General features: G+C 40.2%; 8 protein-coding genes and 1 non-coding gene across 15 annotated transcripts in view; 6 read left to right on the top strand and 3 right to left on the bottom strand.

Annotated features, from left to right (window-relative positions):
• The window catches only part of LOC106676710 (cytosolic non-specific dipeptidase), a 10,441-nt gene extending 5,144 nt beyond the window's left edge, over nt 1–5,297 (top strand). For all 4 annotated transcript variants that reach the window (XM_076879416.1, XM_024798266.2, XM_024798267.2 and 1 more), the window contains 7 exons: nt 2,457–2,657; nt 2,740–2,824; nt 2,919–3,079; nt 3,188–3,352; nt 3,812–3,953; nt 4,746–4,893; nt 5,089–5,297. In XM_076879416.1, the coding sequence (XP_076735531.1) occupies nt 2,457–2,657; nt 2,740–2,824; nt 2,919–3,079; nt 3,188–3,352; nt 3,812–3,953; nt 4,746–4,893; nt 5,089–5,155 (969 nt within the window). In that variant the 3' untranslated portion in view covers nt 5,156–5,297. The remainder of the gene's footprint in view (nt 1–2,456; nt 2,658–2,739; nt 2,825–2,918; nt 3,080–3,187; nt 3,353–3,811; nt 3,954–4,745; nt 4,894–5,088) is intronic.
• Nucleotides 5,298–6,682: 1,385 nt separating this feature from the next.
• Nucleotides 6,683–10,804, bottom strand: LOC112430254 (GTPase IMAP family member 9-like). The gene is made up of 3 exons (XM_076879619.1): nt 10,780–10,804; nt 9,612–10,168; nt 6,683–7,242 (listed from the first exon to the last, which is right to left on the bottom strand). Exons 1-3 carry the CDS (start codon nt 10,802–10,804, stop codon nt 6,826–6,828), a joined length of 999 nt encoding a protein of 332 aa, XP_076735734.1. The 3' UTR covers nt 6,683–6,825.
• An 8,327-nt stretch (nt 10,805–19,131) lies between these two features.
• Nucleotides 19,132–29,330, top strand: LOC101468473 (cytosolic non-specific dipeptidase). The gene is made up of 13 exons (XM_014413909.4): nt 19,132–19,330; nt 19,748–19,825; nt 20,202–20,345; nt 20,463–20,625; nt 24,521–24,609; nt 25,658–25,858; nt 25,971–26,055; nt 26,150–26,310; nt 26,421–26,585; nt 26,874–27,015; nt 27,885–28,032; nt 28,234–28,324; nt 28,767–29,330. The coding sequence occupies exons 2-12, from the start codon at nt 19,766–19,768 to the stop codon at nt 28,298–28,300; spliced, it is 1,425 nt and encodes a 474-aa protein (XP_014269395.3). The 5' UTR covers nt 19,132–19,330; nt 19,748–19,765; the 3' UTR covers nt 28,301–28,324; nt 28,767–29,330.
• Nucleotides 29,331–33,308: 3,978 nt separating this feature from the next.
• Nucleotides 33,309–39,760, top strand: LOC101468783 (cytosolic non-specific dipeptidase). Of its 2 annotated transcripts, XM_014413907.3 has the most exons (12): nt 33,309–33,545; nt 34,171–34,248; nt 34,609–34,752; nt 34,848–35,010; nt 36,379–36,467; nt 37,270–37,470; nt 37,587–37,671; nt 37,766–37,926; nt 38,026–38,190; nt 38,589–38,730; nt 38,915–39,062; nt 39,255–39,760. In XM_014413907.3, the coding sequence occupies exons 2-12, from the start codon at nt 34,189–34,191 to the stop codon at nt 39,319–39,321; spliced, it is 1,425 nt and encodes a 474-aa protein (XP_014269393.3). In that variant the 5' UTR covers nt 33,309–33,545; nt 34,171–34,188; the 3' UTR covers nt 39,322–39,760. The 2 variants fall into 2 exon arrangements, with proteins under 2 accessions (XP_014269393.3, XP_076735533.1); XM_076879418.1 differs by lacking the exons at nt 33,309–33,545; nt 34,171–34,248; nt 34,609–34,752; nt 34,848–35,010 and adding an exon at nt 35,024–35,711.
• An 811-nt stretch (nt 39,761–40,571) lies between these two features.
• LOC101463914 (GTPase IMAP family member 9-like) lies at nt 40,572–42,340 on the bottom strand. The gene has a single exon (XM_076879420.1). It carries the CDS (start codon nt 42,221–42,223, stop codon nt 41,222–41,224), a length of 1,002 nt encoding a protein of 333 aa, XP_076735535.1. The 5' UTR covers nt 42,224–42,340; the 3' UTR covers nt 40,572–41,221.
• A 5,201-nt stretch (nt 42,341–47,541) lies between these two features.
• On the top strand, nt 47,542–54,570 carry LOC101469064 (cytosolic non-specific dipeptidase). Of its 3 annotated transcripts, none has more exons than XM_014413917.4 (12): nt 47,542–47,719; nt 48,793–48,870; nt 49,253–49,396; nt 49,524–49,686; nt 51,237–51,325; nt 52,023–52,223; nt 52,339–52,423; nt 52,518–52,678; nt 52,789–52,953; nt 53,485–53,626; nt 54,022–54,169; nt 54,370–54,570. In XM_014413917.4, the coding sequence occupies exons 2-12, from the start codon at nt 48,811–48,813 to the stop codon at nt 54,434–54,436; spliced, it is 1,425 nt and encodes a 474-aa protein (XP_014269403.2). In that variant the 5' UTR covers nt 47,542–47,719; nt 48,793–48,810; the 3' UTR covers nt 54,437–54,570. The 3 variants fall into 3 exon arrangements, with proteins under 3 accessions (XP_014269403.2, XP_076735534.1, XP_014269402.2); XM_076879419.1 differs by lacking the exons at nt 47,542–47,719; nt 54,370–54,570 and adding exons at nt 47,812–47,935; nt 54,253–54,331; XM_014413916.3 differs by lacking the exon at nt 47,542–47,719 and adding an exon at nt 47,816–47,935.
• Nucleotides 54,571–55,847: 1,277 nt separating this feature from the next.
• Nucleotides 55,848–68,831, top strand: recql4 (RecQ helicase-like 4). Its single transcript, XM_012918575.3, has 28 exons — nt 55,848–56,276; nt 56,367–56,400; nt 56,486–56,568; nt 56,704–56,850; nt 57,190–57,347; nt 57,960–59,037; nt 59,121–59,203; nt 59,281–59,380; nt 59,618–59,795; nt 60,114–60,224; nt 60,638–60,805; nt 60,893–60,985; nt 61,078–61,214; nt 61,326–61,409; nt 61,999–62,187; nt 62,391–62,573; nt 62,692–62,893; nt 63,096–63,289; nt 63,417–63,500; nt 64,207–64,344; nt 64,458–64,577; nt 64,715–64,940; nt 65,436–65,565; nt 65,656–65,822; nt 66,394–66,571; nt 66,753–66,906; nt 66,999–67,107; nt 68,673–68,831. The coding sequence occupies exons 1-28, from the start codon at nt 56,193–56,195 to the stop codon at nt 68,792–68,794; spliced, it is 4,734 nt and encodes a 1,577-aa protein (XP_012774029.3). The 5' UTR covers nt 55,848–56,192; the 3' UTR covers nt 68,795–68,831.
• Nucleotides 68,832–77,305: 8,474 nt separating this feature from the next.
• Nucleotides 77,306–91,501, bottom strand: slc39a4 (solute carrier family 39 member 4). Its single transcript, XM_004549130.3, has 12 exons — nt 91,165–91,501; nt 85,776–86,117; nt 82,875–83,076; nt 82,449–82,618; nt 82,156–82,339; nt 81,299–81,471; nt 80,938–81,135; nt 80,591–80,698; nt 78,646–78,700; nt 78,403–78,555; nt 78,126–78,313; nt 77,306–78,030 (listed from the first exon to the last, which is right to left on the bottom strand). Exons 1-12 carry the CDS (start codon nt 91,486–91,488, stop codon nt 77,902–77,904), a joined length of 2,226 nt encoding a protein of 741 aa, XP_004549187.3. The 5' UTR covers nt 91,489–91,501; the 3' UTR covers nt 77,306–77,901.
• A 23,511-nt stretch (nt 91,502–115,012) lies between these two features.
• LOC101464490 (uncharacterized) lies at nt 115,013–118,020 on the top strand. Its single transcript, XR_013095280.1, has 4 exons — nt 115,013–115,104; nt 115,516–115,593; nt 117,186–117,293; nt 117,746–118,020. It is a non-coding gene; the product is annotated as an uncharacterized LOC101464490 (transcript).
• The last annotated feature ends 24,679 nt before the right edge of the window (nt 118,021–142,699 follow it).

Genomic DNA, 142,699 nt, shown 5'->3' on the forward strand with positions numbered 1-142,699 from the left:
GTGTTTCTTAAAAAAAAAATCCCTGTTTGAACAGTGACTTGAAACGCTTGAAATTACTGACAGGAGTATATTGAGGTGTGATGGTTTATTTCAGAATCTGTAAACGTACACCGCTACTTAGAATATTATTAAGGTTTTTTTTTTTTTGTTTTTTTTTGTACAGTGATGATAAAGCAGAATAGCTACTATATAGCACTGTATTCTAAAATGATATGTGGGTCATTCATATCACACATAAGATTAATTATATGCTTAGTTTGGACTCATGCTCAGTTTTATTATTAAAACTTATTGTGAGAAATGTAAAACCTGTGTAATAATAAGTATTAGGAAGTGTATTTTTGGGTTATGTAGGTTGTATTTGATTTATTAATGTGCATAATTAGAAATAAGGTGATTTAAAAACAAAGCCTTGCAACATGGAACAGCTAAGTACATGGCTGCATTTCCAAACTGATTAATCGTCATTCTTAGAAATGGATTATCTCTGTTAAAGTACACCACTGATTTGCAGATCACTTGTTGATTGCTTCAGAGCTGTCAGCAGTAAATGTCTTGGTCAAAGGTCCCGGGGTAGGATTGTCGTACAGGAATCACTTAATGTTTATGATAGGTTTGTAGCATAAACCTATTCGCTGGAACGTTAAGGACAATTTAATTACACAGCAAAGCAAGACACGAGTAGGCAAAGTTCTTTATGTTTCTCGTGCACGGGAGAGAACTGGACAAACACCGTCCCTTCGCTTGACCCCAGTTGCTCTCGTCCGCTCCCCCGTAACACTGCTCTTTTATTGAGGTTACATGAATATACCGTATTTCCCGGACTACAAAGCGCACCTGAATATTAGCCGCACAAGCTAAAATCAGGGGAAAATCCTGTTTTGTACATACATTAGCAGCACCTGACTAAAAGCCGCAGGTGTTTCAATGTTGACTTATCATATGTAAGAGAATATGCACAAAGGGAATTGTCAGGAAAGAGATGGCTGTTTGGAGACACACCCCTTTTATTAATATTTTGAAAAACAAGTTATGGGTACATATTTGCACATGTAGTACATAACAGTAACCTACAGCACACCAGAAAAATAGATTCGGACTACCTTTTAGGCTCAGGTGCAGTGACACAGCTTTAACAAGAAGAAAAGTCAGTCATTCACCATCTTTCTCTTCTTCCTGCGCTCTAAAACCACCAAAGTCCTCTTCTCCAGTGTCGGATACAAACAGGCTCAGGATGGCTTCGTCATCCACTCTCCGCTTCTCTCCTTCGTTGTCACTTTCAAAACCAAAGAAATCCTCGTTGTCAGTGTCAGAGTCGAACACCCTCAGAAGGGCCGTGGCGGTGTCCTCCTCTCCATCATGCAGCAGTCCAGCCCTTCAAAATCCGTTGGTGATCGTGGATGTTTTCGCACTTTTCCACGCTGTCAGAATCCACCGGTGGAGTTGGGCATAACTTGCTTTTCGCAAGTTTATCGCCGCTCGTCATCCACGCCTCCCGCTGAATGCGTAGCGCTACTTTGAAGTTTGTTTTTCGCGCTACTTCGTACGGCACTACGTTGCCTGGCGGACGGACATGTGACTAACATACCACTCTTGAACCCCGATCCTTCCGCCAGGCAACGTAGTGCCGTACAACAGCGGAACAAACAAAACAAATCGTCTTACGATATGACAAAAATCATGGACAATCCATAGAAAAGCCGCACCTGACTAAAAGCCGCAGGGTTCAAAGCTTGTGCAAAAAGTAGCGGCTTATAGCCCGACAATTACGGTACATAGGTGCATTAACATATGACGTCTACATACACACAAAGAGTACCTTGCCTGTGCGTTTTGTAAGCGTGCGTGTGTGTGGTGTCAGAGTGTGACCCCATAAATGACTTCCCTAAACCTGCTGGTCTGGAAGTCCAGTAGTTCATCTAAACAAAAGGCACTTAGACTAAAACTGACATAGCTACGTTTATCCTACCACAAATCAATAAAAGAAGGTAGACCTCTCCCATGCTCCCAGGATGTGGGTGTGAATGCCAGAACACTCAGAACACTTTGCAGACTCCTAAGGATCACACATCCTATCACTACACAATTGATTATACACCTCTAAGCATATATGGTTAAATATTTCTAAGCATAAATGACAATCAACAATATAAACCTAACAGTTTAAACTGAAGCACATCGTCTTTGCTTTTTCCTGAATTGTACTGGACTGTACTTTAAAACGTTAAAGGAAAGTTCTCGCGTAGCAAAGACTGGAGATAAAAGATCAACAGTCAGCATGTGCAGGGAGTCCAAATTAAAAATATGAGATTACTCAAGTATTTTGTCTTTAGAAAATGAAAAAAACTAATTCACAATGAGCCTGAATTTAAACTTGAGCCAGTGACCAAATTGTAGTCTTCTGATTTTTTTTTTTTTATTTTTTTCTTTCTTATGCATCTCTCTTCTTGTTGCAGGACCTTCCCATCAACATCAAATTCTGCTTCGAGGGGATGGAAGAATCTGGATCTGAGGGTCTGGATGATCTTGTGTTTTCTAGAAAGGACACTTTCTTTAAAGACGTGGACTACGTCTGCATCTCTGACAACTACTGGCTGGGCAAGAACAAACCCTGCATCACCTACGGTCTGAGAGGAATCTGCTATTTCTTCCTTGAGGTGAAGTCCTGTTGGATTATTGTTGGTGGGGAGAGACACAAGCTGTGTATTTTAAAATAATGTTTTACATTCCAACCTCAAGGTGGAGTGTGGTGGGAAGGACTTGCACTCAGGGGTGTTTGGTGGCTCTGTTCATGAGGCCATGACCGACCTCATCGCACTTATGGGCAAGTGAAGCTGATAATTGTGATTTTTGGTCTCACCGACCTTATTTTACAGCAGTTTAGAGTTTTAATCATGTGTTTGTGACTTCCTGCACAGGCTCCCTGGTTGACAAAAGGGGTAAGATTTTGGTTCCTGGGATCTATGACAGTGTGGCGCCTCTGACAGCAGAGGAGCAAAAGCTGTACGAGAAGATCGACTTTGACTTGGATGAGTACTGTAAAGATGTGGGGGTTGACCAGCTGCTGCATGACACAAAGGCAAAGAAATTATTTGTTGTTCGCATCACTCATTGGTGGAAATGTGCTGTATAATGTGGGGTCATTCACACTTTTTGAACCTATTGTTCTTTATTTCTTCCACCATAGGAACAAATCCTCATGCACCGTTGGAGATATCCTTCTCTTTCCCTTCATGGTATTGAGGGGGCTTTCTCTGAAGCAGGAGCCAAGACGGTTATTCCTCGCAAGGTCATCGGCAAGTTTTCCATCCGCCTTGTGCCTGACATGGACCCTAGAGATGTGGAGAAGCAGGTAAACACTGTGATAGGTAACAATGATGGCATATAGCACTCACCTAAATAATGTAGCAGAAGTCGCTCTGTATCTCTGCCACTTATTGGTAATTTGTTGCTCAGGTGATTTGCTTAGCCATGCATTGTTTTTTTTTTTTTTTTTTTAAGGAGTGTGTAAAAGAAATTGCAGTGTATGAAAATGAGAAATATTATGAATATATTAAATTATGAAGTAAAAAAAAAAAGTGGAGTGATTTAATTTGAATGAAGGTAACTTTATTTAGACAGAAAACCAATGTCACAGGTCATAAAATACACAGGAATTATAATATACCTGCATAAAATTAGGAAAACCAATCAATCAAGTCAGTTTCTTTTGCCTCACCTAATACAGTTCAACCCTTTGCACTCATAGTGAGCACCAGGTTGTTTCTGCATAAAAGCTTCAACAAGTCTAAGTTATTTTTCCCTCTTCAAGGTCGTCGATCATCTGCAGAAGAAGTTTGCTGAACTGGGAAGCCCCAATAAACTGAAAGTGAACATGGGCCACGGGGCAAAAGCCTGGGTCTCAGACTTCAACCACCCACACTACATGGCAGGGAGAAAGGCCATGAAGACAGGTACAAGGACTTAATGATAAAAGCTGTTAGATCAAAGAGGGAATTCACTCACTCTCACGCATTTCTGTTATCTTGATACAAAGTCTAAATCAGTTCTGTGTTTATTGTATTACAAAAGTGTAAAACACTTTCTCCTGCTATAATACAACTGACTTTCTTACAGTTTACATTGCAATGCTTTTTCTTTAAGAGAAATCAAATATTTTTGTCATGTTTCAGTTCCTGTCCTCGGGCAGATGTTTCAGGACATTAAAAACAAAGACAAGCAAATTTATTATCCAAAAGCCTTGTACATATTGTGGCGAGCTCAGACAAGGAGGAGACAGAGACCTGCTATTCCTGCCTTAGCCGAAATGCTAAGCTACAGGGAGGACAGCCTTTTATTACGAACGCCCATTCACACACCACAGCAGTGAGAGGTGGTAAACGGGCACAGCCGTCTAACTCACGGTGCTCCGCTAGCCACACCAAACACAGAACACACAGCAGCATTAATGACACAAAAATGGTGAATCAACACCTGATAACTCTTAACTGCTGTTATAACACTAAAACTTAGAACACGTTAACAGCAGCTATACAGCAAAGTCCATAAGTTCTTGGGCCAGTGGCCCCTCCCATAGACCAATGAAATATCTTTATAAGCTTTTCTGTTATATGCATATTTTTGTGGACGTTTTTCACGTATTTTCACTGATGGGATTATACCCAGTTTTGATGTGAAAACAAAAATATTATTATTAAAATTGTTATTGCTTTTTGCCTTGTTTTTTCCTCCTCGTTGTGCTGTAGTCTTCGGGGTCGAGCCTGATCTGACTCGCGAGGGCGGCAGCATCCCAGTCACCCTGACCTTCCAGGAGGCCACAGGCCGTAATGTCATGCTGCTTCCTGTAGGGTCCTCTGATGATGGAGCTCACTCTCAGAATGAAAAGATCAACAGGTTGGTCACAGCTCACACCGTTTCACTTCTTTTGAAATGTGGAACAAGTAGGAACTATTGATAAAATGGATGAAATATTGCAGTAAAAGAAGAGGATCATGTTTGTCATCTCCAGATTATTTCTGTGCTAAACAGGTAAAGTGAGTTTTTTTTTAATTTTAAACCGTTGTCATAGCTTTATTTCTCCACTTTCAGATCAAACTACATTCAGGGAGTCAAGCTGCTGGGAGCATACTTCCATGAGGTCTCTCTGCTGGAGTGATTTGATGGTGTCTCATAATGACAGGTGTAATATATGCTCATCCTTCATTTCAGTACATAAACTTAACCTAAACTGTAATTACCTTTCACAATGAATGGGTTTTATACACCCGGCTGATAATAAAAGTGTTTTTCGTACTTTGTTTGAATTGTCCTCTTTTGTTTTTGTTCTTTTCATGATTTAACAGGATTTACTTTTGATGCAGTGCACCGCTTAGCATGTGGGTCATAACTCACAATAATACTGCCAGGTCTCTTTTGGAAATGAGATTTTTAATCTCAATAAGATTTTTACCTGGATAAATAAAGGACTAATAAAAAAAGAAATAAAATAATGTTGGTAAGCTTAATTTAGAAGCTGTCAAATGTGTTTGAGGCATCAGTGACAGCAGCATGACCAAATGCTGTTATTGTATTAGTGTTTTCCACATCACAGCATTAAAAAAGTACAATCAGTCAATTTGAATGTGTCGATATATGTAGAAGCTTTCCCAATGTTAACAGTTGAATGTCCAGTTCCACAAATGACTATGCTTGTTATATGTAACCGGTCCAATCAGCCCTTTTATTCTGTGATTTCTGACATTACTTGTCTTTATGTTACTTTAGGAAAGATAAATCAGGGTGAGTTTATATCACAAACTTAGTTAATGCCATTTCCTGAGAGAAGGATGAAAATACCACCAGGTATTCTGATAGCAGTCCATGGTGATAATCAAAAGGTGTAATGAAGCTACCTACCACTATTTATTCTTTTACTATATGCTATTATTTTTGCTAGTTCATAACCCAGCCATGGGGGCTTCCAATAAACCAGTGTACTTTTAGTACTGGTCCCGAAACCTGTGGCCAGAATCTAATGGTAAAGTCTTGTTTAGTGGTCGTCTTGACACAGAACAGGTGAGCTTTTGTGCACAGATTTCACAGGTTTACTCGCTGAAATAGTTTGTGACGTAGCAGCCCTCCTTTGGATGAATCCTTCCTCCCTCCTTTAGATCCTGTTTTACAATTTTTAAATCAGATCACTCTGAGGGTAAATAGAGGCTCCAACATCTCTGCTAAGGAAACAAGGTGCATTTGCTTAGTCTAAACTATGATAGAAAGAAAATCAAGTATTTATTTTCAGAAATTTATATCTCAAAATGCAATCGATTATATACCTCTAAACATTATTGATGCTCTGTTTCTAAGTACAAATGACAATCATAAAAATATCACTCCAACAACTAACATGATCAATAATTAATAATTCGTTTTAATTTAATCCAATATTCACCTTATTTATGAGAATAATGAGAAGGACTTGTGAATATGGTAAATGGCCTGTGTTTATATAGTGCTTTACTAGTCCCTAAGGACCCCAAAGCACTTTACACAACCAGTCATCCACCCATTCACACACTGGTGATGGCAAGCTACATTGTAGCCACAGCTGCCCTGGGGCGCACTGACAGAGGCGAGGCTGCCGGACACTGGTGCCACCGGGCCCTCTGACCACCACCAGTAGGCAACGGATGAAGTGTCTTGCCCAAGGACACAACGACCGAGACTGTCCAAGCTGGGGCTCGAACCGGCAACCTTCTGATTACAAGGCGAACTCCCAACTCTTGAGCCACGATCGCCCAATATTGACTTGATGATGTGAACGAGCTGCTGCTGAGTGAGTATTTGTCACTGTGTAGTACACGCCTGCTTCCTCACTTTAGCAGCAGTAGTACGATCCAGTGCAGCTCCAGCTGCCACACCCAGTCCAGCTCCAACCAGCACTCCTACTGGACAAGCTGCAGCTCCCACAATAGCTCCAATAGCAAGCTCGGTCGCAATCGCAGTACTGACTCCAGCAGCTGCTCCAGCACCGAGTCCAGCAGCAGCTCCAGCAACAGCACCAACCCAGCTGCCCCGGATAAACTTGTTTTTTCTCTCTGCTTCATATCTTGCTTCAGTGGCCATCAGCCCAGGGTTTTTCTTCTGAAGTTGTTCCATCTCTTTGGTTATAGCGCTCTCTGCCTTTTCAAACATCTTGTTGGTGTAGTAGCTTCCTCCGTTTCTCTGAACCATTAGTCTAATCTTCTCCAGCAGCTCTCTGACCTGAGCAGGATCTCTGCTATTGTTGTTAAAAACATGATATCGTCCTCCACACTGATGGACGAATTCACGAAGAGCTGGAGTCTTAGTGATGAGTTCTTCTATGGAGGCATTCAGATCTACATGTGTGAACAACACCATGGTGTAAGGCAAGGCAAGGCAAATTTATTTGTATAGCACAATTCAACAACAAGGTGATTCAAAGTGCTTTACAGAGACATTAGAAACAAAAACAAATAAAAAGCATGATTTAAAATTGATTAAAACAAGCAAACAAACAAACTAACTAAACACACACATTTCACACCTGTTCGCGCGATCTGAACCCTTATCGTAAGGGGAGCTACCAGTCCTTCTGTGGACGAGCTACTTTCTATTTTAAATTCCCTGAATTTAAAATACTCTCTAGACCCAGTCTAGACCCAGTTGGGGAGCTACCCAGAGCTCTAAACCCACTTAACAAACAAACAAACAAACAAACAAAATAGTATATAAAATCAAAACAGATAAAATCAGAACAGTAGATAAAATCAGTAGTTAATGTAAGTTTTGAAATTTAAGCTTAACAAACAAAACAGTATATAAAATCAAAATAGATAAGATCAGTAGTTAGTGTAAGTTTTGAAATTTAAGCTTAAAAGTGTGGATTTGGTGCTTTATTCAAATGCAGCTGAGAATAGGTGAGTCTTCAACCTGGATTTAAATAAACTGAGTGTTTCAGCTGATCTGAGGCTTTCTGGGAGTTTGTTCCAGATATAAGGAGCATAAAAGCTGAATGCAGCTTCTCCGTGTCTGGTTCTAACTCTGGGAACTGATAAAAGACCGGATCCAGATGACCTGAGGGATCTGGAAGGTTCATACTGGGTCAGGAGGTCACTGATGTATTTTGGACCTAAACCATTCAGAGCTTTATAGGCCAGCATCAGAACTTTAAAGTCTATCCTCTGACGGACAGGCAGCCAGTGTAAAGACCTCAGAGCTGGACTGATGTGGTCCACTTTTTTGGTCTTAGTGAGGACTCGAGCAGCAGAGTTCTGAATGAGCTGTAGTTGTCTGACTGATTTTTTAGGTAGACCTGTAAAGATGCTGTTACAGTAATCAAGCCTACTAAAAATGAATGCATGGACTAGTTTTTCCAGGTCCTGTTGAGACATCAGATCTTTTATCCTTGAAATATTCTTGAGGTGATAGTAAGCTGACTTTGTTATTGTCTTAATGTGTTTTTCTAAGTTTAGGTCTGCATCCATCACTACACCCAAATTTCTCGCCTGGTTTGTGGTTTTTAGATGTATAGATTGAAGTTCTCTGGTGACCTGTAATCGTTTTTCTTTGGCGCCAAAGACTATTACTTCAGTTTTGTTTTTGTTTAGTTGGAGAAAATTGTGGCACAACCAGTCATTGATTTCCTCAATGCATTTACCAAGAGCCTGTACAGGGCCTCGGTCTCCTGGTGACATTGTGATATATATTTGTGTGTCATCTGCATAGCTGTGGTAGTTTATTTTGTTGTTCTTTATAATCTGTGCCAGTGGGAGCATGTAAATGTTAAACAGAAGGGGTCCCAAGATGGAACCTTGGGGAACTCCACATGTGATACTTGTCTGCTCGGATGTGAAGTTACCTATTGATACAAAGTATTTCCTGTTTTCTAAGTATGTTTTAAACCAGTTTAGTACAGTTCCTGAAAGACCTGCCCAGTTCTCCAGTCGTTTGAGTAATATGTTGTGGTCAACTGTATCAAATGCTGCACTGAGATCCAGTAAAACTAGGACTGACATTTTTCCACTGTCTGTGTTCAGACATATGTCATTAAACACTTTGGTCAGAGTGGTTTCAGTGCTGTGGTTCTGTCTAAAACCTGACTGGAAGGCATCGTAGCAATTATTCTGTTTTAAGAAGTAACGAACGGCTTCATCTCCAAACACCTCCTGAAGGATTCTCAGGGTTTTTTGTTCTTCATCTATAAATATGTTTGGCTGGATCACAACCAGGAACACATGAGGACCAGGAGCAGCCAGTGAGATGCATCTATTGATCTCCGTGTTCACCTGGCCTAAGGTAAACACAGAGTGAAACAGGCCTGGAGTATCAACGACAGCCAGGGTTTGAAAATCAAACAGAGCTGCTTCCTGCTGACACTCTGACGTCACTGAGGCAGGGGATGAAGCTGATGCTGTTTTAAAGGCTTTTCCTCCCAGGATGGTGTTTCCCGATGAACTCTTCCCAGCTCCAGTTTTCCCAACAACAACAATCCTGAAGTCTTTTTCAGCTTTTCTCATGGACTCTTTAGCCTCTTCGAACATCTCATTGGTGTAGCAGCTTCGTTCGTTTCCCTGAACCATAGTGTTGATCTTCCTCAGCAGCTCTCTGACCTGAGAGGGATTGTCATCATCTCGGTTGTTAAAAACATGATATCCTCCTCCACACTGATGGATGAAGTCTTGGAGAGCTAGATTTTCCCTGATGAATTGTTCTATGGTGACTCCATCATGCTCCAGGTTATCTCCACATGTGAACAAGGCCATGGTGTAGTCTGCTAAGTGTACTCCAAACATCTGCTGAAGGATTCTCACTGTTTCTCGTTGTTCGTCTGTAAATCTGCTCACACAGATCACAACCAGGAACACATGAGGACCAGGAGCAGCAAAGGAGATGATTCTCCTGATCTCTGTCTTCATTTCCTCTTCAGTTTTAACATTATCAAACAGACCGGGAGTATCGACCACAGCCAGTTTTTGACCTTCAAACTCTCCTGTTTCCTTCTGACACACTGAAGTTATCGAGCTTGAAGATGATCTAGATTCAAAAGCACTCTTTCTTCCTAAGATGGTGTTTCCTGATGCACTTTTTCCAGATCCAGTTTTTCCAACAAGCACCATCCTGAGCTCTGGTTTCTCTTTTGTATTCTTCTTTTGTGGTTCTCCTGACTCTGTTTAAAGAAATTAGCAAATTTTAACATCAGCAACTGTGTTAACATCAGTAAAACCAAATAAACAGTGTGAAAAAGTGTTTGAGCTCCTTCAGATTTTTTTGTATGTTTGTCTCTGCATGAGAATCCTCTGCAGGTTTGTGCAGGATAAACAGGTTAGTTTGCTGCACTGTATTGGGTTTAATGTAAAGAACAGTGTGTGACTGCTGCACAGTGGTTGTGGGTATGTCAATCAATGAAACAAAAGCCACAAACAAGAAAACAGAAGAAGCTACAAAAACCGAAACCTGCCCTTTGTTTTTCTGTCAAAAGTGTTAAAATCGTGTTTACTTCTCGTGTCATCTACAAACTGCTCCCATCAAGGATTTTTTTTAACCATTGGTCGATTAATGTTTACGTCGGTCATTGTGCTCATGTATTTAGATCATATTGTACAATCTGCTTTACAATAACAACTACACAAAAACGTCAACTATTGTAAAAACAAAGGAAACCGGTGAGAGGAATAGATCAAATAAAGATAAAACCTGAGAAAGATAAAGTGAGTGTTGAGTTCTATTACTGTTTAATTAACACTAATATTATAGATTGCTCTTTTTAAATGTACTTGCCCAGTCGCTTGTATTTGCTGGCCATGTTCGTCTTTTACAGGCAGTTGATGTGTGGTTTCTGTCTCTGCTGAATAGTTTCCTCTTTATTACCCCATGGTCTGAGTCTGCTGTTAACACTTCCCTTTGAATGAGTGACATTTTAATAGGACGAAAAAGAAGCAGATACTTGCTGGTTATATGTCAGCAGATGTGTAATTTTGTGATATCGTCTGTGTTTAGTGCAATCTGTCTGTTGTACATCACTTCTGTAGTGTGCATGCAGCAAGGCACAAATTTTGTTATTAACAGTCATGTTTCTGCTGCCGTTACAGATCTGCGTGCAGACGTGAGACACACAGAGCAGCAGGCTTTACTGCGTTTGTTTTACTTGCAGGGAAGCAAAAGCATACACTGTGGTGGACCACTGGAGGGCTCCACTCACACCCAGTTCTCAGGAAGTGTTGTTGCTGTGTTTTGGAGAGAAAAGTATTCACGAAATATCACCATGTGGTGGCCTCTCGACCTGCTAGCCACCCGTTGTGTGATGACTCTCCTCCGGCACCCACCCACCCAAGGGAAATACGCCGCCCTTAAGGAGCTGTTTCTTCGGCGCTATGCCCTCTCCGACGCAGAGAGAGCCGAGAAGCTCCTCTCCCTCTCAGGCCTGGGTGGCAGTACGGCTCTCGAACTGATGCAGCACATGCTATCTTTTCTCGGACCGGACGACGGGGGATTGCTCTTCGCCCACATCTTCCTCCGACAGCTGCCAGTGGCCGTGAGAACCGGCCTCACCAACTCTCCGCTTCTGGGCGTGAAGGATTATCGCTCCCTGGTTGAGGAAGTGGATCGTATTTTCTTGGCTACCTGCACTTTCCACGATCACGGCCTGATCGTCAACCCTTCCAAGTGCCAGTTTGAGTTGCCGGTTCTGGATTTCATGGGCCACTGCATTTCCGCTGACGGTGTGGTTCCGTTGCCAGACAAGGTCCGGGCCGTTTCGGCTTTTCCACGTCCCACGTCGGTTAAAGCGCTGCAGGAGTTCTCAGGGATGGTCAATTTCTACAACCACTCTTCCCCCAGAGCTGCGCACCTGCTGCAGCCACTCTGTGCTGCCTTGAAGGGTAAAACAGCTAATGACCCCATTGATTGACTCCCTGAACCCATCCAGCCATTTTCTGGGGCCAAGGCCGCGCTGGCTAACGCCGCCCTGCTGGCCAACGCCGCCCTGCTGGCCAACGCCGCCCTGCTGGCCCACCCGTTTCCATCGGCGGAGATTGCGTTGAACACCGACGCGTCAGACATGGCGTTTTCGACTCAGTACACGCCCTCTCTCATCCAAGGGGTCTAGGCCTCGGTCAAGCTGGTCAGCTCTAGGTTTGTTTCGCTGAGCCTTTGTAAATCGGTGAAAGACTGGGCAGCAGCGCTCATCCCACGCCCCAGGGAGGCGTTTTGATCATGTGCATGTGATCTGGTTGGTCCTCTGTTGCAGTCAGAAGGTTTCACGCACCTTTTGACTTTAGTGGACCGCACAACCCGCTGGCCCGAGGCAGTGCCTCTGGCGTCTACTAAAGCAGCAGCGTTGGCCAGGGCATTTTTGTCATTTTTCGTGTTTCGGTCCCCCCGCCAACATCACTTCAGACAGGGGCCCCCAGTTTGTTTCAGAGCTTTGGTCTGCCATGGGTGACGGCCTGGGAATCAAGGTCCACCGAACAACTGCGTACCACCCGCAGGCCAACGGGATGTGCGAGCGTTTCCACCGGTCGCTTAAGGCCGCGCTCCGTGCTTCTCTCACAGATGGCAACTGGGTTGACCGTCTTCTGTGGGTTTTACTGGGGTTGCGCTGCGCGGTTAAAGAAGACCTCGGGGTTTCCCCGGCTGAACTTGGTCAGCCCCTCCAGGTCCCCAGGGAATTCTTGCCCGAGAGTCCACACCCGTGCTTCAATCCCTCTGGGCTGTCTCTCCATCCCCCAAGAGACTCGTTTTCTGTTCCTGGCCCAGTGCACCATTGTCTGCCCGACACATTTGATCCAAGGTCGTTGGACTCTTCACAATTTGTTTTCATCAGGCATGACGCTCAGTGGTGGACCACTGGAGGGCTCCACTCACACCCAGTTCTCAGGAAGTGTTGTTGCTGTGTTTTGGAGGGAAACGTATTCAGTTGTGTGGTGATGAGTAATAAACAAGGATCGAGACAATCGAGAGCTCTTGTGTTGTCTGTGTTTACCTCCACAGTGGATCTAAATGTCGACCCCTGAACAGGATCCAGTAACAATCACTGTGGCAGATATCTAAGAAAATGTCTTCAGTATGAAGAGTTGGAAAACACCAAGACCAAACATGATTCACACCTACTGGCTGCACTCCATGAGTGTCTGGCTTCACAAATGAACCAGTAGCTAGTAGATGAGACACATCCAAAATGGCTCACTGAAGGCCAGACAGTCCTGATTCCTAAGGATCACCATAAGGGACTGGTCCCATCCAACTACCAGTCAAAGACCTGCCTCAGTGCCAAATGGAAGCTTCTGTTTGGCATCATAGCAGCTAAGATGAACAGGCATATGGCTCAATACTTGGCATGGAAAGGAATGGGCAGAAACACCAGAGGGGTAAAACACCATCTACTGATAGAAAGCACACCTGGATCCTGGAATGCCCTGAGCTATACAAGATCAACAGGATCCTAAGAGCCTTCATCAGAAATTTGATGGCGTTGTGGTGAACATCAGTCCAACTTCAAGCCAATCGATTTAACAAGGAGGTGGTCTTCCGTACTGCTGTTCCACATAGGCCTGAACCCCCTCAGTGAGATCATTGACAAGACTGGCTAGGGAAACCAACTACAGAAAGGCAAAATCATCAGCAAATCCTCTACATGAATGACAGCAAGCTGTATACCAGGAGTGAACGACACATCGATTCACTGACCCACACTACTATGATCTACAGCAATGACATTGGAGAAGTGTATTTGGATGGTAACAAAGAGAGGGAAGGCGGTTAGAACTGAGGGGATTATACAACCAGAAGGCAACATTGCAGACATCGAGGACAGCTATAGGTACCTGGGACATCCACATAGTAAGGCAAGTCCTGAAAAGTCAGCTGAATGGGTAGAAGAATGTCCGGGCAATTAACACCTACGCTCTACCGGTGATCAGATACCCTGCTAGGATAATAAGCTGACCAAAGAAGGAGACAGAAGCAACTAACATCAAGAAAAGGAAGCTCCTGAGCATGCATGTGGGATTTCACCCCAAACCCAGCACCATGAAGCAGTACGCTAAGTGGAAGGAAGGACACTGAGGACTAGCGAGTGTCAAAACCACTGTCCAGGTTGAAAGTGAAGGCAACAGACCCCCAAGCTGGGTGAGTGGCTCTAGCAGATCCCAGGAACAACACCCAAGATCTTACTAGATTAATAAATGAATGAACCATACGCACAGAAGGATTAGATTATTAAAGTGTTTTTTATTTCTATACTTGGCTATAATTATTCTCACCGACACTGCTGTAAGACAGCTAAGAGTAAAGATAAATAGTTGAAATGACAATAAAGGTTTTGACCAGCAGGGGGTGTGGGGTTGTGTGAACATAAAGTCTCGAGAAATGAAACCTGTTTTTAACCAATTGGACAGAAAGCTTCGAGGCTTCATCTGACCATCAGTAGTATTAATATTATCTTCAGACAACAATAAAACTATTTTAATAAAAACATAACAAAAGGTGTTGTGCCTGATCTTTAATCTCTGTTTCTGCAACATAAATCAGGAGCCAACACACCCACGTTAACTGATGATAGTCACAGTTTGACGTGCCGTGTGACAACCGTATGCTCAAGGTAACATGACGTCAACGCAGTAGTCTGAAAACATTGACAGCTGCAGGCAGAGGTGTGTCTGATGTGTTAAACACCAAACTCGAAACACAAAATTGTTGAGCATCCACTCTGAGTGTGCTGTAGTGGTTTTTTTTTATATCACACAAAAGTGTGTGGGAATCATAACAAAGGCAGTGGTTCCGAAAGTGGAGGGGGCACGTAAAATAAAATAATTAAACGTTAAAGATGGTTAGTTTAGTGGTTTATTTTATTGCAGCCTGTAATTTTTTACAGGGGGGCAAGATTTTCTTGTAGACTAGGAACACTGGGTGAATGTATTTTTAACAGGCAAAGATAAGAAACACAAAACAAGTCACAGAAGGGTCTTAAAAACATGAACAAAAATGCTTTTAAAGGGGGCCCTAGCAGAAGAAGTTTGGGAACCACTGCTTTAACCTATCAGCGCAGACACCTTCAGCCTGTTCTTTGGGGTTTAGCGTCTCCCGATAAAATCATGTGCTCTTTACTCTTTTTTTCAAATCTAAAACAAAACAAAACAAAACAAAAACAACAAGCACACGAATGCATGTTTAAAGACGAAATATTGACTGCGTTCTCCTGGTTTGTTAGCGGCTCCTGAAAAGCAAGTCTAGCACACATATCTTCGACCAACAGTAGTCAATCTGTGACACCAGTTAATCTGAAACACCGGAATAAAAACAAAGTAAGGCTGTTTTATGGGACAGGTAGATTTTAATGGTTCCCTTTGCAGTTCAGCCATGCCCAGGAAACGTATTTGTCAAAGAGGGCTAGATAAGGTCTTAGCTATGGAGTGTTACCTACCTGTTGTGTCCACACATACTATTGCATTTGTTCTGTAGATGCATTTACCAGAAGCGCTAGAGGGCGCTAGTGAGTATGTTGTTCTGGTTGTGGTTTTGAAGAAGAAAAAAAAGAAAAATAAAGAAAGGAGTCAACTCCGGTAATCCTCTGTTCCTACCTGCGTGTGTGTGTAATGCTTGCTGAACTAACACCACACAACAAGTGGCGACGAGAATAGTGGTGATTAAGTTATGGCTCTGCTCTCTTTGCAACCCCCGGCTCTGTTCCTGGATTGCCCGGGCGAACCGAAAATTCCATTTGCTGCGTGGAAAAAGTTGTTCGATAACTACTTGCTGGCGATCGGGGGTAATGACTTTGCTACGGAGAGGAAGAGGGCCCTGCTCATTCACTGCTTGGGAACGGAGGGAAAACGAATCTACAGTGCCTTACCACTCGCTACGGATGATTACGAGGGATCCGTAAAGGCTTTGGAAACGTACTTTCATCCTAAAGTCAATGTTGTCGCCGAGAGATACCGTTTCAGGCAACGAGCCCAAGCTGTCGGTGAGTCTACAGATCACTACGTTGCAGCACTGCGTGAGCTCGTGAAACAATGTAAGTTACTTACAATGGCAAGAGTGCCTCCACAGATCTCTACATTGTGAGAACAGGAACACCCATACTGGGAATGGACTTGGTGACTGCCCTCCAGCTACACATAAAAGGGGGACAATTAGTTCTTGACAGTCCCAAGGTCTGTGCTGCACTCCAGCAAACCTCGGCTCTGCCCACTCAATGTAAACAGGAATGTGAGTCTCCAGTTGCATTCGGATGTGCAAAGGACTTTGTACATAAAGTGAAGGTGCGACCTGAAGTGAAGCCAATACAGCAGAAACTTCGACGCTTACCCCTGTCAGTCCGTGATGCTGTTTCCGCAGAACTCAAGAACCTTGAGGAACATGGCATCATAGAGAAAATTGATGCATCTGAATGGGTCTCCCCGATTGTAGTCACTAGAAGGAAGACTGGTGGCATACGCATGTGCGTTGATTTGAGAGAACCTAACAAAGCGGTGGTCGCTGACAGTCATCCCTTGCCACTGATAGAGGACATACTGTCTGAGCTGCGTGGGGCTGTCATGTTCTCCACCCTGGATCTAAAATCCGCCTACCATCAGCTGAAACTACATGAAGAGAGTAGAGGGCTCACTGCTTTCATTACACATGAAGGACTGTACCAGTACTGCAGAGTTCCCTATGGGTTGAGTTCAGCACCTGCAGCCTTCCAAAAGATGATGACACAAATCCTACGCGGCCAGAAAGGGGTGCAATGCTACCTTGATGATGTCATCATATACGGAACGTCAGAAGCTGAACATGAGGCCAACTTGCGTGCTGTGTTACACAGAATCAACAATGCAGGACTGAAACTCAATGTTGACAAATGTCAACTCCGTCAAACTACTCTGAGCTTTTTGGGTCAAAAGATCGGTCCAGAAGGTCTGCTGCCAGATGACTCTCATGTCACTGCCATCCTGCATGCTCCGCCCCCTACTGATCCTGCAACCCTGCGCTCATTTCTTGGCTTGAGTGCATGGTACAGCAAGTTTGTGCCAAATTACGTGACTGTTGTTGAACCTATGAGAGCTCTTCTGCGTAAGGACTGTTCATTCCACTGGAACGAAGCAGCTCAAGCAGCGTTTGATCAAGTCAAGCGGTTAATCGTGCACAGCCCTGCCCTGGTGATGTTCGACCCCAGTAAGCCAACCATAGTCTCAACAGATGCCTCAGACTACGGTGTAGGTGCTGTTTTGACTCAACTTGACGGTAATGATGCAGAACATACTGTTGCATTTGCATCTCGCAGCTTGTCTGATGCAGAGAGGAAATACTCAATCGTTGAGAAGGAAGCTCTAGCTTGCGTCTGGGCTGCTGAAAAATGGCGCACATGGCTCTGGGGCAGAAAATTCCTCCTACGAACAGATCACCAAGCACTGACAACACTGCTGACTACTAAGGGCAATAACAGAGCTGGTCTACGCATAGCCAGATGGTCAGCTCGCCTGTTGGAGTTTGATTATGAAGTGGAATATAGAACTGGGTCACTGAACCATGTTGCTGATTGTCTTTCTAGGCTTCCACTTTCCGAGACAGACATGGCATGTGCAGAGGATGGGGAGTCAGTTGCAGCCATCCTCACTGATCTGAGTGCTGTGTCTGAGGATGACTTCCAGTCAGGGTGCAAAGACTGTCCAGTGTTCACAAAGCTCCGTGTGCAGATACATAAAGGCTGGCCTGCTAGGAAGACGTCACTGGATCCTGACTTACAGCCGTACTTCCCAATCCGCCATGAACTCGCGGTCTTGAACGAGTGCATCATCAGAGGTACACATCGATTGCTAGTGCCTGAGTCGTTGCAGAAAAACTCACTGATATAGCTCATGAAACTCACCAAGGCATCGTCCGTACCAAACAACGCCTGAGGGAAATGTACTGGTGGCCCAAAATGGATTGTCATATAGAGACACTGATAAAGAACTGTGCAACGTGCAGACAGAATGACAAGTCCGCTGTCACCCATGATGCTCCACTCCAACCCATTCCTTTACCAGCTGCTGCTTGGGAAAAGGTGTCTGTGGACATCATAGGCCCTTTTGAAATAGCCCCTTCTGACTGTAGATTTGCCATCACATTGGTAGACTACTTTAGCAAGTGGCCTGAAGTAGCTTTTGCTCCCCGAGCTGATGCAGCTACTATCATTCAATTCCTTTCTGTAGTTTTCTCTCGTGAAGGGAATCCAAAGACACTGATAAGTGACAATGGCTCTCAATTTCTCTCTGCTGAGTTCACTGACTTCCTGAAAAGCAGGGGAATCCAACACCTGAGATCCTCAGTGTATTACCCAAGAGCTAATGGGGAAGTTGAGAGATTCAATAGATGCATTAAAGACTGCCTACAGACTGCCTCGATTCAAGGACAACCCTGGAAATCGTTCCTGAGAAAATACCTGATGGACTACAGAGCAACCCCTCATTCAACAACTGGAGTTTCCCCTTCAGAACTGCTCCATGGACGACGAATGAGAACAAAGTTACAGGTAATGGATATGCCTGTTCCTCAGACAGAGAGGCATACCATGTGCGAAAGAGTTAAGAATAAGCAAATGAAAATGAAAGAATACACTGATGCTCGCAGACACGCCAAACCATCCAACTTTCAGCCTGGTGACAAGGTACGGGTTAGGAAGCCGTGGAAGGTAAAGAAAGGCGAGTTAAAGTTTTCCAAACCAAGGACTGTCATGACAAGGAAAGGACCAAACACTTATTTGCTGGATGATGGACGGACCTGGAACGCCTCACACTTATCGGCTCTGTCAGAGCTGAACGCAGGTACTGATTCTGACACAACAATGGACTGTCATAAACCAGGAACTGATCTAGCATCTAACTCTGAGTCTGATAGTAGGCTTAGGCCCACCAGGATGAGGAACCCACCTTGCTGGACCCAAGACTTTGTCATGGGAAAGTGAATGTTACTGAGTAATGTGAAATATGTTAAAAGTGTATTAGGTGACATACATCAGAATGGTGAAGTCAGGTTCACATAAGAAATCCTTGTTCAAAGGGGGAGATGTTGTGTCCACACATACTATTGCATTTGTTCTGTAGATGCATTTACCAGAAGCGCTAGAGGGCGCTAGTGAGTATGTTGTTCTGGTTGTGGTTTTGAAGAAGAAAAAAAAGAAAAATAAAGAAAGGAGTCAACTCCGGTAATCCTCTGTTCCTACCTGCGTGTGTGTGTAATGCTTGCTGAACTAACACCACACAACACTACCTGATTTGCTTTTGCTTTGCTTAGCGATTACACTCAAGATACTTTCACTTCACTTGCCATTGTTGGCATTCAGTGCACACCTGTGGAAAATTACGATGTGAGTATTTCATTTTTTATTTTCAGATTCTCACTCAGCATGACACAATTTGATCGTCATTTATGGCTTTCTTGACACAATTAAATGACATTTTACCCAAATAAAACTAAAAAAAATAAATTCCATATTTAACCTCTGTGCAGATCTAAAATGAGAATTCTCTTTTATTGTCATTTTATGGCAAAGCTTTGTAATGTAAGCCTTATACGTGTTGGCTTTTTTCTCACTGTTTTGTTCTGAAAGCCTGCAGCTCCAATCGACTGCAGCTATAGTTCTGCAAAATTATGAAGTGAAACGAGTTTGGCTGGAAATCTCATCATTTACGTGAAGTGCATGCGTACATGAAGTATTTGTCCTCTCATAAGATTGCACAAACCCAGACGTAGACTCACACCAGTCTGCTCGTTTAACCCTCAGCTCCCATCACTACCAAAAATGTCTCATCTCACTGAACTTTTCAAGTATGTGGACGACCACCAGGACCTGTATGTGCAGGTAAGATCACTCAGAAAAAACTATATAGTGCAGCTGCTTAATCATTCAGTTTTTTGTGTGATTGTCACTTGATTTAATGGCATATTGAGCTAACTAAAAACAGGACAGATTTGCAACTCATTCACTTAAGCTGGGATTATAGTAGGTTCCAACTGTAAAACCAGTTTTCCTGATAAGATTCAGTGATATTATAACTGCTGCTTGAGTTAAATTTTGTGGGTCTGATGTCCTAAAAATCACTCACATTGGCTCATTCTTGTGCAATAATTAACTGCATGAAATAGTAAAAAGAAAAGAAAAGAAAAAATTATAAAAGGTATAAAAAACCCATTTTTAATTTAATTTCTTTAAATTACTTGTTTATAATTGTCCTCAGCGCCTGGCTGAGTGGGTGGGTGTCCAGAGTGTTTCTGCTTTGCCTGAGAAGCGCGGGGAGATCAAAAAAATGATGGAGATGGCAGCCAAGGACATCAAGAAGCTGGGAGGGACTGTGGAGTTGGTGGACGTTGGCAAGCAGAAGGTTACTTTTCTTAATGGGTTAATGATTTGCATATTGCATGATCTTTCTTTTCTTAAATTTCACCATAAATGGACCTTGTTTTTAAATGGTCACTCAGATTAAGTTTCATTCATGCAGCTTCCCTCGGGAGAGGAGATCCCCCTGCCTCCTATCATTCTGGGGCAGTTAGGATCAGACCCAGCAAAGAAGACGGTGTGTATTTACGGGCACCTTGATGTTCAGCCAGCAAACATCAGTGACGGCTGGGACACAGAGCCTTTCACTCTGGTGGAGAAAGACGGTAAGAGGAGAATACTGAAAACAAATCCAAATCCAATCAACAGGTAGGTAATGCAGGATGAGGATGTGTGGAGTGAGGTGTGCGAATCCTGTAAGGTAGCATAACTAAGAGAAAACATGCTATCAACAAGCTTAACTATGTAGACTGGGAACACTGGGTGAATGTATTTTTAACAGGTAAAGATAAGAAATATAAAACAAGTCACAGAAGTATATTGAGAGCTTGAAAAAAGAAGGCTGTTGGCCTTCTTTAAGTTTTAAATTCTCATCCAAGAGATTTTTTCAGTTCTAAAACAAATGGTTGTGTCTCAGGTATTTAACCCCTAATAGTTTTTCTCAGGAGGTTCTGAGGGTTGTTGATCATGCGAGTCATCACATTAGCCAAGATGTGAAGAAAACAAGATGTGGGCCATTACCATCATATGAGTTTAAGGTTGAGACCTTGCCTGAACACTTCCATTTAGCAAAGCTTCAAAGATTGTGCAAAGGTTGTTACTGTGAAAGACCATCGTTGAACGGAGGTGGTGGATTAGAACACCAGCTGTCAGCCACCTACACTTGAGATCCTATTTGGGCACTTCAACCTCCACTCACACCTTGCCTCAGGTAACCTCAGCAGGTCACATGACAGAATGGTGAAACAGACTCTGCAAGTGAAAAGGCAAAAAGGCTCAAGTGATCGAACCCCCAGTTTCTACGCCCCCTAAAACGGGTCAGTGTCGGTAATGTTTTGACTTATTAATTGTTGAGCGTGGCGCTTCTCAATGCCCGATCTATGACAAATAAAACGTTCTTATTGAATGATCTTATTCTTTCCAAAAAACGGGACTTATTATTTTTAACTGAAACCTGCCAGCGTGATGGTGACTATTCTTCCCTTATCGAACTTTGCCCGGGCGGGTACTCCTTTGTCAGTCGGCCGCAGACTTCTGGTCGTGGCGGAGGACTGGCTGTGGTGTATCGAAACTGGTTTCACTGTCGCTCATTGATGGTTGAAAAAATGTCAACGTTCGAACTACAGCTGGTTAAAATTGGAATTAAAGATCCGTGTTACTGTGCTGTAGTTTATTGTCCACCTGGACCTAACGGTCAATTTTTAAAGGAATTCAGTAACTTTTTATCTTTCATCTTGAAGTTATATTAAAACTAGACTAGCCCCCTGTTACAAAACCCTCGCCCTGGATAAACTACAGCATTCGCTGTTTAAAGCCTGTCTGTCGTAAAACTGAGCGTTTGTGGAGAAAGACTTGTTTACAGGTTCATCTCTTTCATTTAAAAGACCTTTTAGTTTCCTTTAACGCTTCAATTCGTGATGCAAGGGCTGCTTATTTTTCAAACCTAGTCTCTAAGAGCAGAGGTAACCCTAAGGTTTTATTTGACACTATTAGGGATATTGTTGCTCCGGCTTCTGCTGCTGTCCCAATTTCTTCGAATGAAGACTGTGAAAATTTTCTTTCCTTTTTGTTGAAAAGGTTAGCAATGTAAGGAGCAACATCTCTCCCTCCATGTACCATTTGCCTGTTCCGATTTTACTTAAGCCTGTCAGATTTGAAAGATTTTCACCAGTGTCTTTACCTGAGTTGTTGAAGCTGGTTACTTCAATTAGATCATCCTCCTGCCCCCTTGATATTTTATCTGGGTCTTTGTTCAAAAATGTTTTTGAGTCTATTGATCCTAGTGTTCTTAAAATTATTAATGCATCTCTACTCTCTGGTCAGGTCCCTGGTTACTGTAAAAGTGCTGTCATTCACCCACTTTTAAAAAAGCCTAAACTTGATCCTTCTTTGCTTTCCAGTTACAGACCTATCTCAAAATTGCCTTTTATTGCCAAGATTTTAGAAAAGGTTGTGGCCAAGCAACTCACAGTTGTTCTAGATGAACATAACATTCTTGATAAATTTCAATCTGGCTTTCGTAAGGCTCACTCTACCGAAACTGCACTTCTTAGAGTGTCTAATGATATTTTGATGAATTATGATGCTGGAGAGTGCACTGTTTTGATGTTGCTGGATCTGACCTCTGCTTTTGACACTGTTGATCATCTTATTTTGTTATATAGATTAAACCACTGGGTGGGTGTATCAGGTACCGCATTGAAATGGTTTAAATCCTATTTGTCAAATCGATCTTTCTCTGTGGCTACCTCTAAGTTCACATCCTCCGTCAGCTCTCTTGCCTATGGGGTGCCTCAGGGCTCTGTCTTGGGACTGTTATTGTTTTTGTTGTATTTACTCCCTCTTCTGCAACTTCTTAGCTCTTTCTCTGATATTTCATATCATTGTTATGCAGATGATATTCAGCTATATATCTCTTTTAGGCCACCTGATGTTTCTAAGCTCCAAATCTTGCAGTCCTGCTTAGATTCCGTTAGAGATTGGATAGCTGGTAATTACCTTCAACTAAATGCTGATAAAACCGAAGTCATTGTCTTTTCTCCTGAGAAATTTGTTCTCCTTGTGGTTAAAAATCTAGGCCCTCTTGTTTCTTATATTAAATCCTCCATTAGGAATCTTGGTGTTACATTTGATCCAGCTCTGACGCTGGACACACATGTTAAATCTTTGGTTTGCTCTTGTTTTTACCATTTAAGAAATATCACTGAGTCCCATTGTGTCACGTTCCGAATTGGAAATGATTATTCATGTTTTTGTTTCATCTCGCTTAGACTATTGTAATTCCTTGTTTACTTGCTTAAGTAATGCCTCCCTGGAACGAATGCAGGGTGTTCAAAATGCTGCTGCTAGGCTTCTGATAAAGCATCACAAATACTCCAATGCCACTCCCCTGCTGATTCAGCTGCATTGGCTCCCTGTCAAGTTCAGGGTCCATTTTAAGATCATAATCATGACTTATAGGGCCCTGCACGGTGGAGCTCCAACTTACTTAAGTGATCTTCTTCTTTCTTATCACCCCAGCAGGTCCCTGAGGTCTTGTGACCAGGGGTTGCTGGTTGTCCCGCATACAAGGTTAAAAACAAAAGGTGACAGAGCGTTTGTATCAGTGGCTCCCAGACTCTGGAACTCGCTCCCTTTGAGTTTGAGATCTGTGGACTCAGTCATGTCTTTTAAAAAGCAGTTAAAACGTATCTGTTTAAACCCGCTTTTGGTTGATTTTGTTTTGTTTTAGATTTTAATGTCTGTTTTCTGCCTTTGTAAAGCACTTTGTGATTTTATCTTGAAAGGTTCTATATAAATAAAATTTTACTTTACTTACTTTACTTACTTACTTTCCCTTGTGAGTCATGACTGGTCCTTTATTTCACAGACTGTGCATTTGTTTGTTCACATAACTAAGTCACTGCAGCATTCCTGAATTGGTGTCTATGCTTTGTTATGCTCCACACAGTAATGCAAAAGCTGCACCTGAATAATTTTAACCCTTTAAGGCTTCTTTGTTTTGTGTTAAACAACACAGATTGACTCTGTTGTGCACGATCTTACAGACTCTTTAATACTGTGTAGCACAAGGTAACCTAATAATTTTTGCTGCTCTACCCTACATGTTTGCATTTAAAAAACTTTTTTGACGGGACAGGTAGGAGAGGTTTGGGTTTTTTTAGAGCCACAAAATTGAGCACGCGTAGTCTTGTGTGTTTTCTGGTGAGAGTCAGATGACACAAAATGCCACATCCTCTTCTCGCTGTATCATTCCTGCCTGCCTCAGCTGTGTTAGTGCTGCTTATGTCACATTTTACAAAAACCTGCTGCAGATCATTTTTTGTATCATGAAAAAGGATTTCATATCATTACACATAATCTTAGTCATGATTTAAACAAGCTTAAAACGGGGCACTGTCGTCTGCTGACTACGTAATAAACATAACCTTAGTATCATTTTTCAACTCCACTATCTTCTCATTAGAACCTTGAAACTGAAATAAAGTTTTCTTTTTGTAGGTAAGCTCTATGGAAGAGGATCTAATGATGACAAGGGTCCAGTGTTGGCCTGGTTTAACTGCATTGAAGCGTATCAGAAGATCGGAAAGGTACAGTTACTGCCAGATTTAAGCTGGCCAACAAAAGGTGTTTCAAGTTCAGATAGTTTAAAGATGATATGATATTTTAGTGTGTCCTAAAACAACCCTGAAGTGGCTTAACATGCTAAGTTGGCTGTGTTTAAACACTGAAGTGAAATTACTGACAGGAGTATATTGAGGTGTGATGGTATATTTCAGAATCTGTAAATGTGCACTGATACTAAAATGTCATTAATGTTTTTCTTTTTTTTTGTACAGTGATGATAAAGCAGAATAGCTACTATAGCACTGTATTCTAAAAAGATATGCAGGTCATTTGTACTATTTTAAAAATATAATTTTAGCCTATTTACAAAAATGTGACCTTATCTAGCTATAAAATTAGAGTATATCCTTAGTTAGGAATTTCATTAATGGGTGTTTAGTCAGAGAAAGTAAATCCCAGCTGGTGAATGTACAGTATTTATTTTTATCTATATAAAAAATATCACACCTAAGATCATCAATTAAATCCTTAGTCTGGACTCATATTCAGCTTTGTTAGCTCATTTTGAGAAATGTAAAACATGCATTCCTGCTGTCTACTATTTACATTTATTCAGTGGAGCACCCACAAATTCATTGTACATGTACAATGACAATAAAGTGCTATTCTATTCTATTTGTGCGTTAAAGCAGCGGTCCCCAACCCCCGCGCCACGGACCGGTACTGAGCCGCGAGAGTTGAGACTCTGGTGCGAAATGTATGGTTTTCAGGGTTGTTATCGTTTTTTTTTCCATTAATTCTGTTTTCCTGGGTCTTTTCACGTGTGTTATGAATAGATCTTTTTTTCGGTACCGGTACTAGTTTTATTTTGTTGTATTTATCCGCGACACCTTAAAGGCCGGTCAGTGAAAATATTGTCGGGCACAAACCGGTCCGTGGCGCAAAAAAGGTTGGGGACCGCTGTGTTAAAGTACACCACTGATTGGCAGATTGTTGGTTGTTAAAAGATTATTTCTACTCTAGAAAATGAGCCTAAATTTTTTTTCTTATGCATCTCTCTTCTTGTTGCAGGACCTTCCCATCAACATCAAATTCTGCTTCGAGGGGATGGAGGAATCTGGATCTGAGGGTCTGGATGATCTTGTGTTTTCTAGAAAGGACACTTTCTTTAAAGACGTGGACTACGTCTGCATCTCTGACAACGACTGGCTGGGCAAGAACAAACCCTGCATCACCTACGGCCTGAGAGGAATCTGTTATTTCTTCATTGAGGTGGAGTATTGGATTATTGTTGTTGGGGGGTGGGGACAGTGTTTCAATTTAAGAGGGGTATACTTGAGCTTTTTGTGTTTTTTAAAATTGTGTTTTACGTTCAAACTTCAAGGTGGAGTGCGCTGAAAAGGACTTGCACTCAGGGGTGTTTGGTGGCTCTGTTCATGAGGCCATGACTGACCTCATCGCACTTATGGGCAAGTAAAGCTGATAATTGTGATTTTTGGTCTCACCGACCTTATTTTACGCCAGTTTAGAGTTTTAATCATGTGTTTGTGACTTCCTGCACAGGCTCCCTGGTTGACAAAAGGGGTAAGATTTTGGTTCCTGGGATCTATGACAGTGTGGCGCCTCTGACAGCAGAGGAGCAAAAGCTGTACGAGAAGATTGACTTTGACTTGGATGAGTACTGTAAAGATGTGGGGGTTGACCAGCTGCTGCATGACACAAAGGCAAAGAAATTATTTATGTTTTTCGCATCACTCATTGGTGGAAATGTGCTGTATAATGTGGGGTCATTCACACTTTTTGAACCTATTTTTCATTATTTTTTCCACCATAGGAGCAAATTCTCATGCACTGCTGGAGATATCCTTCTCTTTCCCTTCATGGTATTGAGGGGGCTTTCTCTGAAGCAGGAGCCAAGACGGTTATTCCTCGCAAGGTCATCGGCAAGTTTTCCATCCGCCTTGTGCCTGACATGGACCCTAGAGATGTGGAGAAGCAGGTAAACACTGTGATAGGTAACAATGATGGCATACAACACTCACCTAAATAAAGTCATCTTTTTATAATCAAGTAGTTACAATGTAGCAGAGGTCGCTCTGTATCTCACACATATTGAGTTTATTAGAACTGACTCTGAATTAACATGACAAAGAGATGTAGTTAAGTTTTAGTACTTAAATCTGAGCCTGGACTGACTGTGGGCCACTTGGAAGTAGCCACATGATTAGCTTCAGGTTGTTTCTGCATAAAAGCTCCAACAAGTCTAAGTTATCTTCCCCTCTTCAAGGTCATCGATCATCTGCAGAAGAAGTTTGCTGAACTGGGAACCCCCAATAAACTGAAAGTGAACATGGGCCACGGGGCCAAAGCCTGGGTCTCAGACTTCAACCACCCACACTACATGGCAGGGAGAAAGGCCATAAAGACAGGTACAAGGACTTAATGATAAAAGCTGTTAGATTAAAGCGGGAGTTCACTCAATCGCACCCATTTCTGTTATCTTGCTACGAAGCTCAAATCAGCTGTGTGTTTATTATATTACAAAAGTGTAAAACACTTTCTCCTGCCATAGTACAACTGACTTTATTACAGCTTACATTGTGATGCTTTTTCTTTAAGACAAATCAGATATTTCGCCATGTTTAGAATAGAATAGAATAGAATAATCCTTTAATTGTCTCACAAGGGGAATTTTGGTTGTAACAGCAGCCAAAAAGACACATATACAAACAAACAGTACACAGGTCACAGAACAGAAACATACACAATTTTTCTTACATATTTACATTAAGGACAATGGTTACTATATACAGAGAGTACTGTACAGTTATTAAATTAAATAAAAATAACTACAGATAAGAGGCAAACCAGGTTGTAGTGCAAATCGGTTAATTAACTTATTGCAGTTACAGCGCAGATGTAAACATCTATGTTTGTTGGGAGCAGTTCTGATTGTACAGTCTGACAGCTGCAGGGAGGAAGGACCTGCGGAAACGTTTCAGCTCCTGGCAGATGTTTCAGGACATTAAACACAAGGACAAGCAATTTTTTTAACATAACTTTTTTTCTACATATCTTTATAAGCTTTTTTGTTTAATGCATGTTTTTGTGAACATTTTTTGGCATTTTTCCGATATTTCCACTGATAGAATTATATCCAGTTTTGATGTGACAACAAAGATTTAATAATAATAATAATAATAATAATGATAATATTATTATTATTATTATTATCATTATTATTATGACATATTTTGACTGCGTTTCACATTGTCTAATCCTCCTCGCTGTGCTGCAGTGTTCGGGGTCGAGCCTGATCTGACTCGCGAGGGCGGCAGCATCCCGGTCACCCTGACCTTCCAGGAGGCCACAGGCCGTAATGTCATGCTACTTCCTATAGGGTCCTCTGATGATGGAGCTCACTCTCAGAATGAAAAGATCAACAGGTTGGTCACAGCTCACACCGTTTCACTTCTTTTGAAATGTGGAACAAGTAGGAACTATTGATAAAACGGATGAAATCTTGTGGTAAAAGGAGAGGATCATGTTTGTCATCTCCAGATTATTTCTGTGCCAAAACGTGATCACAGGTAAAGTGAGTTTTTTAATTACAAACTATTATCATGGCTTTATTTCTCCATTTTCAGATCAAACTACATTCAGGGAGTCAAGCTGCTGGGAGCATACTTCCATGAGGTCTCTCTGCTGGAGTGATTTGATGGTTTCTCATAATGACAGGTATAATATATGCTCATCCTCCATATCAGACCATAAACTTTGTGGATTTACTTTTCACAATGAACGGTTTTATACACCCTGCTGATAATAAACATGTTTTTGTTACTTTATTTGAGTTGTTTTTCTTTTCTTTTCATGATGTAACAGGATTTACTTTTGATACAGTGCACTGCTTACCATCATAACCCACAATAATAGGGTAAAATTTTTGTAAGGTTAATTTAGAAGCTGTCAAATGTGATTGAGGCATCAGTGATAGCAGCATGACCAAATACTGTTACTGTGTTAGCGTTTTCCACATTACAGCATAACAACCACTTCAATCAGTCTTGCATTCATACTGTAATTTGAGTGTGTCGATAGTTTATGAAGACTTGTGGTTAATAGGGTGGTCCCTTTTGTTCCATGGTTTCAGACATGAGTTGTCTTTATGTTACTTTAGGAAAGATAAATCTGTCATAGTCTGCTGTGGGTGGCTGGAATTTCCATAAGGCTCCTGAACCTATCTGGGATCCGCCCCTGGGCAGGGCCACCACCAAGTCCAGCTCCTGCACACCTGGAGCCAATTGCAGGCAATCAAGCCAGAGGGATTTAAGCCACATGTTGATGTTCATTCACTGCCAGTTTGTCATCAACCCATTTGCTGGATTCATTTTGGCTCGCGCTTTACCTCTGGACTCAGGATACCAAGCAATCATTTTGAAAATCACTCTGTGCCTCACCTGGTTGCCCTCCTGCCATCACACTCCATCTGAAGACCCTGGATCTCAGGTCAGCCTCGCCACACCACTCGGCTCCCCTGGATTCTCGTCACTCCCATCTCAACACTCTGTGTCCCCTACTGCAATGTGACAGTTCCCTGCTCATATCCATTCTGCATCTCAGGCCCCGTTCCCTCACCCTAGCCACGTTTCCCAGGCCATGCCACGTCAAACTCTGTCTTATTGTTTCTTTTTGTCCTTGCTATGTTTCTAGTGCTTAAGCCTAATAAAATATTGTTAAATCATCTGCTGTCTCTGCTCTGGGTTTCTGCGCCTGAAATCAGTTCAGTACAGTCCCATGACAAAATCTGGGTGAGTTTATATCACAACCTTAGATAATTCCATTTCCTGAGAGCAGGATGAAAATACCACCATGTATTCTGATTGCAGTCCATGATGTTAATCAGAAGGTGTATTGATGCTACATACTGATTTTTACTATATGCTACTTTTTTTTTCTTTCAAGTGCACAACCCAGCCATGGGGGCTTCCACAAACCAGTGTACTTTTAGTACCAGTCCCAAGCCCAGATAATTGGAGATGGTTGTGTCAGGAAGAGTCTAAAATCTTGGCCAAATCAAAAAATGCAGCTCATAAAGAATGAGATTTCCATACCGGATCGTTTAAGGCCCGGGTTAACAACAATCACCTCTGGTGCTGTTGGCCAGTAGGGTTTCTGTGGAAACTGCTACAGTTGGCCAAAGACAAATAAGGACACAGAAGAAAGAGGGAAGGCATGTTAGGAGACAGTGAGAGAGAAAAGGAATCCTGCCAGGCAGGAGGAATAAAGTTAGACCTCAGATCGGGTTCATTGTACAATGTGACACTAAGGTCCCAAAAAAAATCTACCCTGGGCCCTAGTTGTTACGCTTGAGGTCAGGATCTAATGGTAAAATCATGTTTAGTGTTCTTCTGCACAGCAGCCTCCCTCCTTGAACAGGATCCAGTAACAATCACTGTGGCAGACATACAAGAAAAGGTCTCCAGTATGAAGAGTTGGACAGCACCAGGACTGAACATGATTCACGCCTACTGGCTGCACTCCGGGAGTGTCTGGTCGCACAAATAAACCAGCAGTAGATGTGACACATCCAAAATGGCTCACTGAAGGCCGGACAGTCCTGATTCCTAAAGATCCCCATAAGGGACTGGTCCCATCCAACTACCGGTCAATGACCTGCCTCAGTACCATATGGAAGCTCCTGTCTGGCATCATAGCGGCTAAGATGAACAGGCATATGGCTCAATACTTGAGCAGGGCACGGAAAGGAATTGGCAGAAACACCAGCTACTGGTAGAAAGCACAGTAACCGGAGACTGCAAGATCAGGCTCACCAACTTGTGCATCACCTGGATTGACTACAGAAATCCTATGACTCAATGCCCCACACCTGGATCCTGGAATGCCTTGAACTATACAAGATTAACAGGATCCTAAGAGCCTTCATCAGAAATTTGATGGCGTTGTGGTGAACAACAGTCCAACTTCAAACCAATTAATTTAACAAAGAGGTGGTCTGTCCGCACTGCTGTTCCACATAGGCCTGAACCCCCTCAGTGAGATCATTGACAAGACTGGCTAGGGATACCAACTACAGAAAGGCGTAATCATCAGCAAATCCTCTACATGAATGACAGCAAGCTGTATTCCAGGAGTGAACGAGACATAAAATCACTGATCCACACCACTAGGATCTACAGCAATGACAATGGAATGTGATTTGGACATTGGAGAAGTGTATTTGGATGGTAACAAAGAGAGGCAAGGTAGTTAGAATTGTGTGAACATGAAGTCTCAAGAAATAAACCTTTTGTTTTATCCAATTGGATGGAAAGCTTCGAGGCTTCATCTGACCGTAGTATCAATATTACCTTCAGACAACAATAAAACTATTTAAATTAAAACATAACAAAAGGCGTTGTGCCTCGACTTTACCTGTACACATCTGTTCACTCCGTCAGCTGTTAAACACCTGTTGCTAATTTAGGAAACACACCCACGTTAACTGGTGATATACAGTTTGACGTGCCGTGTGACAGCCGCATGTGCAACGTAACATGACGTCATCGCAGTAGTCTGAAACAGCTGCAGGCACAGGTGTGTCTGATGTGTTGAACACCAAACTCGAAACACGAAATTGTTGAGCGGACTAACATCCGCTGTGAGTGTGCTGTAGTTGTTTTCACATCACACAAAACTGTGTGGGAATCATAACAAAGGCTGTAAGAGCATTTATCGAACCCAGTGGTTCCCAAAGTGGAGGGGGCAGAGCAACTGCAGGGGGGCAGTGTGAATCAAAAAAAAAAAAGAATGCTTGGACACTTCTACCATAATGTACAGGTTTTTGACTGGGCTTCCAAAAGCAAAGTACGGGATGATGTATCGCCAAATATGCTTCCAAACCAGCTTCCTTCCAAGCCAAAGGCTAGAGAACATGATGACGCATATCTTGCCTTTGGCTTCACCTGCACAACGGCGGTGCCAAGGTCGGTATCCCCGACAGAATTTATTTCCCCTGCGTCGGGAGCAGAAGCTGGGCTGTCCAAATCACAGACAAACAGTATCCCACAGTTGTTTATGTTTTTAAACCCATTTTGCACAGAGAGACATTTTTTGGAAAAATGTATTGACAGCAATGTTGAATATTCTTACAAAATAAAAACAACAAACAACAACAACAAAACAACTATACGTAAAATACACCATAAAATGGTATAATTTTATTGCAATTTTATTTTATTGCAACCTGTAATTTATTTAGTTTATTTGTTTAATTGAAGGTTTGGGGTGTGGAATAAAGTGCAATGGAGTATGAAAACAACATTTGGGTGTGTGTGTGTGTGTGTGTGTGTGTGGGGGGGGGGGGGGGCTAGCAAAAAATTTTTTTTGGGGAACTACTGCTTTAACCTGCTGTTAAGGTTCACATAATTGAGGAAGGAGAGTACAAACAACCATGGTCCAAGATCTTGGTCAAACAATTGATTTTAATGAATACACGCGTGGGAAGACCAGTCTGTACGCAGACAGGGATTGATCTTCAACTTAATCAAAGCATAAGCAGATATACCATCAGGGTTTGAATTAATGACGCCCCTTCATACGTCACAGACAGAATATATGCATACGTCAAATCAAAACCACAATGACTTTTAACACAGTTTAAAAGAACGTTGTCTTCGTCTTCATGGCAGGTACATCCTGTCACTGCCGGATGCTTGCTTGTCATCTTGACACCTCAGCAGCAGTTCTGCGACAAACTGCTCTTTTTGCAACCCCAAGCAAAACATGATTAAACTTCCACCTATAAATGATTCTCTTTAACTAAGTGTGTGTGTGTTTTCTGAAAGACACACACACTGTTTAAACCTCTGAATACAATATCAATGCTGCAGATTATATTATTAATGCAATAGTAATGTTGATGATTATTTACCAATAGCAGTAAAATAATTTCCCTGCTCCACACTGCGCACACACCTTCAACCTGATCTTCGGCGTTTAGCGTCGCCCGGTAAAATGACATGCTCTTTACTCTTTTTTTAAATTCTAAAACAAAACAAAAACAACAAGCACATGAATGCATCTTTAAAGACGTAGTGAACTGCGTTCATTTCCTGGTTTGTTAGCGGCTACTGAAAAGCAAGTCTGGCACATATATCTTTGACCAACAGTAGTCAATCTGAAACACCGGAATAAAAACAAAGTAAGTCTGATTTTAATGGTTCTCTTTGCAGTTCAGACATGCCCAGTGTTAGGTATTTTAGTACCATGGGAGCATTTACTGGATATTGTTTTATAGTGACATTATACAGGAAAACTCTGTCATTCAATAAGGCCCCTTTGTTTTAGTTATTTTTCTCTTTGACCCAAGAATTGATGTGTGAGAATCACAGGCTGGTACAAGGTTGAAATACCACAGAGATCACTCCCTCAGCTACATTAGTTTCTTAATCTTTTAGGAGACGCCTGTTGAAGGCCAGATGGTTTGTTTCAGATTTCACTAATGAAAGAACTCTTTATTTTGTGCCTTGAAAATATGTCGCTGAGATAATCACAATTGTAGCTGAACTGATAAACTACACAAAGGATGCTTCTTCACCCAAGGGCAGGAAGACGCTGCCTTATCTTGGTCTGTACTGGTTTAAACTGATAATCTGCTGTCTCATGAATTTTACCCTCTATATAAACTGTTGTACTTGTGAATAAAGTTGAGTCGATTTGGGAAGACAACCTGAAGCAGTCTCTGTTTTCTTGTTCTCCCAAGCTGCTCCCGAGCTCGTACTAACACGCTGAATGGCACGCTTGAATATTACTTGAGAATATATTTGACTGTGTTACAGACTAAGGGACATTCTCTGCTGATAGGTGAAGGTACATTCTCTGCTGATAGACGTCCACGCCTCGGAGGAAGTCGATCCACGGATTAGGCCCTGGAAGCCGTTTCCTTCACCCAGGAAAAGTATTTGTCAGAGAGGGCTAGATTAGGTCTCAGTCACCTTAAGGCAGCATCTCTGATGTGTTACCTAGCCGTTTTACTTTCGCTTTACTTAGCGATTACACTCACTTCACTTGCCATTGTTGGCATTCAGTGCACACCTGTGAAAAATAACCTCCATGTGAAATTTTCATGGCTTATTTTCAAATTCTCCCTCAGCATGACACAATTAAATCGTCATTTATGGCTTTCTTCACACAATGAATGGACATCTTACCTCTTCAAAAAGGCTATCAATCAGACTACATTAACTGCTGTTTTATTCTAAGAAAAAAACAAATAAACTCCACATTTAACCTTTTGTGCAGATCTGAAATGCGAATTCTATTTTATTGTCATTTTATGGTAAAAATTTGTAATGTAAGCCTCATAGGTGTTAGCTTTTTTTCTCACTGTTTTTTTCTGAAAGCCTGGCATTAAAGCCCCAAACGGCTGCAGCTATAGTTCTGCAAAATTATGAAGTGAAACGAGTTTGGCTGGAAATCTCATCATTTACGTGAAGTGCATGCGTGCATGAAGGATTTGTCCTCTCATAAGATTGCACAAACCCAGAGGTGTACTCGCACCTGTCTGCTTGTTTAACCCTCAGCTCTTGTTCCTGGCAAAAATGGCTCATCTCACAGAACTTTGCAAGTATGTGGACGACCACCAGGACCTGTATGTGCAGGTAAGATTACTCAGGAAAAACAATAAATTGCAGCTGTTTAATTATTGCGTTTTTTGTATGATTGTCACTTGATTTAATGGCTTATTGAGCTAACTGAAAACTGGACAGATTTGCAACTTATTCACTTAAACTTGGATTATAGTAGGTGCCAACTGTAAAACCAGTTTTCCTGATAAGATTCAGTAATACTGTAACTGCTGCTTGAATCAAATCTTTGTGGGTCTAATGTCCTAAGAGTCACTCACATTGGCTCATTCTTTTGCAATCAGTAACTTCATGAAATAGTAAAAAAAAAAAAAAAAAAAAAAAAAAAAAAAGGATTTTAATGTCTTTAAATCACTTATTTATAATTTACCTCAGCGCCTGGCTGAGTGGGTGAGTGTCCAGAGTGTTTCTGCTTGGCCTGAGAAGCGCGGGGAGATCAAAAAAATGATGGAGATGGCAGCCAAGGACATCGAGAGGCTGGGAGGGACTGTGGAGTTGGTGGACGTTGGCAAGCAGAAGGTCTTGCACTGGTTACATTTCTTAATGCATTAATGATTTGTATTTTACATTATCTTTTTTAACTTAAATTTCACCATAAATCATTATTCATACAGCTTCCCTCGGGAGAGGAGATCCCCCTGCCTCCTATCATCCTGGGGCAGTTAGGATCAGACCCAGCAAAGAAGACGGTGTGTATTTACGGGCACCTTGATGTTCAGCCAGCAAACATCAGTGACGGCTGGGACACAGAGCCTTTTACTCTGGTGGAGAAAGACGGTAAGAGGAGAATATTTTTGGCCTGTGTCCTGCACAAAACAACCCTGGAGCTGTTTCTGTATGAGCTCTAACATTGTCACAACCTGGCGAGGACTCAGTGTTTTAGTGGTCTTAACTGAGATTACTGAGAACAAAAAACCAAACCAATTAGCAGGTAGGTAATGCAGGATGAGGACATGTGGACTGAGGTGTGTAATTCCCGTAAGGTAGCATAGCTAAGAGAAGGCATGCTGCCAGCAAGCTCAACTACTGGGAACATTGGGTGAATGTATTTTTAACAGGTAAAGATAAGAAACACAAAACAAGTCACAGGTGCGTCTTGAGAGCTTGAAAAAAGAAGGGTGTATTTAGTTTGTAAAGATGTTTCACCTCTCATCCAAGAGGCTCCTTCAGTTCTAAAACAAATGGATGTTTGTCTCAGGTATTTAACCCCTAATAGTTTTTCTCAGGTGGTCCCGAGGGTTGTTGATCATGCGAGTCATCACATTAGCCAGGGTGTGAAGAAAAAAAAGATGTCTTCACCATCATATGAGGTTAAAGTTGAGACCTTGCCCCACCACTTTAGGTTGTTTAGAGGTTGCCACCGTGAAAGACCATCGTTGAACGGAGGTGGTGAATTACAACGCCAGCTGTCAGCCACCTATAATGCAGACTTGAGATGCTATTTAGGCACTTCAGTCTCCACTCACACCTTGCCTCAGGTAACCTCAGCAGGTCACATGACAGAATGTCTCACTGCAACATGAATAAAATCAAATAACAATCAAATAAAATCAAACTCTAATTTTGGTGATTAGATTGGTTAAATTTATTTAAATGCTCTCAAAGCTTGCAGTAACAGGTAGCAGCATGTTTCCAAAGTCTTTTGATAGAACTGCATTCTTATCAACAGTCTTCTCAGGTTAAGTTGAACCAGTAAAGGTATTATTAGAATCTTTGGGAACACACTCGGATTGTGAAAAGGCAAAAAGGCTCAAGTGAGGCATTTTCCTTTGTGAGTCATGACTGGTCCTTTATTTCACAGACTGTGCATTTGTTTGTTCACATAACTAAGTCACTGCAGCATTCCTGAATTGGTGTCTATGCTTTGTTATGCTCCACACAGTAATGCAAAAGCTGTGCCTGAATAATTTTAACCTAGTCATTTTTTTGCTACTCTTTAGGATCTTCTTTAAGTTTAATTATTGCTCTACATATTTGCATTTAGATGTTTTTGCTTCCCTAAAATTGTGTTTCCTTGGGGGAGTTTTTTTTTGAGCTACAAAATTCAATGCTGACTATGTAATAAATATAACCTTAGTATCATTTTTCAACTCCACTATCTTCTCATTAGAACCTTGAAACTGAAACAAAGTTTTCTTTTTGTAGGTAAGCTCTATGGACGAGGATCTACTGATGACAAGGGTCCAGTGTTGGCCTGGTTTAACTGCATTGAAGCGTATCAGAAGATCGGAAAGGTACAGTTACTGCCAGATTTAAGCTGGCCAACAAAAGGTGTTTCAAGTTCAGATAGTTTAAAGATGATATGATATTTTAGTGTGTCCTAAAAACAACCCTGAAGTGGCTTAACATGCTAAGTTGGCTGTGTTTGAACAGTGACAGGAGTATATTGAGGTGTGATGGTATAATTCAGAATCTGTAAATGTACACCGTTACTTAAAATGTTATTAATGTTTTTCTTTCGTTTTTGTACAGTGATAATAAAGCAGAATAGCTACTATACATCACTGTATTCTAAAAAGATATGTGGGTCATTCATACCACTTTAAAATATAATTTTGGCCTATTTACAAAAATGTGACCCTTATCTGTCTTTAGTTGGTGTTTTCTGCTATGGCTCTCTGGCTCTTCAGATGAAATGGCAGTAAATACTTGTTTAGTTGGTAGCAGTAAATTTCAGCTGATAAATGTACAGTATTAGTGTTTAGCTGCATAATAATTATCATATATATAATCGTCAGTTATATCCTTAGTCTGGACTCATGCTCAGCTTTGTTATTAAAACTCATTGTGAGAAATGTAAGACATGCATTACTGCTGTCTACTATTTATATTTACTCTGGCACATTTGGTGTGGGGCACCCACCACTGATTTGGAGATCATTTGTTGTTAAAAATGTGAAATTATTTCATATGTTTCAACTCTAGAAAATGAGAAAAACAGATTCACAATGAGCCTGAATTTAAACTTGAACCAGTAACCAAATTTTATTCTGTTGATTTTTTTTTCTTTCTTATGCATCTCTTTTCTTGTTGCAGGACCTTCCCATCAACATCAAATTCTGCTTCGAGGGGATGGAAGAATCTGAATCTGAGGGTCTGGATGATCTTGTGTTTTCTAGAAAGGACACTTTCTTTAAAGACGTGGACTACGTCTGCATCTCTGACAACTACTGGCTGGGCAAGAGCAAACCCTGCATCACCTACGGTCTGAGAGGAATCTGCTATTTCTTCATTGAGGTGGAGTATTGGATTATTGTTGTTGGGGGGTGGGGACAGTGTTTCAATTTAAGAGGGGCATACTTGAGCTTTTTGTGTTTTTTTTTTTAAATTGTGTTTTACGTTCAAACTTCAAGGTGGAGTGCGCTGAAAAGGACTTGCACTCAGGGGTGTTTGGTGGCTCTGTTCATGAGGCCATGACTGACCTCATCGCACTTATGGGCAAGTGAAGCTGATAATTGTGATTTTTGGTCTCACACACCTTATTTTACAGCAGTTTAGAGTTTTAATCATGTGTTTGTGACTTCCTGCACAGGCTCCCTGGTTGACAAAAGGGGTAAGATTTTGGTTCCTGGGATCTATGACAGTGTGGCGCCTCTGACAGCAGAGGAGCAAAAGCTGTACGAGAAGATCGACTTTGACTTGGATGAGTACTGTAAAGATGTGGGGGTTGACCAGCTGCTGCATGACACAAAGGCAAAGAAATTATTTATGTTGTTCACATCACTCATTGGTGGAAATGTGCTGTATAATGTGGGGTCATTCACACTTTTTGAACCTATTTTTCCACCATAGGAGCAAATCCTCATGCACCGTTGGAGATATCCTTCTCTTTCCCTTCATGGTATTGAGGGGGCTTTCTCTGAAGCAGGAGCCAAGACGGTTATTCCTCGCAAGGTCATTGGCAAGTTTTCCATCCGCCTTGTGCCTGACATGGACCCCAAAGTTGTGAAGAAGCAGGTAAACAATGTGATAGGTAACAATGATGGCATATAGCACTCACTTAAATAATGTAGCAGAAGTCGCTCTGTATCTCTGCCACTTATTGGTAGTTTGTTGCTCAGATGATTTGCTCAGCCATCCTTATTTTTGTAAGATAAAGTGAATGCAGATGATTTTATTCAGAGAAAAAAACAAAGTCCCAGGTTACGGCATTAAAATACATCTGCAGAAAACCAGGCAAACCAATCAAGCAGACAAGACATAGTGATTTTGTCACAAATGATTGCGTAACAAGGAGGTTTTGTTAGGTTTTACTAAATGAATCTCAGCCTGGACTTGGAAATAGCTAAAGATCAACTTCAATTTATTTCTACATTAAAGCTTCAACAAGTCTAAGTTATTTTTCCCTCTTCAAGGTCATCGATCATCTGCAGAAGAGGTTTGCTGAACTGGGAACCCCCAATAAACTGAAAGTGACAGGGGACAGCGGTGCCAAAGCCTGGGTCTCAGACTTCAACCACCCACACTACATGGCAGGGAGAAAGGCCATAAAGACAGGTACAGGGACATTTTTTTATGCATATTTTTGTGGACATATTTTTAAGCCTTTTTCAGATATTTTCACTGATAGGCTTGTGCCCAGATTTGTTGTACCTATGCAGGGACAGCTAGGATGTTATTATTATTGTCATTATTACATTTTTACTGCTTTTGTTTTCTTTTCCTCCTCGTTGTACTGTAGTCTTCGGGGTCGAGCCTGATCTGACTCGCGAGGGCGGCAGCATCCCGGTCACCCTGACCTTCCAGGAGGCCACAGGCCGTAATGTCATGCTGCTTCCTATAGGGTCCTCTGATGATGGAGCTCACTCTCAGAATGAAAAGATCAACAGGTTGGTCACAGCTCACACCGTTTCACTTCTTTTGAAATGTGGAACAAGTAGATAAAACTGACGAAATATTGCAGTAAAAGGAGAGGATCATGTTTGTCATCTCCAGATTATTTCTATGCTAAAATGTGATCACAGGTAAAGTGAGTTTTTTAATTATAAACCATTATCATCGCTTTATTTCTCCATTTTCAGATCAAACTACATTCAGGGAGTCAAGCTGCTGGGAGCATACTTCCATGAGGTCTCTCTGCTGGAGTGATTTGATGGTGTCTCATAATGACAGGTGTAATATATGCTCGTCCTTCATATCAGACCATAAACTTTGTGGATTTACTTTTCACAATGAACGGTTTTATACACCCTGTTGATAATATACATGTTTTTGTTACTTTATTTGAGTTGTTTTTCTTTTCTTTTCATGATGTAACAGGATTTACTTTTGATGCAGTGCACTACTTAGCATGTGGGTCATAACTCACAATAATACTGCCAGGTCTCTTTTGGAAATGAGATTTTTAATCTCAATAAGATTTTTACCTGGATAAATAAAGGAATAATAAAAAAAGAAATAAAATAATGTTGGTAAGCTTAATTTAGAAGCTGTCAAATGTGTTTGAGGCATCAGTGACAGCAGCATGACCAAATGCTGTTATTGTATTAGTGTTTTCCACATCACAGCATTAAAAAAGTACAATCAGTCAATTTGAATGTGTCGATATATGTAGAAGCTTTCCCAATGTTAACAGTTGTTGAATGTCCAGTTCCACAAATGACTGTGCTTGTTATATGTAACCGGTCCAATCAGCCCTTTTATTCTGTGATTTCTGACATTACTTGTCTTTATGTTACTTTAGGAAAGATAAATCAGGGTGAGTTTATATCACAAACTTAGTTAATGCCATTTCCTGAGAGAAGGATGAAAATACCACCAGGTATTCTGATAGCAGTCCATGGTGATAATCAAAAGGTGTAATGAAGCTACCTACCACTATTTATTCTTTTACTATGCGCTATTATTTTTGCTAGTTCATAACCCAGCCATGGGGGCTTCCAATAAACCAGTGTACTTTTAGTACTGGCCCTGAAACCTGTGGCCAGAATCTAATGGTAAAGTCTTGTTTAGTGGTTTTCTTGACACAGAACAGGTGAGCTTTCGTGTACAGATTTCACAGGTTTACTCGCTGAAATAGTTTGTGACGTAGCAGCCCTCCTTTGGATGAATCCTTCCTCCCTCCCTTATACATACAGACATACATACATACATGTATTTATGTATGTGCAGTCAGACCAGCTTCTTTTGCAGTTTCTCCTCTGACAGCACAAGAAGCAACCCTCATCAATAAATTCCATCTGTTTAGCTCACGATGCTTTTAAACACACTCTACATCATCTGAGAGAGACAGATTCAAGAAAGCGCCACAACTAATATTACATTTATCTCGGCATAAACCTATTGCTGCCGAGACAATTCTACTACAATGGTGAAAGCAAGACGCAAGTCACCAGAGCTCTTTGTGTGATCTTGTGCACGAGGGAGATGACCAAGACGAGCGCTGTTCCTGCTGCTCGAACCCCAGTCACTCTCAGACAGCTTCCCCGTAGCACTGCTCTTTATTGTGGTTACATAAATATGCATAGTCTCATTAACATGTGACATCTCAACCAGGCATATATGTGAACAAAGAGTACCTTGTCTGTGTGTAGGTGTGTGTGTGTGTGAAAATATGACCCTGCGAACAACTCCCCAAAGCTGGTGCTAGGAGTCCAACGGTTCACCTAAATAAAGGGCTCTTATACTTAAACAGATACAGAGTAGGTGTCCTCCCATACCATAAATCAGGAAGAGAAGGTACGACCTGTCATGACCTTAGGTTGTGTGTGTATGCCAGAGCACTTTGGAACGCACACAGTCTTTGCAGATGAGACATTCTATCAATATTCAATCGATTATATACCTCTAAACATTATTGATGCTATGTTTCTAAGTACAAATGACAATCATAAAATATCACTCCAACAACTAACATGATCAATAATTAATAATTCGTTTTAATGTAATCCAATAAAAAGTAAATAAGAAAATAAAAATGAGAATAATGAGAAGGACTTGTTAATATTGTCTTGATGATGTGAATGAGCTGATGCTGAGTGAGTATTTGTCACTGTGTAGTACACGCCTGCTTCCTCACTTTAGCAGCAGTAGTACGATCCAGTGCAGCTCCAGCTGCCACACCCAGTCCAACTCCAACCAGCACTCCTACTGGACAAGCTGCAGCTCCCACAATAGCTCCAATAGCAAGCTCGGTCGCAATCGCAGTACCGACTCCAGCAGCTGCTCCAGCACCGAGTCCAGCAGCAGCTCCAGCAACAGCACCAACCCAGCTGCCCCGGATAAACTTGTTTTTTCTCTCTGCTTCATATCTTGCTTCAGTGGCCATCAGCCCAGGGTTTTTGTTCTGAAGTTGTTCCATCTCTTTGGTTATAGCGCTCTCTGCCTTTTCAAACATCTTGTTGGTGTAGTAGCTTCCTCCGTTTCTCTGAACCATTAGTCTGATCTTCTCCAGCAGCTCTCTGACCTGAGCAGGATCTCTGCTATTGTTGTTAAAAACATGATATCCTCCTCCACACTGACGGACGAATTCACGAAGAGCTGGAGTCTTAGTGATGAATTCTTCTATGGAGACATTCAGATCTACATGTGTGAACAACACCATGGTGTAACGAACGGCTTCATCTCCAAACACCTCCTGAAGGATTCTCAGGGTTTTTTGTTCTTCATCTATAAATATGTTTGGCTGGATCACAACCAGGAACACATGAGGACCAGGAGCAGCCAGTGAGATGCATCTATTGATCTCCGTGTTCACCTGGCCTAAGGTAAACACAGAGTGAAACAGGCCTGGAGTATCAACAACAGCCAGGGTTTGAAAATCAAACAGAGCTGCTTCCTGCTGACACTCTGACGTCACTGAGGCAGGGGATGAAGCTGATGCTGTTTTAAAGGCTTTTCCTCCCAGGATGGTGTTTCCCGATGAACTCTTCCCAGCTCCAGTTTTCCCAACAACAACAATCCTGAAGTCTTTTTCAGCTTTTCTCATGGACTCTTTAGCCTCTTCGAACATCTCATTGGTGTAGCAGCTTCGTTCGTTTCCCTGAACCATAGTGTTGATCTTCCTCAGCAGCTCTCTGACCTGAGAGGGATTGTCATCATCTCGGTTGTTAAAAACATGATATCCTCCTCCACACTGATGGATGAAGTCTTGGAGAGCTCGATTTTCCCTGATGGATGAAGTCTTGGAGAGCTCGATTTTCCCTGATGAATTGTTCTATGGTGACTCCATCATGCTCCAGGTTATCTCCACATGTGAACAAGGCCATGGTGTAGTCTGCTAAGTGTACTCCAAACATCTGCTGAAGGATTCTCACTGTTTCTCGTTGTTCGTCTGTAAATCTGCTCACACAGATCACAACCAGGAACACATGAGGACCAGGAGCAGCAAAGGAGATGGATCTCCTGATCTCTGTCTTCATTTCCTCTTCAGTTTTAACATTATCAAACAGACCGGGAGTATCGACCACAGCCAGTTTTTGACCTTCAAACTCTCCTGTTTCCTTCTGACACACTGAAGTTACCGAGCTTGAAGATGATCTAGATTCAAAAGCACCCTTTCTTCCTAAGATGGTGTTTCCTGATGCACTTTTTCCAGATCCAGTTTTTCCAACAAGCACCATCCTGAGCTCTGGTTTCGCTTTTGTATGCTTCTTTTGTGGTTCCCCTGACTCTGTTTAAATAAATCAGAAAATTTTAACATCAGCGACTGTGTTAACATCAGTAAAACCAAATAAACAGTGTGAAAAAGTGTTTGAGCTCCTTCCTGATTTCAGATTTTTTTGTATGTTTGTCTCTGCATGAGAATCCTCTGCAGGTTTGTGCAGGATAAACGGGTTAGTTTGCTGCACTGTGTTGGGTTTAATGTAAAGAACAGTGTGTGACTGCTGCACAGTGGTTGTGGGTTCATGGTCACAGTTAGCTTACATCAAGTGTAGCAGAGATTCATTGACTGAAATTCACCTTCATACCAACTTTATACCATCTAGAAATCAGACAGCATTAACAGTGCTCTGTCAGTGTAGAGGATGAAATCAACCAGGACAACTTATGAAACATTTTTTTTACATCTGGTGTGTGCATGCACGAAGAGCAGCAGGTCAGCTGATCGCAGCCTGTACACTAAGAACATCTACTGGAGTGCTCAATAGAAATTATTGAGTTTGAGAGTTTGATTCTTTTACCCACACTGAGACCTTACAGCTGATTTTAGGGTTCCTCCACCTGCCGAATCCACTTTAACCCTGTGCACATTATCCTGTTTAGACCAAAATTACTCCAAGAGTACCCCAATGACTCATCCAGGACGTCACAGAAGAACCCAGAACAACGTAAAAGACCTGCAGGGTTCACGTCTCAGCTAAGGTCATGATTCAGCAATGAGAAAGAAACTGGGCAAAAATGGCCTCCATGGCAGAGTTCAAGGAGAAAATCACGGCAGACCAAAAGGAACATAAAGACTCGTCTCAGTTTGGACAGAAAACATCTGGATGATCCCTGAGACGTTTGGAGACAATGTCTAGTTGGACCTTAAAATGGTTGTCAATCCATTTTTGATCATGTGCTATGAGAGGTAAGATGAAAAAGGCAAAGAGTGGTTGAAGAAGAGCGAGGCTCGTGTGGCCTCCCCACTGACATCTTTTTTTTTTTTACATTACTTACAGTATCAAGGTAAACGTTTTCTATGACCTCATTAAATATACGTAATTTATTGTACAACGAAGTGATTCAGGAAATGGAGCTGCTACATCTGTCACTAAAAAAACACCATGTTTCCTTGCCAGAAAAGTTGATCTGATCGTTTAAGCATTAATCTGCTGATGATAAGAGAAGCTACAGATGTTTCCTGCGCTGTACTTCCTCTCTCTACATGTCAATCAATGAAACAAAAGCCACAAACAAGGAAACAGAAGAAGCTACAAAAACCGAAACCTGCCCTTTGTTTTTCTGTCAAAAGTGTTAAAATCGTGTTTACTTCTCGTGTCATCTACAAACTGCTTCCATCAAGGTTTTTTTTTAACCATTGGTTGATTAATGTTTACGTCGGTCATTGTGCTCATGTATTTAGATCATATTGTACAATCTGCTTTACAATAACAACCACACAAAAACGTCAACTATTGTAAAAACAAAGGAAACCAGTGAGAGGAATAGATCAAATAAAGATAAAACCTGAGAAAGATAAAGTGAGTGTTGAGTTCTATTACTGTTTAATTAACACTAATATTATAGATTGCTCTTTTTAAATGTACTTGCCGAGTCGCTTGTATTTGCTGGCCATGTTCGTCTTTTACAGGCAGTTGATGTGTGGTTTCTGTCTCTGCTGAATAGTTTCCTCTTTATTACCCCATGGTCTGAGTCTGCTGTTAACACTTCCCTTTGAATGAGTGACATTTTAATAGGACGAAAAAGAAGCAGATACTTGCTGGTTGGATGTCAGCAGATGTGTAATTTTGTGATGTCGTCTGTGTTTGGTGCAATCTGTCTGTGGTACATCACTTCTGTAGCGTGCATGCAGCAAGGCACAAATCTTGTTATTAACAGTCATGTTTCTGCTGCTGTTACAGATCAGCGTGCAGACTCTGTGAGAAAAAAAAAGTGAGACACACAGAGCAGCAGGCTTGTTTTACTTGCAGGGCAGCAAAAGCATACACTGTGGTGGACCACTGGAGGGCTCCACTCACACCCAGTTCTCAGGAAGTGTTGTTGCTGTGTTTTGGAGGGAAAAGTATTCAGTTGTGTGGTGATGAGTAATAAACAAGGAGTGTTTGTTACTCATCACAGCTAAGGACCCCGTTGATTGGCGAGAGCTCTCGTGTTGTCTGTGTTTACCTCCACAGTGGATCTAAATGTCGACCCCTGAACAGGATCCAGTAACAATCACTGTGGCAGATATCTAAGAAAATGTCTTCAGTATGAAGAGTTGGAAAGCACCAAGACCAAACATGATTCACACCTACTGGCTGGACTCCATGAGTGTCTGGCTTCACAAATGAACCAGTAGCTAGTAGATGAGACACATCCAAAATGGCTCACTGAAGGCCAGACAGTCCTGATTCCTAAGGATCACCATGAGGGACTGGTCCCATCCAACTACCAGCCAAAGACCTGCCTCAGTGCCAAATGGAAGCTTCTGTTTGGCATCATAGCGGCTAAGATGAACAGGCATATGGCTCAATACTTGGCACGGAAAGGAATGGGAAGAAACACCAGAGGGGTGAAACACCATCTACTGATAGAAAGCACACCTGGATCCTGGAATGCCCTGAGCTATACAAGATCAACAGGATCCTAAGAGCCTTCATCAGAAATTTGATGGTGTTGTGGTGAACATCAGTCCAACTTCAAGCCAATCGATTTAACAAGGAGGTGGTCTTCCGTACTGCTGTTCCACATAGGCCTGAACCCCCTCAGTGAGATCATTGACAAGACTGGCTAGGGAAACCAACTACAGAAAGGCGTAATCATCAGCAAATCCTCTACATGAATGACAGCAAGCTGTATACCAGGAGTGAACGACACATCGATTCACTGACCCACACTACTATGATCTACAGCAGGGGTCCCCAATCCCTGTCCACGAGGGCCGGTGTCCCTGCAGGTTTTAGATGTGTCCTTGATCCATCACAGCTGATTTAAATGGATAAATTACCTCCTCAACATGTCTTGAAGTTCTCCAGAGGCCTGGTAATGAACTAATCATGTGATTCAGGTGTGTTGACCCAGGGTGAGATCTAAAACCTGCAGGGACACCGGCCCTTGTGGACTGGGATTGGGGACCCCTGATCTACAGTAATGACATTGGAGAAGTGTATTTGGATGGTAACAAAGAGAGGGAAAGCAGTTAGAACTGAGGGGATTATACAACCAGAAGGCAACATTGCAGACATCGAGGACAGCTATAGGTACCTGGGACATCCACATATTAAGCCAAGTCCTGAAAAGTCAGCTGAATGGGTAGAAGAATGTCCGGGCAATTAACACCTACGCTCTACCGGTGATCAGATACCCTGCTAGGATAATAAGCTGACCAAAGAAGGAGACAGAAGAAACTAACATCAAGAAAAGGAAGCTCCTGAGCATGCATGGAGGATTTCACCTCAAACCCAGCACCATGAAACAGTACGCTAAGTGGAAGGAAGGACACTGAGGACTAGCGAGTGTCAAAACCACTGTCCAGGTTGAAGGTGAAGGCAACAGACCCCCAAGCTGGGTGAGTGGCTCTAGCAGATCCCAGGAACAACACCCAAGATCTTACTAGATTAATAAATGAATGAACCATATGCACAGAAGGATTAGATTATTAAAGTGTTTTTTATATATACTTGGCTATAATTATTCTCACCGACACTGCTGTAAGACAGCTAATAGTAAAGATAAATAGTTGAAATGACAATAAAGGTTTTGACCAGCAGGGGGTGTGGGGTTGTGTGAACATAAAGTCTCGAGAAATGAAACCTTGTTTTTAAGCAATTGGACAGAAAGCTTCGAGGCTTCATCTGACCATCAGTAGTATTAATATTATCTTCAGACAACAATAAAACTATTTTAATAAAAACATAACAAAAGGTGTTGTGCCTGATCTTTAATCTCTGTTTCTGCAACATAAATCAGGAGCCAACACACCCAGGTTAACTGGTGATAGTCACAGTTTGACGTGCCGTGTGACAACCGTATGCTCAAGGTAACATGACGTCAACGCAGTAGTCTGAAAACATTGACAGCTGCAGGCAGAGGTGTGTCTGATGTGTTAAACACCAAACTCGAAACACGAAATTGTTGAGCAGTCTAACATCCACTCTGAGTGTGCTGTAGTGTTTTTTTCTATCACACAAAAGTGTGTGGGAATCATAACAAAGGCAGTAAGAGCATTTAACCCAGTGGTTCTGAAAGTGGAGGGGGCACGTAAAATAAAATAATTAAACCTTAAAGATGGTTAGTTTAGTGGTTTATTTTATTGCAGCCTGTAATTTTTTGCAGTTTATTTTTATTTGTTTAATTGTTTTTTCCCCTTCCTCGTTGTTTTCTTTACTTTTGCACCTGTGGTTCAGCTACCCAATTTTGCTGTGGTTGGAAGACGTGTTTGTGTGTTTGTGTGTGTGTGTGGGGGCGGGGCAAGGTTTTCTTGTAGACTAGGAACACTGGGTGAATGTATTTTTAACAGGCAAAGATAAGAAACACAAAACAAGTCACAGAAGGGTCTTAAAAACATGAACAAAAATGCTGCTGGCCTGCTTTAAGATTTAAAGGGGGCCCTAGCAAAAGAAGTTTGGGAACCACTGCTTTAACCTATCAGCGCAGACACCTTCAGCCTGTTCTTTGGGGTTTAGCGTCTCCCGATAAAATCACGTGCTCTTTACTCTTTTTTCAAATCTAAAACAAAACAAAACAAAAACAACAAGCACACGAATGCATGTTTAAAGACGAAATATTGACTGCGTTCTCCTGGTTTGTTAGCGGCTCCTGAAAAGCAAGTCTAGCACACATATCTTCGACCAACAGTCAATCTGTGACACCAGTTAATCTGAAACACCGGAATAAAAACAAAGTAAGTCTGTTTTATGGGACAGGTAGATTTTAATGGTTCCCTTTGCAGTTCAGACATGCCCAGGAAACGTATTTGTCAGAGAGGGCTAGATAAGGTCTTAGCTATGGAGTGTTACCTACGTGATTTGCTTTCGCTTTGCTTAGCGATTACACCCGAGATACTTTCACTTCACTTGCCATTGTTGGCATTCAGTGCACACCTGTGGGAAATTACGATGTGAGTATTTCATTTTTTATTTTCAGATTCTCACTCAGCATGACACAATTTGATCGTCATTTATGACCATAAAATTCCATATTTAACCTTCTGTGCAGATCTGAAATGAGAATTCTATTTTATTGTCATTTTATGGCAAAGCTTTGTAATGTAAGCCACATACGTGTTGGCTTTTTTCTCACTGTTTGGTTCTGAAAGCCTGCAGCTCCAATCGACTGCAGCTATAGTTCTGCAAAATTATGAAGTGAAACGAGTTTGGCTGGAAATCAACCCCATGTTTATTTTGTTTTAAAGGATACACGGCACACCATGCTAAGACTTATCACTTTTTCCGCCCATAGCTCTTTAGGAATCAAATGCGGCAGTTTGCAGATTTACGCCTGGTGACTTTCATGTTTATCAGCCTAGGAGTTTACATACTTTGGTTAAAATACCTATAAAGAAAGGTAGATTTCCAGTCATGATTTAACTGTTGTTTTAATAAAAAGCAACTGTGCGAAAGAGGTGGAAAATCAACACCACAGCTCAACAGTGTTTCAATATCAGAATCTGACATTGTTTCAATGTCAACAGTATTAGAAAATATAACGTCGAATCAATGTCAGGTTTCAACATTGATTCAATATCAAAACCTGACGTTGTTTCAATATTTTAAAAGGGTGCAAGGGTGACATTAGGTCAACGTCACACCTCAACTTTGATTCAATGACATCGTCTGATATTGACTAAACATTGTTTCAATGTTTCCTTGCTATCTGGGTTACGTGAAGTGCATGCGTGCATGAAGGGTTTGTCCTCTCATAAGATTGCACAAACCCAGACGTAGACTCACACCAGTCTGCTTGTTTAACCCTCAGATCCCATCACTACCAAAAATGTCTCATCTCACTGAACTTTTCAAGTATGTGGACGACCACCAGGACCTGTATGTGCAGGTAAGATCACTCAGAAAAAACTACATAGTGCAGCTGCTTAATCATTACGTTTTTTGCATGATTGTCACTTGTTTTAATGGCTTATTGAGCTAACTGAAAACTGGACAGATTTGCAATTCCTTCACTTAAACTGGGATTATAGTACAGTTCCAGCTGTAAAACCAGTTTTCCTGATAAGAATCAGTGATATTACAACTGCTGCTCGAGTCAAATTTTGTGGGTGTAATGTCCTAAGAATAACTCATTGTGGCTCATTCTTTTGCAACAAGTAACTGCATGAAATAGTAAAAAACAAAAAGAAAAGAAAAGGAAAAAAAAGATAAAATCTCTATAAAAAACCCATTTTAATGTCTTTAAATCCCTTTTTCGTAATTGTCCTCAGCGCCTCGCTGAGTGGGTGGGTGTCCAGAGTGTGTCTGCTTGGCCTGAGAAGCGCGGGGAGATCAAAAAAATGATGGAGATGGCAGCCAAGGACATCGAGAGGCTGGGAGGGACTGTGGAATTGGTGGACGTTGGCAAGCAGAAGGTCTTGCACTGGTTACATTTCTTAATGCATTAATGATTTGTATATTGCGTTATCTTTTCTACTTAAATTTCACCATAAATGGACCTTGTTGTTAAACGGTCACTCAGATTAAGTTTCATTCATGCAGCTTCCCTCAGGAGAGGAGATCCCCCTGCCTCCTATCATCCTGGGGCAGTTAGGATCAGACCCAGCCAAGAAGACGGTGTGTATTTACGGGCACCTTGATGTTCAGCCAGCCAACATCAGTGACGGCTGGGACACAGAGCCTTTCACTCTGGTGGAGAAAGACGGTAAGAGGAGAATACTTTTGGTCTTTTACAAAACAACTCTGGAGATTTTTCTGAGCTGGAAAGTTATGTGAATAACTGAAGTCAGCTGGAACGCACTTTGTGCTTGTAAAAATAGATTAGAATTAAGTTACACCGGGTAGTTTTTGGTTTAGCAAAGTTATAATATCAAATATGGCTAAAAAAATGAGCTACAGTACTGTCCTGTAGATAGAATAGATGGCAAAACTAAAAGAAGAAGAAGAATTAATTTTCAGAGCAGCATAAAGGCAGTTTGTTACTATCAGAACATTCTAATAACCTGATGAGGACTCAGTGTTTTAGTGGTCTTAACTGAGATTACAGAAAACGAAAAAACAAATCCAGTCAGCAGGTTGGTAGTGCAGGATGACGAAGTGTGGAGTGAGGTGTGTGAATCCTGTAAGGTAGCATAACTAAGAGAAAACACGGTATCAACAAGCTTAACTATGTACACTGGGAACACTGGGTGAATGTATTTTTAGCAAAGATAAGAAACACAAAACGAGTCACAGAAGGGTCTTAAAAACATGAAAAAAGAAAGCTGTTGGCCTTCTTTAAGTTTTAAACTCTCATCCAAGAGACTTCTTCAATTCTAAAACAAATGGTTGTGTGTCTCAGGTATTTAACCCCTAATAGTTTTTCTCAGGAGGTTCTGAGGGTTGTTAATCATGCATCACATTAGCCAAGGTGTGAAGAAAACAAAAGATATGGGCCATTACCATCATATGAGGTAAGGTTGAGACCTTGACCGAACACTTCCATTTAGCAAAGGTTCAAAGATTGTGCAAAGGTTCACATGACAGAATTGTGAAACACACTCGGCAAAAAGGCTCAAGTGAGGCGTTTTCCTTTGTGAGTCATGACTGGTCCTTTATTTCACAGACTGCATTTGTTTGTGCACATAACTAAGTCACTGCAGCATTCCTGAATTGGTGTCTATGCTTTGTTATGCTCCACACAGTAATGCAAAAGCTGTGCCTGAATAATTTCAACCCTTTAAGGCTTCTTTGTTTTGTGTTAAACAACACAGATTGACTCTGTTGAGCACGATCTTACGGACTCTTTAATACTGTGTAGCACAAGGTAACCTAACCATTTTTTGCTGCTTTTTTAGATCTTACATATGTTGCATCATTTCAGTACATATTTGCATTTAAACAAACTTTTTTGATGGGACAGGTAGGACAGGTTTTTTTTTTTCCAGCTAGAAAATTGAGCACACGTGGTCTTATGTGTTTTCTGGTGAGAGTCAGATGACACAAAATGCCACATCCTCTTCCCCCTGTCTCATTCCTGCCTGCTCAGCTGTGTTAGTGCTGCTTATGTCACATTTTACAAAACCTGCTGCATATCATGCAGATCATTTTTTGTATCATAAACAAGGATTTCATATCATTAACCCTAACCTCCAAGTTTAAAATCAGGGCCTGTGGTGTGCTGACTATGTAATAAACATTACCTTAGAAACATTTTTCAGTGCCAATAATTTCTCATTAAAACCTTGAAACTGAAACAAAGTTTTATTTTTGTAGGTAAGCTCTATGGAAGAGGATCTACTGATGACAAGGGTCCAGTGTTGGCCTGGTTTAACTGCATTGAAGCGTATCAGAAGATCGGAAAGGTACAGTTACTGCCAGATTTAAGCTGGCCAACAAAAGGTGTTTCAAGTTCAGATAGTTTAAAGATGATATGATATTTTAGTGTGTCCTAAAGAATCAACCCTGTGGCCTGACATGCTAAGATGGGCTTGTTTGAAAACTAAATTGAAATTACTGACAGGAGTATATTGAGGTGTGAATTTTTATTCCAGTATCTGAAAATGTATACCATTACTTCTTATCAAGGTTTTTATTTTGTTTTTGTACAGTGATGATAAAGCAGAATAGCTACTATACAGCACTATTCTAAAAGGATATGTGGGTCATTTGTATCATTTTAAAAATATGATTTAAGCTTGATCTGTTGCGTTTTTCCTTACTTGGTGGTTTCTGATATGGCTCTCTGGATCTTCTGATAATTAGAGTAAATCTTTAGCAGGAATTTCATTAATGGGTGTTTAGTCAGAACAAATAAATCCCAGCTGGTGAATGTACAGTATTTATTTTTAAACATGCATTCCTGCTACCTGCTATTCACATTTATTCAGTGGAGCACCCACAATTTCATTGTACATGTACAATGATAATAAAGTGCTATTCTATTCTATTCTATTCCTGTGTTAAAGTACACCACTGCAGATCGTTTGTTGTCAAGAGATTATTTCAACTCTAGAAAATGAGCCTGAATTTTTTTCTTATGTATCTCTCTTCTTGTTGCAGGACCTTCCCATCAACATCAAATTCTGCTTCGAGGGGATGGAAGAATCTGGATCTGAGGGTCTGGATGATCTTGTGTTTTCTAGAAAGGACACTTTCTTTAAAGACGTGGACTACATCTGCATCTCTGACAACTACTGGCTGGGCAAGAACAAACCCTGCATCACCTACGGCCTGAGAGGAATCTGCTATTTCTTCCTTCAGGTGAAGTCCTGTTGGATTACTGTTGGTGGGGGGTGGGGACAGTGTTTTATTATCAGAAGGGCATACTTGAGCTTTTCGTGTTTTTTAAAATAATGTTTTACATTCCAACCTCAAGGTGGAGTGTGCTGAAAAGGACTTGCACTCAGGGGTGTTTGGTGGCTCTGTTCATGAGGCCATGACCGACCTCATCGCACTTATGGGCAAGTGAAGCTGATAATTGTGATTTTTGGTCTCACCGACCTTATTTTACAGCAGTTTAGAGTTTTAATCATGTGTTTGTGACTTCCTGCACAGGCTCCCTGGTTGACAAAAGGGGTAAGATTTTGGTTCCTGGGATCTATGACAGTGTGGCGCCTCTGACAGCAGAGGAGCAAAAGCTGTACGAGAAGATTGACTTTGACTTGGATGAGTACTGTAAAGATGTGGGGGTTGACCAGCTGCTGCATGACACAAAGGCAAAGAAATTATTTATGTTGTTCGCATCACTCATTGGTGGAAATGTGCTGTTTAATTTTGGGTCATTCACACTTTTTGAACCTATTGTTCTTTATTTCTTCCACCATAGGAACAAATCCTCATGCACCGTTGGAGATATCCTTCTCTTTCCCTTCATGGTATTGAGGGGGCTTTCTCTGAAGCAGGAGCCAAGACGGTTATTCCTCGCAAGGTCATCGGCAAGTTTTCCATCCGCCTTGTGCCTGACATGGATCCCAAAGTTGTGGAGAAGCAGGTAAACAATGTGATAGGTAACAATGATGGCATATAGCACTCACCTAAATAATGTAGCAGAAGTCGCTCTGTATCTCTGCCACTTATTGGTAGTTTGTTGCTCAGATGATTTGCTTAGCCATGCTTTTTTTAAGAAGTCCGTGAAACAAACTGCAATGTATAAAATTGAGAAATATTATGAATATATTATATTATGTAGTAAAAAACTGTGGAGGGATTTAATGTGAATGAAGGTAAGTTTATTTAGACAGAAAACCAATATCACAGATCATAGCATTAAAATATACAGGCAAACCAACCAATCAAGTCACTTTCTTTTGCCTTACCTAATACAGTTCAACCCTTTGCACACATAGTGTTTTTTTTTTTAAACTGACTCTGAATTAACATGACAAAGAGATGTAGTTAAGTTTTACTACCTAAATCTGAACCTGGATTGACTGTGGGCCACTTGGAAGTAGCCACATGATTAGCTTCAGTTTGTTTCTGCATAAAAGCTCCAACAAGTCTAAGTTATCTTCCCCTCTTCAAGGTCATCGATCATCTGCAGAAGAAGTTTGCTGAACTGGGAAGCCCCAATAAACTGAAAGTGAACATGGGCCACGGGGCCAAAGCCTGGGTCTCAGACTTCAACCACCCACACTACATGGCAGGGAGAAAGGCCATGAAGACAGGTACAAGGACTTAATGATAAAAGCTGTTAGATTAAAGAGGGAGTTCACTCAATCTCCCCCATTTCTTTTATTTTGCTAAAAAGTCTAAATCAGTTCTGTGTTTTTTGTATTGCAAAAGTGTAAGACACTTTCTCCTGCAATGGTACAACTGACTTTCTTACAGTTTACATGTTGATACTTTTTCTTTAAGAGGAAAATATTTTTTCATGTTTCAGCTCCTGTCCTCGCTAGATGTTTCAGGACATTAAAAACAAAGACAAGCAAATTTTATAAGTTTTTTGTTATATGCATGTTTTTGTGAAACCTTTTAAGTCTTTTTCAGATATTTTTACTGCTAGGAGTGTATCCAGTTTTGTTGTGATGAAAAAAGTCTTATCCTCCTCGTTGTGCTGTAGTCTTCGGGGTCGAGCCTGATCTGACTCGCGAGGGCGGCAGCATCCCGGTCACCCTGACCTTCCAGGAGGCCACAGGCCGTAATGTCATGCTGCTTCCTGTAGGGTCCTCTGATGATGGAGCTCACTCTCAGAATGAAAAGATCAACAGGTTGGTCACAGCTCACACTGTTTCACTTCTTTTGAAATGTGGAACAAGTAGGAACTATTGATAAAATGGATGAAATATTGCAGTAAAAGAAGAGGATCATGTTTGTCATCTCCAGATTATTTCTGTTCTAAACTTAATGACAGGTAAAGTGAGTTTTTTAATTATAAACCATTATCATCGCTTTATTTCTCCATTTTCAGATCAAACTACATTCAGGGAGTCAAGCTGCTGGGAGCATATTTCCATGAGGTCTCTCTGCTGGAGTGATTTGATGGTGTCTCATAATGACAGGTGTAATATATGCTCGTCCTTCATGTCAGACCATAAACTTTGTGGGTTTACTTTTCACAATGAATGGTTTTATACACCCTGCTGATAATAAATGTGTCTTTCTTACTTTATTTGAGTTGTTTTTCTTGTCATTTCATGATGTAACAAGATGTACTTTTGATGCAGTGCACTGCTTACCATCATAACCGACTATAACAGGGTAAAATGTTGATAAGCTTAATTTAGAAGCTGTCAAATGTGATTGAGGCATCAGTGATAGCAGCATGACCAAAGGCTGGTACTATTTGGCGATGGAGATGGTTGTGTCAGGAAATATCAAGCTCATAAATAATGAGACTTCCATACTGGATCATTTAGGATTAACAACAACCACCTTGGTGCTATTGGCCAACAGGGTGTCCGTGGAAACTGTGATGCTGTTTTCCAAAGACAAGAGGAAAGAGAAGGCGGAAAGCATGTTAGGAGGCAGCAAGAGAGAGAGAAGAAATGGAGCTGCCAGGCAGGAGGAATAATGTTAGACCTCAGATGAGGTTCATCATACAATGTGACAATAAGGTCCACAAAAAACAAAACAAAAACAAAATCAAAAAATAAATAAATCTGCCTCTCTATCTGGACTGTAGTTGTTACGCATGTGGTCAGGATTTGATGGTAAAGTAGTGTTTTGTGTTCCTCTGGACACAGAGGAGGTGAGCTGTTTGTAATGAAGTAATGAAATAGTTTGTAATGAAGCAGCCCTCCTCTAGATGAATCCTGTCTAAAAACTGAAATGATAGAAGTCAAAATTTACTAAAGAATAAAGGTGCAGGTAAGTATCCTGCAGGAAAAAAATTAATTTAGAGAGAGAGAAGGAGAAGATGCAGGAAGGAGAGCGTTGTAAATGTTATACAAGAACTTATGAAGACGTTCAGACATATATTCTTTTATATTCTTTAATTCAGTCTGATATATTAGCTATAAATGAACAATAAAAGTAAACTTGCCACTGTGGTGAAACGAGTTGTGAAACAAACAAGGGTCAGTTACTTAAACCAGTAGCACTTGATGTCTGCTTTGAGACATCGCATTAATTCATTATTACTATTTTTTTTATATGCCTGAAGTCCTGACAATTATAATAACAAAATGCGCATCTTATAGAAATTTCATGTTTACAGTATAATGTATCCCATAAACAGGCATAGATCAAAGAGCTGAGTCCTTTTAAACTGTCCATGTCTCTTTAATGAAGGCGGGTCAAAACTAAGCGGAAGTGCCTGCTTGACAAATGAGGTGACGAGTTTTAAGAAATTTGACGTTTTGCAAGATAAATGTACGTGCTTCACAGCTATGTATTGAAGGCGCTGTTGTTTCATTGCTATATTTTCATTTCATCATTAATGATTAAAAAAAATAATACTTGAACTCAATAGTTTGACACCAAAAAAGCAATTTTGTGGGATCGGAGGATACAGGAAAGAACCTGGCAACACAAGCTGACTTCCGGCGCGGGAAAATCGTAAACAACACAGCGGAAGGAGCTTTGATAGTTACTGTATACTTCACAAAAATGTCTTCATGTCATCTGCCATACTGGCAGAGATGTTAATTGGAGTGAGAAGAAGCTAAAGCAGCTAATAGAGGATAAACATATAAGCTTACGCTGCTACTTTCTTTGAAAAAAGAACAATAACGCCAATGTTATAACAAAAACTCCCGACAGCAGTTTGAAAACAGCCCTGTCCACCTCAGCATGGATCGCTACAATGACGTGAAAGTTTTGCTGAAAAACTGGGAGCAGGGGTTTGTCAAAGAGCACAAGAGAAAACCCAACAAGGTGAGTTAACTGTTAACAACAACGAGCTTTGTTAGCATGCTACCTGTTTTAGTATTATTGTTTATGAACGCTGAATGGTACATTTTTCAGGAGGACATTGATCGGGCTCCAGAGGAGACCAGAAGTGAGTGCTCGCCATCAGTATGAATTTCCAGCTGTAGTGTAAATAAGCGAAGAAGATTATGATTTATTTGGTGTCTTCCTTGCAGACTTGTATAAAGAATACCGCAGCTTAAAACAAGCCAAAGAGAACAGCAATGAGGCCGCCAATGGGCATACTCACAGCCAAAAGGTAATGAGGAGGCTCTCTTTGTGTCCATCGTTGTCTGACGTTTGTGTTTTAATCTCAAATGTAATAAATATCTAACATATCTGAACAAATCTCTCAATGAGGCTGTTGCTTTGTTTTCTGTCTCTGTCTATGAAGGAGTCAGACTGTTGGGGTTCCCACTTGAACCGCAGTGCATTGCCGACATCATCTCCCAAACTGACATCCCAGGACAGAGACAGTCTGAAGGCGTCTTCTCAGTATTATGGCCTAAAGCTTAAAAACAACTTGTCTTCAATCAGTAAGGTGAGAATCACCACACCTAATTCAACTTGTTGTGCTAAGACTGATTTGCCTGCAAAAGGACCATATTCACTTGTTGATGACCATCTGTGAGGATGATGACATTAACCAGTGGTAGTTAATTTCATTTTCCCTACATGTTGTGTTGTGATACAAAGATAATGCAAATGATAGAAATAATTTAAGGCTAATTTTTTCAATGATTTCTATCATTTCCCTGGATTACATGTGGACAGAAAACAATAAAATAAACTAATGAGATATTGAAATTAGGAAATTACCAAAGTAGCCATTATATAATAATGTGTTTGTTCTGCTGTTATTTATTTATTATTAATGAAGGAGAGGCCTGTGTCACTGAAGAAAATGCACCGTCCTGGTCGGCTACCTCTGGACTCCTTGAAAGATGAACAAACTATAAGAACAAAGAGCGTCACTTCTCCTGCTGCCACTGCCAAGACCACAACCACTGACTCTGAATTCAGTCCCTTTTCACCAAGGTAATTAGATCAAGGAAAATAATTTCATTTCATGTTAACAATAAGTGTTATTCAGTGATAAGTAAGTTATTTTGTGAGCATAGATGCTAATTTACTTTTGGACCAAAGTGATGTGCTGTTCTTTCTTAAGAGCCGAGCAGCTGTATTTGGAATTAAGAAAGGGAGAGTGAAAGTTGGAAATCCTTTATACAAGAATAGAAAAGATAACATAGACGTGGATAACTGTTTCTAAATCCTTTAATGAAAAAAATGACTTTAATTTAGTGATGGTTTTCAGTTTGTGAAAGCTTTTAGCTCATATGGATTACTTATATATATAACCAGAAAATAAGGAAAAGGAATTAATTTTAATTTATACCCGAGATACTATTTCTCTCATTTTTATTATAAAAATTTGATTGCTTTTGTTTTTAACACTACTATTAGGATGAATGAATTGCAAAATAAAGCAGTTTGGATATTGGAGAATCCAATATCGTCTTTTACTTTTGAGTGTTCAAGCAAGATGGTTACTAAGTAGTTGTTTTGCTTGTGCCACTTTAAAAAGCTTGAATAATGTGACTTTGTGATGATTTATGTGAGCCCTCCTTGTTATCACGTCTTTGCTTACAGAATGAATCCTTGCCTGGGATCTCTGGCTTCAAAGACGCTCCAACCAGCAGAGCCTGAAGAGCCGTTTCAACCATTTGAAACGTTCAGACAGGACAATGATGAAGCTGCAGATGCTGCTGGTAGCTGTAGCATTGGCAAAGACACTAGTTCACAATTCACTACCTCTGCTTTAAGTCCTTCTCCCATCAGATCCTCCACCCTGTTGTCATCCTTATCCCCTGAGCGAAATTTAGGGGCTTCAAAAGTAGGAGCCAGAACTATGGGAAGTGAAACTAAAGGCATTTTAGGAGATGTAAAAGAAAATGCTGAAACATCAAAAACTCAGAATAGAGGTACCGATTCTGCAGGTGGTGAAAGTGTAATTGGCTTTAACGGAAGTCCACAGATTTGTGGAGGTTTCAGAGGAGGCAGAGGCCTTGGAGCAAGGCCTTCTCCTGCCAGCAGGCTGAGCCTTGTGGACAGGAAGTGGCTAGAGAGGTGTCAGGTGTTTGGAGAGATGGGAGCAGAGGAGAAGCCTGGAGCAGGCAACCAGGAGATGAATGTGGAGCAACGAGGGATGGCAGAAAAGGGAGAAAAATTAAAAGGGGAAATGCAAGGAGTCGAAAGAGAAGCAAAGGAAGAGATGGATATAGAGAGAGAAAGACAGGAGTCATTAGAAATGGGAAGAGGTAAAAAGTCTGAGAGTGTAACAGGGGATAAAATAGTCACTACTAGTGCTACAAACTCTGGAAAAAGCAAGAAAGAAGGGGTTGGCAAAGAGAAAAGGAAGGGACAGGAGGAGATGGAAAGAGGGCAGACATCACATATAACAGCTGATGATGACAATGAAAGCAGTCCAAAAACTAAAGCTTCAAAAAATAGGAGGAAGAAGAGGCAGCGAGAAGTGGGTGACACGCAGGGAAACACTACAGAAGAAGGAGGAGTAAAAAAGAGACGGAGAGGTGGTAGAAAGAAAGAGGAGAGCTCTGACGTTAGCCCCAGCTCAGCTCACGGAGGAGCAGGAAAGAAAAAGAGAAGCAAGAGAAAAGAAGGTGATGGAGAGGGTGAAGGAGAGGAAGAAACCAAGGGACCAAAAAAGGCAAGGGGGGATTTGGAGGGTGCATTGTATGTCTTATTTTAAGCTTATATAAGATTATCTGATGTAGCTTTGCTTCTGTCTAGATGCCCCAAGAGAACTTGTTTGGAGACATAGAAGAAGAATTTGGAGTTAACAAAATCTATCGGGCACAGTCTGCTAGAGCCAGGTAGGACAAAGTGCATGTGAGGAAAGCAGAATGTCTTTGAAAGGTTTCTACATGTGTTTGTTTTCCTGTTTTAACAGAGTCGCAAAAGGAGCCGAGGGTAACTTTGTGAAAATAAACCTGAAAAAGAAATCTCATGTCAAAGGCTATGCCCTGAGAGGGATTGCTCTGCGCAGACAGGTATATTACATTTATTTATTTGTTTGTGTGTGTGTGTGTGGTTATCATTGTGCATGAAAGTTTAAGGCCTATTTTTTTAGGTTTACATATCAAAAAGAAGTGAGAAGAAGCGCACACTTTCTCAAAGAGTTTATGCTTATATCATGTATAACACGTCCTTGTTATAATACAAACTGAGTAATTAAAATGCATTTTTTATATTTTCTTGGTGTCATAAATGTCTTCTTGGTGTTGCAGTTGTACATGCAGAAGTTCCAGCTGAAGGGAGAGCGTTTCGGTGGAGGTGGGGGATATTTTGGCAGAGGAAGATGGGGGGGCTTCAGAGGGGGTTTCAGAGGGGGCCTCAGTCGACAGGGTGACACCTGCTACAAATGTGGAGGGACCGGACACTGGGCTATTGACTGCAAAGGGCGAGGTGATGCAGGAACAACAATAACTATTATTAAACGCATATCTCACCTTGTTGTGATTCCTTCAGAATGCTCTAGACAGTCCTTAGTGTCGTCAACACGGCAGTCACACCCATAGTAAGAGGAAGTCAGTTAGCAAAAAGATTACTTGTAGGGAGGGTGGCTGTAAAGAGAGAAGAGCTCTCTTCAAAGCTCCAGCGACGCCCTTCAGTTCGTCTTTTATCTGAAGGATGACGGAGTTGCTCTGCTAGAGTCCAAAAATAAAGTTTCAGAGCTGGAAATCAGCATCACAGGTCTGTTAAAAGTTTTGATATGTTTTGCAGCCCCTCCACCTCCTGTTGCTGACGAGAAGGCGGTTGAGGAGGAGCCGTTTGAATTACCCACCCTGGAGGAAGTTGCCAGGGCAACTGGGACACTACAACCTCAGCCACAGGGTACATCTGTTGACTTGATTGCATGCCGCTCTCTGACAGAACTAGTCGGCTTATGCATGACTGCATAGTTCCAGTGTCATAAATGCACTGTTTAAGTTTTACTTTGTGCATCATATTCATGACATTATGTGAAATTTAGTTTTATCTTTTATCTGGTTAATAACTGTTCTTACTTTACAATAAGAGCAGTTATTAACCTTATGTTTTCTACAGCTAACACATAGACTGGAGGTGTATGTTTACATCTGCTCATTAATGGAAAAAAGTTTTTAACACTTTGTTCATGTAAATTTGTGCACATTTATTTTTAGAGCTTAAATTTGAGCTGTTTTAAGTAACGAAGCTGTCAAATACAGATGTTTTGTGTTCCTAAGTCGTGCGCGTTTAGACCCTGATGCGTTTGTGTGTTCCAGTGGCAGCATCCACTTTTAAAGAGGAGCAGAATGATCAGGAAAAGGAAGTGGACAGTAAGCGTAAAGATGAAGTGCTGCTGAATGTGATTCGCCCCGATTATGAACGACCTCCTCCTCCTCCACCCATGGAGCCGCTTTATGAGCTCACAGAGGATGGAAAAGTCCAGGGTAAGGACTGCACACTGATCTCATGAAATCTGAAAAATAGACATACAGTACACTGGCCTAAGAACTGATTTTTCTCTTTATATTAAGAAACACATGAAGATGTTTATTCGGCTCTAAGAGATCTTGGCTATCAGTCATTTCGACCAGGACAGGAGGAAGCCATCATGAGGATCCTGTCGGGTATGTAGTGAGCACACTCATGAGCTCATCTGCACACACTCATTTGCTAATTTACAATCTCTCTGTACATGTTTGTGTGTTTCCACCTTTAGGTCTGTCTACCCTCGTAGTGTTATCAACAGGGATGGGCAAATCGTTGTGCTACCAGCTCCCAGCTTACCTCTATGCTCAGAGATCCAAATGCATCACTCTGGTCATATCGCCTCTCGTCTCTCTAATGGACGACCAGGTAAACACTTGTACACCTGATGGCTGTAGGCACAGAGCAAATCTAATTTCTCTAAACTAATGATAGAGTTGAGAATGTATTTGCTGAATATCTTTTTGTGTTTCTGTGCAGCTGTCTGGCCTGCCAGCCAAGCTGAAGGCGGCCTGTATCCACTCCAATATGACAATGAAACAGCGAGAAGCAGCGATAGAAAAGGTAAAAGGAAGTGCATCAAGAATAAGATATGAGTGAGACTGAGCCACGTTGATTACAGCTTCTTTGTTAATGTCATTGAAAAATGAACAGCCTCTTATTGGATCCATGAATCCAGTCACACTAGATGCAAGTCTTTCTTCTCCTGCAGTCCCAGTTCTTTGGCTGGGATGCAAATAAATGGTTTAAGATAGTTAGTCATACAAACATATTTATTTATTTTATTTTTAAATATTCTGCGACACTCAGATGCCCTTTTTTATGCCAGTGTGAATACAAATATCCACATATGGTCTTAAATCAGATAGAGTTGGAATTTCAAATCAGTCAGATCAAGGTGTGTGCAGATGTGGTCCCAGCTCCATATGCTCGCACACCTCTGCACAGAAGTAACAGCTGTTTTCTCCACAAAAAGTCAAAATGTGTAGTTTGTCCCTCCTCATCTTTCTGCTTGCGATTTGCCGACTTCTACAGCACCTTATCTTCTAATTTCAGGCGTGAATTAATTGACTTCTATGCTTATTTGAAACTTTACTATATCATTGATTATTTTCCGTTCATACCTTGTATTCACCTCCTGCTATTTTTCCAGGTGAAGTCAGGCCAGGTATGTCTGCTGCTGCTCTCTCCAGAAGCCCTTGTTGGGGGAGGAGGTTCAGGTTCAGGGTGTCTTCCTTCTGCTCAGGAGCTCCCTCCTGTGGCCTTCGCCTGTATAGATGAAGCTCATTGTGTCTCAGAGTGGTCCCACAACTTCAGACCCTGCTACCTAAGACTCTGCAAGGTGGGTTGATGATTTCTGGAGATAATTGTACTCTAACACAAGTGATGTTAATTCTGCTACTTGTTCAAACAACTCACTGTGTTGAACTTTCCAGTTTGAAACAAGTAAAAAGTTCTGTCAAATTTATGTAAACTGGCTTCTTTAGAACAGTGGTATCACTCTTGATTATCTCTTTAAGTCTTTAATACAGTGCTTGTTTGTAGGTGTTACGAGAGCGTCTGGGAGTACGATGCTTGCTAGGACTCACAGCTACAGCCACTCTGTCCACTGCTCTGGACATTGCTAAACATCTGGAAATCGGTGATCAAGCCGGCATTGCTGTCAGATCTGCAGCTGTGCCTCCAAACCTGAATCTTTCTGTGTCCACGGATAGAGAAAAGGATCAGGTCAAATGAGTGTTTTTGTGTCCTGACTGACATTTATTTGTGGATTTTTAGTAGTTCTAGATCCAAGAGTCCTTCTCTTACTAAAATGAGTTTGCAATGTGTGCAATTGTCGTCTTAGGCTTTAGTCTCCTTGTTGAAAGGTGATCGGTTTGGTTGTCTTGACTCGATCATCGTCTACTGCACCAGAAGAGAGGAGACGGTGCGTGTGGCGGCACTTCTCCGAACCTGCCTTCAAGGGGTGCTGTTAAAAGAAAACAAGAAGAGCAGCAGCAGCAGTCGGTCAGAAAACAACCCTGTAGGGCAGAGAAAGAAAGAACTGGGTAAGTGTTTTTTAAAAATGTGATTAATTAAAAACTAGTAAGGAGAGAGTTGATATGGCGGGGGAACAAGTGAAATATCTATGTGGAGCCTATGCTGTGTTATGGAAATCTGTGGTACATAACTTAAGATAACATTAATTACAGGTGAAGTCTATTTCCTTCAGTCTCCATGACTTTGTGGTTTTGTCCTTTATGTATTTAGCTCGGAAGAAGATTCGTAAACCACTGAAATGGCAGGCTGAATCGTACCACGCCGGCCTGTCGGGGTCAGAGCGGCGACGCGTGCAGAACAACTTCATGTGCGGAGAGCTCAGGATCGTGGTGGCCACAGTGGCGTTTGGCATGGGCCTGGATAAATCTGACGTTCGTGGTATCATCCATTACAACATGCCTAAGGTGGGCAGTGCTCGGATCTATCCTGACTCGTGTCTCCTCATACTGGACTTGAAAATACATTAAATATTTTTTAACTTTCTCTTTTAGTCTGTTTTGGGGCATCTTATCCTGTTTTTCTTGTTGACAGAGTTTTGAGAGTTACGTTCAGGAAATTGGGAGGGCAGGAAGAGATGGAGAGCCGGCTCACTGTCACCTTTTCCTGGACCCGGAGGTGAGTCTTAAAATTGTGATTACTTTCTTCATTACTGACGTCAATGATGTAGTTACAGAAAGCAGTACTGATGCAGTGGGATTGCAGTTCTTGGAAAAAATAGGTCTTTGTACACATTTGTTGTGATGGTCGACTGTGCTTAAGAAATGAACTTCCTCAATGTCAGCTGGCAATTTCAAACAAATCCCGTTTTAAATACTTTATAAATAATGATCTTTGGGGGCGTTCTGTGTCGGTGTAGATAAAATGACCCCAAATAAACCAGAGAGAAAGTGGAATCATGAACCTTCTGTCATATTCACAATCAGTTTGTAATAAAATGTTTGTGTAAGTAAGAGAGAGGAGTTGAGATGCTCCCGCTCATAAAGGGATGGACATGGTCAGCACAATACACATGTAGACTGTAGTGTTTAAGTGATTCTCAGTGGGTAATGAGAGGTCCAAAATGTGCCATGAAAATATCACACTGTTACACCACCAACAATCATCTTTCTTCTCCATTCTGGTGCTCTGTTTGAACTTCAGCAGGTTCCAACCGAACGTGTGCATGTGAAAAATGCATAGAGTTGCTGTCGTGTTGAGTGTGATTGTCTGATGATGAGATATTTGGACTGACAAGGAGCAGTACAGGTGAACCTAATAAAGTGACCAGTGAGTGTATATTGCATATACGAATAATATCATGTCATTCTGTGTGTGATTGTAGGGTGGAGACCTCCATGAGCTCCGTCGCCATATCTACGCAGACACAGTGGACTACTATACGGTGAAAAGACTGGTGCAGAAAGTTTTCCCAGCTTGCAAATGTAAACAGATACACCAGAAACAGCAGGAACTCTTCAAGGTAACTCCTCCTTCGTCTGTCTGTGAGTGTGTTTTAGCCTGAAGAAATTTCTTTGTCTGTAGAACTCAAACTTTCTGTGAAGTAAAGGACTGTGTGTCTGTGTGTTTGTGTAGGATGTTGAAGACTCTGAGCTGTTGGAGGTGATGGATGTGTGCGATCAGGAGAGCAGCATGAATTCTTCTGCTCAGCAAGACATGTCAGACAAAGATGAATCACAACCTGCTGCTGCACCTGTAAGTAAAGTGGGAACTGGTCTCTGATCGCTTCACACAATAGAGAAATTTAAACAAAAAAATAATGAAATGCTAATTTCATAATTACTTTTTTAGTACATAATTTTTTTTGGTAATATGACTATTTTTACTGCAAGGAATCAGATCTCAGTTCTGCTGGGCTAGCCATCCGAGAAGACAACGATAAAAGAGAGGAACGAAATGAGGATGAGATGAAAAAACAGACAGAAGACCAGAGAGATAACCGGGAGAGGGACCAAGAAGAGGAGCGCTGTGATTGGCCCAGAGAGCGAGTCTGTCACACGCACGAAAGAGCGATTCCCATCCAAGAGACCATCGAGGCTCTGGACATCACGGAGGAAGGTGAGTGGAAACGTACACTAAAAAAATCGCATTGATTGATAAGACAGTAAAATGAACAGGTGTAGGCTGATTTGTACATGGAAAGCACATTAGCATAAATCTTTAAACATTTTAAAAATTATTTCTGACTTGAGGTTAAGACAGAATTTAAGCCTGATCTCATCCACGCAGGTTGTTTAGTGGCTCGTGCGCTGAATCCGCTGAAAGCAAAAGGCCAAAAAGCTAAAGCCAAAACAGTTTGATGACCAGATTACGCTCAAACAGATGAATTTAGAAAACAAATAAAATGATACAACTGGAGCAAACGTTGCATTAAAATAAGAAAACCATCTAATAAAATCACTCGTATTTATTCTTATCTGGTTTAACAGAACAAAACAAATCGTGTAGATTACAGAAATTCAACCTAAATTTCCCAAGAAACACTCTAAAATCCAGCAAACAACAACTACTCCCAGTGTTTTTGAAATTTTAACATTTTTTATGTTTTTCCAGGTGTGGAAACGCTGCTCTGCTATCTGGAGCTGCACCCACAGCGCTTCGTGGAGCTGCTCCACCCCACTCTGTCTGTGTGTAAAGTCAGCTGCTACGATGGGCCGAGGCAGCTCCAGAAAATCACTAAAATGTATGACAACGTTGGCCGGGCACATGAACGTGTGCGTCTGTGATTGTAATGTTACTGTTAAGACGTCTTAAACTTGTCTTTTCTCTGCAGTTGTCCTCCGATCGCTGTGGTGTTGGCCAGGCGGCGGATGGCGGGCGAGCGGGTGGAGCAGTGCGACCAGCTTGAGTTTGATGTTGTCGAGGTCGCGGACACTATGGGATGGCAGCTCCCTCTCGTGAAGAGAGGACTCAGGCAGCTGCAGTGGAGCACCGATAGAGGTTTGTTCATGAGTTCATGTTTGCTTTGTTTTCATTTAGTATCGATTTAGTATCCACACATTCACAGCAATAACAATCCAGGCAGTCGCCATGGAAAATGTTTCAGGGAGGATCTCAGCCCTTATAAAGTCTGAAAATGTCTTTAACATACATTTAGTAATAGAAGACCTTAAAAAGTATTAAGCTGCCTTGAATTCGGTTCAGAAGGGTCTCACATCACTGAGAGTATGAGAGGCGGAAACGGGCTGCCATAGATACTTTTACTGTACCTACAATTTTCCTGACATCAGTTTGTGTTCTTAAGACAATCTGACCTTTTATATGTATTTTCCTTGCAAGTGTAGTTTAATTTAAAGTTTTACTAAAAGCCCATAAAAAGTACAACTTGCTTATACATGTAGGGATGCCCTGTTGCCTTCTAACGTCAGTGTCACTCTCTGATCGACCCTCTGTGGTTTTAGGGTCTAACCTTGAGTCTAAATTTAGTTCTGTGAGATGCTTGTTGGATGTCTCCCTTCTTTTTCTGCTGGGCTGCAGTAGAAATAATCAGTCAAAAATGCTTTTGTTTCAGCTTGGGGACGTAGCGGCGTCCTCGTCGAATTCTCCAGTCCTTCGTTCTACTTTCGTTCCTATGGCGACCTGAGCGATGAGGAGATAGACAGAGTCTGTCAGTTCCTCCATAAACGAGTGCAGGACCAAGAGAGAACGCAGCTGTACCAGCTGACGGCCTGTTTTAAGGCCTTCAAGAGGTACGCTAAGCTTTTTTAATTATCCGCTGATTTTATGGATTATCCACTAATTAAAACAAACACATTCTTAAATAAGATCTAGCCTGTTTTCCAGTATTGGCTAGCTTTGACCGTTTGTCTTTTTGCGTGCAGTTACCCTCTGTCTGCTTTGGTGTTTGACTTTGTGTTCGCTGTGCTTCAGTGTTGCCTTCTGCAGCGTACTGTCCTGTGTAGACGATCTGGACGAGAGCCGCAGTTTGCAGTTAAAAAGCCTTCTGTCCGAGTACTTTGATAAGAGGCGGGACAGGGACCACGCTCTCAAACCTTTTGATCTCGAGGAGCTCGACAAATATAAGGTTTTACAAAGACAAATAATGTAGAAAACTTTTCAGGAGTTGTAGTTAACGTGAAGTCTGTGAACGATTCGGCTTACCTCTGTATGTTTTAGCTGTTGGACTGGGAGGATCAAATCAGAGCCGACATCAGAAGTTTCCTCTCCAACCGAAGTGACGAGAAGTTTTCTGGAAGGGCTGTCGCTCGTATCTTCCATGGCATAGGTGAGGACGCACATGCGCACACACATTTACCTGCATAAGCGCAGGTAGTTTTTTTTTCTTTTTCTTTTTTTGGACCAGAACATTTTTCTCTCCAAACCCTTCTCACTGAAGTACTTCATGCTTTACAATAAATGTGGAGGTGTTTGCTTGTTTACATTCACCTTTACACATATTCAGAATGTCTCCTTTTAAATGGCACCAAATTATCCAACTTAAAAAAGCTGAAGCCTGTCTGCTGTGAATAGTTGGTCACAGATTTTTTTGTTTGTCAGAACATCAACTCCAAAGCAGTGAACCTATAAACCTCTAGAGGTCGTTAGAGAGCTAATTTAGGACTTTTCAGTTTTGCTGAGATTTTAATAGTTCAAAGTGTACAAACATAAGCTAGATAGCGTCAGAAAATTGTTGCTATAGATTATCTGTCAAGGCATGGAACAAAATTACTTATGTGTTATGTAAAAAAAGAGAGAAAAAAGGTTTTGAGAGGCCTTTGTGTTGACCTGTCAGTGTGTTCAGGCTGTATGTTGTACTGGATGGACTCCCTCCTCACTACAACTGTAAACTGGGATAAATAGCAAAGAAAATAAGGAGCTGAGAAGTTTGGGGGCTCGGGAGATGACTTGCGTTGGAAGTGCCAAACAGTTTGAGATTCACTGTGCTCAGCTAATCACATGTTCACTTCTCAGCTGACCAATGGGCTCTTTATTTCAAAAGTCTAACTCCCTCCTTACACTTATCTTTTATCTTTAATTTATATAAGTTCTCAGAAAGAACATGATGTTTATAACATATCTTTTTAAGAACCCAAAGCGTTTAGACAAAAAACCTCGTGAACAGGTGACATTTTAACTACTTGTTGAAATTTCCAAAGCCGGGGCGTTACAAATCCCAGATGGGAACAGTCCCCACATAAGGACTGAAGACTTTCTGTGGGGACTCGAGAGCACGACTTTATCAGGAGAATTCGGAGTCTGGGATGGGGTGTAGGGGAGGAGAAGTTCTGATAAGTGAGGAGAAGGATTTTTAAAGAAGATATAGGATCTGACTTGATGCAGGTAAGATCTCTGGCAGCTGACTTCTGAACATACCAAAGAGGACACCAGTGCAGTGATGTAGACGAGAAAGTTATGAAGACCTCCATTAGGGTTTCAGCTGTACAGTCTGACACTAACCTGAATCTGGATTTATGCAAGAGTGTAATAACCGCAGATACAGGGATAATCGCTCTCACATTTTCCTACATTTGAATTTTATTTTACTCTTTTGGGATTCTTTGGCTGTCAACCTGAAAAAAGGTTGAGGTGGCACGTTTCTATTAAAATAAGTTTTATCCAGCACCTCCCAGAATTATAGACCTTGATCTTTAGCCTTCCTTTTGTTATTAGCCACAGTTAAACACAGCTAATAATAGTAATTGTGCATTGATATTTAACTAAGGAGAAGTTGACAGTGCGATTTATTTCTCATGTATGAATTTCACTGTTTGGCCTTTGATCCATCAGCTGTGGATGTTGAAGTAAAAACTTCTATAAACTAACGCTAAATAAATCCAACCTGTGTTTCAGGCAGTCCGTGTTATCCGGCTCAAACCTACGGCAAAGACAGACGTTACTGGAGGAAGTACATCCAGTTTGACTTCAACCAGCTCATCAGACTGGCCACTCAGGAGATCATTCGCTTCAAGTGATCGACCAGATGGTCCTATCTTTTTTTTTTTTTTTTTTTTTTTTTTTTTTAACGTACGTCTCATTTGTTTGTATACAAAAACTAAATAAAATATATTTTTGTATCTTGGTCTTTGAGATGCATTTATTTAAAAAATAGGACAACCACAGAACAAATCTGTGGTCAGTAAACATAAAACCTCACATGTCTGTGAAGGTTCTCAGTCATTCAGGTCATCGTAGTCAAAGGAGCTTGCAAAGAAAAGCGTCTGGACTTCTTTAAGTTGCTTGAAGACGTTTCACCTCTCATCCGAGAAGCTTCTTCAGTTCTAAGGTCAAATGGTGGAGAGTCACATTGAAGAGAACGGCAAACTCAACATCGAAGTTTACTGGAAGCCCACACACACGGACCAGTACCTCCTCTTTGACTCCCATCACCTTCTGGAACACAAACTTGGAGTAATCAGGACCCTACACCACCGGGCAGAACATGTTCCCTCTAAGCCTGAAGGAAAAAAGAAGGAACACACACATGTAAAGGAAGCACTCAAAACGTGCGGCTATCCTAAATGGGCGTTCTTAAAGTCAGCAAACAGGCACAGAAAAGAAGACCAGACACCAGCGAGGGAGGATAAGAAGGACAGACGCAACAACATTGTCATCCCCTATGTAGCCGGTGTATCAGAAAAACTCAGGAGAGTTTTCTCCAAGCATGACATCCCGGTGCATTTCAGACCCAGCAACACGCTCAGACAAAAACTGGTTCACCCGAAAGACAAAACGCCAAAACACAAACTTAACAATGTGGTGTATGCTGTACAGTGCAGCGAGGAATGCTCAGACCTCTACATTGGAGAGACCAAACAGCCACTTCACAAGCGCATGGCACAACACAGAAGAGCCACCTCCACAGGACAAGACTCAGCAGTCCATCTGCATCTTAAGGATAAAGGACACTCTTTCGAGGATGCCAACGTTCACATTTTGGACAGAGAGGACAGATGGTTTGAAAGAGGAGTGAAAGAAGCCATCTATGTCCACTGTGAGCGACCATCTTTGAACAGAGGCGGTGGTTTACGACACCAACTCTCTGCCATCTATAATCCAGTTTTGAGTTCCCTTCCCAGACGCCTTAACACCCACTCACATCCTGGGCCATCTGACCTCAGGAATTCGCATGATAAGGTGGGGCCAGGTTTCACAATGAACACACCTGAAACTCTGGCTGATAGGGCTTTGGAGTTGACGTCACGCCGCAATGCATTGTGGGAGCGCGGCACCATTTTCGGGGTCTACGAATCAAATCAAACACACTGTGTTGGAACAACGATTACAAGATGCTTAAAAGCAGCTCAAACGAGAATGGACTGTATAGAGACCGATTGTGTCCAGAGGCAAAGCGGCGGTACTTGCAGAAAATAGCGTGCATTGGAAATGTGGACCCGTATGAAATACGGCCGTGGAGTAGAAACCCTGAAGACCAACCGCTATTGACGTAGCCTGACATATTTCATACCTTATCTGTGGAGTCAGCGCGTACAAGTCGTCATTCAAACAAAGGTAAGTCAGCTCGAGTACTGCGTGTGAAATGCGTTTGATTTCCCTGCAAACATTCACATTAGTGCAGCATAAATTCATTCATGAGGGGAAATTACAGTGAGAACATGTGGAGACTGTTAGGTGGATAACATAGTGAGTTCAGTGCATTGATGTGACATTGTCCTGAAGGATTTAGTTATTCTCTATGGTTAAAGAAATTGCAATGATTTATTAATGTTTATTATAAATAATTCTAATTATACATCTTGCTTCCATATTTGTATCCTGTGTCACTAAAAATACTTTTTATTTTAGTTTTATACATTGATTAATGACCTGCAGAATCTCCTTATCATATTAAGTGATTCATAATAGTCACTTTATGCTTTCTCCATCTCTAAAGTGATGACATCCTTCCATTACATACTTTAGGTTCATTTTCTGCAGGCAGGTTTCTGACAGAGAACAGACAGATTTAGACTATAACCTGCAGCGTTCTATAGATGGACACATAAAGAAATGCATAATTACATGTATGTGCTAACTTTCTAGACACTTTGTTACATTTATGATAAAGTAGATAAAACACATTTGTGTCGGCCTTGGCTCATAGTTCTTGTCTTTAAATGAACTTTGTCTGTGTGTGTTTCAGGTGTTGCTCTCTCAAAGACTGAATGAACCAGCATTGCAGCCATGGGTCACTGTGAGCATCACAGGGAAGGTTGAAGTCGCCCACTGCAGCTGTATGGCCGGAGTCGCAGAGCCCTGCACCCACGTCGCTGCTCTTCTGTCTAAAGTAGACGGACCAGTGTTGATCCGTGGCACAAGGACTGTTACAGATGAACCTGCATACTGGGTTTTGCCTGGTAATATGACCAAGATACAGCCAGAGGTTGGCCATAAGATAGACGACTTCTCTTCAGCTGCCCAAAAAAAGGCTCTTGATCAAAACATAAACAGACCATCTGTAGTGACAGGTAAAAGGAGCCGTCCCCAAAACAGAAAAATCCCACCTGCTACTGTGGAGGAGTTGTCACTGCTATAATGCCATGTTTTATCTAGGGGTCTAGATTTATGCCTGTAGTGCACTGCTGTGTAAATAATTTGCATTTACTGAATATGTACTGACTGAGTCCCGCTGTTCAAAAGTTGAATAAAGAAACAAAATAATTTTGCCTTTTTTTTTTTTATTAAAACCACTTTATAGAGCATCACATCAGTAACAGTGTAAAATCCATATCATTTACAGTTTACAAATGACAAAATGTTTACACCAAATCATGAGTGTTTACATGATATCACCCACTACTAACATTACTTTATTTACTGTATCTTTTGAAAAAATAACAGCACAAGACTTAAGAACATTTAACAGGAGCAGGTTTCATTTTTCCCTGGTTTTACTACCACACTGTTCACTAAACGCAGCAAATCTTCACCATCTTATCCAGGAGGGTCACCTCTTCACCCTCACATGGAAGAAGTAATCTGATTGGCATGGTGGTTTGTTTGAAGCAGGTCCCTTGTGTAGCGCTGGAACCCAGTCATGATGTTTCATCCATTTCATCGGCTGGTTTGCTGCAATAATGGCAAATAATTAGCAACTCTATAAATAGAAGGTAGTTCTGCAAAATCACTAAGTAGGATGTTTGTTCTAATTTGCTACGACCTCAGAGCGCATCGAAAATGAAACTAATAGGCTATAAAGAGTGATATGAACATATAGAACTTACCGGAATGAAAATGTCTGGAGCACCAACAGATATTTGGAGATGGAAGAGAACTGGAGCTCGTCTCACAGCTGCTATCCAGGCTGGACGCCTTCGTTTGCTAACATCGATACACGAGCTGCTTCCAGGTTGGGAAAGAATGAAAAGATAAACCATTTTCAACCTTATTCTCTTGCCGGTCGTGCGATCGAACATTGCAGCCGACCACACAGCAAATACGAACCGTGGCTGTTGTGTGTGCTCCCTTTTCACTTGCGCTAGACCCCCAAAATGGCGGATCGGGCCAAAATCCTTTCCACGCCCACCCCCGTGACATCACGCTCCAAAGCCCTATTGGGACCCACACCCAGTTTCACACCTTGGCTCAGGCGATTAGAGGATCATCAGGGGGTCCTTTTGTCCCTCCGTGGGGGGAAACTCCCACTAGGTTTATATCTGGGACTCTCCACCATTTGACCTTAGAACTGAAGAAGCTTCTCGGATGAGAGGTGAAACGTCTCCAAGCAACTTAAAGAAGTCCAGACGCTTTTCTTTGCAAGCTCCTTTGAATAAAACCCCACAGGTGAGGAAAATAAAATCCATGACCCAGAAACGAACTGACATAAGGAAGTAAAACTTAAAGTGTGGGATTTTGTGCTGTGTGTGCATGAATATTACTGAACAAAATTTTTAAACATGATAAGAATAACAATTATTTACTTGACTGAAATGTATTATGACCCAAATTTAAGGGGATTAGTGAAAAGGTGAGCCACTTTCTGAACTTGTGTTCCTTTTCCCCCAGTTTTTTTTATTGCCATTGTTAAAACTTTACTCCACTTCAGGAGATGCACATAAAGCTTTTGAGCTGTAAACATTTAGATTACCTGGTTAGTGGAAATGTTTTGGATTTTTTTTTTTGTTTCACTGTAAATAGCAACAAGTATTTAAATCTCTTTTTGTAGCTTAATTTTTCCTACCTGCTGCTTAATCTATAGGCATCAGAGATGTACCGGCCTTCTCTTGAACCACTTGGTGAGCAAGTGAATCTGTGTTGGTGTGATGAGCATCATATTTCTTTAAAAAAAGGAAGAAAAAAAAAAAGAAAGCTGAAAGCTCAAACAGGCTTATTAGAGTGAGGTAAGTGAAACAGAGCCAGCAGTGCTTGGGTTTCTTTATTCATTGTACTTCCACCGTGCACGTACCTGATTTAACTCGATATCTTGCACGAAAAAGATGCAGCTTTTGTAGTTTTGCCTCTGTACTAACCGAAACAATCAAGAAGTGATTGACATGCAGGCATTCAGCTTTACTTTGTGAGGTTTACTAATTACACACATGCTTTCTTTTTTCCAGAAGGTCAAAAGTAATTTGAGAATGAGCTCATACACAATTTCCTGGCCAGGTGACACATGTTCTCTTACTGTTTCCTGACATGAAGCAGACGTAATATGTGAAGTTGATTAAAAGTGTTGAAATTATATTTTGCAGCTTCTCACTCTTTAAATATGTGACTTAAAGAGTTTGGGGGGAGACCATTATGCTGAAAAACCAAAATAAACCTATCAGGTTGATACCAGAGGCTTTTGGAGTGGCCAATTCAACAATCTGGAACATTCTTAAAAGAGAGACTCTGGCCAGCTGAAGAACAAAAAGCTTTGAAAGATCACAGATTCAAACTTCTATTCTATAAAATTTTTAGTTAATATTATTACTAATATTTTTGACATTTCAAAAGGGTATGACAAATCCAACACTAAAATCAGTTATTAAGATTGTTTCTTTTAGGTCTTTTATAAATGTTGTTCAAGACGGTTTGACATCAGGGTGGAAAATTTATTCTACAATGAGTTTTTTCTTCCCCCCCCACATCAGTGCAGTTACCTTTTTGGTATTTGGAAACCTGGTTAATTATTGTTCAATCCTCTTCTGACTGTATTCTACAAACCAAGTGGAAATAACTTTGGGACGTCTCATGTTTCACTCTGACGTCTTCCCAGAAGCTTTCTGTAATTTCAGACAGCCGTCCTTTAACCTCTGTGCATCTAAAAGTGTATCCAGTGTATTTTTATTTTAAATATTTGTGATTTTTTTTTCTGTATGAGTTTCGCACAGCACCCAGCACTTGAAGATTAAGCTAAATAGACTTTGCTTCCATGCGATGATATAAATTCCTGTGTGTAAAACGCAAAAAACCAATGTCATTAACTCAGGCTTTTTTGGGAAAGTGGCTAATCACGGTGTCAATGCTCGGTCACACCTAGAAAATGTTCATTATCAAACACGGCCTTTGGCAGCTTCACGATAGACTGATAAGGTAATGTAATAAGAGGTCTGGCAGAGTATAACTGAATATAAATCAGACTTTTTTTCTATTCTCACTAGTAAATCAGCAGCCACCCAATGAGCTGATACAGAATAAACACATTAAAATTCAGGACAGCAAGTACTTCAACTGCAGTTAATGGATAAACATCAGCACCATCTTATCTACAAATCTGCCAAAGCAGTTCACTATAAGGATATTATCATCAGGTGTTTCTCTGGTGATACTGACCAGGCTGTAGCACTCAGTTGTATTTTATTTATAGATTACCTTTAGCCAAAAGGCTTCATACCTCGAACCACATGCTGCTGCACTCTATGGAAAAGCTGTCACGAGATGTGAAACGGTTCAAAAGATGAAAACAAACACTGTATTCTTTAATTGTGACTTGCAGGATCTCAGGTTTGAAAGATGCCACAGCGCCAGGCATACATTTGTTAAATGAGGTGAGACAGAATGCATGACAGATTTTCTGTTTAGCCGGTGCTCATTACAGAGTAAATGCCCATCATCTCTCAGTGTGTGTTGAAGATTATGAAGACATCAGGCTGCTGATAAAAGCATTTTATTCCCATTAAATGGCCATTTTAATCACAATGTTTGGCACTACTTATAACAAACTGATAGCAAAGCTATTACCATTAACTAACCAACCTGCTAAATGGAGCAAAGCCTGCAAGCTAGCTGACGCAGGCGAGGCGTTATACTTACATAACACACTTTACTTTATAGATCCTAAATTTAAATCTGTGGGCAACTCCTTTAAAAAAGAAAAAAAAGAAAGAAAAAAAAAGTCAAAAATCCTATTTCATTCTAGTCATACATTTTTTGTGTGACCTCTGAAAAACCTGCCCAAATAAATACCTGGCAGCATTTGAAAATGGCCGCCGAGTTTACGAGATTTGATTGCAGAAGAACTTTGGTCAAACAGTTCTCAAGACAAACGGTCACGGCTGCTGTACCCTCTACAAAGTGCCTTGTGTAAATAAGTTAGGGAAATCACACTTTACAATTGGGTTTACTTACAAGGAAATTATTACTTTTAGCACATAAACACAGTTTGCTGATAAGATTAAGGGTGCTGAAAAGATTGCGCAAAAAGCAGACTTTAAAGAGCTGGTGGGAATTGTACAAAATGAAATGGCTGGCAGTGGAAGACGCAGGGATACTGACAGTTACACCCTCGTGCAATAAAGAGAATGCATGCTAATGCTACCACGTCAATATCGACCAAAAACTCTGGGAAATGTTTCCAGCATCTTGATGAATTTGAGCCATGAAGAGTTAAGGTAGGTGTGACAAAAGTGAGGAGGGCAACAGGGAGTCCAAGCTAATAATTTAAAACCACAATCATTCAGTTTCTATTTCTACAGGAGGCAACGTGTTTGCAGTTGAGCTACTAGCCTTCTAGAGGAAGTTTGAAGCTTAAATAGCAGACATGCCCTCACTGACAGCACTCGCATGCTTTAGCTCCTTGCATGTTAGTCATATGACCACTCAGCCAGTAGCAATAATGGTCTCAGACTGTCCTGCTCTTCCACTCATCATCTCCATTTGATAACAGTCATTCAGTTAAACACGTATGACTGTAATTTCACCTTTAAATGGTACCTGAACTGTAGATTGCTTTGTGAATATAACTGCAAAAAAGGCTCTTCGTGTTCACCACTGCCTTTATGTTAACACGTATAAGTGTCCCATTGCTTTCCAATAACAGTGGAAGTTTGCTTTTATATTTGATCCAGTTTTTATAGCTCCTTCACATAGTCTTTTATTTCAGTTACCATATAATCCCCTGTCTTTATTTTCTGCCTGTAAAACTGTCTGCTGTTTTCCAGCACTACTGTAAAAGATGTATTGTGCAGTGTAATATATGAGATGCTCAAAGGTCCAATCTGAGAGATAATTAAATTTGAGTGTTTTATTGGCACGTCAGGTTAGAGGACTCATAAAATCGCTGAAAACATTCAGTCAGGATTCAAAATTATGGATACCAGTTTGGAAAGCTGACATCAGGGGGATGAGCTTTGTGTGTGTGTGTGTGTGTGTGTGTCAGCAGTTCTCTAATTTGCGTTTAAAGTGTGTTCTTAAAGTGTCAGCGTACAACCCTCAGCTGCTGCAATCATGTACGTCACCGTGTCTGAGACAGTCTGCATGCTTACATGCATACATATGGAGTGTAAAGTAATAAACATCCTTCTGTGTCGGCATGTGATGTGTTGTCAGTGGACTTTGTCCCTAATGAGGATGTTCATATGAGCTCTAAGTTTAGGAGATTAGAGCATAAAGCGAGATAAAGTGCAGTTGTCGCCTAACCTCCATGACTTTACGCAGATTAAAGACGTAACCTGTCTTCTCCACTTACAACTTGTTATCTAATGCAAAAGCACAGGTGAACGCTCTATTAAAGGTTAAAGGTCAAAATGCAGAATTTGAACTCAAATTTCACAAAATACATGGTGGATAAGAGCTGGAGCCTATCACAACTGTCATAGGGAAAAAGGCGAAGTATACCCTGGAGAAATCACAAGTCTATCAGAGGGTTACCCAGCGAGACATTATGGTTTATGTTCACAGCTACAGGCAATTTAGAACCACTGTGGACTGTGGAGTGACCACGCAGGCATGGGGAGAACATTTAATAGGCCCCATCCATTGGCTTGGTTCAAGCCTAGCACCTTCCTACTGTGTTAACCACTGTACCACCTTTGGTTATTTGTGTATTTTGGCTATAGAGCACCTTTCTTTAGCTGTGCAAGTGGACCACTGCGAGTGAGGCTGCATGTTTTGGAATTGAGTAGCAGAACAGAAGAGAGCAGAGAGATTTCCTTTTGTTTGGTTGAATTCTTGTGGGTTACTTCTTTAACTTCCCATAATATGCTGTCTCAGTGTGACACTCTTAAACCAGATTTTATAGGAAGATTTCACAAATCCTAAAATTCCCAAACCACTACAATAAGTATGTAATAATATATCAGTTTATTAAAAGGTACAAAGAAAAAGCATTTTACTTATTTTTATAAAAAAAAAAAAATCCAGATAATTATATTATTATTTTTTATCTAGAATTAGAAAAAGACATGTTTGCTTGAATGTTACATTTCCCTTTGGTTTACATTTCAAGTGTCTAAGTGATATTTTTGGACAAATCTATCTAATGCAGCAGAGCAGCACATTCTGGTATTTGCTGTCAGTGAAACGTTATCAGTGCAACAAATAAAAGGAACTTTTAACTAAACACACTCAAATAATTTAATGGGTTATTGTGGTCTCTGGGTTATCTGTGGTACTACATTTCTTGTGATCTTCAATACTGAAACCTGCTCTCTTTTCTAATACCTCGAACAGAAAATAAATGCTATGAAACGAATGGTTTGCAGAGACACTCTTCACCTTGGCAGACTGCACAAGTGGGTTTTGTGTGTCTGGTACACCGTGTCTTCATTAGGAATTCCTTAAGAAATCAAGTATAAACTAGGTCTTACAGCAACCTGTCAGCAACAATCATAAACTCTCATAAGATCTCAGAGAGACCGTTCACTTTCCAGACTGTGCATTAAAAACTTATCTTCTCTTCATAAAGAGACAACAATAATAAAATACCCCACCCTGCTAAAAGGCCGACATTCTGCAGCAGAAATGTCAGCCAGGGTTTCTTGTTGCTGATATGGATCATGGTGGGCAGCTACAATGAAAAAGGATGGAGATGATAATTAAACAACAGTCATCAGATTGTGCTACTTCTGTGAAAGAGTCAGATTTGTAACAAGTAACACTCACCATATCAGCGAGTCCCACGTATAGAAAGAGCCCTGCAGTAATGGCACCTATCCACTGCTGGGTAGCGAGGTCAGTGGCTACAGACAGAGCGACGTACATGCCGATGAACGAGGTCAGGGTGCTGGCGATGTTTAGAGCTAAGGCCTTGCGGACAGACAGGCCACAGTTGAGCAAAATGGCAAAGTCACCTGGGGAGGAAAATAAGGTGATTTAATGCATGCATACTGAAAAAAAAGATTAGGTTAGGCACTGTTTTTGTGTTTTTCAAGATAATTACCGAGCTCATGCGGTAACTCATGGCAGAGTACAGCCAGTGACGTGGCCAGACCAGACTTCCAGGACAGGGCGAAAGCTGCACCTAGCGCTAAGCCGTCTGCAAAGTTGTGGATTGTGTCACCGATCGTAATCATATAAGGCAGCAGTCGCTGCTCTGTGAATGCAGGAGGAGGCAAAGTTATAGTAACCAGTTCTCTCTGTTTGATGATGATGAACTTTTTGTGTTACATGTAACTTTACTCACCTCTGGTGCGCTCCTTTGGCTCTGGAAGCGGTTTCTCATTGTCCTCACAGCTAACCTAAAACAAATGCATTATGCAAAGTGTAACTAATGATGATTTTGTTTAATTTGATTTTTATTGATAATTGATTTTTTTCTCATGCTATACTCAAGATTCCTCCACAATGATGTGAGAGACTAATAAAGTCATATAGAAAATGATAACCTCAAGTTATTGCTGCTAAAGGTGGTCTTACAAGCTACTGAGTCATAGTATTATGGGGTACAAGTGTGCTAAGTAGGGTACACTTAGTCAAATACTAAGTACAGGGAGTGCAGAATTATTAGGCAAGTTGTATTTTTGAGGAATAATGTTATTATTGAACAACAACCATGTTCTCAATGAACCTAAAAAACTCATTAATATCAAAGCTGAATGTTTTTGGACGTAGTTTTTAGTTTGTTTTTAGTTTTAGCTATTTTAGGGGGATATCTGTGTGTGCAGGTGACTATTACTGTGCATAATTATTAGGCAACTTAACAAAAAACAAATATATACCCATTTCAATTATTTATTTTTACCAGTGAAACCAATATAACATCTCCACATTCACAAATATACATTTCTGACATTCAAAAACAAAACAAAAACAAATCAACGACCAATATAGCCACCTTTCTTTGCAAGGACACTCAAAAGCCTGCCATCCATGGATTCTGTCAGTGTTTGGATCTGTTCACCATCAACATTGCGTGCAGCAGCAACCACAGCCTCCCAGACACTGTTCAGAGAGGTGTACTGTTTTCCCTCCTTGTAAATCTCACATTTGATGATGGACCACAGGTTCTCAATGGGGTTCAGATCAGGTGAACAAGGAGGCCATGTCATTAGTTTTTCTTCTTTTATACCCTTTCTTGCCAGCCACGCTGTGGAGTACTTGGACGCGTGTGATGGAGCATTGTCCTGCATGAAATCATGTTTTTCTTGAAGGATGCAGACTTCTTCCTGTACCACTGCTTGAAGAAGGTGTCTTCCAGAAACTGGCAGTAGGACTGGGAGTTGAGCTTGACTCCATCCTCAACCCGAAAAGGCCCCACAAGCTCATCTTTGATGATACCAGCCCAAACCAGTACTCCACCTCCACCTTGCTGGCGTCTGAGTGGGACTGGAGCTCTCTGCCCTTTACCAATCCAGCCACGGGCCCATCCATCTGGCCCATCAAGACTCACTCTCATTTCATCAGTCCATAAAACCTTAGAAAAACCAGTCTTGAGATATTTCTTGGCCCAGTCTTGACGTTTCAGCTTGTGTGTCTTGTTCAGTGGTGGTCGTCTTTCAGCCTTTCTTACCTTGGCCATGTCTCTGAGTATTGCACACCTTGTGCTTTTGGGCACTCCAGTGATGTTGCAGCTCTGAAATATGGCCAAACTGGTGGCAAGTGGCATCTTGGCAGCTGCACGCTTGACTTTTCTCAGTTCATGGGCAGTTATTTTGCGCCTTGGTTTTTCCACACGCTTCTTGCGACCCTGTTGACTATTTTGAATGAAACACTTGATTGTTCGATGATCACGCTTCAGAAGCTTTGCAATTTTGAGACTGCTGCATCCCTCTGCAAGATATCTCACTATTTTTGACTTTTCTGAGCCTGTCAAGTCCTTCTTTTGACCCATTTTGCCAAAGGAAAGGACGTTGCCTAATAATTATGCACACCTGATATAGGGTGTTGATGTCATTAGACCACACCCCTTCTCATTACAGAGATGCACATCACCTAATATGCTTAATTGGTAGTAGGCTTTCGAGCCTATACAGCTTGGAGTAAGACAACATGCATGAAGAGGATGATGTGGACAAAATACTCATTTGCCTAATAGTTCTGCACTCCCTGTATATCCCACTTAGTCAAAAAGTGTGGACTTATGACTGCACAGTCTCATGAAAACTTTCACATGACCACATATCTCTTACCAGGTCTTCTTTGGATATGGACTGTGACTTTGTGTCTTTTTGTTTCTGTTCCTGTTGATACATCTCTAAAACTCTCCCATGGTCACAGTGGTGAGGCTCAGATTCTTCCTGAAAGGAGAGAAAGGCAAAACTGTTCAGAAATTTAGCCTACAGGCTGAGACAGAAGGAAAGAACTTGAGACAAAGAAGGACAAATAGTTTAAAAAGTATTTTTTGAACTTTTTAAATGTCAGTACATGTGTCTGTCACAATATTTATAACCAACTTTGGTTGTAAATGGATGACAAGGTTAACATTACACATTACACAATGTGTTCTGTATGAGGAGTTTTCTTGTTTTCTTCTTACCCCATGGTGATGTTTATGGTCGTTATGCTTATCACCATATGTGATCAGAGAGAAGGAAACTTCCATCAGGTAAAAGCAGTAGATCCCTGCAATCAGTACCAGCATCTTGTATACGTAGTCCGGAGTTTCCTCCTCATGACTGTGACTTGAATGTTCGCTGCTGCCACCGTTGTCTGAGTGCACGTGCAAACCCAGAAACTACATAAAGAATGCGGGAGAAAGACAAAATGAGTATATCATTAATGTTAATATATGAAAAGACTAATCAGTTTTTACATAGTATCACTGTGCTAGCAAATCACCCATTACAATCTTAATAAATGCCTTATGATTCCAATCTAAAAGCTTTAAAATCCCTCACTGTTGGCATCAGGTGCAATAGGGCATCTCCAGTCAGTGAACCGACTGCCAGGCTGATGCAAAACTGGATGCACATCTGGAAAACACTAGTACAGGCGGCACACAGCAACACCACAATGCCAAACATGGATATCACTGTTATCAGGAAATTGGCGATGGTTGCATAGAGGTATCCTACATGAGAAAGAGACAAATGATAGCATGTATATTAATTGGGATTCTGCTCACTGAAAAGTGGATGCATCTTGAAGCCTTAACTCTTTTAATGTCATCAGTACCATCTTAGTTTTTTCGAGCACAGAAGTGACCATAATTAAAAGGGTGGAATACTAAGTTAACAGTTAATGGTAGCAAACTTAGTTAGCGATCTTCAGCTAAAGATTGTATGAATGCATTCATACCCACTAAGCACTGCTAATGATTGCTAAATAACTAAATAAAATGCTAGAAAACAGAAATGTCTACTTGAAATGCTCCAAAAGGCAAGCATTTTTCAGCCCTCGAGATTTCCACTTTATATCTCCCACCATTCGTTCTGAAAAAGTGAAAATCCCTACAAGATGTGCATTTTCTTTGACATCTACCAGCCTTTATGTTGTAACTGAAAATCAGCAATTGGAAATAGGTGCTTCAGGGACAATCCAGAATTCGAATTTGTGAATCAAGTCTGTTTGTGTGCAGGAAACAACTAGCAGTGACATCAAATGAAAACAGGAAAAAAAGTGCCTGGAATGTCCATTAGAGACCAGTTGTTAGCTATAAGTAATGCACAAACAGATCTTATTTCCCAGCCTTTGAGACATGCCAAACTGTCAACTTGTAGAACTATTTGTTACTTGAGTCCACAACGACACTTACTCTCAGCCTTGGAGAGCCCATCAGGTTTTTCTGGATCTGTAATATCTGCACAGGCTCCGCTCAGGATCTGCTGGACAAGCGCAGGGCTGAGCTGAACCACGCCAGGCCGACCCAGACCAGAGGAGGCAGAGCTATTCTCTGCCAGACCGTAGATCTGGACCAGTTCTTCAGCTGAGAAACAACGCTGGGAAAAACAAACCACAGACATCCATTATATAACTTACACCTCGCTGGTATTTAAATGATGAAATGTGTGAACCAATTGGCATTTTCTTGTGTTTCTAGGTTGGTACCTGTTCCCAAGTGTTATTACTTTCACGTCCCTCAACACTGTCACTGCTTCTCTTCCTCCATCTCTGGACATTGTCATCATGGTCGGCGTGTTCATCTGCTGTGTGCTCATGTCCATGGTCTTCCTCCGAGCTAGGTCCGATATTCAGGCTCTTCATGAGAGCCTTTAGGTCTACAGTCACACACAAAGCAACTGAACAAAATGGCCTCAGGATTCACATAATTATCTGTTAGCAAGGCATAATAGGCTAATAGGACTACATTTTCCCTATGTTACTACAAAGGAGTGACCACAACAATCGTTGATTTTTAAATAAAGCAGTTCCTGTAAGGTGCCCTGCAGAGTTAGTGTTTTACAGGCTGTGGGTATTTGAGTGATTGCACATATATTAATGCTCATATGTTTTTTTGTGTCTATGCACATTTACCCAGGATAGTGAAATTTTCTGAGCCGAGCTGCTCCATGATGTAGTTCACGAAGAAGCTCTCATCAGGCAGGGACTGATCAGCGAAGCAGTGACCTTGCAGGGCATGATACAGCACATATCCCAAAACCGCACCCACTTCCTGTTTCTGGTCTCCTGATGATGCGTCAACCTGTGCCATGATGCCACTAGCGCTTATACAGTTCTATAACATGGTAATAAGAAAAGAAAAGGGGCTGAGTGTTTTAGAACGGCGACACATTTAAACACAGTTGACATTTCGAACACTTTTGAGCAATGGTCAGTTAGTACATAATGCACGTGGGACGCCTGAATTGTCAAAGCATGGACTCTACATGGAGTGGAGTTATTGTTTTTCTAGGTCTTCTTTAGATTCTTAAAGCCATTGCAGATCATTTTCAAACCGCACTAGCTTTCCTTACTTTTTGGTCCTTATGAATCAACATGTGAATACTGAGACTGGACAAAGGGTTTTAATGACTGTGCTCCACACAAGTGAAACACAACACAAAAAGCTTGTAAAATTAGATAATCTAATCCCCTTTAATCCCTTGTAGTTGACATTGAACAGTGTGAATGCATGTCCTTTCTTTAAACTAATATTTAACAATTTTATTGTTGTTAGATTTATTCTCTTTGTTTTTTAAGTATTCCATAAATTCCTTGTTAAATGACCCCTCAGTGGCCTTTACTGTTTAGATAAAGGTGTTGTAATTTGGGAGGGTGCATTATCATGCTTAAAGAGGCCATCGGGGAAATAATGTTGCCATAAAAGGGAGTACGTGGTGTGCAACAATGTCCACAGATAGGTTGTATATGAAAATTAAAGTCCACATAAATTCCAGAATCTAAGGTTTCCCAGCAAAGCACTCCCCAGTCCTTCAGCTAACATACTTTTTTATTGCTATCACCATCTCTTACACATTCAAGGGATTTTAATAGGGCCATTCATATGAAGCAATACAATATGTGGTTCATCAGACCAGGCTATCCGATCTGATGATCCTATGCTCATTGCACAGTTGTGTAAGATGTATGCATACACTCATCATGTTATGGTAGTTTTGGACTTTTAACCCTTTCTTTGAAGTTTTATTTTCCCAGGATGGAAAGATTTTAAGACATATATCCCAGCATCACTGGGATGGCGCTGATCAAGAAAAAGGTCCTGCTCCAAAATCCACACCTTCAAGTTTGACCAGAATGTGCAGCTGCCCACATGGACAAGCCAATTTAAATGAAGCCTGCCAGTTCTGTAAAGATTAGTGGTCAAACATCCAGCCTGAATTATGCCAGAAACCTTTTGATTGCTACAAAAATATCTGCAGATGCAACCTGATAAGGGATATTTAACCAAATATGAGATGGGGTGTATGTATGTGGATATAAGGCTGTAAATTAGCACGATGATGATGCCCGTGATGACTGTATAAACAGCCAGCCAGATTTGAATTTCACCTGTCTGTCGTTTAAATAATACGGCTGGCTGGTGTAAATCCTGGAAATATACTTAACACTCAACTCTCCCTGATTCATTATTGTTTTCCTGAAATGGTGCACCATTATTATGGACTGTTGATTTTTTAGTGTTGTATTAACTTTCCTCAACTTAATCTGTTAAATATTAATATGTAAGAATTTTACACGGAGGAACTCTGTCATATGAGGACATTGTTGTGTAAAAACTGTCTGTTTGTGAAAAACTATCTGCACTAGATAAAATTACAAACCCAAAAAATTTGATACACAAAATAAAATAAAAAACAAATAATAATAATAATGAAACTGCTAGAACATGCTGTCAACACTGGACATACAAACTCTAAAATACAAGAAGAAGCACAGCTAAATGTTTGGAAATCTGACAAAACTTTTGTCTTAAGGAAGTAAATCGGAAAAAACAAAAGCAACTTTTCACTGAACGTTACAGTCCAACATCATGTCCAGCTTTTGTGAACTATCCATCCATTCGCTTATCCTTTTCAGGGTCGCGGGGGGCGCTGGAGCCTATCCCAGCTGTCATAGGGCGAAAGGCGGGGTACACCCTGGACAGGTCGCCAGTCTGTCGCAGGGCCAACACACAGGGACAGACAACCATTCACACCTAGTGGCAATTTGGATTAACCAATTAACCTATCCCCACAAGCTGCATGTCTTTGGACGGTGGGAGGAAGCCGGAGTACCCGGAGAGAACCCACACAAACACGGGGAGAACATGCAAACTCCACACAGAAAGACCCCGGCCTGATGGTGGAATTGAACTCAGGACCTTCTTGCTGTGCGGCAACAGTGCTAACCACCGTGCCACCGTGCTGCCCATCTTTTGTGAACTATTCTATTCTAATAAATAAATTACATAATCAAGCCAGTAAAATGAAACGGATACAAAGAGCACTTTTAATCATGATCAGGTGTTATGGTGATGTGGCTAAATACAGGGCAAAACCCAGCCCGTCTGACCAGCTGTGATATAAATCTGTATGTAAGCTTCCATTGTCAGCAATCAAATAAAACACACCCTGCAAGAGTTTATTTATTTGTTATTATTAGTTATTTATTAGTTATTTAATCTGTGAACATCTATATGCTCACTTTTTTCTCATGTTATACTGCATAAAGGAAATGTACAACTGATTGTAATGGGGAAGCGATCTCCCTGCATGTGTCTCTTTAATTTCCCAGCTGGTTTACTCGCGACTCCTTTAGTTGAAGTTTGCTAGTGAATTAAAAGCTACAATATTTTTGGAAAAAAAAGTTTTTGGAAACTCGAAGGCTAATATTTTACATTCTTCTTATCTTGTCACTATCCAGTTTATAATGAATATGATCAAAAGAGAGCAATAAATACTATTTACTGAAGATTGAGTATAGGCTTGTGCTTACCTCACTTTCTGTGGGGTCGTAGTGGCTGCGAAGCTCTTGAATGACACCTTCTAATCCATGGACGTCTATGTGTTCATGGTCATGGTTTGCCTCACTCTTGTGTTCATGGGGATCATTATGTGTGAATTTGTGCAGGAATTTTTCAGTCTCTTCTCCCCATGTTCCTGTTTTTATCGCTGTGCAGACCAGGCCAGGAGAAGAAAGGTAAAGGACGGAGCCGGAGGCGAGAGCCGTGAACTGAGATACAGTGACAGCCACATTTACACTGTTTCTTCTAGTTTCTTCCTCATATTGGACGTCGGGATTGCCTATGAGCTGATGAACGGCATCTGCAAGATCACACTTTGTGTCCAGAGAGCAAAAAGAGGGGATAAAAAGATTAAACAGTCATTTCAATCTCATGAAATTTACCTATAGAAGGTACAAGTGTTCTAATCAGCCCAATACAGGAACTCAATGCATTTAGGCATGTAGAAAGTCAAGTCAAGATGACCTACTGAAATACAACCTGATCACCAGAAGAGAAGAAAAGTGATTTAAGTGACTTTACATGTTGCATGGTTGTTTTGGAGTATTTCAGAAACTGTTTGAAAAAGAGAAAATATCCAGTAAGCAGGGTAAAAACACTGTGTTGATGCCAGAAGTCAGAGGAGAATGACCAGACTCCTTGGAACTGACAGGAACGCAGCAGTAACTCAAATAACTACTTGTTACAACCAAAGTATGCAGAAGCGCGTTTCTAAATGCACAGCATGTTGACTAAAGCAGCAGAGGACTACACTTGGAGCCACACTTCCTGATAGGAGACTGGAAAAACTGTGCTTTGTTTGACTACCCTTGAATTTGAAATGAACAACATGAAAGCATCGATCCATCCTACTTCTACCAATGGCTGAAAGTGTGGCTGGTGATTTAATATTATAGGAGATTTTTAGGCCCCTATTACTATCTGAGCATTGTTTAAACCCCACATCCTACGTGAGTATTGTTCCATCCCTTTACAACCACAGTGTATCCATCTTCTAACCACACATGATGACACACCATCGACAAAGCTCAAATAATCTCAAAGTGGTTTCTTTTACATGACAGTGAGTCCGCTGTACTCAAACGACCACCACAGTCACCAGAACTCAGTCCAGCAGATTTGTTGGATATGCAGACGACAAATCTGCAGCAACTGTGTGATGCTGTCAATATGAACCAATCTCCCGGAGGAACGTTTCCAGCACCTTGTTAAATCTGTGCCATGATGAACTAAAACAGCTCCGGAGTCAAAAAGGGGTCCAATCTGGTACTGGCATGGTGTATCTAATAAAGTGTATGTGAACATAAACGATGCTACTGCAAAGAGGTCATGAATTGATTGCTTTATTGGTGCATTTATACAGGATTATCCAGAATTATCAGAAACCTATAATCTAATCTAATCCATATCTCATGAATATCAGCAGTTTTATTGTCTTTTATTAGAGATGATGTAAGCAACAAGATCGGTGCATATCATAAAATACTGATATCCACCAATCTTGACCTAAAAGTTGGGTCACGAATGACTGATTAGATGGTAAAGAATCATACGACTATATTTTACAGCAGATTGGTACAAAGCAAAAATCCAACTATGTGTTGTTGTTGACTAAATTTTATTTTGAGTGAACTGGCCCTTTAAACTCTTACAGAATCAATACATTGCTGTGATTATAATAATAACTCCTAAGAGAACCTACAGTATCATGAAAAGTGTTTCTCCTTACGCAGTGCTGTAAAAAAGTATCTGCCCACTTCTACCCCTAATGGCAGACATGTTGAACAAAGAAATCACTTAAATAGAACCTGTCTGATAAAGTAAAGTAGGCTAGAAGATCTAAAAAAGCAGCACATCATGCCATTATCTAAGGCAACTGCTGAGAAACAAAGCCATTGACATCTATCAGTCTGGAAACGATTACAAAGACATTTCTAAAGTGAAACACGTTGAGAGCCACTATCCACAAATGGAGAAAACTTGGAACAATGGTGAATCTTTCCAGGAGTGATCGGCCTAGCAAAATTACTCCAAAAGCACATCGACGACCAATTCAGGAAGTCACAAAAGAACGCAGAACAACACCTAAAGAACTGCAGATCTCAGTTAAGCTCAGAGTTTATGATTCAGCAATAAGGAAAAGACTGAGAAAAATGGCACCCATGGGAGAGCTCAAGAAGAAAACCACACTGTAAAAAAAAAAATCCTAATATAAAAGTATTTTACTGTGTATTTTATAGTTTTGTACTGTTCTTCTAGAATATCATTAAATTTACATCAATAGATTGTGATTTCACATTTCAAATGTAAATTAACGTTAAATCACTGTAATGTAATAAAACCTAATTTTCTTGTTTTTTAAATGTATCTGTCTGTACATATGCATATTTAGATTGTTAAAATACATTCACAAATGTATCATGATTTCACAAATATTTGTCGGTTATTTGAAAGATTGAACTGTTAAATTCAAATGTAATGCTATGGAAAAATATATAAAATGATTCTTATAAACTTTTTTTTTTTTACATCAAATAATTATTATTATTGTTGCTACTTAGGGCGATCGTGGCTCAAGAGTTGGGAGTTCGCATTGTAATCAGAAGGTTGCCGGTTCGAGCCCCGCCTCGGACACTCTCGTTCGTTGTGTCCTTGGGCAAGACACTTCACCTACTGGTGATGGCCAGAGGAGAATTGTAAAGCGCTTTGAGGCTCTCAAAAAGCACGATATAAATGAAATCCATTATTATTTAAACCAACTGTTAACTGTATATTTCTGTACATTTAAGTAATATTTTCCATATTGCCGCATTCATTGACCTTGTTTATAGGTAATTTCATTGTTTAATCACATTAAATTGTTCCTAATTTAATGTTTAAAAGCACTTGAAAAAGGCAAAATCCCATGTAAAATTAGGGCAACAAATTGTATTTTCATTACTGGAAATAACCATATTTTTATGAGCAAGTTATTTTCTGTTATTTTACGGTATTATTTTGGCGCCCCAGCTGCCGGATTATTACTGTTTTTTTCTAACAGTGCAGTGCCGAGCAAAGAACACAAAGACTCGTCTCACATTTGCCAAATTAAAAACAGCAACAACATCTTGATGATCCCCAAGACTTTTGAGAAAATCTTCTATGGACTGATAAGAAAAAATGTGAACTTTTTGAAAGGTTTGAGTCCCTGCTACATGTGGTGTAAAACTAACACGGCATTTCCTAAAATGCTTCTCTCCGGGTGGGGTCAAACATGGTGGATTCATGAATTCTGCTCTCTACTAGAGAGGGCTGAAGCTCAAGAGCACTTGGGTTATGCAGCAGGACAATGATTAGAGTCAAACCAGCATGTCCACCTCTGAATGGTTAAAAAAAAGACAAAGTGGAGGTTTTGGATTGGGCTAGTCAAAGTCTGAAAATCTTATTGAGACGCTTCGGCATAACCTTAAACAGGTTATGATGCCTGAAAACCCTCCAGTGTTGCCGAATTAAAGGAATTCTGCAAATAAGAGTGGACCAAAATTCCTCCACAGAGATGTGAAAGACTCAATTCCAGTTAATACAACACTTGACTGCAGTTCTTGCTGTCAAGGGTGCGGCACAACCAGTTAGGCTGAGGTTTTCACACAAGACCAGGTCGGTTTGGATAGCTTAAAAAAAAAAAATTATCATTCAAAAAATGAATTTTGCATCAACTTGGGTTTTCTTTGCTTAATGATAAAATTGGTTAGATTATGCAAAACATCTAAATTTGACAAATATTCAAAAAGATAAGAAATCAGAAGCGGACAAATAAGTTTTCACAGCACTGCATATAAACTCCTAGACAGCGGAATAATCGAAACTTTTTTTTTTATTGTGGGTCAATATTGAACCTCTTTCACATTTTGTCTCTTATAATCCACAGTGCAAGCCGATGTCACTACTGCTAAGTTCTTACAATGAAATTGACAGTTTAACAGTTTCTCATCTCTTTTATTTCATGCATCATTCACTGGTGGCTGCCACAGCTGTCTGATAGCAAACATTTATCAGGCATGCACTGTACATTCCTGCTGTTGTCAGCTGACACCTAAGAAGTCCAAGGACTTCTCTCTCACTCACTGATAAAGGGGTTTTGTCTAAGTTGCCTGCAAATGCTTTGAGTAACAGCAACACTTATAAAATAAGCATGGATTAGTGCTAACACACTGAACCTGAAACCGAAGAGTAATTGTTTCAGCCAGCCTGTTTTTTTTTTTCTTGCTTAATTTTTGGTGCCCCTTAAGAGAGCTTTTAGCCAAAGCTGGATAAAAATCACCAGCACTGTAATAACTTATTTTTAAACCAGCTTTTATGAGCTGAAGATTCCTTTACTGAAAAAAAAACTGAGGTTTTATCTTTATCAGATGGTCAGATAGGGATGTGAACATAGCACCCTTAAAAGGCTCATTCTCAGGCAGGAGAAACACCTGCCGCTAAAGGCCCTGATCGGTGTTTAGGCTCCTGTTGACTGAAGGAAGAAGCCTATTGACACAAGGCAAAATGCTGTCCAACACTTTTTTCTTGATATAACCCTGATTAAAGCTCATTTCAATTACGTTGTCATTAAACCTTTCCATTAGAGTAGCCAGACTTCCACCAGAGACTCTTTATTTAATAACTTACTGCAAAAGAGAAAAAAAAATCTTTATGAGACGAAGAAGAGGAAAGAGAAGAAAAAGGTCTGAACTTTTAGGTTCAATTAATAATATTTCTTTCTTTTTTGCTTCGTCTTTTTTTTCTGTGCATCCACGGCAAATATTATGCAATAAAGTTACACTTAAGACATTTTTCCTTTCAAAAGCAGCTCAAAGATTCCCATTGATAAGTCCACTTTATTAAACAAGCCTGGGATTAAATAGAAAAAATACAAATAGACGCCTAAATCCCATCATGAAACTACCAAATGCTCGGAACAACTGGCCGGCCAAGGTGGAAAAATGGTGCCATTTTAAAGCTGAAGGGATTTAAGGATTTTCTGTTTATTGCGCTTTGCTGCACTTTGATTAAAAAAGTACTTACAGCATTATTTGAAAGCACCCTTACTTTACTTTTAGTTAACTTTTGCACACTTTTACAGGAGTAAATAAGCAGTTTGGAACATGAAAGTAAACTTAGATGATTGTTCAGCAGATAAGTACTTAAATCTAAATCTAAAAGAAGTAATGTTAAAATTTAAAAATGTAACATTATTTTTATTATTAGCAAATTGATTACAATTTAAAGCAGACCTATCCCGATCTATCACTTGCGTAATAGCTTTTGGACCTCGACCTTTTTCCTCCGCACCCGACTCAGGGCTCTCCAGCTCGGTTGCAGCTTTAGCCTAATAAAACTCACCTTTTCACACGGCACTTCGCCGCAGTGCACACGGTGCTCCAGTGTATTAAAGAGGGAGTGAAGAGATTCCCCGGTCAGATACTGCTGTCCTGGAGACACGATGCTCACCACAGCCTCGTAAGCTTCCTCCACAGCGGGGGAACCCGAGACAAAACTGAGCAAACCCCACCCGGAGAGAAGCAGCAGAAGAAACGGCGAAGAGGAAATCATCTTAAAACTGTCTTTGAAGAAAAAAAAGATTTGCAAAGACCAAAAGTGTAAAAAAAAGTGCAGAAATAGTGTGACAGAGGCTCCTACAGTCTCAAGGTATTTCTGCAGACACATTGAGCCATAGAGCTCAGCTCACGGCTGTTATCAGTTTTAAACCACTGCAGTCTCACTGGACCTCGGCTGTGATTGGCTGAGACATGCCTCGTGCTGCCCTACACCTGTCTATTATAACCACTGTTACCTGTACAGGTCAGAAAAGGCACCCCACAGGCCTCCCAGGCATCGCCACACCACCAGCAAAACACCAAACAGCGGTTTCACTCATATTAGTGAACCCAAAGTTATATTGGGCATGCACATCACACAAAGGAGCTGATAGGCTCAACCAACACAAATCCAGTTAAAGGAAATGGATTTTTTGATAAAAGGCTCATGTGGCTGGTTTGCACTGACTGCTGAAGAAGACACAAAATGTTGATGTTTTAACCCTGAACTCGACGTTTTGGTGCTCCTTATTCATACCAGAGCTATTATTATTATTATTATTATTTATCTTACTTAAAATAAGCGTTTCTATTTCTGTCTATGTTCTGAGCCCAGGCAAAAATACTGGCAAACCAAGTACTAAACCATTTGATACTTTAAAAAGGGCTGTTCCAACTTTGTAAACCCTTAATAGACAGTTTCCTGTTTAAATGTTCAGACATGCTTTCCACAATAAAACTGGAAAAAATGTTGTTTTTTTTAAACTCAGTGTCAGGTGCCTTTATCTTTGTGGTAAACAAAATCTTAATTAATTACTATTTCAAGTAAAGAAATAAGTAACATATGTTTATAAAGCGCTTTTGAAAAACAAAAGTTACAAAGTGCTCTGCAATATAAAGCACAATAACAATACAATTAAAATGGATAAATAGATAAAAGTGACTGACCCCCACTCCTCTAATGAGGCCATTAAATAAAATCAAAGTTCATCTGTATCTACCACAGCATTTTTTAGAGGAGACTGTAAAATACCCCTCAGGAAAAGTGCATTTGGCAGTCAGCTATACTTGCCCACAGTACAATACAATACAAACAAGGAATATAACATTCTTTACTTCTTTCTCTAAATCTGTAAAACAGTGGTTACTGGATAATCGAACATGCTGTCATGATGTGAAATAATGTCACTGAAGGTCATTGATTTTAATGTGTTTAAATATGGTTCATTATTATTCTTTATTTCATGTGTGTTTCTGTATTTCACTTATGTTCACATGCTTCTGAATGTTTGGATTTGTTGATTCATTTGTTATGCCATCAACCTGCCAGTGACTACTGATGAAATTGAATCAATGTGGCTAAATCCGCCACGTTTACATGATGATTTTAAGTGCTCATGTTAATTAATTTGCATTGTCCCTTTTAAATAAACATAAACTAAAAGCAAGTGTGCACAGGTTCGTCTTAAGCTTCTTTTTAAAGGTATAAACAGCGGCTGCAGATCTTAAGTTTAATGGTAGCAAATTCCACAACTTAGAGGCAGCAAAATTAAAAATGCAATTTTCAACATGTAAATTAATCAGAATGTTTTTTTGTATGTAATTTGTATAGTATTTTTTTTCTCGCTTATTTTCTTTTCTAAATGTACTTGTATATTGTTCACATGTTGAAATAAATTACCAATCAATCAATCAATCAATCAATCAATCAATCAATCAATCAATCAATCAATCAATCAATCAATCAATCAATCAATCAATCAATCAATCAATCAATCAATTTCCTCTTGTCCTTTAATTTAAGGAGGTATTTGACCATTAGGAGCTCAGTAAAAATCTTATATTGAACCATCGACTTAATGGGGTACTGGTGTAAAGAGGACATAATCCATGTTCTTTTAGAGGAGCTGGTGAGAAGCCTCACAGCTGCTTTCTGGACCATTTATGAATGATCCAAAGATGGTTTGCTCAGCCAAAGGAATCACAAACAACATTAAACAAGATGTGAAATAAATGCTATCATCATTTTTATTTCGAATTGAGATGCAATATATTTTAGAGGGGAAAATCTGAATAAGACAGCCAAGATACTCATCAAAACTGAATTCCTAATCCAAAGTACAAAGAGATTTCTTACATTTGCGAGACCTTTTTTCAGACCTTCGTTTTATCAATAGATAAAAATAACTAGCAAAGGAAACTCAAAAAGAAAGAATCACATTTTCTGCTCTTTTCAAAATAGTTTTTTACTTCTACATTAAACTAGGTGGAAAAGAAAAATCAAGCTGTAAAAAGAGTTGAGCTGCTTCAGGGAATGACTTAAATATACACCAGGGTCCCAGATTAATTCTGCAGCATGACAGCAAGCCCAAACAAATGACCAGAGACGGAAACAACTATCTATAGTGACAAGGAGAAAACAGAGTCATTACAGTCAGAGTCCTGATCGCTTATCATGGAGTCAGTCAGGGACTATCCCCAGGACTGTTGCACATTCTAAGATATGCGTGGAACAACTTATCTTACAATTGGCTTGAAAACAGAGGATTATAAATTTTAAATGTTTCAGATCGTCAAACAAATTTTAATATTAGTCAAAGATAACCAGAGTAAAAACAAGATGCAGAGGAAAAAAAAGGTGTCCACATCTACCTGCTCATGTGTGATAAAGTAATTGCCCCCTCAACCTAATAACTGGTTGTGCCACCCTCGGCAACAGGAACTACAATCACATGTGTGCAGAATTGTTTTAATTCAGCCACACTGAAGGGGTTTCAAGCATGCACAGCCTGTTTAAGGTCATGCTAAAGAATTTCAGTCAGACTTTGTCCAAACTTTGACTTGGTCACTTCAAATATTTCTTTTTTTTTGAGTCACTCAAACCTGGGCTTGCTGATTATTGTCCTGCCATGTAACTTAAGTGTGCTTAAATTCCAGGGCCTGCTCTGATGACCGGACATTCAGGATTTTCTGGTAGAGAGCAGAATTCATGGTTCCATCAATTTATTGTTCAGGTCCCGAAGCAGCAAAGCAGCCCCAGTCCCTCACACTACCGTCGCTGTGTTTAACTGTTTGACTGATGCTCTTTTTATGAAATACTGTGTGTTTCACACCAAGTATAACAGGACTCAACCCATACAAATATTTTTCCAAAAGTCTTGGGGATCATCAAGATGTTTTTTGGCAAATATGAGATGAGCCTTTGTGTTCTCTTTGGTGGTTTTCATGTTTTCTTGATTTAATGTGTTTGTTAGCAGGGGGAAATACTCTTTCCACACAGGGCCAGGCAGGTTTCTCCGTTAACAAATGAAATCATTGTTTTATAACTGCTTTGTGTATTTACTGAAGTTATCTTTATCTAATACTGAATAAGTTTTTGATGATCTGACACATGTAGAAAAGAAAGGAAGTGGGCAAATACCTTTCCGTAGCACAGAATGAGCAGAAACACTTGGTCACAGACCTGAAAGGTCAGCTATAAAAACTATGGGAGTGAGGTTAAAGAGTTTGCATGTTTAAAGATTCCAAATGTTGAGCTGACACATGGTAGTTTAAAAGAAAAGTTTATGACAAGTGCAAAGATGAAAGCTTTTAACATGGAAAGCATGAATGTTGTAAAATATCTTAATTTATGCCACTCGTCTCTGCTGCAGTTGAGCAACATTTTACAGGCGTTCTCCTTGACTTAACAATAAATCCTGCCATCAGTGCAGGACGTGACAACTTGTCCTGAGGCCGTGAATAAACCACAAAGAAATCAGAGACTCCCTGGCTCTGCCTGGCATATCTTTTGCAAGAACGGGTACACCAAGTTCAAGATAAGCATCATGAATGTCATTTTGCACTCTAAAACATCCTGACATGCAACAGGTTTGTGATGGTATGTTCATCAGATACTGGTCTATGAAATGAGTGTTTGAGGACACCTATTTCCTCAGTTATGTCTTGTGATATAAGGAATTTAGTAACACTTCAGTACACACTTCATGTGCTTATAAATTTACCTTTCACTTCGATAAAGTACACTTTCTTTTCACCACTGTCGACATGTTCTTCTTAAGCCAGTGACAAAAAGAAAAACTCAAAGTAAAATCCAGACAAAAAAATAAAATTTGAATGCACCAACTGAAAGCAGGAACCCCCACTGTAGATTTGCATATCTCCACATGCTTACATTTGTGTTTTTCAAAAGCAGCAATCAGCAAACATTAAGTACTCTCTGATAACACGCTGACACAAAGAGGTCTCCAAGTAGAATTTAACGTTCCTCTGCGAGCATGTCCCCTAATAACCGCCAGATGGCGCAAATGCTCTGTCTAAAATCTCGACAAAACATGAGTTTCAAACATTTGCTGGAAATCCATTGCAGGAAAAGCGTGAAATAGGGCAATGTTGCCCAAAAATATTCTTTTAGTGATCACAGTTTTTCTACCAGTTCCATTTTTGTTTAGGCTGCTACCTCCTAGCTTTTAAAAAATAAAAAAACCCCCAAAAAACCTATTATTTTAGTCAAAGCTGTTAATTATTTACTTTATCGTTCTCATTAGACCACCTCCTGGAGTAAAACAGAAAATATGCACAGGGAAGGCAGATGGTTATTCAATAAATATCAGATAAATAAATAAATACATAAAATAAAATAAAATACATGGCTTCAGAGTTAAACAGCTACTCCTGGTTATATGCATATACTGTATACAAAATGTACAGTCAGGGGTTACTCCCAGGATGAGCATTATTGTAAAGAAGGTGTTGCATAGTTTTCCACAATATTCCCCGTTTGCTGCTGTTCAGTGTGCTTGTATCCATGTTTTTATTAGAGTGCTTTAAACCGGGACACGATCTGCTCATCACCAAAGTCCCATTTGTCCTTGGATCTGTTGCATTTTGCTTAAACATAACCGCCTTTACATGTATTTTCCCTGTTAAATAAATATTATTGCAGAAAAAAATTTGATGAATTTGTTCTCAAACTGCAGGCTTACTTGTGGTTTGTAGGGTATTTAAAAGTAGAATGGGAGGCAGAGCCTTCAGCTTTCAGATCCCTCTTCTGTGGAACCAGCTCCCAGTTTGGATTCAGGAGGCAGATAGCACTGCTTTCAAGATTAGCCTCAAAACTTTCCATTTTGATAAATGCAATTAGGTTGGATCAGGTGACTCTGAACCCTCCCTTAGTTATGCTGGAATAGGATGGCTATCCAGGACCCTGGTTCTGCTGGAAGCTCTTCCTGTTAAAAACGGTTTTTCATTCCCATTGTCACCAAGTGCTTGCTCTTGTTGTCACGTGATTGTTGTGGGTTTTCTTTTTATACGGTAGGGTCTTTACCTTACTATATAAAGTGCCTTGAAGCAGCTGTTGTTGTGATTTGATACTATATAAATAAAACTGAAATGAATTGATGCAGCACTGCGAATAAGCTGCAGTTGAAATTTGGACTGAAATAAGCAATGAGAAGGAGAACACAGAGAAATATCTCATCTAATTAATCCTTTCTTACTCTTTGTGGCCTCGCGTGTGTTCGTTCTTGTTTTTACTTTGAGGGCAGTGAGAGTCACAGATCCCAACTTTTGCTGCTGTTGCTTCAAGTCTGAAACACGAACTGAAATCATGTCAACAGTCACTCGCTGTCGGCCTCAGAAATCACTGAAAAGGAAGGAGATTGAGTTGATTGGCTGCACATCACTTCACACACATGAACAGACAGCAACACACACAAGCTCGCCCATGGCATGGGACCCTGGACATCTGCCCCTATATATATATATATATATATATATATATATATATATATATATATATATATATATATATATATATATATATATATACACACACACACGCATACACAGGCATAGTGACCTCCATCGCTAATTGACAAAACCCACACACTGTCCAGTGACCTGCTTTCCCAACACTCCCCCCCCATCGTGGAATCACTCGCTGTTACGTTGTATGTCAGACAAACCTGCAGATGTTCTCAGCACACACGTTCATCAAGTCCGGCACTGCAACACCCTATGTCCACCACAAGTAACTTTGTGGGTGCTGCACATTACAACCTAGCATAAATACATCTCATTACCCTGTTCGTTTTCTCAAACATGAACTGAATTATTTCCATAATGATGTTTGTTGACCACTCCCTTCTCCTGTTTCCTTAAAAAAAAAAAAAACTGTGTTCGAAAGACAAAAATGCAGATAAGTAAACAGTAACAGTGTAACTTATAATTAAAGGAGACATGGAGACAGAAACACATCCTGAACTGAATCCTGAAATGCAAATTAATGAGGAAAGAAATTGTTTATAACCACCAGCATGTACATATAATAAATTCAATGTTAGGTTGATAATTCAGTTGTGTCCAAACATTTTTGGACAATGAAAGATTTCTTGTCATTTTCATTTAACCCTTTCATTCAATAAGTTTAATATAAATAAATACTACTACTACTGTTTAAGAATTGCAACCATTTTATACATAGTCTCTCCTTTTTAGAGGCACATAACTAATTGAATAAATTAACATAATATTAGATATAAGGATCATATAAAATACTTGGACAAAGCAATATTTGTTAGTGTCTGGAGCCTGCTGTGTGTCTTGTGTTGAGGTGCTCTGCCAGTCCTGCTGCTCAGCTGCTGCTTGTTTGTTGATCTTTCTGCGTTCAGATAAGCTCTGTTGGGCTGAGATCAGGTGACTGGCTTGGCCATTGAAAATTATCCCATTTCTTTACCTTGGCATTCTCTTGGGTTGTTTTTGCAGTATGCTTTGGGCCATTACCCATTTGCTGTAAAGTGCTGTCCAATCACTTTTGCAGCATTTGGATGAATCTGAGCAGAGATTACAGCCTCGCAAACCTCAGAAGTCATCAGGACTCACTTTATCAATAAACACCAGGGACCTGGTTCCACTGCCAACCATACATGCCCATGCTGTAACATCGCATTCACCTTGTTTGAAGATGATGTGGTATGCTTCGGATCATGAGCTGTTGCTCTCCTTCTTGATAGTTTTATCTTTCCATCCCTCTGGTCTTTGTTAATCTTTGTCTAAATACTATTGCAGAACTGTGAATCTGACTTTCTTGTTATTGATTGTAACCAGAGTTAAAGCTGAAAGTCTGAACTTTGACCACATATTCATTGTGTGATTTAAAATCCACTGTGGTGGTGTAGAGAGGAAAAACTACAAAAAATGTGTAATATTGCAAACACTTAATGTACTTAATAATAAATAAAAAAATAAAAAAAATAGTCTCATAACGATTGGCAATAATAAAATATTATTTTGATATACATATTTTGTAATATGAATGTTGTAATATTTGCCCTGCGACAGACTGGCGACCTGTCCAGGGTGTACCCCGCCTCTCGCCCTATGACAGCTGGGATAGGCTCCAGCGCCCCCCGCGACCCTGGAAAGGAGAAGCAGAAGCGAATGGATGGATGGATGGATGGATATTTTGTAATATTCAAAATATTAAAATATATAAAAAAAATCCTGAATCTTGGTGGCATTATCTTACCTTATTGTTGCTTTATTTAAAACAAACAAACAGACAGACAAACAAACAAACACTCCTTAATAGAGCAATCGTATCTGCTCAGCTTAATTTCAAACTCTCCCTGTTATGATGCTGTTTTGTGGTAGTTTGTGGTTCTGGGTTGAAAGACTCTTTAACGTGAGGGTTTCGGTTTAACGCTGTGATCTGAAGCAAACTCAAAGCTGAGGGTCGTCTTGGATAAAGAATTTCCTCTTGCAGTATAAGTACATTACTTACAGCGATCTCTCTCTCTCGTTCTGTCTGCCTGGCCTCAGCTCTACTTTCTTTCCCAGGCTGATGTTTCCATTACAGAAATAAAAGCATGACGGCTAATCCAGTTATATGTTCCCTGGACGACACACACACCCACACATACACACGCACGCACGCACGCACACACATATGATCATGATGCATGCAAACACACACATGCATACGGACAAGCACAAACCTGCTGATCGCAAGACGGCAAGTTGGAACATATGTGCATGTTACAAGTGGACACATGCTGGAATACATGCAATAAACACCAGCAGAGACACACGTGCACAGGGGGCATGAGATTGAAGCAAGACCTCCTGTTGTGAAAAAGTCAAACAGAGCTTTCCGGTGTTCTGGAAATAAATACCAAACACTAGTAATCCACACACACGTACACTCACACATGCACACACACAATGGTAATCTCCCAAGACAATTTCCCACTGAGCTGTGCATCCTTCCCATGGAGTTAAAATGTAGGGATAAGAAAGACAGAAAGAATCTCATCTCCTCTACCGAGACCATTCACTGCACTTCTCTCTCTTCTTAATTCATCAAGGACATCACTGAGAGTTCATCAGGTCATTTTGATCCTGTGAGATTCTGAAGTAGGAGGTAGAAGACTGTGGCAATCAGGCGTACATGATAAGAGGCTAAGCAGCAGCCAGGTGGGAAGGGTTATAAAGACACAGTTTAAAGCCCATCACTAATCTGAACTGTGGAAATAGTTTAAAGAAGGGTGCATATCTATATCTATTAGAGCCTCACCCCAACCTGTCACTGGATCTACTGGAAGTTTCTCCCTATCAAAAGGGAGTTTTTCCTTTCCACTGTTGCCAAGTGCTTGCTCGTAAGAACACACTGGATTGTTGGGGTTTTCTTTTCATTATTGTAGGATCTTTACCCTACAATATAAAGAACCTTGAGGTGACTGCTATTATAATTTGGCACAATAAATCTAAAACAACCAAAATTCCTCCACAACAATGTGGGACACAGATAGTTCTACAGAGTTCTACAGAAAACAACTATTACAATTGTGTGTCAACATTTACGATACAAGTTCAAGTTGTTGCTGCTAAATGTGGCTCTACATCTATTAAATCATGTTGTGCGTTTAGTTTTTCACACACGGTTTCTGCATTTTGGCTTAATTTTTTTGTCAAATACTTAATGACACAGCATAACGTGACATAGGTTGTTACCTATCCGAGTTATGGCTGCATCATTTTAGAACCTGGTAAGGATCAGATGCTTTTTATTGTCTCCACATTTATAAAACCTTAGAATTGAAAGTGTTTCTTTTTCACGATGAATAACATGACTTTTAGCACATTATATAAGCCATTCTTTGACACCCCCCCCCCCCCCCCCCCTTCCCCAGGTAGTGCAGTTTAAACATTTTAAAGCTTTGAAATCTCCTTCAGAGCCACAGAGACATTAAACAGATGTAAAAGTGCCCACATGCTGTGTGCTCCAATCAACCATTTACTTTACTTTAACATACAGTATAAAAACTTCATGCTAAAATCCACTGTGTTCCTTCAAGCAGATTATAATCACTACACTGCGGCTTTCCCACTCTTTCAGTGTTTGCCTTTTACCCTGGTGAGTTTCATGTTCTATTTTCTCAGTAAAGGCTGAAGGTGAGGTGGTTTTCTTTTCATCTGTAAAGTAATCATGTCTCAAAGCCGTAACTGTTAACACAACAAAAATGACTAATTAATCAGACACAATCAGCACATGCATCCCCTCGTTTTATTTATTTACTTATATATATATATTTCGTAGCAGAACGTGATTTGAATTCAGAGAAGTCCTAAGCTTTTTGTTTTAATTGAAATTTATTTCTGTCAAAGTTTTTATGATTTTGCTCACTTCATTTTGATATTTGCATTAAAGTGGAGAGACGGAGGCATGATTAAGGGAACAACAAACAAACAGTGGAAAAGAAAATACAGAAAAGGTGCAGATTGATAGTTAAGGGAGGCGGGAGTTACTGTCTGGAGGAACAATGGAGGAGAGAAAGTAAAAAGAAAGAGTTACAGACAGACACGGAGCAGGTATGTCCTACATGCATGGACACTCAGGTCACCTTAGATAATTATATCAACGATGAGGGTCTCTCTCTCTCTAACTCCCCTTATACATTTTTCAGTTTAACCCTCAATTTCTTCCTCTCTCTCTCTCTCTCTCTCTCACACACACACACACACACACACACACACACACACACACACACACACACACACACACACACACACACACACACACACACACACACACACCATTCTGGTCCTGTACATACAGTGTATATGGAGTTTAATTGGTGTTTCAGTGCTCTTTAACGTTCATTGATTGAGTTAATTATGTCCTTAATGAGGACGCTATTTATTCCTAGTTCTAATTAAAGGGTAGTTGCACCACTTAATTGTCAGTGTCCTGGAAATGACCGCAAGTTGAGAACAGCTGTCCTCCGGGATCCAGGTGAATGAACAAGTGTCTGAGTGTCCTTTCTTGGTGTTCAGGCATCGCTGTGTGTAAGTGTGTCTTACAAACACCAGTGCGCAAAAACAAAGAAAGTGATTTAACTGCATGCATGCAACATTTAGAGGAATTGAGCAAAGTAAGAAAATAAAACTAAATACAGATCAAGAGGCACATCCCATGACAGAAATCCTATTGCTAAAAAAGCAATATATTGGCATTCATATATTATGCTCTCATTCTCTTATTATTAGCTCTGCACATCTTTTGTTAAAATGCTGATGTTCACTTAGTTTGCTTTCTTTTTTTTTCTTTTTTTTAAGTTGGAGTGTGTTGAGTTGTCATTGTTAATGAAAAATGAATCTTTCTTCAGGAGATCATCTCCTCTCACCTTGTCCCTAGTGTGATCTACATCAACCCTCAGCACTATATCCATTAACCTTCTCTGAAGTCTCCTCTTTTGCTTGTGCCTGGCAGCTCTATCTTCAACACCTTTAGTCCTAGATATCCACTATTCCTCCTCTGCACATGTCCAAACCATCTCAGCCTTTTCTCTCTAACTTTGTCTCCAAACTGCTCAACCTGAGCCATCCCTCTGATGTTCCCATTTCTAATTCTGTTCATTCTGTTCGCTCCCAATTGAGATCTGAGCACCTTCACCTCGGCTCCTGTCTTTTCATCAGTGCCACCGTCTCCAAACAATACATTTTCACAGGTCTCACTACTAGGGATGGGCAATGAGAACTGAGTTCCTACTAGTTCAACTCCTTGGAATTATTAGTCTGCTTACCTTTCAGCCCCAATTACCAGTTCCACTTTAGCTACATTCTGCTGATTTTAGTTTGTGTGCCAGAGAAAAATAGTGGCTCACTCTGCAGCGTGGATATGGACATAACTCTTCTCAATATTGCACAAATTTACGAAAGCATGATGGTAAAATGGAAACTACATCCAGGATAGAAACATCTGGATTATGCAAACATAACTGCAGCTCTTTGCTAGCATCTGCACAGACAGCATGCTAATGCGAGCTAGCCAAAATCCCAGAGTGATGTTAAAGCTGAATGAATGCAGGCCCCAGCCCAGCAACCAGACCCTGAACTTTAACACATAACAAACTGATGAGCAGTCAGGCTGAAGGCTCTGTTTCTACCTGTTCACGTTTCCAAGGATAGATGATTGCTGGTTTTAAATTTTGCTTTGTAATGTCGCTGTCTGCTTCTGTCACTTAGGAACAAGAAACTGAGGCTACAGTCACACAGATTCACCAAAATTGGACAGCAGAAGATTGTAAAGATTTTGTCTGCTCTGATGAACCTCGATTATTGCTGCAAGATTTGTAAAGTTAGAATTTGGAGTAAACAACATGAAGGCACAGATCCATCCTGCTTTGTGACAACTGAATACATTGATTAGGCTGCTGGTGGTGCAATGGTCCAGCATGGTGTAGGGGAAATTTTACAGTTGGGTTAGGGTAAAGGTTCAGTATTTTTAACACCACAGCCTACCTGAATATTCCTGTTGACCATATCTGTCCCTTTAGGGCCACAGTGTATCCATCTTCTGATTTCTGCTGCCAGCAGAATAAGAAATAATTTTTAAAAACTCAAATGATCTCAAATTGGTTTCTTGACCCTGACATTGAGTTCACTGTACTCAAATAACTTCCCCAGTCTTCAGATCCCTGTCCAACAGAGGACCTTTACGATGTAGTGAAACAGTAGATTCACATGCATGTGCAGCGGCAACTGTGTGCTATCATACCAATTTGGACTAAAATTTCTAAGGAATACCCTTTTTTGTTCTATCATTTACTTTTTTCTCCTTACTGAACTTGTGAAATCACTGCCAAGAATTCAGTATTCATAGCTTACCTGAGATCTCTGTGCTTCACTCCCTGGCTGTAGTATATATATATGTATATATGTATATATATATATGTATATATGTATATATATATATATTTATATATATATATATATATATATATATATATATATATATATATATATATATATATATATATATATATATATATATATATATATATATATTAGGGGTGCAACGATACACAAAATTCACGGTTCGGTTCGGTTCGATACTTTGGTGTCACGGTTCGATATTTTTTCGATACAAAAAAATGTTCATGCCTTTTTAATTTGTCATTTATTAAAATTATAAATATATATTTTAACTCAAAAGTACAGTTTTTAAATTTAATGTTGCTGAAACAAAAATAATTAAAAAAATAAATATATCTGATTGAGGAATCACTCATCTTTGGAAAAGAGAGTTTATTACAGAGAAATGGCTCTTTCCAAAATAAAAGCTATACTATACGCTTCTTCTGGGCTATATTCTCAGCAGCATATTGTAGCGGGTCAGGGCTGTTCGGGGTTCTGTTTGTACAGTTATGTTTTGTTTATGTTGCCATAGTGACGGGTGACGCCCTCTCGCTGCGACGGTGTGTCCTTCCGGGGTCAGAGGGCGCCCTGTGTGTTGTTGTTGTTGTTGCTGTGCGGTTGCCGCGCTGAGCAGTTAGCTAGCGGCAGTGTTCTTCTGCAGATGTCAATAAACGGCTGTGCTCCCTGGCTAGCTCACGGGAAGCAAGACCAAACAACACCTCCGTCTCCTCGTTGTCTGAGCTCGCCACATTGGTGTCAGACGTGGGATGATGGTGGCACCCCATGTTCTGACCCGAGTGACTTTTCCCCCGCCGGTCGTGACCGGCCGGTGCGCCAAAAGAAGGCACCTGGACATTTGCAGGACTTTGTGTGGGGCAATGGGGTCGTCGGGGTCGACTGACCCCTTAGGCGGGGGCTATGTAGCGGGTCAGGGCTGTTCAGGGTTCTGTTTGTACAGTTATGTTTTGTTTATGTTGCCATAGTGACGGGTGACGCCTTCTCGCTGCGACGGTGTGTCCTTCCGGGGTCAGAGGGCGCTCTGTGTGTTGTTGTTGCTGTGCGGTTGCCGCGCTGAGGAGTTAGCTAGCGGCAGTGTTCTTCTGCAGATGTCAATAAACGGCTGTGCTCCCTGGCTAGCTCACGGTAAGCAAGACCAAACGACACCTCCCTCTCCTCCTTGTCTGAGCTCGCCACAATATTAAACATATCAGGTCCCCATAAGGAGAATCATGTGCTAACGGCTGTCTAAATGACTCGGGTAACGTTTGTAACATGCATGCTTGTTGTTTTTGTCTGCTTCCACTTGTCTTTGCACTAGGATGATGTCGGCGTAAATGTGCAGTCATATTCGTTGTGTTCCCACTAGTGCTCCGTTATCGAGCTACCCCTGCGTGGGGCTAGACGGCTAACACGTTAACGAGCTAACTGCCATGTTGCAAGGAGAGCTTAACTTCTGTCTCGCTAGCTTGCCCTGCGCTCGTCCTTCTGATGATGCTGTCTGTGTTGAGCGCTCAGTGGATCTGCGTTCGACAGTGCAGCCTAGGCTGAGTAGTCGAACGCAGATTTACTGAGTGCTCAACACAGACAGCATCGTCAGAAGGAAAGTTGATAAAATAAATTACAAATTTTGTATTGTTCGATACATATGCGTACCGAACCGAAAGCACTGTATCGAACGGTTCAATATCGATACGAGTATCGTTGCACCCCTAATATATATATATGTATTTAGAAATTCTTGTCAAACATTTTTCATTTGGAACATCTTATTCATGTTATGAAAAAAGTACACTTGTTACGTTCCCCTGGGGGGGTCTAGGCAGGGAGGGGGAAGTAACAAAAGTGACGGGGTCAGAAAAAGGAGTCAGGGAGGCGAAGCAGTTAAATAAAACAGTTTTATTGAAGTAATTCAACTAAAAGAGACTGACAAGCCGCTATCACCATAAAGGTAACACAAACAAAACTCAGGCGTTGGTCAGTAATGCAAAATGTCAAAAGGAAAACGCAGCTCACTAGCTGAAAACCACAATACACAGCTCACTAGCTGGAAACACCACAAGACACTGCTAGGGCCGTAACACACTGATGAAATGTTAATGATTTTTAAATCTTTTGGTGCTTAAATTCTTCAACCTTGCAGAAATGGAATACTTACTGAGAGAGAGAATAAAAGAGAGATGGAAGAAGGGGAAAAGTGAAAGAATGCTAACGATTGATATAAAGCAAGAGAGAAAAAGAGAGAACTAAAAAAACACGGTGCTTAAAAATAATAACCATGTCATGGCCTGATTGGTTTGGTTTTTCCCATATTTAACTCAGTGGACTGGTAAATGAGAGGAAGACAGAGAGAAATGGTGGCCAACTGGAGGAAAGAGGTGGGAGGTTTAAGGAGAACAAAGAGAATATTAAACAAAACTCAGTCAATGGATGGAGAAAAGAGGAGAAAGAGCAAAAGGTTTGTTTTATACAATAAGAACGAGTGAGTAAGGGTTATTTTCAGCTAAATGTAACGATTTACAAGTTAGTTTAATGCTGATATTTGTACAGAATTTTGTAGTTTGTCTTAAAAAATTAAAAATGAGAATACCACATATTCAGAATAAACACCACCAGCTGTGACAGATTAAATAACACTGGCTGGGTTGTTTGAAGTACTTTGGAAACCCACTTATTTCTCCATGAACAATCAAGAGATGGAGGAACTTCAGTGATAATCCCACTGGTACCGTGCTATCAGTGCCAGCCCCAACCGACACCTGAGGTATTTTAAACGCTGAGCAACTTTGAAATGGTTCTTTCAGTCCTGTGTGGTAGCAATAATGACCCCGGTTAACTAGTAATGCTATCTGTGCTGGAGACTAGAGAGTTTACTTTCACTCCTGCACTTTTTTTTCAAATGTTTACTTACCTAATTAAATATGGGCCTTCACGCAGGGACTACAGATGAAAATAATGTTCTTGAAATTAAACAAATATATAAATAAACCACCTCAATGAACTGTTTGATGAAAATTCATCCACTTTAAGAGGCTGACAAGAGCATTCCCAGCTTCTAACTGGGGAGCCTGGAGTTCATGATGTCTGTTTATGTTGTTTAAACTTTACTTTCAGACCCTGTTTAAGCAGTTTTACCCCGCAGTTCAGTTTAGGTGTAGGTGCATCACTTCGTTTAGTTGTTTAGGTTAAAATACACATTTTTACTGTGTTAAATTCTTTGGGTACCCAGGGTGCCAAGTTTGCACCAATTTAAAGGTAACATCTGCATATATTTAACATTGCAGTATAAATGTAGGACAAACTGCTAGGACAAAAAGAAAAATCTGTTCTTTTATTGTAAGACGATCACACAGCTTTCCCTTCTGTGGAAAGTTGGGCTTTTTATTTGTAGTGACTAAACAAAGCAGTTTACACTACAGACCATACTCAATCAGCAGTTTGTTTTATGCAACTTATCCCATATCCACAGCCAGTTCAGATATATCACTTAACCATTTAAATATTCTCATCTTTGGACTTTGGACATCTCAAACCCATTTGAGATGCAATATTTAATTTGGTCTTTAGGTTTCATGTTCTGGGAATCTGTGCAAAACCTAAATTCATCCATTAGTTCTTGAAATATTTCCATATTTTGAAATTTGTTTCAAAATATTTTTCAGTATTTAAGAAAGGTGGATAAACTCACCTTCCAGCTATGGCATAACTGTAATGTTATAAACCTAATCTGTTATAAACCATCAAATGCTGCTGATTTAAGCAACTGCTTTCAATCTATGCCAACATGCAAGTGTGTTTAAGCTACATTCTTTTTAATGGCCACCATGAGGCTATATGTATAACTGCACAAACCTCGTTTAAGCCTATGTGAAAGCAGCTGTGTTTTAGAAAGAGGGTTTTTTTTGGAAGGTTGTCATTGATGATCAGTCTGCTCATTGGGTAATGACGTGTGATTGACATGCCATTAGCCAATAAGTAATCAAAAATCTGGTTTCAAAACACCAATGTGGCAGTGAACAATCTCATGTCGTCACAGTAGCCACGTCTGTCTTTTGTACTGTGTGGTTGTAAAATCAAACCCTTCTAAAATCTCATGCCGTAACTTGATGTGGATCTCCCCACAAGTCGTATCGATGCAGCCCACAGTAACTGTGATTGGCTTGTTTGGTACTGTTGTTTCTCTTGCTCAGTTCCAGCCACTATTTCTTCAGTTGCCATTTTTTGAATCAACTACAAGACAATGGATTAACTTGAAGAAACAAACTCTACAGCCAGCTGCAGAGAAACACACTCATGCCAGGGCAAAGCGTAAATACCTGCAACGGCATCAGTCACCGTAGGCTACATTGCAGACTCTAAATAGATTCAACACTCAAGTGCAAATTAAGCTTTACCTCCGGAGTCAATGGCCTGATTTTTCTTTAGCTCTGTTAGTGCAGACTGCAGATATCTGAGCCAAGATTTCGGATTTCATCCACCTGTCATTTACTTATTGAAGTCAATTTGATAAAGCTAAGAAAAAGGTAAATCTTCATCAGTCTGACCATAGCTAATGGTTAGCTGTTACATTTCCGAAAATACCATCCATGTCTTGCTCTCAGCATTAACCTAAATGCAAGAAAAATGCTGAAACATGCTTTTAGTAGCACATTGATTAGAAAGCGGAGTTTAAATAAAAAACTAAGAGCTTTTCTACAAACAGCTTGTCTCTTGATCCACATATTTCTAAGCCAAATCTTTTTTATAGAGATTAGAAAAGAACCATATATCCCAGGTGCAGAAATACAGCTGTTGTACCAAAATGAAAGACAAGGTTCAGCAGTTTTCCCAACACACATTTAAATACGGACAAAATTCTGTTTACCTTGAATTAAACATTGACTTTAGGTGAGCTGAGGCACACACATACACACACACAAAACCTCACCGAAGGCCGAGGCCACCACAGATACAAATGAAAGCTCTGGTTTGCCTCATTACACCAGCCTTTAGCTGGGCCTGAGACAAAAAAGTAATGAGCAGCAGGACAGTCAGTCATTAGCCTAAATAGCTGCAATGGCAAAGGAAAGTCGTGCTGATCTCAGGAGGTGATGCTTAAACCTCTGTAAGAAAACACTGAGCTTCCTTCTGGGAAAATGTTACACAATTATAAGTCAAACTCCTCCTGCGTTCCCACATAAAATCCTCCCTTTTGTTTGATTATCATTACATGCCGGTCGGTAAAGACTCAGCTTGCAAAGTTTTATTATGCTAAACTTTTGTTGCAGACTATAATATAATGTTATATATTATTCACAGTGAAATGATCTCTCTCCTTCAAGCGCGCAGGACGAAATTGATTCCAAAAGGTGCAGGCCATTAAAGAAAATACAGAGGGAGGAAAACTGTAACACAAACTTTGATTTCATGCTTGTGGTGCGTGCGAGTGAGTTCGGCTCTGAACTCTGATTTTGCGCCTCCAGCAGAGAGAGAGAGAGGGAGAGGAGGAAGAAAGGGGACCTAATATGAATCCAGGAATAAAAAACTCATAACAGCCGAAGGAGAGTTTCATTCCTGATTGAATGTTTATTGACATAAAACCTGTGTCAGTGCTGACAGCGTTGGGAGGCCGAGTCATTTCAGAGAGTAAAAATTTCATAATAACACACAGCTCCTCTGGCACTTTTCATTCACAGGAAAAAACAGCATGAAAATATATGTTTGAAGGGGATTGAAGGTTTGATCTGGTTAAATGATGGGTCTAAATCAGATCTCAGGTTGAGTTGTAACTTGAATCGGTACCCAGTTGGGTATTTATTTCAGAGCCAAAGGTTTTGCTTCCTTATTAACACCATCAAAATCAAAACAACCAAAACACTGCACGTGGGTTATAAAAACAAACAAATAAAACAAACAAAAACATAAGATGGGGATGGCTCAGGAAGTACTGGCTGGTAGTTTTAAAGAGCGCAGTAAGGGTAGAGAGGGGCTATGTGAGTACCAGCCCAATTACTACTGATTAAAATGCAAAAAATCTTCGTTGGCTGTGGTCTAAAAATAAATAAAATAAAACTGATTCGGCCAGTAAATCCTGCGTAACATCAACGCTGCACATAAATATTCCAAACTGCGCCAGAATATTGCTTGAAGCTTTTCAACGAGTCATTAAAAATACTAAATAAAACACGTGTCTCGTTTCCAAGAGCTCCATGAACAGCTCATGTTAGTCTAGCAGCTGTTGCTGGAGACTTTCAGTCTGACCCTCTGGTCGTGTGTCACAAGCCAGACCACGCTGCCACAGCAAAAGGGAGACTTGCAAATTCCTATTTAAAAAGTCTAAATCATCACACACTATATTGCTAAAAGTGTTCGCTCGTCTGCCGTCACACAAATGAAATTGCACGACATCCCATTCTTAAACCAAGGGGTTTAATATCATGTCGATCCTTTGGAGCTATAATGGTTTCAGTTCCTCTGGGAAAGCTTTCCTCAAGATTTAGGAGTATGTTTTTCAGGGATTTTTTTTTAACATTCTTTCAGAAGTGCATTTATGAGATCTGACACCGATGTTGGATGAGAAGGGCTGGCTAGTAGTCTCCGCTCTAATTTATCCCAAAGGTGTTCTGTCGAGTTGAGGTCAGGAGTCTTTGCAGGCCAGTCAGTTTCTCCCACACCAAACTCTCTCATACATGTCTTTATGGACCTAGCTTTGTGGACTGGTGCACAGTCATGTTAGAACAGGAACTGTTCCCACAAAGCTGGGAGCATAAAACTGTCCAAAGTTTTCTTTGGAGTTCCTTTCATGGGAATTAAGGAGCCGGGCTCAACTCCTAAAAAACAACCCTACACTATAATCCCCGTTGCATCAAACTTTCCTACAAGTTCTGTTCTCCTGGCAATGGCTAAACCCAGACTTGTCCATCTGATGCCGGATGATTCTCAGTCCAGAGAACACGAGTCCAGTAGCAACAGGCTTTACAAGACTTGGGTGTATTTGCTCAGCCATGGAAACCAATTCTATGAAGCTCTCTATGTACTGTTCCTGAGCTAATATGAAGGCTACATGAAGTTTGCAGGTATGTAACAATTGACTTTGGGGAAAGTTGGCAACCTTTGCACCTTAGTATCCGCTAACCCCGCTCTAATGAGGTTCAGATGAGTGGATTTCTGCATAAAGCAGGTGAGATTTTGACTGCCAGGTTCTTCTGTTTTGTGAAACAATTGTTGAAAGGCGGCACCAGAAAATAAAGAACACTTAAAAGAAACTTGAACAGTCTGCAGATGCTGTCTTCCTATCACTTTCCATGCTGCTTATGTCATGCTACTTCACATTCCCAATCACTTCAGTTTGTTATAATAACACTGGCTGTTGACTGTGGAATATTTAGTAGTGTGGAAATGTCATGACGGGACTTGTTGCACAGGTGGCATCCAATCACACGACAACGCTAGAATTCACTAAGCTCGTGAGAGTGGCCTGTTCTTTCACAAATGTTTGTAGCAACATCAAACTGTCAATAAAGTCCTAACTGCATTGTTAGGAATAAAAACTGGTTTATAGTTTGAAGTCTGCACATTCGACACAAGTTGAAATAGAAATTCAGCGACGCTGCCACGCCACTTTAAATCGATTGATTTGAATGTGCCGGTGCATTAGCCGAGTCCAGAGGGTTAAAAAAAAACAAAGAAAGACCTTCAACTAACCATCAGTCATTAGTATTAGTGGTGTAAGTGAGTGCATGAGTGCAAAGATACTGTATGCAATGTTGTTTAGTGCAAGAAAACAAACCAAACGGCAACTGGAATCCTTAAAAGGTTCTCACACAGAAACTAAGCTATGAAGGCTTTTGTAGCGCTCTGGCCCACTGGGCACGCCTGTTGCCAGTGCTGATGATTGGAAACAAGCCACATCTTCTCAAAACAAAAACAAACAAACAAACAAACTGCCACAAACATAGGCTGAAAAGAAGGGGAGGTAGAATGGAGCGGTTCTTCACTTGTGTTCATGGTAATGAGTGAAATATTTGTGGAACAGAGAATAATGGAGAATAGTTTCTGGGCAGCAATGGAGAACTGTGGCACAGTGGGACTTTGGGAAATTTTTCACAATAAAAAAGTTATTACTGCCAAGCTTATTCTTCTGAAAGAGCGAAATCCTACTGAGGTTACAAAAATTGCAGGAACTTAAGGTATCATTTCAGTCTAATTTTAGAAAGGCGCATTCCTTATTCTCCTTAGATTTCTTTCTTGACTGTAATATTGAAATTATGTCTGTAAATTATCTATCTATCTATCTATCTATCTATCTATCTATCTATCTATCTATCTATCTATCTATCTATCTATCTATCTATCTATCTATCTATCTATCTATCTATCTATCTATCTATCTATCTATCTATCTATCTATCTATCTATCTATCTAGTGATGAAGGCACTTTTCAGTTGAAGTGTCCACATTTTCCAAGCCTTCCAGCATATCAGCCAGTGAGACCAGGAGCATGTTGGTCAACATCCACATTGTTGTACACATGAATCCGTTCCCCAGAGGAAGAAGATCAAGGTGGAATTCTGCTATAATGTTTTGATAAACCCGAGGGAGAATGTTTTTTGACACTCAAACAAAGCCTTGGCTTGGCTCACCACCTGTTTCACTTTCCAGATTTGCCTGAGTGTAACTTTGTCCACCTCTTTAAAACATTTGTTAAGTCGAAAAACTGCTGCTTTGACACACTAAAGGAGATCTGCATCCATAAAAGGATAGGACATAGGCTGGTGAAACCCCAACACCACCACCTTGTAGTGCCAGCTGGAAACAAGGATCCTTGGTCCTTGGCCAATGGTGTGGGTCTCTGGTGACAGATGATACAACAAGTCTGTCAGGGCATCTTTTGTGGCATTACATGGTACGTCAACTCGATTTGAATCAACATGATAGGGCGTCCCCCCTCGCCGGAGCAACGTGAGCAATACACAAAGGCTATCTGCTCAAGGACGGAGCAGGCCAAAGAAGATAGTCCATCATCATAAGATCAACAAGACAGTCATATGGCCAGTGGCCCTTAATGGAGTGGAACGCGGGCCTCAATGCTCCTCAATGCTATGGAGATGAAACTGCCACAACGAATGAAGCTGTTCAAAAACGACTCGGACTTGCCCCAATGAAAAAGAAGATGAGGGAAGTGCGCCTATGGTGGTATGGACACGTCATGCACACTGAGGAGAATTCAGTGTCAAGATCAGCCCTCCGACTTGATCCTGGAGGCTGCTGACCGTGAGGAAGACCGAAGAAGCGGCGGATGGACGCAATCACTGAAGACATGCGCGCAGTGGATCTCGTCCCAGAGGACACCAAGATCGATCCAAATGGAGAAGACACGCAGCGGACCCCGAGCAGGGAGGACGCTAGGAAAGAGAGAAAAAGACAGAGCAGGACTACCAGTGAGATATCTAAAAATAGCATCTGTGTTGAACATGGTCCAGGGATGCAGGAAAGATGATTTTGAACAGGAGATCAGTCAAATTTAAGTCAGTTAAGATTTACGAATTTCTCTCTCTCTCTCTCTCTCTCTCTCTCTCTCGCACGCACGCACGCACGCACGCACGCACGCACGCACGCACGCACACACACACACACACACACAAATATATATAAAGTATAACTTTTGCTCATGTAATGCTTTCGATTCCATTTAAAGTTCGCCGTCATTCACATCTTCTGTTTGTTTTTCTCCTGCAGACAGCATTTGTCATAAATGCAGTAAAAGTTTACACAGGTTCATTTTCCCTCAGCTGAAATGTGCTGAGTCTTCCCTCCCTTTGATGGACAGAGATATTACACCTCTCTGACTCTGAGGGCAAATCTTGCAGCAATAACAGTTTTCCAGCTCACAGCATAGCTCACCTTTCAGGCACAGGCGCTGTGTTATGAACTGGATAAAAGTCTGCCTGCTGTTGCTTTTATGTTGCAACCACTGTAAACAATGTCCACACACTGATTAACTTTCACCATTTTTTCTTATTGTTCTTAAGTATTCCTCTACTTGTTTCACTTATATCCTTTGCTTTATATCTGCTCTGTTAAGCCCTTACATTTAATTTTCCCTACCTCTTATAGGGTGTCCACATCCTGCACATCCTAAAAAAATATGTCTCACATTTTGATTGTCTGTGGTTTTAAAAAGTTAACGCTATGAGACAGACACTTTTATAAAGCCTGGTTTTTATCCAGTAGCAATAAAGAAGCAAGTGGAGACTCTCGGTATGGGTCAAGTGCAGGTTAACCTGGCAGTTGAGAACAATTTTAACAGTTATTAGAATAAAAAAAGTGAATTAATGGGTGTAGGAAAATGGACAGAACACCACCAGGACTAGTTTTCTTTGATACTCTTTGCACTGAGTGTGAGTTGAAAAAGTCTCACATATCACTGATAAAGTCCAATTTTAATTTTAATTTTCTGTTGTTTGTTTTTTAATTCTTCAGGGACATATGTTTGGCTTTTCTTCCTTCTGTTCAGTATAGACCTTTTGCATGCCATCCATCCCAAACAAGTGCTCTGGTCTCTAGAGGTTAAATCAAAATATAACTTTTTCAAGAAACTGCAAAAAACATATCTGGAGTGGAAGCCACGTCTGGTCTTCAACTGGAACATTGTGACACCTTGATTGTTTTCTCACTCAGCCATTCTGTTATAGATTTGCTGCTGTGCTCTTGCATGATCCAGTTTCGGCAGAGCTTTAGGTGTCAGACAGATGGCCTCATATTTGACTTTAGAATACTTTGGTTTACAAAGTCAAATGGTTGGTTCAATGACCGCAACAAGCCCTAATCATCATGCCTGCACCATCGTGCTTAACAGTTGATGTGGTGTTTTTGGTTTTCTTGATTTGGATTCTGTGCATTAAACATGCAGAAGTATTGTAGTTTGCTCATACGTATCTTTGCAAACCCAAGTCGTGCTGCTATGTTCTTTCTTAGAGAGAAGGATCCTGGTAGCATACTTTACATTTGAGATGTTAAACAAGGCCTCTGGAGTGTGACCTAGGGGTGAATTTGCTTAAACATCTACCTTAGGAAATGTATTGTTTGAACACTCACCTGAATGTTCCATACCAGCAAACTGCCAAGTCTTCTGCTATTATACACTGATGATCAATTAATCAAGTGCATTTGATTATCTATTCCAATGGAAGCAGTAAGAGTGTACTGAGATATCCACATGACCATAGGAACAGGAAGGTTGACCTGAATGTGAATAGTACTACTTTCACTAAGCATGCCATCAGTAATCAGTGAAATAAACGTTATTGACCTACCTTTATTCTTTAAATTGTACATGCAGATGAAAAATCAAACAGAAATCACCTAGAGCAAGAAGAAAAATATAATAGCTTCAACTTAAAATCTATTAATAATTGATCTCTGTTACATAAACTCTTCGGTATGTTGGTCAACATTTCAGACGTCTGGACTCTGAAACCAAACAAATGGGTTGTTTGCTTTTTTCCGTTGTTGCTGTTACAAAAAGCTCCTCGCTCCTCACAGGCTGAATCATTTCCTTCACATTCACAGGTGAGTGGCTGCAGGGATTTGTGATAAAAATAACGAGGTAGAAATAATTTAAAAATGTCTAATGTACTCACAGTTGATTTTTTTTTTCTTTACCTGATTTCTGTCTGTTGTTTTGTCCTCTTTAGTTTCTTCTGGTATTACTTGAAAATTTTGTTACCTATTTTTAATTTTGTTTAATAAAATAACAAAAAATATTTAAAGTCAGTGAGCGTGAACCGAAATCAGGGAGACTTGTTTCATTAAAAATACCCCAAATCTTGTCCGAACTGTAAACGGCAGCATGAGTGTGTGTGTGTGTGTTTCGAGTCCCTGAATGTGTTATCCATTTTTTTTATTTGCACAAAGTCAAATCCCTGCCTCTTATCTCGGCGTGACAATGCTGGAAACTCTGCTTTTTGTTTTGGTTTTCAGACGTGACAGTCCTTTCAATCACGATGAGGAGCTCTGTGGTGTTTTGCCTAGCTGTCAGCTTTGCCATGTTTGGATTTGGTAAGGGGAAAAAAGGAACTCTTTTTTTTTTTTTTTCCTAAAAAGTGCAGCCAAGTGGGGCTAAGTCATAGAGATTATCAGCCTGAGGGAACATTTTAGCAGATCACTGTGCTGTTTGCATGTTCTGCTGTCATGTCATGTGCCTCCACTTATAAATATTAATTCACGTCTCTGGACATGCAGTTTGCTTTGTGCAAAGTTGGATTGCTGTTTTTTTCTATATTTTTGGGGGGTTTCTTTTATTGACAAGTTCCTAAAATATTAATGAAATATAGCAAACATGAGGCCACTGCACATGTTTTTCAGATTTTTACAGTCCATGAGACTTTTATTTTGCCTTTGCCTTAAAGAAAAAGTTGTGAAATATACTCATTTTCTTTCCTGCAAAAACAGAAAACAGGGCTCCATCCAAAGTCATGTAATCAGTGTGAACACACCAGAATTATCAGTTTAGTGTCACTTAATTTTCAGAGAAGGTTTAACATTTTATTGTCTGCCTTGAAGCACTTCCTTACTATCAAGGACACCCTCGTAAACCGATTAATGCATTTTGGGGCAATTTGGGGTGCCAACCTTCATGTCCCCTTTTTAAATGCCTTCACTTTCCTTTAGGGCTCTCTTCATGTTGATTTTCAGGAGCCCAAAGTGGCCATATTTAGACAAAAGCTAAATCCAGCTAAACTTAGTTAGAAAGCCACATCCATAGACTCTATGAATGCAACACAAAAAAGGTACTGCAGGTCATCTACCCGTTGGAAGGTTGGTGGTTTGATCCCCAGCTACTCCAAATGCATGTTGAGGTATCATTGAGGTATCCTTGAACAAGTTACTGAACCTTGTGTGTGAGTATGTGAGTATGTTAGACAAAAGGCTTAGATGTAGAAAAAAGCACTTGTATGAATGCGTGTGTAAACGGATGAATGAGGTGCAGGTGCTTGTGCCGAGACACCTGTCAGTCAAAGGACCCACACTCTGAAATTTGAGTCTGCAGGCATGTTTATTTATTTTTAAAAAAAATACTATAATACTAACATGAGAGACCCTGGGATTCACTCATTTTTTGAGACAGCCTAGTGGTCATTAGAGGAACTTTAGAGGAACTGCAGTTTTTGGCAGTCAGCGGTGGTTTTATATATGAGACCTGGGGGTTGCCAATTATGGAGGGCCAAAGTATGTCAAAATGAATTTAAATAAATACATCATCCAACAATTTAATGAGTAATTAATTTATTAATTAAATAAAATCAGTTCATTTATTGAAAACATTTAAGACATTTTTTAATTTCCATTTTTAATCAATTAATGCCAGATTTAATTAATAATATAATTAGTTAATTAATTATTTCCAGTTTTCATACTGACACAATTTATTCATTATTTAACAATGTATTTATTTAACTCATTTTGGCACTCATGGCCCTCCATAGTCCTTTAATCATTATGAAAACTGAGTGACTATTTGAGCTGTTTTAGAGCTCTTTTCTTAAAGCTTGTTCTCAGGCATGAGCATAAATAAATAAAATTCCCAACCACTGACTAAATCTAAATCTAATCTAAAGCTAAACAATGTGAACTCTGCAACTCCTCTCCAGGCCTCTCGCTGCAGTGTTACTCCTGCCCGGGTGGGTCTTCCCAGAACTGTGCAGTCAAGCAGGAGTGTAGCCAGGGGAAGGACTCCTGCCTCAAACTCACCAGTGGTGGTAAGCATTGTTCAGGACAAAAGACAAACATAAATCTGTCTATAGCATGAGTGTGTTAAACAACTTATTATGGAATGAAGGGATTACCTAATAAGGTGAAGAATGCATTTTTCATTAAACTGTGACACATTGCTCTTAACAGTAATGATAATAATAACAGTAATCCACTGACAAACACAAAAGCAATTCTAGATTTTGCATTCTTTTGTTTGCGTTTCACTAAATTTCAGCAATATTGAAAAACTTCATTTGAATTATAAACAAATTCAATTTATTATAAAGTAAGAAAACATATTTCCTGCACAGATTCTATTTGGAAAATGCTTCTTTTCAAAGTTTTATTAGTTTTTTTTTTAAAAAATTGGCTATTGTGCAAGTTATTTCAAATCAAAATTCACAATTGTATGTATTTGTTAATCTGACAATACTGACCTCGCACTGCCTCACCTCAGGCAAGACCTACACTGAATGTTTGCGGTATGCAGACTGTGACTTCATGACTCTGGCTGTCAGATACTCCCTCCCTGACTTCACCTTCTCCTGTTGTCAGAAAACACTCTGCAACGGTGAAGAAAAGACTTTGCTTGAGAAATTGAAAGATTTGTTTGGTTAAATGATTAAAAAGAAAGAAAGAAATCAAGTAAAAAGGTTGATTCTTATGTAACACTTAATTCTTTTGCTGCATTTACTAATTGTTATAGGCTGAACAATAAAGTCTTAAATTGTGTGCTGACTTTGACGTGGACTTTTTGGACGAGTTGCAAACAGTCACTGCCTTTCTGTAGGAAGTGCGCTTTTAAGATCAGACACTGGGGTGAACAAAGCAGCGATGAAACATCTTAACATTTGACTGATCTGATGTCAGGGACAAACATGGGAGGAAACTGGAAGGTTCGCTGGTGCATTCCTGCTGGTGTGGTGTGCTGCAGACCATATGCCTTTCTACATTCATCCACACTGCATACTCTGCACATGAACTAATTTCTGTCTGATACAAAGAAAAACAAAGGAGACTAGGATGCACCCAAAAGAATATTAAGCTGCATTTATGCAAGAAAAAAATTGTCCTTGAAGTTATCTTTTCTTTTGTCACTGTTGGGTTTTTTTTTTTTTGGTAGTTGAAACCTTTTGGTCAGCTGGGGGAATTTCTTTGATGCCTTGGTGTCTTCTCTCTGTGCTTGTGTGGGCTTTCTTCCTTCTATAGTCCCACGTAATGTAAGTTAGATCAGCTGGGTGATTTTACATTAGATTCAGATTTAAGTGTTTTCTCACTTTATTACTGGACTGGTGACCTTTCCCACCTTGCTCTTTGTCAGGTGGAACCACATTTGACCCTCAGAACCATCTTAATTGTTCATGGCACACACTCAACAAGGTGCTGGAAACATTCCACTGTGTTCATAAATGCTCTTCTGCATCCTGTGGTTGTAATGAGTGATTATTTGAGTTATTGTTGCCTTCTAATCAGCAGTTTAACCATTTTTCTTTGACCTCTGGCATCAATTAGGTATTCTCTCCTTGAGAACTGCACCTCACTTAATATTTTCTCCCCATAGATGATTGTGTAGTAAACTTCAAAGTCACTTAAATCACCTTTCTTCTCCTTCTGATGCTCACTTTGACCATGCCTACATAAATGCACTGAATTGCTGACATGTCACTGGCTGATTTGATATTTGATTTAATTAGCTGCATAACAGATATACCTAACAAAGGTCATTTTCTTTTGACTTGATGATTTCGTTCTAAGATTTTCCTTTCTTTCTGTATTATTGTAATTAATAAATTTGGAGCATGAATAATTTAATATTATATATTTTCCTAAAATGACCTCGAACACTTTCATAAATCCTTGATATTATTTTGACTATTGCCTACACAATAAACACTGTTTGCTGTGACACTTCACATCAAGTTGCGGCATCCATCCATCCATTTCTATTTTTTGGTCGGGTCTCAGTGGCAGAAGGCTAAAAAGAGTATTCCAGACATTCCCTTCCCAAACCTTCAGGAAATCCCAAGTTTGTCCCAGGGCAGATGACTCTTGTCAAACGGATGCCCCAAAATTCTCATAGAAGAGGGAGATAGAAGGCACCCTAACCCAAGTATGTATGTAATTTTAATACAACTACACTGGACTGATGAATTATTTGGCCATGATCAAACAGCCATATTGATTAAACCACAACAAGTACACAGATTCATTAATGATGTAATATCATAATTGAGGGTTTTACTCCATCCGCGTTTGCAAAAGCACTCTGTACAAGTTTTGAATCAGTCTACAGTCAGAAATCAGCCTGTTAGACTGCCAGAGTGTCTGCTGCAGCCCTTGAATAATAATTAAAAGCGAACAGAGTTTCTAAGCAAACTGCAATATTTGCCTCCAGCCAATTACAGAATAATGTGAAGAAGACAGAAATGTATGTGCGTGACTGTCTGGGGCCTGTTTCTGCAGCAGTGAGCGAGTACAGTGTCTTAATTTGTTGACTTTAATTAAAAGACGGACAACATCTGTTACCTGGAACCGTGAGTGTGTGCGCCCGTGTGTGTTTACCTAACGCTCTATCCTCAAGAGGTCTTCACACATCACAAGACAAGATTGACAGGTTTTATTCTGTGAGTAAAATCCACATCTTTTCACGTGGAAAGTGAAAGGTTATATGATACACATCCATGCACAACAAGGCATGGTGGCATTGTGTGCAAATATGCGTGCGCGTGTTTGCGTGCATGTGAGTGCGTGAGCATTGTACAACCCCGTCCAGGTGGCCAGATAATTAAAAACATTTCTCACACTTGATTTTACATCGCAGCCTCAACGCTAACATCTGGCTGATCAAGAGAGGAAACGACCAGGTGTCTGTGCACGTGTGTGAAAGAGTGTGTGTGTCTGTGTTGATTAAATTATTTTGTTATGTAATCAGAGGATAACAAAGACTAATAAACTAAGAAACAACTAGAGTCATGACCAGACGTTTTTGCAGAGGCACAAGTGTTTCTATTTCACAAGTTTCAAAGTCTTTAAGGGCAAATAAATCAAATTCAAGGAAAGAGTTAATATTTACAGAGTTGACCCTTGCTTTTGGACCAAATCCTGATCAATGGCGATCCATTCCCCCTCATCAGTGCACCAAGTTGATGCAGCTGATTGGCTTCGGCTTGCCCACTCCCTTTTTTAAGGACTAACCACACTAAAAATGTCCCAAAGGACTAACTTCCTCCAGTGATCCTGGGGAATCTGGAAAATCCAGGGGAATTTGGTCAGAATTTTCCAGCATGGCAGGACACCGTGTTACGAGGCACAAAGTGATAGCTATGTCTCTCGTAGAGCATTAAATTAGCATTCTACAGCCATGGCCAGGAAAATCTATGTGAAGTCCTGAAAAAGGGATCAGACAAGCAGAAGCCACTATGACCTGATCATGCAGAAATCAACTGCAAACAGGATTAGGCCCTCAAGCTGATATCCATGTTATTATACAGACCTGCCAAAGTTATGAAGAATAAGGGTGGGCAGTATAAATGCTGACTCTTTGCCAATTAAAGTCTTTAAATCCCATGAAATGCCTTCAATTGTTCTTTATGATATTATAGAAACATTCAAGATTAGCTCTAAACTGTGTATGAATGTGAGAGTGAATGAATAGTGGCATTGTAAAGCGCTTTGGGTGCCTTGAAAAGCGCTATAAAAATCCAATCCATTATTATTATTATTATTAAACTAAAACTAAAGCTTCTGATTTTCCCGAGCCTCAGCTGCGACACCTTTTTACTTATCTCCTCATTAGTGATCAATATTTAAAGACCGACTTTATCTTCCTCTCTCTGTCAGGTTGGTGTTGCCTCCAGGGTGGTAATTGTCTTCTTCATGCTTAGAACTAGCTTCTGCCCAGTTACCTGTTTTCATTGATAGTGTTTATCCTCAAGTTATCTTGAGGTCTTTTAAATCTGCTGTCAGTCTCTGGGTGCAGCTTCACGAGTCATTTAGTGAACATGACCCACATGCAGTAAATACAGTAAGCAAGAAATTGTCACACATCACGGTGTTGCTATAGGAGTCCCCCATGTCCTCCAGGTATGGACTTGCCTTCTTTCTTTCGCTCTCTCTTTTCCTCCTTTGTCAGTGGATCAGCATGTGGGTGGAACTAACCACCAGGAGAGGGTGTCATCCAGTCCGTCTCAATCACTGGTAGTACTTCAACCAGGCTCTCATTGCCAAGCTGTTATCCTCCTCAGCGTGGTAGTGTATCTCAGGCTGTGTTGCAGTTTTTATTAATAATCTGCTTGCCCTGCAATTCTGTACCTGTACTTTCCAGCTTGTCTCCTCCTGCTTTGTAGGGAATTTTGTTTGCTGTGGCTAACCCACTTCCAATGCGCTCTCTGGAAACTGAGAAACTGGAGGTGGAGCCTGTGGAAAGGACTGAAGAGCTAAAAAAGAAAGCAGGACTTACCTGAGGTTGCCCATACTGTTCGTGCGCACTTGCAGCCACCCAGCGCTTATTCATATTGAATTAAAAGGATATGCATCTTCATTCTTCATGATTGTAAATAAAATGGGGAACCACTCATAAAAGCCCTGACCACACCGTTTCTGGAGGTCAAAAATCCACACAGACTTTCTAGTTCTTAATCAGTTAATGAGTGATAAAATCAGTCATGTTTCAAAAACAATAGCTTGAAGTTTCTTGTTGTTTTGGAGGTAAAACGTTTTATCTTCTTTCTCCAGGTACAACAGCTGTGTTCAAATCCTCTGTAAAGATTAATGAATAGATTTCAGAAACAACAAAGGAAAACGGAAAACAGAGGAAACTGATGTCTCAGTAAGTCTGATCATCTTTTAAGACTGACAGGGAGAAAAGCTTGCTGCCTCAGAGTCGAGCGCATTTCACAGACAAACCCATGTTGTGACACCAAAGGAAAAAACAACAGCTGACACGCTAAAAGCCTTTGTTCAACCACTGAAATGCCTATACAAAGCTGGTTTTGAGGCCTGAAGCATCGCGCGTCAGGATTTTACCTGCGATCTATAAACAGCAACCGTAATCAGACAGAATATCAGCTGCTTTTTAAAACGTAGAAGCCTGTTTTTAATTAACAGCAGATGTTCTTAGGTGTTGTAACAACAGGATGCCTCAGTCAATAATTAGAGTTTAACACTAGTATCCCCTGGTGATGGAGTTTTGTGTTTCCCTCCAAACCCCTGCCTTAGTGAACTGCAACAAAGTCATGTAGACTTAAAGCTTTTTTTTCTTAATACCAGTGATTGCAAATTTTGTGTATCATGAAAAATTTTTAACGCTTTGTTGCGATGTGCATTGGCTTGAGAAAAAAAAAGAAACGAGGTTTCTCCCAATTAAATTTGATTTATGTGGCAGCACTTACTCTAAAAACTATAATGTATTTGTTGTCAAAAACCTTTTGTGCATTTGTTTTTTCTAATATTTCATGACTCATCTCATTTATAGTTTGATTTATTTTATTTTAGTTATTATTTACAAGGAACATAAAACAGCTTCAATGTAAATCAACATATTTTGTTGTTATCCTTTTATTTCCCCTGCATTAGTATGCATACTGTACTACATAACCACATTCACTGTTGGGCTTTGAGAACTAATTTAAAAAATAGTTTGACATATTTGTAGAATAGCTTATTCCATTTCTATATCTTCTCTTAATACAATACTGGAGCTTGCAGCTGTAGACAATGAAGACAGCCCTGATTTAAACAACTCAGGGGTTTGCTTTGATAGCTTGCGAAACTACCGATAAATAGGGTTAGGTACCAAACTATGTACTTTTTAAGGTAGGTACACTTTTAAAAACTTAACACAGACAATGCTCTCTTCAACCTTTCTCATGCAAAATGCAAAGCTGCCCATGGCAACACATCTAATCTGAGGAAACACCTGCTCAAACATGAAATAGATCTACAAGCTAAAGAGCGTGCTGTATTTTATCACCTGAAAGCAGAATTCACTAAAGGACCTGCAGCTAACTTTAACATGTATGCTGCCAGGGTATAAGAAGTTAAGTCTGTGAATGATTAAACTTTTAGTGAGATATTGACAGCTGCATCGACATCTTCTTCAGGTAATTAATTAGCTTGCTGGATAAGTTGTCATTAGAGAAACAGCCAATCCAAATTAGGAAGCAGGAGTGGTGGAGATGGTTGTAGTTGTTGTTCAGGCTTGTGCACCATTTGGGAACTTTGTGTAAGGCACTTTTGGCTTTGGATTTGTTTGCTATTTATTTAGGTTTTTATTGGCTTTCTACTTTTGCACTTGAAGCCAACTGGAAATCCTCCCACACTTGCCAGTTTCTTTTTCCTGGACCAGGAAACAGCTCTCTGATGCTCTGGTACAAATACAACCATTAACCACCTTGTCCTCAAACATGGTGTTTGCTAAAGACAGTTCCTGCTTAGCTTAGAAGCCCAATAAAATACAGTCTTACAGGGGAAACCCTCTCACACCTCTGAAATAAACTCAGTAATCAGCAAGGGGCTTGTGAGTATCCCCACAGCTGCACATTGCCTCTCCAGTCTGATACCTACACCAGCTTTGGTTTCTCTCTGAATGATGTCTAGCTCTGTGTCTTTAACTGCTTGACAACTGACGTATTTTTCTTCTGCAGATTCTCCAAGATAAGCACTAAGTGGCATAAAAAGCATTATAAACGCTTCATTCCTATTTCTATATCAGCAGGTGTCAACAGGCTGTTAAAGTTCTTAAAAGTCTTGCAGCAAAGCCACATGTTCACTAATGAGCTTCACTGTTCATCTAAATAAACCACTGGTTTGTAACTGTGTCATTCTGGTAATCAATTCAGTTCAATTCAGTTTTGTTTATATAGCGCCAAATCACAACAAAAGTCGCCTCAAGGCGCTTCATAGATAACAGATATGATTCAATGCAGAGAGGTCTATTAACACATAGTGAGTGAGAAAGGTGACTGGAAAGGAAAAACTCAATGCATCATGGGAATCCCCGGCAGCCTATGTCTATTGCAGCATAACTAAGGGAGGATTCAGGGTCACCTGGTCCAGCCCTAACTATATGCTTTAACAAAAAGGAAAGTTTTAAGCCTAATCTTGAAAGTAGAGATAGTGTCTGTCTCCCGAATCCAAACTGAAAGCTGGTTCCACAGAAGAGGGGCCTGAAAACTGAAGGCTCTCCCTCCCATTCTACTTTTAAATCCTCCAGGAACAACAAGTAGGCCTGCAGAGCGAGAGCGAAGTGCTCTAATAGGGTGATATGGTACTACAAGGTCATTAAGATAAGATGGGGCCTGATTATTTAAGACCTTGTATGTGAGGAGCAGGATTTTGAATTCAGTTCTGGATTTAACAGGAAGCCAATGAAGGGAAGCCAAAACAGGAGAAATATGCTCTCTCTTTCTAGTCCCTGTCAGTACTCTTGCTGCAGCATTTTGGATTAGCTGAAGGCTTTTCAGTGAGTTTTTTGGACATCCTGATAATAATGAATTGCAGTGGTCCAGCCTGGAAGTAATGAATGCATGAACTAGTTTCTCAGCGTCACTCTGAGACAGGATATTTCTAACTTTAGAGATGTTGCGCAAATGGAAGAAAGCAGTCTTACATATTTGTTTAATATGTGCGTTGAAGGACAAGACAGCAACTGGTTTTTCTTTTTCTCCCTGTTGCTTTTGCACTGTTGCACAGCAGGCTATTGCCATGGTAACTAGACCTGTGGATGCCTTTGTATGATTTTTGTGTATTTTTTTTATTTATTTATTTTTTTATATATAATCTCCTCTAATCCTGGACCAATTAGTTTCAGACCAGGACAGAGAGGAGGAATGTCTTCTCTCTGTCTTTCCTTCCCAAGAGGATTTTCTTTCTTTCTTTCTTTCTTTCTTTCTTTCTTTCTTTCTTGCTATATAGATCTGTTTTTGTGTCAGCTGTGCACAGATAAGACACACAAAAACTTCACACACCAGATCATTAATTTTTCTTCATATTAATCCAATTATCTCAAAAACTGTTGATTGGGCGTCATCTGTTTTCTCCACTTGTTCTTTGTTTCATGACATCTTTTTATGGTGTCTCAACTAAAGCCTGCCTCTTCTTCTTCTTCTTCTGACAAAAAACACAGCAATTAAACTCTCACCCTCACCCACAGATCAAGTTTGATGGATTTTTTTAAAACTATATTTTTCTATCCATTCATTGCTCTTTTTTTGCTCCCTCAGAAGCCCTCAGGCATGTGTGTCAAGAGCTCCCATGGTGTGCGTGTCTCCTGGGTTTCAGCAGCATGCACACACTCAGAGGACACAGTGCACACACACACACACACACACACACACACACACACACACACACACACACACACACACACACACACACACTCATTGTCTCAGTCGGGGGTACAGCTCAGATCTCGGGGAGAGAGGCGCACAGCGGGAGTACAAGGGGAAAAGATTATACCTCTGGGGCTGACACACACACACACACACACACACACACACACACACACACACACACACACACACACACACACACACACAGTTGTTCATATACAGACAGAAACACACACACACACGCAGACCTAAATCACACAAATGCACACAACCAAACAAATGCTGAACTTTGAACAGTGAGGTGAGACTCATGCAGGAAAACAGAGGACTTCACAGTAACACTGTTAACATAAAACTTTTTAATGCTGTTTGATTCCACTTTTCTACTGTGTGACCAACTTGTCTATTAACTTTATTGCAAGCATTAATAAATAAATAAAAAAAATAGAAGAAATCAGTTTTTTTCTCAGAAATGGGATGGCACCCTGTTCTAGCCCAGAACCATTGCCTCAGACTTGGAGGTGCTAATTCGCCTCTCAATTGCTTTACTTAGCTGCAAATCACAGCAAATCAGTGCAAGCAGGATGTCATGGCTTAATGAAACCAGCCAGAGGAACAAACAAATAAAACAAAAAGAAAAACTGGGCCAACACAGAGAGACAGCCAAGCATTCACACTCACATTCACACCTATGGACAATTTAGAATCACTAGTTAACCTAACCCCACAAACTGCATGTCTTTGGACTGTGGGAGGAAGCAGAGTACCCAGAGGGGACCCACACAGACAAGGCAATAACATGCAAATCTCTGGGCAGATGATGGATTCCAACAGGTAAGTGACTGTGCAAACCATCATCCCACCATCTTTTCCCCTTGTCACCACCATGCTGCCCTCTATTTGGAAATTTTAATTTGCAAAACCATTAGAATTAATGACAAGGACCACACACTGTTGTTGGTCCCTAAACTTGGTATAGAACCATTGTGTTTTTACAAATTCCCAAGCTTTCCATGATAAAATGTAGCTCAGGAATGGAGGATAACTTATGCCCAGACTTGAATGGCACATTTGGGGATTTGTTAGACTAACATTTCTAAAAGACCCGACTTAGTATTTATGACTTTAGACTTAAAGGAAATAATCAAAAGAACTTCACTTTTTTCTTCTTTTTATAAATTGAATGCTTCTAAATATTTCTAAATATTAATAAGCTTGATGTTTTATTTATTTGCAAATACAATGTGCTTGTATTTGCAAGTATACAGCACCCCACTGGAGCACTGCTTCCCACAAACGATAATAACAAAACTACATTATTTTACTCCCCAGGAATGAGAACAACCATTAATAAACCTGTGCCTTTCCTGCTATTACATACTGTAAAAATTGCCCATCATATTAGTACTTTACTCACTGTAAGGAGTAATAAGAAATATCTCTGGGACTCTATGTCTCCATATGAAAAAGTTTAACACCTTGTTTTACATCAGGAAAAATGCTTAAAAAATCATCATCTCAGCTGACAATGCTCCTCCATTAGCTTCACACTGAGTGTTAATAACCACAAGACTCCTTGGTGTGTTTCCCATACATCTACATCTGCCAGGAGTTTATCTCCCCACCAGTTTTTAGTCATTGAGCATCATCTGGCTGGCAATATAGAATTGTTTGCTAATAAAATGAAATTACTGCATTTAGAAAATAATCTTGGTCTAACCGCCTGTGTCTGGATTCAGCGGTGTCTTTGCATGTAATATTTATTTAACTTTAATTGTTTTCTGGGAGCGGCAAGGTTCATCAACCTTATGGAAATTTTCCATGCATATAAATTCCCATTGTGCCCCTCGTATTCTCTTTCTATCCATCTCTCGTGTGTGCCTCTGACACAGAGAGATTTTATTCCTTTGTCTTGGTGAAATCTAATGACCACTCAAGCATGGTGGGCCAATCGAGAGCTGAGGTCAAAGGGTGAAAAAAGGCTCAGGGAGGGCGTGTTCGTGTGTGTATATGTATGTGTGGATATATAGCTTTATCTCGACACGCGACAGAGGACATCAGCATGATTGCTGACATACTGACAGCATCAATGGCACCGAACTCAGATCAGCTCTTGTACTGAAGGAGTTAAACTGTGACACAGCATGTTGACAGATGCTGTCACAACACATGTCCACACTTGCTGTTGCTACACTTCAGTGTTGGGTACAAACAGAGATGGGCAGTAAAGGGTTACTTGTAACATGTTACTGTAATCCGATTATTTTTTTCAAGTAACGAGTAAAGTAAGGGATTACTATTGCAAAAACGTAATTAGATTACTGTTACTTTCCCGTAGGAACGCTGCGTTACTGCATTACTAAAACCGTGATTTTAGTAACGGCAAAGAAGCTGTGTGCAGATCAACAGTGGATAATATATCGAGTGCGGGAGAGAGTATGAGCGTGCAGCGTTTAAAGCGTGGAAGTACTGACCTTACTTTGAGTTTGATTCCATAAAAAGTGACAAAAACATTAGTGTCCGCTGTGCGCTTTATACGGCAAAAAAAACCCCCCTAAACTTCCAAGCAAGCACCGAGTGTGCTACGACGTAATGGGAAACACAGAGAAACTCGCGGATTCTTCAACTGACCGCTGCGGCACACCTGCACCAGGGCAAACCTCCGCCTACGCCAATCCTGCTTTACAGGTGAAAACAGAGCAACAGGACTGCTAGTCTTTGATGTTATTTATTTTCTGCTGTCTTTTACTTGCATCTATTTGAAAGAGTGAGAGTAAACACAAATTTTTTATTTTATTTTATGTGCTGGAATGTGTAGAAAATAGGTTTCAATGTTACACAAATTTCTTCCAGTCAGAGAATGTTGCATATAATTAAATTTGTGCTTGATACATAAAGTTAAAAGATTAAAACTAATAAAACAAGTTTTAAAAAAGGAGACTTTTCCATTTGATTACATTTTGTAAGATGGATTATGCAGAAAAAGTAGAATTGGGCTGAAAGATCTATCGCTTTATCACCTATTCAGGTTGTAAATCGTGTTTTTAAAAAGTAACTGAGTAATTAGTTACTTTTGAAAATAAGTAATCAGTAAAGTAATGGGATTACTTTTGGGGAAGTAATCAGTAATTAGTTACTGATTACTTTTTTCAAGTAACTTGACCAACACTGGGTACAAAATGTTCCAAGAGTAACGCACTACTGTAATCACATTACATTTTGCGGCAATGAAAATAAATTCAATAATTACCCCTGTTACAATTAATTGCATTACAAAGGCTTTTCTATCACCACCTTTATTGTTTTTTTATTAGATTTGAACATTTATTGGAGTGGCTGTCATGAATTTTCGAGCCGAGTATATCATTCCTAATGTACGCCACAATGCGTCAAACTTCTTTGGTACAACTTATTAGTTTTTCCAATGTTAGGTTTTAATGTGTTAAGATTACGCGAACATAATTTTGTGGTAACATGTTTTCATGTCATATTTAACAACATATTTTAGGTGTTTTTCTTCTTCATTGTCTGTTTGGAGTAAAATGTGCAATTTTCATGATGCATGATGTGACAGACGCAAAGTAACAACATGATTCATTATTGAAGAAGATGGTTTGTGTTTTTTTTTTCAAAGAAAATGCCTTTCTTTATTGAGTTTTTGACATTGTCCATTAAATGTTTCTCGTATTTAACTTTATATATAACCATTTCTTAGTTTTAGACTAGTGGGCTAGTCAAATTTTTTCCCGTTTAGTTGGCTAAGAAATCAGTCGCCAGGAGCATTGCAAGTTTTTACTTCCTCTTTGCATGTGCTGCAGTCAACTGATTTCAGTTCGTGTGGTGGTAAAAGAAGAATGGTGGAGCGGTCAACATCTACTGGAGAGTGGGGTTATAGACGCTACTTTTATTTTTATTGCACAAAATGACAGCATCCTAACATAGAGCTAAACCAAAGAAGGTGAGAATGAGCCCAGACCAACAACCAGAACCTGAACTTCAGCAGGTTACAAAGACAGCAATAAGCATCCAGGGTTGCAGCACTGCAGACTCCATTGCCACCATCACATGTTTCTATAGTAGAAACTGTTTTCAAATTTTGCATCATTTTGTTTGTAAAAACTAAAAGAATGACCGTATGTTTGCCCTCATTAGGACCGGGATTTGTGCTGGTGTGTCGAACTGTAACATATTTATATTGTTAGCTGGTAATTATGGGACAATATGTTTTGGCCATCGAGTAACAAAAGTAACGTAATAAGTAGTGTGACAAAATACTTTCTTAATACGTTTTTAAGTAGCACACAGCGTTACTTTCATGAAAAATAACGAAAGATATGTAACTTGTTACTTTTTTTTGAGTTGCGAGACCAACACCACTCAAGAGACAAAGATGCAAATATAGAGTTGTCAAACCAGGCAAAGATTGATAATTTCTATATAACGTATCCGTTAAATCACCTAACAACTCTTCACTGCATTCACTCCATTTAAAGTGTACAAGTTTTACTGAGCTATTGCTTCCATCGTCTTCTACATGCATGTGTGCCATCATCCCAGAAAGCTACAGCCTGCGGCCTTTATTAAACTGTCTCACAAAGCTCAAAGAAAGTTTCACCTAATACTGAAAATAGCAATTACGTAAAAAAAAAAAAAAAAAAAGTAAAACCTGTAATCCTTTCATGTAAATGTGGGACCAGTGAATGGAGAGCAAATGAAAGAAAATCTTTATTTTGTATTTTGTGCCAATTTCATTACTTTACGCTTTTTAAAAAAAATAGTCCACAGAGAGGTTTTATTTATTTTTCTACACCTTCATGACATTAAAGAAAAAACAGCTAGCCATCCAAATCTGAGTTCACAGTTTTCTTCTTCATGGTCCGAACAAACAAGTGTTTTTTCCCCTACTTTTTTGTCTTACTTTGTATTCTTGCACTAGACTGTTTACATAGAGACATTTATTTGATTAAAGCTCTGATTTCTTTGTTCATAACTTTGATATAAGGATAAATTGAGACACAATCTCAAAAGACATATGTTGTTATTGACAAAATGAGATTCTTTAAATACAATTGTCCCTCACTTTTATGTGACAACAAAGAAAAGGAGAGGAGGTGACGTCCTAGCGTGGCACGACACTCCCACCCTCCTCTGGTCCCCATATGGACCCTCTCCTGAGAGAAAAAGCTATCAGGGAGGCGTGTATGTGTGTTTTTTATGACGTGAGTGTGTGTGTGTGAGCACAACAGAGGCCAGTGCACCAGTCTGGAAATAGGGGACACATTAATCTTATTTGTCATAACCTGTCCCTTGAGACGCTGGGACCCCCGTGTCCCAATACCCACCCAGCTACACGCACGCACACACAAACGCTGACCCCCTCCTGTGTGCTATCGGTATCTGCGACAGACAGAGAGAGTGAGGCTAATTACATGTGAGAGTTAAGACGGTGGAAACGAGACAAAGACCGCGCTGGTGTGTGTGCGTGTGCGTACGTGGCCTTTGTTTGGGTTCTGATATATTTCACTTGTCCTTGCTGTTGTTATGTCTGAGTAACACAAATTACTGTTACCTGTCATTAGTCCGTGCTGCTGTCCGAACTTTGCATGTCCGTGTTATTATGTCTGTGTGTGTGGGCAGGACAAAGGGGATATTATGCAGCACTCTACTTTTCCTCCGCACCCCACTCTGTTTTACCATGGTGCTGAAATACACTCAGACTAAAGGAGAAAATATCATCAGAAGTGCAGATTAAAGCCAAAGCTAAATCAAATGCAACAGTGAGGCTGCAAGAAAAAAATAATAATTAAGTGGTAATCTTACATCTTTATCCCAATATCTGACTCCTTTTTTGTTTTAAAATCTTTAAATGTTTTCTTTTTTCGGTCTCCACAAACAGGTTATAGAAAATTATTACTATTGATACATATATTTTTTTTCCTCTTCTCAAACGATGCTAAATACGTGGTTGGATACTAAACACATGTTGAAAGATGATCTAATAAATTAGAAGTCCCCTAGCTCTCATCATTTCATCCTCATGATTAAGACAGTCCAGAACAACAGGGCAAAAATTAAACTTAATGGAGTAAAAACTGTATGAATATATGAAATAGCTATATGTCAACCAGCTTTGACCATTACAGCTAGTGGTTCCTTTTACGCTACAATCACACTTGGGGAAAACCGTGGTGACCGTGCACGACCAAAAGTGCTCTATCTGAGTGACATGATACTATGAGCTCTTTAAGAGAAGATAAAACCTGATTATTCAAGACTGTGTTTAAGGAGAATGATTTAACATTTTTTGGTCAGCATTTATAAATTACTTATACTTATTATTTACAAACGTTTGGCAATCATCAGTTGTAGTCAGTTTGAATTGGATTTTTTGCAATAAGGTTTCCTCCCACTAGATAAAATGTGTCATCTTGGTATTGAAAGTAGTCCCCAGAGGTTGAATGTGATCAAATGCAAGCTCAGTCTTGCATTTGATCACCAAATGTGAAAAAATTCAATGCAATCATTGGGCAATCGCTGTTTTTTTGTAGTCGCAAGGAGGTTGCCTTCCCATTTTTACATTGGTGTGAGACATTACATGCTGTTTCTGCTGTTTCTGTTTCAATTTATGTTCATTTACAACAGCAGTGGCAGTCATTTGGAAATGGGTACCATCAGGTTCTCACATAAAATCAATAACTGTCTTTGCAAAAACTAAAAACTAAACTTATTACATAAATATTACATAAATTATTAATATTTATTTATTGAAGTCTTTAAACATTTGCAGAAGAAAAATAGAAAATGCACCAAAACTGTTGGTTCAGTAATTGTTTCTTAAAAATCTAGTTTTGCAGGTTCTTATTTCACCATTCATGTTTCTTTTTCCTTTGTAGGCTCTTCAAAAATATAGAAATGATTCTATGATTCTCATGTAGCTTTGATCAATAAGTTAGAGTACTGTATACAAGCTGCCAGTCAGAGTTTGATTAGATGGACAAGCTACAGCAACATGAAACAAATGTGAAAAGCCTGAGGAAGTACTCACAGCTCTGTTTGAGTCAGCACAGCAAAAGTGACAGCTGCACAGACGGGTCAGGTCAATTCAAGCCAAGCAGAACCTCGTTTGTCCTCAGAGGGAAAAGTTAGGATGAAGAACACGTAATGCAATTTAATACAATAGAACAGTAAAGGAAAAGCAAAACAAACGAGGGGCAAAAAAATAAATAAAGTGCAGGGTGTATCAAAAGGAATTATCTGATTTCAAAGTGCTTTAATTCTGCAGTCGTTTTCCGGTACCAATCAGAACCATGTACAGTTAGAAAAAGGGGATTCATGAGTTTCAACAACAGTGGCTGCAGGTACTCCAGACATGCTAGCAAAAGTGTTGGACAAGCATCGTCACATGATACTGTGGAGCAGGCAGGTTAGGACCCAAATGCAGGACTTGGATGCAAAACTAAATTAAAACCACTTTAATTCTGGACTCAACAAGGGAACACACCATCAGAGGCTTAAACACACACACGGGGTAATCAGGGAAATAGAGAGAACACAGGTGAACTAAATCTGACTAACAAGACAGGGGAAGCAAAACTGAACATATGCACACAAAACAGAGGACTAACAAAATAAAACAGGAAGTAACACACACTGAGACTCAGATTAACACAGCAACCAGGACTATAGGTGTATTAACAGGCAAGACAGGGAATGCAGACAGCCACAGGGACATGACTGGGGAGACTGGAGGTAAAATAAACACGGACCCAGTGAGGACAGAACACGAAGACGAGACTAAGACAAACTATAACTATAAATAACAAAGGTACTAAAGAAATAACATACTCAGGAACTAGAACCTAAATTATCTTATACTTTCCAAGAATTAAGTTCAGAACAAAACTCAAAATACTGGGTCAAAGACTCCAGACCACGACAGAGGGGGCACACTGAGCATTTGTGAACATTGTAAGTTTTGTATGTAAAACTTATTTTCAGTCATATACTTTCAAATTTACCACAAGTTTCTACGTCATTACTTAAAAAAATAGCCTTTTGATTCATGATGATTGTTCAGCTTATGAACAAATGTTTTGTGTGTTGGTTTTGGGATAGGAAACCAAACAGACTGTAATACTTGAAACACTAATTATTTATTTAATGACTTTCTCTGCACACAAAGAGATAAATAAAAATCAAATAAAAAGTCAAAGCCTTTGTAACTCAATAGTAAAATAAGAGTTTTTAACACTACAGTTTGGTCCAGAGAGCCACTAGCACACTAAAACACTGAGTAACTTTGGTACTTAGTGTGACAGACTGAGGTCATTAGTAATGCATGGTGCATCCATGCTTTATTTGCAGTGCCCTTAGATGCATGTGTCACAATTATAATTCTCCTCTGATGTCCCACTTCATGGATTTAAACTACATAAAATTTGAAATACAGAAGTCAGTGGATAAAACGTTTATATTACATAAACAAACAGCTACAGATTCTGATGAGCCTATTGGGAATATCCAAACTGACTTTTATTTCAGTGTGAGTTAGACTTTAAGGTTAATAACCTGGATATTCCTTTTGTCTTTCTCTCATTCTCTGCCTGTCACCTCACCCGATCGCTTATCGCCTGCCCACCCCACTTCTCTCTCTTCCTCCCCCTTCAGGCCAAACTGCAGCTATCAGATTACTCTCTGCTTGGCTCTTTTCAATTAGACTTGCTCAATTTCAGCCCTCTGTTTGTGTGTGTGTGTTTTCCTGTGTTCAGTGTGTATGTATCAGTGTGTGACACCTTAGGAAAAGACACCATGGTGAATTCTATTAAGAAACCGCTCATTTTCCAACGCTTTCCACGCAGCAAGTGTCCACCCACTTTCTCTTCTCTTCTTTGACTAACTCTGTTAGAGCGTGTGAGTGCATTAGTGTTGACAGCTGATTGCATTATAGGTGACATCATAGCCTAAACACAAATACACACACTCATATATTCACAGGGAGAGAACATTTTTTTAAAAGTTCACATAACCTTTTGTTTCGTATTGTTTTACTCCACAACAATTGCGCACATACATGAGAAAATTAGTGCATTTTGACGCAAATCTAATATAATAACCTTTAATGCCTGGATTTTTGGCTTTAACCACATCTTTTTAAACAGTATAAAGAGCTGAATTTTCTGTCCTCAGTGTCAGAAGACAAAATAAAACAAAGATAATATCACGCCAGCATAAAGTCAGTGGGTGTGAGAACAGGCAGGGTCAGTCCATTTGTGGTGGACCGCTCAACACAGAACCAAACAAAGTGAGAAAGCTTTTCAATCATATTCTCCGAAAGAGTGTTTAATATTCAGATGAATGAATGAGAGAACCCTGGTATCCAACTCTTAGAGTCAAACAGTTTTCACAAGACTTTCTCATCCATCCATTTTCAGGACGACAGGCATTTTTACATCCAGTCCTCTGAAAATCTCTGTACACTCCTACTGCTTCTATAGGTTTTAAGTGGGTAAGTGGCAGTAAAGTGTTGCTAATCAAACAGGCTTGATTAACTGAACAACTGTAAGTGAGCACTTCTATAAAATCAGTTTGGGCAGTTTGCTTCCCAGTCTTCCCCCGAGTGGATGTTCCACCAAACTCACCTCAAGGTCAGACCATGCAATGTTCAGAGAAACAGTAACTAACACAGTGGTGGAGGGGTGAGGATTTAGGCTGCCTCTGTAGTCACAGGACATGGGATCCTAGCAGTCATTGAGTGAGCCATTAACTTCCCTGTGTTTTCTAGAGTCAAAGGTGAGGCCATCTCACAGCTAAAGCTTAGTAGAAACTGAGTCATGCGACAGGACGATGATCCCAAGCACAACTGCAAATCTACAACAGGATGACTGAAAAAGAAGAGAATCAAGGTGTTGTAATGCCCCAGACCTCAATCTGATGGAAATGCTTTGTGGAACCTTAAGAGAGCTTTGTATAAATGAATACCTGCATACTTCATTGAACAGAGTCAATGTTGTAAGGAAGAGTGGATCAAAATTCCCCCATAATGATGTGAGAGACTGATAAAGTAATACAGAAAATGATGAATTCAAATTATTGCTGCTAAAGGTGATTCTACAAGCTACTGAACCATGGAGTGTACTTACTTTTTCACAACTTCGTCCCGCTGCTAAGCTTGTGACAAGTCAAACTTGGTGTTTAGCATCTCTGCTTATCCTTTATATACAGTCAGCGGGCAGGTAACTATGTTTAATATGCTCACACAGAGTCTCTGGTGCCTCTAGTTATCTCGTTTTAAATGTGTCTGTGGTGCAGAGTAATATCAGTGTTGATAATGTTCTGGCTGCATGACACCAAAGCCAGTTTTTTTTCAGACAAGATAAGGTGTGTGTATGTGTGTCTCTGTGTGTGTAGTCTATAAGACAGCCTGGGGGTTAATTAGAGAATAGTAAACAGAGCACATGTGGCAGCTTAATATCCCCTCTGCCTTACAGCTCATTTCACACCCCAACCGCTCTGTTGCTCTCTTCCTGTTGTGTGTGTGTGTGTGTGTGTGTGTGTGTGTGTGTGTGTGTGTGTGTGTGTGTGTTTATCTGTATGGTTGGGGTCATGGGCGTTCCCTCGCCACCTATCCCAGAGGCACTCACCCCTCCCTCCACGCCTACCGCCACACACAGCTGGTGTGTGCTGGTGCAGGTGTGTGTGTGGTTTGGAGGTAATTTAAACCAGATGAGGTGGTGTCTTTCATTCTGTGGCCCTGTCACTTCATCAATATCGAAAAGATGGAGGGACGGAGGAATGAGCAGGATGGCTGGATGACAGAGAAGAAAGGGGGGGACAAATGGTCTCTTGGGAAGAAGACAAAAGGCTATCTCTATCTCTCAATCTAGATGAGATATTAAAATATGTATAACTTACTGATTAAAGCATAATCATAACTTATGCTATGACAAGCTATAGAGGTTTAGAAGATATGGCTTATCATTTTAATGTACCAAAATAAAAAGAAAAAATGGCAACTTGCACATACTGAAAAAATTAAATTGTATATATAAATTAAAAAATGTAAAAGCAAATAGTTTTTTGTATAATGAGCATTGTTGTTATTTCTTATATTTTGTTCTTTTATGATTGGATAGATCATAATGATGTCAGCTCTCTTGCTTCCACCAAGCCATTTATTTTATTTGCCTAACACTGAGCAATGCTAAAAAAACTTTTCACAATTTTTATTTGTGGTAGAGTAACCAATGAGAAAATATCCTGCAGCATGAAAAGCATTTGGCTGGAAGATTACAAAAACCTGTTAATAAGTAATGTTTATGGGCTGTACAGGATCCTGCAAATGGCTAAGATACTCCTATATATATATATATATATATATATATACATATATATATATATATATCGCATCGATAAGGTAAAGTCAACTTAAGCTTGTCTCAAAAACACGTGAAAGGGGCAACAGCAAGTCCCGACCCATGTGCACCACGTTCATTAGTTTCTACTGAAGGCAAAGATCTTAAAAATGATTGAATGTTGATTGAATTTAGAATATTTCCATTCTTATCATTTAATAACCACAGATAAAAGTTTGGCCATTGTTAATTGAAACAAACTTCTGAAAAAAGTGAAAAACTTCCCCCACGACAGCAACGCTACTGTGAGTGGATCGGGAGTTCTCGTTGTTGGAGCTGAAGGCGATCATATTTATCCATCCAACACATGCTTCCTGGCACTCTCCCCTGCGTCTGTTCCTCGTCAAACTACATCTTATTATGCCTATTATTTCCTAATTATGAACACAAATTTCATAGGAGGTCTAGCTGCAGCATTTAAGGCATTTACGCTTGACAACAGGGTGCATTTTCCCCGGAGCATCGTAGTCTGAACTTCAGCAGTTCTTGCAGCATGAACCAGCGACCGAGCAACAAAAGACCAATCTGTTAGACCAATAAATGAGCAGTCAGGTGTGTGTGTGTGTGCCTCCGAGCAGTAAATGAACACTCTCTCTATCTCTCATCTATCAATGGCTTGACACCAGGAGCAGCTGTGAGTGCGTGCATGCACACACCCACATTCACACACATTCACGAACACACGCAGGCTCTCCCTACTACTTTAGCAATTTGGGATAATTAGCCTACTATACAATGTCCGCCTGTGGTCCCACGGGGTCCTGTGGGCAGTGTGTGTCTGTTTGTGTGTGTTGGTGCCTGGTAAGGATCAGCTGTGTTAAGCATCCCGTGACATCTAAACTACTAATTCATTGCTACATTAACGGCATTGATTAACATACGGCTACAGACACACTGACACACACACACACACACACACACACACACACACACACGCACACATGCATGCATACACATACATCTGGGGAATCCCTTGTGATGCCTTTAGCTGTTTTTCTTACAGGCTGCAAGCAGATTTTGTTAGTTAGTAGATCAAAAACCAATAAAGACACAACAAATACTTGAAATTGTGCTTTAAAAATAAGTATTGTATTTTGAGAAAATGATTTACAGGCTCCAGAAAAACTGAAAAATCTCAGTCTTTTGGGCAATCAAAGATTTTAAGCCACATCTAATTTCTTTATAATTTGCAAAGAAAACAGGAAACAGATGTAGGCAATGTGTGTAAGTGTAGATGTAGGCAACGCATGCAATTTTACATTCTGCTTTAATTCAAGATAAAAGCAGAGTATGTAAAATTGTAACTAGCTTGAAAATCAATGTTGGGCATGACCACTTTTATTCTTCAACACAGCCTGAACTCTATTAGTCAAGCTTTCTTGTAATTAAGTAAGTACTCTTCTTGAAGGACATTCAAAGCTATTCTTTGGATGGTGGCTGCCTTTTGTTCTGGTCTCTCAGGCACTCTCCAGTTTGTTGTACTTCTCTCCTGAACCCCGTACATATTGATGATTTGAACCAAAATGTAAAATTTGGATTCATTACTCCATAAGACCTGTTGCTGCTGATTTTCAGTACCTCAGCTTCTTCCCCCTGTTTCCTAGCAGAAAGGTGGCTCTTACCAGCCACCCTTCCACTGAGACCATTTCTGATGCGGCTTCAGTAAACAGCAGATGGATCAGTAGCTTCGCTCAGGTTCTGTATCAGGGCTTTTCCCTTATTTCTTAAGGACATGACCTTCAGATACTGTTCATCTGCTGTAAATTCTTTTGTTCTCCACTTGTTCAGTGTCCTCAGTTGTTTTTTGTCCTCACACCATGTAGAGATATGCATGTTTTTAGTGGGTAGATCTTTGGGAATTACCTTGTTGATGTAATTTTTGACATTTTCCATAGATTCCATTAAAGAAACAGAACAAATGATATGTTTTTGTGTTGTGTTAGATGCCTTTTTATGCCTGAGTGACTCATAGGTTACTGTTAAGTGGTTTAACCTCCTAGGACCTGGCATCCACGTATGTGGACATCACATTTTGGGTTATTTAGACCAAAATACTCAATTTTGCTCTACAAGGGCCTGATATCCACTTATGAGGACATTATACTGCTACTGTTCTATCAAAATTTTAAGCGAATATCCTCACATGTGGCTCTTATTTTTCTTAAAAACAAAAATAAGGTAAAAAAAAATCTGGTAATTCTTTGTTTTTACATTCATCGGGCCCCAATATGCCCAAATATCAACGAGAAATTAAAAATGCATACTGTGGAAGAGTTCAGGTCTTAGGAGTTTAATAAACAAAAAACATTCTTGTGAAAGGGTTTGGGTAGACCTACTGTTTTGGAAATATGTAAAAAAGTAGCCAGTGTTCAAAGAAAAACATTGAAAGACCTTCAGAAAAACTGGAGAACTGTTGCTTTAAAATATTACGAGGACGTCTATCTCAGGGAAAACAAAATATAAAGAAATGAGGGGTGACTTGAGACTTATTCTACATTTAAATTCTGTAACTTAAAATTCCTCCATTTTTGAGTATCAGTGAACATCCTTACATAGAAATGAAAGAATAATTGATGCTCAGAAAATGTGCCATTTTTCAGCTTTTTGAAATATTACAGATTACTGTAATAACCCAGGTCGTAAGACAAGAAAAAGACAAACAAACAACAAACCATTGTGTGTATATTATTTCATCATAAACTAGCTTTCATAATAGTGCACATTAAATCCTAATATCAAATTTATATTTTTTCTATACATGGAGATGGCATTTATAGCATCATTGAAATGAAACAGAAAATATCTGGGTGTTCTGTTTGTGCCATTATATTCACGTTTAAAGTGATTCTTTCTTTCTTTCTTTCTTTCTTTCTTTCTTTCTTTCTTTCTTTCTTTCTTTCTTTCTTTCTTTTTTTTTACAGTGGATGCTAAAAAATCTCAAATGAAAGACTTAAACGTGCGGCTGTTGTGGCTCTTGAGAAGGAGCTAATCATGATTGAAGAGCAGGAGGGAGCAGAAAACATCTGTTTGTGTTTGGTTTCACAGCCAATGACCAGGCAAGAGAGCGAGAGAGTTTGAGTGTGTGTATTTTAAAAGAAAGTGTGTGTGTGCACGCATGTAAGATGGAAAGATAATGATGTGTAAATATCTGTCTCTGCTGCTACTGAGCCTCAGTGTCCTACTGTGACAAGAGCCAGGTGCTGATGGGAGCAACAGAGAGAGAGAGAAATCAAGCAGCAAATCAATAACATCTTGATTGGAGAAGATTGCACTTCTCATTCCCCCTTTTCCTGTGTATATATCTAAGTGTGTGGATGTTATTTTTTGTCATGATCTCCAAAGGCCTGCCCCCCACCCGCCTCTCTCTCACACACACAGTTATGCTTCTGTTACTACAGAGGACATTACAATGACTTTCATTCACTTCCTGAAATCTTAAAATAACCATAACCCTTCGCACTGGTGTCTCAGTCACTTAAGAAGCCGTCTAATACCACTATGACTACAAATTCTGATTTTTACGAGCTGTAGGACATGACCATCAAAATTAAAACAAAAAGGCTTGAAATGTTTCACTCTCCATATTTGAAAGTTATGTTTTTGGATGAAATTATTAAAAAATGTAAATTAAAATCAATTAGTTGTTTTGCCCACGACGTTTTTCTAAAATCTTTGAAATGAAAGCCAGGAAGGGAAGGATCAGCCTTTCTTAAAAGAGAATGAATAACAGCAGGTAATCAGTGAACTGTTGATTGCTGTTAGCACGGCCCAATGTTGGGGAAAACCTTCTTGAATAAAGATGTTGGTAAAATATAAAGTGGGCAAGGGGAAGGTTTTATGCTCTCAACCAAATGAGAGTCCTGGAAAAAGCATTGAGAGTTTCTCTAAGATTGATGGCCAGCTGAGACATGGGACAGAAGAAAAAAACAGAGGGATTAATATTAGCTCTGATTTCCAATAAAAAAGGACAAAAAGTTTTAAGTCTTCATTAGACTGAATGGCTGTGGCAGGAAGCTTTGCGTATAATAACTTCTGTCTTCTCTTAGGCAGGGATTAAGAAACAGGACAAACAACGGCATGGAGGAAACAAGGGGTTCGATATAATATTCAACCCCCTTTCTACACACATCTTTTTTGGTTTATGTAACATGGTGTCAGTTGTTATTGTTACATTGTTATTTGTTACAAGGATTTTAACAATACAGACAGCTTTCATTATACCTGCTTTACCAGTGATGCATAGAAGCAGATAAAAACATTGCTTTTCTTTACATATAAACGATGTGCACAGTAAATATGTCCTCCTGCTCTCTTAGTCCTCATTTTAAAATAATTCCCAGTCAAACACACCCAGCAATCAAGTTAGATCACTAGATTTATTTGCAAAAACATTTTCAATTTAAAGCAGTGGGGAAAAAGTTGTTTGGTAGATGTTTATTGATCAGGGTGTGAGCTTTCTGTCTTTGACCTTATTGCTCTGTCCAAAGCCTGCAGAGGCCATTGTTCCTTTCATTGACCTTCCCATAAAACATCTGTTTGCATTTTCTCCTGCCTCCTCTCTCTTCTAACAGCCTGTTTTTTAAAGCACCATCTCTCTGCCTTATCTTTTATCTTTCCCTTTCTCTCTCTCTGAGACAAGCTGAGACAGAAAGATTCAGACGAGGAGAAAAAATCAGACAGTGATGGAAGTAAAGATGGAGCAGGGGAGGTAAACATACAGAAGAAATAAGCGATAGGAAGACAGCGCTCCATGTCTGTGATCTCGGTATGAAGCTGATCCCTGCTTGGCCCAGTTCTTTACCTCACTCTGTCTCTGTGCTTTTTTTCATCCGTTTCCCCCACTATTTGATTATTATTTCATTCTGTCATTCACTCCTGCGTTTGGCTGATTAATTTTTAAACCGAAGATTGCAACTAAAAGAACTCAGTTCGGTATTTAAATTTGGGTTGTGACCTCCAGAATTTTCTCCTGCCTAATCTCTCTTCTTTGTCATCCTTTTCTTCTCACTGCAGGTAGTATCCGCTGCTGACATATGCTACTGCACCCCACAATTACTGTCACATTTGCTGGAGATAATGAAGAAATGAGTGAAATGATAAGGAGCTAGGGTGTGATGAGATTTTATTAATAATGCCTCAAGTATTTGTCAGATAATAATGCTCACTAACAGATTGAGTTTTAGTCTTATTTTGGTTTGTTTTTTTATTTTGTCTCTCTGAAGCGCAGCACCTGCATTCTCAACAGCCTGTTTTTAAAAATACAGTCGAGCGAAACAAACGAGCACACTGTGCAGCAGCATGAAAACACAACCAACAACCAGTTGCCTCAAGTTGTAGTCAAAGTTGCAGGTGAGCTGTTTGGGTTCATTGACTTTTTGGAGGTTACTCTGAGCTGTAACTGTAAGCAGCTTGGAGATTGAAGATTGACAAAGGAAGATGAAAAAATAACAAAAAGGGGATTTCAAAGTTTCCTGTTTCAAATTCTCGCCAAGAATTACTGCTTTACAAAACGTATTTTTAATAGAGGAACAATGAAGAGAAATAAGACATCATCGTCTGTATAAAGTTCTATATAAAACAAGCATTTTGACTGTCAGTTTATACCTCACTGGTTTAACCCCTGTTTTGTGTTTTATTTATTTATTTCTTTGCTGTAACTTTCACTATTTG

The sequence above is a fragment of the Maylandia zebra genome, linkage group LG22, assembly GCF_041146795.1.
Source record: "Maylandia zebra isolate NMK-2024a linkage group LG22, Mzebra_GT3a, whole genome shotgun sequence".
NCBI classification, from domain to species: domain Eukaryota; kingdom Metazoa; phylum Chordata; class Actinopteri; order Cichliformes; family Cichlidae; genus Maylandia; species Maylandia zebra.

What these genes read in the sequence shown, in the direction of transcription:
- recql4 (XM_012918575.3), top strand. Translation starts at nt 56,193, where the DNA reads ATGGATCGCTACAATGACGTGAAAGTTTTGCTGAAAAACTGGGAGCAG. An exon ending in CATCATGAGGATCCTGTCGG is followed by an intron (nt 60,986 to 61,077) that starts GTATGTAGTGAG and finishes TTCCACCTTTAG; the next exon opens with GTCTGTCTACCCTCGTAGTG. An exon ending in GCAGAGAAAGAAAGAACTGG is followed by an intron (nt 62,894 to 63,095) that starts GTAAGTGTTTTT and finishes TTATGTATTTAG; the next exon opens with CTCGGAAGAAGATTCGTAAA.
- LOC112430254 (XM_076879619.1), bottom strand. Translation starts at nt 10,804, where the DNA reads ATGGCCAGCAAATACAAGCGACTGG. An exon ending in CAGCAAATACAAGCGACTGG is followed by an intron (nt 10,169 to 10,779) that starts GCAAGTACATTT and finishes TTCTTTAAACAG; the next exon opens with AGTCAGGAGAACCACAAAAG. An exon ending in ATGATGACAATCCCTCTCAG is followed by an intron (nt 7,243 to 9,611) that starts GTCAGAGAGCTG and finishes GATCCTGCTCAG; the next exon opens with GTCAGAGAGCTGCTGGAGAA.
- slc39a4 (XM_004549130.3), bottom strand. Translation starts at nt 91,488, where the DNA reads ATGTGTCTGCAGAAATACCTTGAGACTGTAGGAGCCTCTGTCACACTA. An exon ending in ACGACCCCACAGAAAGTGAG is followed by an intron (nt 83,077 to 85,775) that starts GTAAGCACAAGC and finishes ACCATGTTATAG; the next exon opens with AACTGTATAAGCGCTAGTGG. An exon ending in ACCATAAACATCACCATGGG is followed by an intron (nt 80,699 to 80,937) that starts GTAAGAAGAAAA and finishes CTCTCCTTTCAG; the next exon opens with GAAGAATCTGAGCCTCACCA.
- LOC101463914 (XM_076879420.1), bottom strand. Translation starts at nt 42,223, where the DNA reads ATGGTTCAGGGAAACGAACGAAGCTGCTACACCAATGAGATGTTCGAA.
- LOC101468473 (XM_014413909.4), top strand. Translation starts at nt 19,766, where the DNA reads ATGTCTCATCTCACTGAACTTTTCAAGTATGTGGACGACCACCAGGAC. An exon ending in GAGAAAGGCCATAAAGACAG is followed by an intron (nt 27,016 to 27,884) that starts GTACAAGGACTT and finishes GCTGTGCTGCAG; the next exon opens with TGTTCGGGGTCGAGCCTGAT. An exon ending in CAGAATGAAAAGATCAACAG is followed by an intron (nt 28,033 to 28,233) that starts GTTGGTCACAGC and finishes CTCCATTTTCAG; the next exon opens with ATCAAACTACATTCAGGGAG.
- LOC101468783 (XM_014413907.3), top strand. Translation starts at nt 34,189, where the DNA reads ATGGCTCATCTCACAGAACTTTGCAAGTATGTGGACGACCACCAGGAC. An exon ending in AGCTGCTGCATGACACAAAG is followed by an intron (nt 37,927 to 38,025) that starts GCAAAGAAATTA and finishes TTTCCACCATAG; the next exon opens with GAGCAAATCCTCATGCACCG. An exon ending in CCAAAGTTGTGAAGAAGCAG is followed by an intron (nt 38,191 to 38,588) that starts GTAAACAATGTG and finishes TCCCTCTTCAAG; the next exon opens with GTCATCGATCATCTGCAGAA.
- LOC101469064 (XM_014413917.4), top strand. Translation starts at nt 48,811, where the DNA reads ATGTCTCATCTCACTGAACTTTTCAAGTATGTGGACGACCACCAGGAC. An exon ending in ACCAGGACCTGTATGTGCAG is followed by an intron (nt 48,871 to 49,252) that starts GTAAGATCACTC and finishes AATTGTCCTCAG; the next exon opens with CGCCTCGCTGAGTGGGTGGG. An exon ending in CCAAAGTTGTGGAGAAGCAG is followed by an intron (nt 52,954 to 53,484) that starts GTAAACAATGTG and finishes CCCCTCTTCAAG; the next exon opens with GTCATCGATCATCTGCAGAA.